The 112,901-nt window shown below is 44.6% G+C and overlaps 3 protein-coding genes across 4 annotated transcripts; 2 read left to right on the top strand and 1 right to left on the bottom strand.

Annotated features, from left to right (window-relative positions):
• Positions 1–19,465: 19,465 nt before the first annotated feature.
• Positions 19,466–23,991, top strand: LOC310906216 (somatotropin-like; the record flags this gene model as incomplete). Its single annotated transcript, XM_083855276.1, has 5 exons — positions 19,466–19,520; positions 19,719–19,882; positions 20,546–20,662; positions 21,047–21,208; positions 23,791–23,991. The coding sequence occupies 5 exons, from the start codon at positions 19,466–19,468 to the stop codon at positions 23,989–23,991; spliced, it is 699 nt and encodes a 232-aa protein (XP_083711402.1).
• A 10,947-nt stretch (positions 23,992–34,938) lies between these two features.
• MAP6 (microtubule associated protein 6) lies at positions 34,939–79,543 on the bottom strand. Its single transcript, XM_083854454.1, has 4 exons — positions 78,782–79,543; positions 50,001–50,214; positions 47,942–48,138; positions 34,939–35,071 (listed from the first exon to the last, which is right to left on the bottom strand). The coding sequence occupies exons 1-4, from the start codon at positions 79,501–79,503 to the stop codon at positions 35,002–35,004; spliced, it is 1,203 nt and encodes a 400-aa protein (XP_083710580.1). The 5' UTR covers positions 79,504–79,543; the 3' UTR covers positions 34,939–35,001.
• A 7,407-nt stretch (positions 79,544–86,950) lies between these two features.
• Positions 86,951–108,521, top strand: MOGAT2 (monoacylglycerol O-acyltransferase 2). 2 transcript variants are annotated; one of them, XM_083855524.1, is made up of 7 exons: positions 86,951–87,066; positions 93,811–93,989; positions 103,043–103,247; positions 104,695–104,869; positions 105,011–105,210; positions 106,577–106,746; positions 108,421–108,521. In XM_083855524.1, exons 1-6 carry the CDS (start codon positions 86,973–86,975, stop codon positions 106,729–106,731), a joined length of 1,008 nt encoding a protein of 335 aa, XP_083711650.1. In that variant the 5' UTR covers positions 86,951–86,972; the 3' UTR covers positions 106,732–106,746; positions 108,421–108,521. The 2 variants fall into 2 exon arrangements, with proteins under 2 accessions (XP_083711650.1, XP_083711649.1); XM_083855523.1 differs by lacking the exon at positions 108,421–108,521 and having other exon boundaries at positions 106,577–107,116.
• Positions 108,522–112,901: the final 4,380 nt, after the last annotated feature.

The following is a 112,901-nucleotide window of genomic DNA, read 5'->3' as shown; positions in this document are numbered from 1 at the left end:
AGCCACTTGTACTCAGCAACACTGATGGTGTACAAAAATGCATATCCCCGGCTTGTGTGAGGGAGTTCAGTGGCTGCACGTTCCATGGTGCACCACCAGGAGTGTTCTCAGCTGACATCAATTGCGAACAAACTTTCAGCTGGACTTTAGCAATTCCATTCCTGGGCTTCAAATGAGACATACTAAGAACTGAGAAGGAATGAGTGCAGACTGATGCTGAGGCATGTAGCTGAAAAGCTACAAGGAGAAAGGCTTATCCAGCCACTCTTGTTTTTTTCCTGGTATGAGAAATCTTCTGCCTGGACTGTGGTGCTAATTAAGGTTTTGAAATGGAAAGGGGAAGTGTCTTGTGAGTGGTATGTTGAATCTCACTCGCCTAGAGATCTTCAGGATCCACTGCCTTAAACAAAACATCCTAGAAGAAAAGAGGCAGTGCTGAATATCACTTTTCTTATGCTGCTTTGAACTGCACAACACACGTGTGTATTATGCTCCTTGATTCCAGCTGCATATGCTGTTAAGTTTTTGCTCCCTCCCTGACTCCAGATCGATGATTTTAATCTGGAAACAATAGACCGTGTTTCACAGTCACTTCAAAGGATAGCAACATTACATGAAGTGGGACTATAAGCTTTTCTTTCAAACTGAATGTAGGATCACATTCTTCTTTCAATCATGCCATCATGCAGTGCTCCTGAACCTGAACCTACTGGACTGTGTAAATATTGACCACAAAAGGGATTTGTACAGCAAACTGTTGGTGACTCCACGTATAACTAGTCTTCTGTGAAAAGCAACACAGCCCCTGGAGTTATGCACTTTCCTGCTCAGCTACATGTCCCATCACTTTCCTTCACTCTTGCAGAGCCCAGCTTCAAAGCTTACTATGTCCAGCTCCCATACATACCAAAGCACCTAAAGCGAAGAGTAAGTGCTGGCCTTCACTTTCCCCTTGCCTCTGTTAAAGTGCAGCGCACCCACACGCCTGTGCACTCAGCTCTGAGTACCCTCATGCACTTTCAGTCTCACAGAGTCCAGCTACAAAAGTAGAGACGTTCTGGAGCTGGTCCCACAGAAAAAGGTCCTAGAAGAAAAGGAGCTGCACTAGAATTCCAGAAATCCTTTTTTTTTTTTTTTTTTTTTTTTTTTTTTTCCCCAGCCTACCAGCTGCACAGCCAACAGTGAAACAGTTTGTCTTCCTTCCCAGCGCTATGCGTGATGTTCTTTCGGTCTCGAAGAGCCGGGATCCACATCGGAGATCTTACCCTAACTGCTCCCACACTAAAAAGTGTCGGGACAGAAAAGCGCTTGGCTTTCTCCCGGGTACCGCGAGAAAAACAACCACACGATGACGCTGTCGACCAGGGGGAAAAAAAGGACGCACACCTCGCCAAGCTCTAATCCATGCCGAATGCAGATCCATGTTGAAAATGTCACTGCTCTCCAATCAGCTGTGCCAGGACAAAAAAGAGTTCGCTGATCTTTCCCTTCCAAGTGCAGACTCGTATTTGCACCACACTCAAACGGCAACACAAACCTGTTTGTGCTAATAAATTTCTTTACTCTGGCAGAGTCTGGCTACAAACTTGAACACATCAGGCAAAAAACACAGCTCACAAAAGTGCCAGCTGAGAAAGCTCTTGCCACCTACAACTTTAACTGAGCTCATCCAACTGCACCCATTGAAGAGAGTAACTTGTCAAAGCTCTTCTCAAAAGAAATGGCATCCTCTCCTCCGAAACAGTCAACCTCCAGGGACTGATCCCATACAAAGGTGCCAGAACATAGCTATGCAGTGTTCCCTGCCCTCAGACCTACATCAGCTGCACACCAAGACTAAGCATGGAGAGTGCTTACCTTGTCCAAAGTAAGGGCACTGCCAGAATTTCAGAAGACTGTCTCTGAGGAGTGGAATGCACACGCCAAATTCAATCTTTCAAGAGATCTTCCCCCATCTTGACCTTTCTTGCCCTTTCTTCCCTGGCCTTGCCTTGCCTGTGCCTCCTTAGGTTTGTCTAGATTTGTTTACCCCAACCCTGCATTCCCTTACAAAACCCTCGGAGTCTTTCCTGTGCTCTTCATTGCACTCCATTGCCTTGCATTGACTTGCTCATCCATTCCCCGCCTTGGCTGGCCGACCACTTTTTCCTCACCTCCATGTGCATTGCCTCTTCATCTTAGGACACTCACTGCCATGCCTATTTAGCACTTCTCTTACATTGCACACCTACACTTTGCTTTGCCTTGTACTGCCTAACAATTCCCCCACTTGGCTTCCTCACCCGTCCCCCACCTTGACTTCCCTACCTCTTTTTGCCTGGTCCTGCCTTGCTTTGTTTCCTCATCTGTTGACCTGTGAGCCCCAATTTTGAACTGCCTTACCGACATTCAGGCATCCTTCCCTCGCCTCTCCTACCACTCCTCTGCCTTGCATTCATTGCCTTGCTCACCTATGTCCCACTGGTACTTTCTCACTCTTTTTACACTCTCCTTGCTTTGCCCTGCAGACTTCTCATTTGACTTGCTTTCCTTGCCTCCCTCAACCTTGTCTTCCCTTACGCACACTTTTCCTTGCCTTGCCTTCCATTCCTTTCCCTTTGTCAAAGTAGACTTGAATGCTAAACTTCCCCTTTTTTTCTAATAAACCTGGGGTTTTTTGGGGGTAAAAATCTGTTATTGGAAATTGCCTGCCTGGATGGGGTGGGAACACACAAGTAGCTTCCTGGGGACATAGGTGAAATCTGGCTATGCAGCTCAAAGATTGGTCCCATCTCTCACTTGGAGGAGGTCAGGAATTTCTCTGTGAGAACGAAAAAGTGGGGAAAAGAATTCTACTTCAGCTTGTCACAATACAACTCAGATGGGAAACTGAGGCACAAAGCCTCAGAATGAAAATGTTTTCTCTAGTTCTTCAAAATCTTAAAGAGCTCCAATATCCAATTATCTGAGCATCTTAATATGCCACATAAAAGCTGAAAACCTACTTGGTCCATGATATGTTTGTGCACCAGACAGGGAGCTTTGGAATCCAGCCAGCTACTAAGAACACCTCATGAAAGCCCCAGACAGACTCAAAAGTGTAACCTTATGGGTTTAACCTCTGCTTGGGTCACCGTGAGCCTCAGTCCAGTTTGTTCCCTGATCTGAAAAATCAGCTTTGAATGCTGACATTCCCATGAATGTAAAATTCTTCCCTGGGCTTATAAATTACAGCTGCTCCTGCTGGAAGTATTTATAGAGTCACTTAGTGGTTTTGGTTAAAATGGACCTAAAGACCATGTTCCACCTCCCTGCCATGGGCAGGGACACCTTCTACTAGACCAGGTTACCCAAATATTGTTCCTCTTGATGTTTTTTAATGCTTCATTTTTTTTTTTTTTTTTTTTTTTTTTTTTTTTTTTTTTTTTTACCTAAATCATGGACAATCAGTTACTTGTTCTCTACTTGCTTATAGCCTTTCTGGAGCAGCAATCCCTATTTTGTACTAGAGGGTGACCATCTATCTTCATTGGACAGTATGAAGACCATTGTCCATGCCTAGGTCTTTTAAATGTTCTGCTGATAATAAAATAATCACTACAAAAACCACCATGGACATCTCTGAAAATGGGTGGAATAGGCAGTCCCAGACCAGCCATAGGCTGAAGTCACACCTGCATTCACTTTTTTTTTTTTTTTTAATAATTTAATGATACTGTTAAATCTGATATCTTTTAAGGGCAGTTTGCACACTTAAGGTTATTCCTGGCCTGGTGGCCAGAACACCTCGGCTGCAGTCTTGCTCCATACCATTGGGTGTCATCTTAAAACCACCAGTCCTGGACTCTATAGCTTTATCCAGGCTGTATTTCAGTCTATTCTTGCTGTGTTTTTCAATAGGAATTTCTTGAAAGGGTGCTGTCCTCTTTTCCCTGCTGCCATGGGTATCCTTGAAATGCAAATGCAGGCAGAGGTCCAGCAGTCTGGGTTTGTACAGCATAGAGCATGGGAATAAGGAGGCTTGTAAGAAATTGAGACAGAGGTTTTATTTGAACTACAGTAATAGAACAAAGGGGAATGGTTTTAAACTGAAAAAGGATACATTCAGACTAGATATGAGGAAGAAATTTTTTCATTCTGAGGGTGGTGAGGCACAGGCACAGTTTGCCCAGAGAAACTGGCTGTCCCATCCCTGGAAAAATTCCAGGTCAAGTTGTCAGGGGCTCTGAGCAATGTGAACTAGTTAAAGATGTCCCCACTCATTGGAGGGCAATCGGAACTGGAGGATCTTTAAAAGTTCCTTCCAACCCAAACCATTCTATGATTTGATGAAACTCACAGTAATGGCAGCAAAAGCCTGGAAATGGCTGCTGGAGAAAAGAGTGTGTCTGGGGATTTTTTAAAAAATCTCAGATGGGGTTTGTTTTAAATGAACTTAAATCAGAGGTGGCTTTCCTGAAGTAGATCCAGTAGAATGGCCAAGACACTGGAGTCTGTTTTATTCCAGATTACTAGGTGGTGGAAAAATGGTCCACATGTGAATAGCCCTCTTCATGCGTGCCCTGTGCTGTCTGTACAGAATTCTCAGTACAGAATTAACTGTATAGGATTTTAGCACCTTGAGCAGACAAGTTTGAAGCAGACGTCTTTGCTTTGTAGCAGATGGATGCAGTGAGAGATGGATGTACTGCGGAAAAAAAGGGGGGTCAGAGCTGGTGTTTGATTGAACACGGGTCCAGATTCCTTCCCAAAACCAACTCAAGTTCACCTCTGGTTACATCTGTCTAAAGGTACATAGAGGTGAACATGAAGGGTACATGGAGGAGAGGAAGAGCTTTTGAGCCCCTAGGAGAAGAACTGAGGCTCATCATCCAACTCCACTACAAATCTCACCATAGTCAAAGCTCTCAGCCTCATTACAGTTGAGTCTTTACCTGCCAAAAAAAGACTGTCACAGTAGCATGCAGGCAACTTGCAGAGAAGAGAATCTACAGCACAACAGAGCCTCTTTCCATGAAAAAAGCCTCAAGTTTGTTTATGATAGAGGTTTCATGATAGTAAATCCCATAATGGTTGAGGTGGGACAGGTCATAGGACAGAGAGAGGCAGGGAGGTATCTCAGGACATGGCATCTGCATCTGTTTTTGTCAGCATCCCACTGACTTAGGAAGGAAGAGCCTCTAGTAACATCTCACTGTTGCTTGCCATGGAAACAGCTGAACCAGGACCATCAGCAGATGGGTGAAGCAGCACAAGGCCATGATGCTCATGCATAGCTAGGCCGGAAAATGAAAAGAAAGCCAAGCATGCTGGGCAGGTTGAGTGTGTGTTGGGCTACTGTCCCTAGTAAGGAGCAGATGGTTGGAAATACTCAAATACAAATACAATTCCTCTCTTTCTCCTTTTCTGGGAAAAAAAAATAAAAATGTTTGGAACATTTCTTTGACACTTTGGCTTTCAAGGAAAGAATGTGGATCTTCCACTGCCATCCTTTAAACAGAGAGGATGCCCTGAGCGCATCCTCCTACAAACAGTGATCAGGAAAAGGAAAAATAAAACAGGAAGATGAAACAGGAAGATCAGTGTATGTATTGCCTCAAACTCCCCATGTATTACTAGAAAAGCACTAGGCCAGCCCAAAGATGCTTGGAAGCCTTAGAGCAAGGAACCTCCTTATCTTGCTGCTTTCTCTTCCCTTCCTTCTCTTATTCTATCACATTCAATGGTCCCCATGACTGCATTAATTTTGTAATGATGATTAATAAGGATGTTTGCACTGTGAAAAGGCTGTACACCCTGTCCCTATCCCTGTTGTCTCTGATGACCATCCTCCTCCACAATAGAGCATTTTTTACCCAGTACTCTCTTACAGCTAATGACAGCACACTCTGGGCAAACAATAAACAACACAACTGGGTTTGGACAAGAGCAGATCCTTGTCCTTGAATAGAAAAATGAAATAGGGATCCTTCCCCTCTGGGGAAGAAAACCGTACCATGTTTTGTTTCCCTTGTGAGCTGGCCCAGACCACATCTGAGCAGGTATGGGCCAACTCTGGCAGATCTCTGGGTCACAGGGATCCAAAGCTGCAAATCTGGGCACTGACGGACCTCTCATCCATACAAAATCTCAAGAGCCATGCAACCCATAGGTACTTCAATGGTGATACCCAAGACTTTCCTTCAGTAACCAAGATGTCCTGACAGGATGTGTGGAATTGGCAAGGAAAGCAAGCAGATGTTCGTCTCCTGCAGCCAAAAAAGTGATTTCTGGACTGAATACAAGATCCAAATTTGCAGGAAGGTGTTATACCAGATAATGCCAAGGGGGATGTGCCGTCTCAGCCCATCCTGATTGGTGCTGTGCCAGCCTGCTTCTCCCCAAGCTCTATAGCTGCATCCCTAGAAGTGCAGACAAGGTGTCCTCAAAATTCTCCTCAAGCCATCAGGAAAGGAGGGTGTTTCTTCATCTATGTATTACTTCACTGCAGTGCAGCAAGGGCACCTGTATTAGGTCTTTCCATCAGTCATCCCTCAATTACACATCAACTGATTGATTCCTCTCTCCTATCCTTTCAAAAGCACAGCATTAACCATTGAGAGACCAATTACACCTCACCTAAATTCAGTTAGTTAGGCCAGAGAGGAAAAGGAACATTTTCCTGAGCCAGATTTACTCCCCTGAGAGACCTCTCTCCCCTATCCTCACCCCTCTTGCCATCTGCTCATGGCAAGTGCTCTCAGCTCTCCTCTCATCCACCCTCATCCATCTCCATCTCCATCAGCACAGCTGAGCACAACATGAGATCCTTTGTGCTCTATAGCCCATGTAATTCTGATTTTCTAACCATGGAAAAAACAGAGATAAAGGGCTGGAGGGTAGGGACTGGGAAGGAAACTTTCCTCAGATACCTGTTTCTATCTGTAGGGTTTGCTACAAAGCAGGCTGGGAATCAGGAGAAAACTGGAGCACTTTTTTTTTTGTTTCACTTCCGTGACTTTTGAGGCTTTGGGAGAGGATTTGTTTGAATTAGATTCTTGCACCCAAAATGACATTCCTGGTGCAAATATATGATCCAAATTAGAGTTTGTACATTGGTTGAAGTGGTGGGGTGATGTGGGGTCACAAGTGAGCTGAATCCCACTGGGGTGAGGAATAAGTGAGGACAAGGGATATGCAGGGATTTTGGATACAGGGCAGTAGTAGTTGCTGTCAGAGACTGAAATAGTTCATGCCTCAAACATTGATATAGTTTTGCTCATTAAAGCAAAAACTGTACAAAAAAGCTAAAACTACAGAAACGTCCTCGAAAAACTTCGGACTGTAAGTCAAACTGCTGACATTACATAAAGAGAAACACATTCTTTAGTCACCTCAGGCCCAGGAAGAAACAAGTAAACACGGAAAAGAATGTGAGCCAAACCAGCAGCCATCCTAAGAATCATCTCTGCCTTGCTTCGGGGTGAACGAAGCTGTAGCCCACAGACTCCTTTGCTGGGAGCAGGTTTGCACAGATTTCCCCCCCCAAAACGAGGTGGGAGGAGGAAGTTTCGGCATGTCTCAGGGGCAGTGAACCCATCCTCCCTTGCACAAACTGGCTGTGGAACCCCCAACACCACAGGCCACATCCACAGGACGTTCACATGAGAGACAGCTGGGGGGGGGGGGTGCCTTAATCCATCAAAGACCCCCCCAAAAAGCCCCCCCAGATTAATTCCTGAAGCCTTGCACCACAGAACTGCATGTGATGCAAAACCTCCCAGAGTTTTGTAAGAGACAATGGCAAACTCCCTGCTCCTCCAGCTCCCCCAAGGGAGGTGTCTGGGTTTTCCTTCCTAACCTGAGCCCATATTAACCCATCGGATTCTATGCATTCTGGGAGGACTTTCACCACCAAGAAGACCAGCTGGAGAGGATCAATGTGTGAGAAATGATGCTCACTTTAAAATTTCAAAGGCTTATTAAACCTTTACAAAATACAACAAAATGACTGAATAAGGGAAAATTATGCCAACAGCATGACACCAAACCGCCACATGCATGACCATAAAAATGGCTGCTCCACCTTTTTATACACTTGGTGTTGCATTGGGTAACCTTAACCCCGCCCAAAGTGCATCAATCAACTTTTCTTTGCCATCCATTGATGGAGATGACTTTCTTACATTTTGATTGGAGGTCAGGTGTCACCAAGCTGCACCTCCTGGTAACAAGCCAGCCCTCCCTGCAAATGCCCCGGCTACCAAGGCCGTCCAGTGATGACAATACAAGGGGGAGCGGAGAGTGGACTATGGGGAGGACATATCACAATAACATAACTATACGTCAGTAAAACTTCTCTTAACATACACATAATATTAATCTCTTAATTGTGAGAGTCAACCATCACATTACTCTTCTATAACAAATGGACCATTGTTGGGATCCACGGAGTGACGGTATTTTCCTTATTCTGTCTCTGTCACTCTCTTTCTATCCTCTCCTGCCCCCCCTCCCATTTTCTATTTCTCTCTCTTTGTTTCTCTCTCTCTCTCATATTTACTATCAAATAAAACCCATAATATTGACTTTGGCATATGTTCTTATTTACACCTTCATTTGGGCAGAGGCATTTCTAATAACTTTGATAAGATCATAGATCATAACAGTTGTGTATCCTCTCTCTTGTTTTGAAGCGATTTTTTTGGACCTGAAAAAGAAACTAACTGCAGCTCTGGTGTTAGCCTTTCTCTTGGGTCTCAGTCAATCCAAAGAGAAGGAAGCTCCCTACCAGTAATTTTTTTCTCCCTTTCTCCTCGCTTTTTTTTTTTTCAACTTTTGTTAGCTGTGAAGGGATTTAAATTTCTTAAGGAGAAGAACCTTTTAACTCTTTCTGAACATGATATATCTTTTTTTTTTCTCTTGAAGAAAATACCCACTCTCTTCTAAATAATTGTAGTGAATTGTGTGCCCACCCAGCAGACACCCTTCAGTGATGTCACAGCACCTCTCACCCTCAAGCTAAAGCCATAATTTTGTGAATCATTTATTCTGTGCTCCCCATCTGGCCAGGAATAATGATGCGGAATATTCAGCTCTAGGACTTTGTGTACCACATCAAAACCAGGCCAGCTCCTTCAATGCAAAAAACTTATTTTTTCTTCAGAAAATCTCAGAATTATTTGGGTAGGAAGAGGAACTTCAGGATCATCTCATTACAATCCTCCTCCCCTCAGTCCTCCTCTCCCCAGTCCTGCTCCTAACCTTGGCTAGCTCTCCTTTGGTTTTCCCTTTAATAAGTTTCCCCTTAGGGCATTGCCTCATTTTCTGTCCAGATGATCACTTTGTTCATGGTGCCTATGGTTTTTATACCTTCATTTATACAGTTGTTCTCTATTTCCTTCCATCTCCCTACCTTCCCCCATATAAATGAAATATAACATTTCCTGGAGTGTTAAATACAGAATGAGTAAAAAGACTATGGATGGGGGTGAGGAGGGGTGTGGTAGTTAGGATGTGCCCTACATGTGAAAGTCTGTACACCTTCTGGTTATGGCTCAGAATATCAACATGGCCTAGGGAAATTGCAATCATGTTTTGGGAATAGGCAGGGTGAGACATAGAGATTAAAAGGCTCTCTTCCCTGTGGCTATCAAACCCAAAGGAGGAGAAAGGAGAGGGAAGAGCCCAAAGGGGTGGCTGGGGTAGGTGGCTCCAAGTGCTGATGCAGCTGAGAGGACATTCCCATCCTTCATTAGCAGCTCTGCTTCACCAAGCATCTGCAGAGTTTTTCCAGTTCTGCTCCCAGACCTTTGCCATAGCATTCCCTGCAGAAATCAAGAACACTGGGCAGAAATCAAGCTGTCTCTTCTGGCTTTTCTACAGAAGAGGGAAAGATGCAGCCACACAGTTGCCAGGAGGTTCAAGGATGCATGGGAGAACATATTGCCTCCTCCTCACATGATGGGCATGACTGTAGTTTTGGGACCATCTCTACAAAGGTCTTCAGCCACCAAAGTACTACATTACACTTTTAAAAAATATATCTTGGAGCTTGCACAGGCTGTTTGAATTACACCTGGGAACAAGCACAGGTATCCCATATGCAAACATGAGTTTAGAAAGCAAATAGGGAACAAGCCATGGCCTCCTACAGTTATTTAACCCACAAGTTCATCAATGTTTAAGCCCCATCCCAGGTACAGATTGCTCTCAGTTTTACTATGATGGGGCAGATAAATGGAATTGGTCTCAAATACAGCCAGGAATCCTGAAGCATCTACAGAGGGAATCCCACTGAGGAAGAGATGTTCGTAAGCATGTTTGGTAGCAGGAGTATGCTGAGAAATGACACATGGGAAAAGAGACTGTTGATGGCATGTCTTCAAAGCCACTTGCTTTTACTTTGTTTATGACACTTTTTGTTGCTCATGTGTTTATTCTGGAGAAGTAAAGAATATGGGGATAGTTTTCTAGTGCTCTCTGACAGCAAAATGAAAGTAAAAGTGAGAGAGACTTTGGTTTCTCATGCCACTAGTTGGTCTTCATATACCTGTAAGAAGACTCTAAATAATTACTTTCTGGGGACACTGGAAGGAGTTGATGAGGATGGACCAAATTCCTGGGCAGGGACCTGCTGTGACCACCAGACCAGCATTCTCATGGGATCACAAGGTACCCCAGGCTGATGGGTCTGGACTAGGTGGTCTTTAAGGACCCTTCCAACCCAAACTATTCTATGACTCACTTGCATGTGCCTTTGCCTTCAGGCAGTGTTTCTGCAGGGATGATGTCCAGAGAAAGATTATGATTTAAATTAACTATATGGGAAATTGTAGGAAAGAAATGGGATGCAAAGAAGATGGTCATTGAAGGAAGTTGTGAGGTGAAAAAAAGAAAGCACAGCACAATTCAGAAATAGAGTAATTCTTTGTTTAAAAAAACCCTAATATAAAATGTTATTAAAAACCTTATATAAAATACCTTTAGAAAAACATATCTAATTGAGATGAAGCTTAAATTGCTAAATCCAGCCAGGTAATTTGTCTGATGAGGGATGGCAGGTTTTACTACAAGCCAGATCTTTCTATTTGCCAGACTAGACTCCCAGCTCTGATAGAGCCAAGAATGGGAATTAATTATTACTTTGTTTTGCAGCCAGTTATGGGTTGGGGGATGACAAAATGCCTGTCCATTCCCTATCTGACACTCATCTCCCCCCAGCCTCTAACTGATGCACTGAATTATAAATTCACAATGCAATCCCATGCAGAAAAGCCATGACCAATGAGGACGATTAGATAGTTATGTCAGCAGAAATGACCAAATACTTAAGTAGCCGAGACAATCTGAATAAATTTGTATTAGGGGACGGGGATGGAAAGGCCATATGGTCCACAACCAAACCAGAGGGCTTGTTACATGAATTTCCACTCTGAATAAACAGGGTTAGACATGGCTGTCTCTGTAAAAAGACAAATCTTGTAAATACAGGCTCTTTGGGGAAATGTTTAGACAGCACAATCCAGTTTTACCCTGACTTTCCAGCCACTGGGCATGTGTTGGCATTCCCTTTCCATTTGCTCACGGTCTGATGTTTACAAGATGTTGGATGCACAGGTCACCAGCAGCGCCCAACCTGGGGTCTCCCCAAGGCCAAGTTCACTTTTGGGAAAATACTGCCCTGCTTTGTCATGTAATAAATATGTTTCCTCTGGAAAAATGTAGGTATTCAATTATTGGTTTTCCCTAAGCCTCTGCTGGATCAATACTTCCCCTCTGCCTTCTCTTGTGGTGGTAGAAGCAACTCAGACTCTCCTTCAAAGGAAGGGGAAATCCTGACTATAAAAGCAATGACCATGTCAGTCATTAAAGCTGTGAGTGATCAACTTGCAAAAGCATCATAAAAGTGTCAGCTGTACTTAATAGGATTTGGATTGCTTTATGACTCTGTTCTGACACACCATCAATGAAATTACCCTAGAAATAAGCAGATGTGAGCACAAGTGTCTCATGTGGTAAAGCACAGGTTCTGCTGCACTGATCCAGTGTTAACCTGAGCTATAAAACTATGAGAAGGTGTTTCACAGAACAGAAACCACACGTGTTGTGTATTAATGCATTGCTGAAGTCTGGAGACATCATCAAGGGCTGGTCCTGACTATCATCAGTATCCCAAAGCTAATGTAGAATTGTAGCAATTATCCTTATTTAATTAATTTTTATAGTAATCACTGTATAATTTTGCTTTTCTAGAACAATAAACTTATTTCCACCAAGGGAGAATATTCTGTTTATTCTCCCCAAATTCATCCAGACTACCTCTTTGACTGCCAAACAGCAGATACAAAGTGTAGTGTATCTCCAAATTGCTTGGATGCTCTTAAGATTGAAAAGCATCTGGGAAATCTCTAATGCCCTTACAGAACATTTTGAATGAAGCACCTTCTTCCACCCAGCCTAAGTGTCATAGTCAGGACCTAAAAGAGGGATCAATAGGTAGAGAAGTCCCTGGCATAAAGTCCCCAAGCAATTTAGTTCCAGAGGAAATGAGCCGTGCATGTGGGATTCACACTGGGAGTAGGACATGTCCATGGCACATGCCCCATCTCTGGAAGTGTTCAAGACAGGGCCTGGAGCAACCTGGTCTAATGGAAGGTGTTCCTGTCCATGACAGGGATTGGAATAAGATGAACTGTCATGTCTGTTCTCACGCAAACCATTCTGTGATTCCATGGTTCCTTCTAAGATGGCATCTTGGAAGAATTTAGCAGCCAGGTTTCCCCACTGAGTGATCTGATAAAAATCTCATGGGTTTGCCCCAAGAATTTTCCAGTGTCATGCAAATTCAGATAGTTTTTCCCTGTGAAGACCAGCAATTGTAGTTGCAAGATTTTAGTACTGAAATTAGAGCTGCACACTGAAATATTGGTGTGCAAAGAAGAGAGAGGAAAGCAGCTCAGGAGATGGTGGTTGAAGTGTAAGGCAGTAAAACAGGGTGTTTTCCTTACCTCTTCCAGGGGAATGGGTTAAACATTGCGTTGAAACTCATGGAAAAAATAAAGACAATTAAAAGTCCTGGAAATCTCAGCTAAGGATTTAAATGTAATAAATAAATATTTCCTTTGGAGTGGAGTAACGGAAAGTTCTTGCTGCACAGGATCTGGCTGGGTGCATGAGAAGCCTGAGGAGTCAGGGAGGGCCAAATTTTGTGTATGTCAAGTTCTAAACAGCCCAGTGTTTTCTTTTTCATTCAAGCTTCTCCATAAGCAAAGAAGAAGAAAAAAAATCTCATAGTTGCAGAGAGTCTTGCTAATGAAAATAGTCAATAACCATAATTTGAGCTTGGCTTTCTCATAAATTCAAAGCAATTTCCCCATAATATCAGGAAAATATATAGCCTTCCTTAAGGCAGCAGAAGCACCAAATAAATAAAATTTTTAATTGACTTGAAAACATTTGCCAGCATTTCAGATTTAATTTGTGTGATGAGATGGAGTTATACTGAAAACAGTGATGCAGGGAAGTAAGAAGAAAATCAGAACAGAAAAGCAAGCAGATTTTTAGACCATGAATACACATTAGTGAATCGTAACAACAAAAAGGAAAAGAGTCACAACCCTAATGCCCTAAGAAGCAGCTTACCTGGAACACAGCTTGACCAGAATCTTCAAGGACCAAATCTTTGACTTTTGTGGCTTTTCCCCAGAAATGTACATTTTAATAAATGGGTAAAATATGACTACCTCTGAGCTTGTTGTTGTAAATGGGTTGAGAAATGCACAGAAGCAAGGTGTATGGTCACACAACATCCTTTCCATCTCGGGGCTGGCCCAAAGCACCTCTTGAGTGTCCTGGGAAAGGTTTTTTCCTAACTGTGCCAGTTGGGAGCTGAAGCAGTGGGGAATGTTTCTGAGAGAGAGTGCTCTTCAAAACCACTTTTCATACATGGGGAAACTGAGGCAGGCAGTAAGATGACTTTCCCAAAATCAAATTACAAACTAAGTCAACCCTTTCAGAGACTTATAAAATTGCAGTTGAATGATGCTAGCAGTCTCTGTATTTGCTGACAATCCCCAGAAGCACCAATGGAGTAGAAAGTGCCTTTTTTCAGAATGGAAGCCACAAAGATCAAGCCAAAACTGAGCACCCAGCAATCAGCAGATCTATGACAGCTTGTGTTGAATACCCTAAGCCAGAGAATCACAGAATGGTTTGGGTTGGAAGGGACCTTAAAAAACATCATCTTCCACTCCCTGCCATGGGCAGGGACACCTTTCACTATCATAGATTACTTCAAGCCCCATCCATTTTGGCCTGTAACACTTCCAAAGATGGGGCAGCCACAGCTCCTCTGGGAAATTTGTGCCAGGGCCTCACCACTATCACAGCCAGGAATTTCTTCCCAATATTCCATCTAACCCTGCCTTCTGTCAGTGTGAAGCCATTACCCCTTGTCTTGTCACTCCACGCCCTTGTCCAAAGTGCTTCTCCAGGTCTCTTGGAGCCCCTTTAGGCACTGGAAGGGGCTCTAAGGTGTCCCCAGAGCCTTCTCTTCTCCAGGCTGAACAATTCCAGCTCTCTCAGTCTATCTCCAGAGCAGAGAGGCTCCAGTCCTCTTCCTACTGTGTGCATTGGGATGGCTCCTCTCCACACCTTACAGCAAACCCTTCAGCATAAGCTGTTTTGGGAATCTCGATGGGACTGTGGCACTGCTAGAGCTGGGATTTGCCTCAGCACCTTCCCTCCCCACCCCACTGGCATCTCATAAGACAGTGTATTCATTTGGAGAAATACTGACCAAGCAATTCAGCCCAGGATGGTTAAGGCTGATGGATCCTGAGTGGCAGCTCATGGTGGGAGACACATGATAGTGTCAGATCCACTGGTGGAGAGACTGAAAAAATGGGAAAAATTACTCTTTCTCAGAGTCTGTTTTTACTCCCTGCTGCTTCCTGTTGCTGGACAATTTACTGTTGCTGCATTTCAATTTAAAAGACTTTTAAAAGATCACTGAAGGGGGCTAAATTGACTGCCTTTGTTTTGTTTTCAGCAGAAGATATGAAATTTATTTTTAATTTACTTGTATCTCTGCAATCATTACCTGCTCTCCAGCTCGATTGCTAATGAGTGTCAGGACCATCATTTTACTAATGGAGAAATTGAGTCATGGTCAGTGACTGTGACATTCCCCAGAACATGGGTAGGGATTATTCCTGGAATCTGAAATCTCTTTATCTGGTTCCTGTGCTGCAGCCCCAAGCCAGTCGCAAGGAAATTGCACTTCATAGATACAGTCTTAGTGACTGCTTTTGCACACTTCTCTGTATATGATTTTTCTTACGGGCAATTATCATGAAAAAACAATTGCAGAAGCAGGGAAGAGATGTAATGGTGCATGTGGCAAATGACCACAAGCAATAGACCTCCAGGCTGACTGGTAAAGCAGAAAAGCAGTATGTTTTAGATTGGTTTAGTAAGGAATCAGACTAAAAACTCCAACCAACATTTATGGATGCAGAAAACAGGAGGGTTTTCAGAAAAAATAATTGTAAAATACATTTCCACATGTTAAAAACTGGAATCAGGGCTGATTGAACAGGGGTGGCTGGTAGCTGGTTTTGCATAGACGGGGTTGTGGTCCTGGACCTCTTAAGCCTAAAAGAACCTACAAGAAAGATAGAGACTATTTGCAATGCAGTGTAGTGACAGAACAAAGGGGAATGGTTTCACACTGACAGGACAAGAGGGAATGGCTTCACAGTGACAGAGGGCTGTGTTGGATGAGACATTGGGAAGAAATTCTTGGGTGTGAGGGTGGTGAGGCCCTGGGAGAGGTTTCCCAGAGAAGCTGTGGCTGCTCCATCCCTGGAAATGTTCCAGGCCAAAATGGATGAGGCTTGGATCCACATGGTCTAGTGGAAGGGGTTGTAATAAGATGATTTTTAAGGTTCCTTCCAATTCCGGTCATTCTATGAATTTATGATTCTAAAATCTGTCCAAATGGGTTCAGTGAAATTGTGCAGTCCTACCTCCAGTAAGAAAACCCATAAATTCCAGAAGGAATTTACCTTCTGAGCAGTGAGCTAGAACAGGTATCAACTGCCATTTCAATCCTCTGTCAATCACGTCATTGCCCTCCAATGTGCAGAGCCTAGGCTGTGGGCTGACAGTGGTTCCCTTGGTCAGAACTTACCAGCTGTGCTTTCATGGGAAGGTTGGGTGTCCTAGTTTTGGGCAAATTTGGAAGGAAACATCCAAATAGGGTCCCTCTGGGAAGCAAATCCAAACACCACCTCACCCACTTGGTCTGGGAAACTTCCTCAGAGAAAAGTGGAAAACCTATTTATTTAACAAACAAAGTGCCCACAAGCATAAAAGAATTAATAACATGAAACAATAAAACCTTTCGTTGTTCTGAAATGAGATGGCAAATCCAGAAAGTCCTTGCTGTGAGTAGCTCAGCTCACTCAGTCTCCTATCAGTCCCAGTCCCTCTGGTGCTGCTGGAAAATAAACAGAACAGACAATTGGGAATACAAGCATCAAAGAGTCACCCCAGGACACTGGAGTAGGAAGGTAAGGTCAGGCTGGGAAGGTCCTTTCCACACAGCCACCCCATCCTGGGGGTTCCTAGGAATCAGGGAGCATATGCACCTGCAAGGAGAGTTGTTTCACTTCTTCAGTGAAACTTGTTAGAGTAGGTGATGCTCAGGGAAAGGTGGGTGGATGTGTGAACATGCCAAAGAGAAGTGAGGTTTTTCTTCTTCAATGAAGAAAAAGAACTTGGAAATTAAAGAGCAACACATTTCTTTTAAGAGATATTGCTTTAGATTGCAAATGCCTGTGTCTGGAATCTATAAAAAATGCTAAGTTGAGATTTAAGAGCTTATGCAACTATAGTTGCCAGTGGTGTGTTTGCCCAGCCCAACATTTCAGTCACACCACCTTCCCCACAATACTTCTTCCTCATTTAATGACCAGAAATGGTTGGGGCAACCCAAACCTCAGGAGAATCACACAGGCTGATTATCCCAGCATCTCCATGCTTGGCTACAATATAAAAAATGTTTCACTAACAAAACTAGAGAACCAGCCATTGACAGCAAGAGGCAGCAGGACATGGGTGAAAGGTGCTGCAGTGGTACATTATCATCATTCACAGGCAGCAGTGCGTGGGTTGTGCTGAGGTGCTGCTGCTCTGCTCATCTCTGAACAATATTGATATATTTAAACATAATCTGGAGTAGAAAAACACAACCAGATGTTGCTGGCTATTGGGTGACAGGATACCCGATAGCCATTCCCACTTCCCCCAGGACTGACATTTACCTTGTGACACCACCACATCTCCACCCCAGGGGCTTTTCAGAACAGACTATGCTCTCCACAGCATGATTATTAACCACCTCTCCACCTTCTGCTCCAGCTGCCCCAGGGATGATGCTGCCTCTTGGAAATTGGACCCACACTGGGAGGAATGGCAAATACAGGGTCTGAGGGAGGCATGGCAAACAAAGGGTATGGGGAAGACAAATCACCACTTGACCAAAAGAAACAGACCCTGAACTCCCAACCAAAGTTCAAACCAGAGTTGGTTTGGAGTAATCAGTGCCTTATGAGGAATAAAAGGCCTTTAAGAGCCCCCCTGTAGTTGCCCATCCAAGGTTCTGTTTCATTTTGCTCAAAAGAAAGTGTATGCTTAGGCATTTCCTCTTCAAGGCCAGGTTGCACTGGACTTGGAGCAATCTGGTCTAGTGGAAGATGTGCCATGGCAGGGGCTTGGAACAAGATGAGGTTAAGGTCCCTTCCAACTCAAACCATCTCATTATTCTATGATTCTCTTCCCCATCTTCTCTTCCCTAGCTCTTCTACCTCCTTTCCACAGCAGCCCTCTGCCTAATCTGTTTAGGAACAGGAAAATATTAATAACCAGATCTTCTTACAGACTGAGAATGAGAGAAACCTCCCAGAGCTCTGGCACTTGGATTTGCAGTGGGCAGGCTGGAACCCAAACAAGTGCCTAGGCATGGCAGCTCTTTGTCAAACCCACAGTAAACCAGCTCAGCAATACTATTTACTGAATATTTTATATTTTGGTAGAAATTTAAAGAAATGGGATTAATCTGACAACATCCATCCATCTCTATCCCCACCAACAGTAATGGGGAAAACATCATAGAATCACAGAATTGTTTAGGTTGGAAAGCCCTCTGAGATCACAGAGTCAAACTGCTCTCCCAGCACTGTCAAGCCCACCATTAACCTTAGTCTCCAAGTATCACATCAACAAAGCTTCCAAGTCCCACCAGGAATGGGGATTCCACCACTGCCCAGGGCAGCCTGTGCCAGGGCTGTACAACCCTTTTGAGGAAGTAATTTTCTCTCATATCCAACCTAAACCTCCCCTGGCACAACTTGCCATTTGCTTTTAGTCAGAAATCTCCCAAACTCCCAAAAGGTCAGTCAGGCCTGTGAACTGTGAGCCAAGGCTGCAGAGCCAGACAGGAAAAACAGGTGGACAAAGCAAATTCCACCTAAAAGTATTGATGTGACTTGGGATGGGTATTCCAATGATCAGGAAACTTCTACTTGAAATAAATTGCAGGATATGGCGAAATCATTGAGCACTGATTTTATCCCGAGGCAAACAACCTTCCCAACTTGTACATTTGTGTATAAATGACTACAATGAGGCAGCACAACTGTGACACATCTGTGCATTTATGCACGGAGAAGATGCAGAGTTGTTGTGATCATAGACACACAGATCCATTTTAAACAGACACCCTGCTATATAAAGGGTGGCTCAATAGTTCCCATTGCCAGATGAAAGGAGGAAATATTCACTGTCAAGCCACACCTGAGCAACTCACCAGGCAGAAATGGCTCCAGGTACTTTTTATTACAGTTTTAAAGGATTTGTCAGTGCTGCCATGTGTATAGGGTGAGAGGAGATGATGATGGGGTGGTATGTGGTGGGATACACACAGTCTGTGACAACCCTAACTTAAAGTATAAGTAAAGTATAAGCAATTTATAACCAATGAAAAAGAATACCTTTCCCTGCAATGTGACTAATTCATGAATTAATCTTTAGCCTAAACAGGCCAAGTCCTACAGGCTCCAGGGCATTTCTCCTCCAAGAGGTATTTGTCTGAGATTAAATTTGTGGTCTTTGCTGCAGACAGAACTAGTGTGAGTCAGATGTCACAGGCTGAAAACATTTAGGGTTGACAAAGATCACCAAATTCTGCAGTCATACCCCAGAGCACAGGTAATGTCACCATCTCTCCCCTCAGTGAGACAGACATCACATCGGCAGTATAGCATAAACCATGGCCACAGTGAGGTGCTCCCAGGCCCTCACCTGGCACTCATCGTCCCCTGCTTGCTCATGTAACCAGAGTGCACCATGCTCTTTTCACATGGGCAAGGACTCATGAGAAAAGGAAAACCATGAGTGTATCAGGGAAAATCATTGGGACACTAGTTTTCATGGAGCAACCATGACTCCACCCAGGAAGACACTGCTGGTAACACTGGGAGAAGCACAAGCTCTTGGTGGGAGCAGGTCTTGGTGAAAGGGTTTCAAAGAATTTTGGAGAAGGCTAAGTTTACTCTTGGTGCCAAAAGGCACCAAGGAAGATGAGCCTTCACCCAGCATAGACAGAAGAGATTGGGAATTAATTCCCAGGTGCACTCCCTCCTCAACCCAGTTTCCTGATGACTGCTAACACCTTCCACTGTGCTTTGCTGCAGGGTCATTGTTCTCTCCTCTGGCCATTGCTGTGATCACTCTGGGACTGCAGTGGCCACAACAAGCTGCCACCTTCCCGGCCATACCCCTTTCCAGTCTGTTTGCCAATGCTGTGCTGAGGGCCCAGCACCTTCACCTCCTGGCTGCTGAGACATACAAGGAGTTTGTAAGTGGTGTGGCTTCTGGTCACCTTCTCCATTTTAGCTTGATGGCTTTAGGACTGTGTAACAGACACCTTTCAACTATTTGTGTCTCCTTTGTCCTCTTTAGATGAGGAGAGAGGGTGTTAACAGAATAGTACAGGTTACGTCCCATCAGACTGGACCCTGTTTTCCCCTCTCAGCCCTCTGCCTCCTACTTGGATCCTGCACATCCCCCTTCTCAGGACTATGGCTGCACAGGATCAGCTGGGACATGGCACAGATATGTGACAGACTTTTCCTGTGTTGGTCACCTCTGGCCCTGGGAGAATCTGAGTACTTAAAACTATCTAGTTTCTTCTGCTGGGATGGGATGAGCTTCTGCAGGAGCTGGGATGAGCTGTCATTTTGGCAAGAGATGTCCTTTGGGGTCATTTACTCCTTGGAAGAACCTAGTTCAGATGTGGTTTGTGTTCACCTCAGCACCTTGGCTTAGGAAGACCTTTAGGCCCAGTAGCTATTGAGCCAAGACAATATTCCTGCTTCCTACCTGCCAACCTTGTCCAAAGGCACCATGTCTCACACTTATTTCTTACAAAGAGTAGCCATTCAGAACAGCTTGGGAAGTGTCTGAGGTCTTCTCCAGAATGTGGGCAATAGATCTGAATGTATTTGGGATGTTTCCATAGGAACGCACCTATATTCCAGAGGACCAAAGACACACAAACAAGAATACCCAGGTAGCATTTTGTTACTCGGAAACCATCCCTGCTCCCATGAAGAAGGATGATGCCCAGCAGAAATCAGTAAGTTTAAGGGGTTTTTTTCACCCTCAGGGCAAGCACATACCTGCCTGAAGAGCACAGCTGTGCTTCACTTCAGGAACATAGGGTTTTTATCTGTGAACACTAGGGTGCTTCATCCCTCTCCTCCCTTTTTGATTACTTGAACCCTGCATAAAGAAAGAAATACTTTTCTGACCTACACTATAAATCACATTCCCACACTAAGCATGATAAAAGCTATTGTCTGCATAGGTCACAGGTCTGGGTGGTGCTCTCCAGCCTGAAAATTTTGTGTCTGCTGAAGCTGTAGGAGTGGTGGCACATCTCCAGGTGTTCCAGAGGGAGCAGGACATGCTATCAAATACCCCTGCACAGCTTTGACCCTTTTCCTTGTCTTAATTTCAGGACATTGAGCTTCTTCAGTTTTCCCTGGTTCTCATCCAGTCCTGGCTGACCCCGGTGCAGTACCTAAGCAAGATGTTCACAAACAATCTGGTTTTTGGCACCTCAGACAGAGTGTATGAAAAACTAAAGGACCTGGAAGAAGGGATCCAAGCTCTGATGAGGGTAAGTTGCAGCATGTAGCATGACTGTAGAATTGCAGATCTCCCACACAAAGAGCACTCAGCCCTTGCAGATCTAAAGACCATGAGAAATCTCACCACCTTCCACTCTGAAGACCAGTGGTCTCCTTAAGACTTTGTTTACCTCTAAATGATAAGATCATGATACTGCACATTGCATTTCATCTCTAGGGAGGATAAGAAAACACAGAACAGATGTTAACACCCATCACAAAGCACTACTGATCAGGAATCCCAACAATTCACACCCAAATTCTTCCCAAACCCACTAACAAAAATATATTCAGTTGTACTAATAGCAAAATAATGTTTGCTAGGTCTCCATGCAAAATACTTTGAATTTTGGCAAATTTTGTGATGATTCGCATTTTATAAAAACATCTGTGTAGAGATGGAAGCATGTACTCTGGTGTTTCCCTCATACATTTATACAGCATCCAGGGACCTGAAAGCTGAGGGGTGATCCTCTTCAAGGAAGAACTAATCACAGATTCACACAATGGTCTGGGTTGGAAGGGACCTTAAAGCTATGATCTCGTTCCAACCCCACGCCATGGGCAGAGACACCTTCCACTACACCAGGTTGCTCCAAGCCTTGTCCAACCTGGTTTTGAACACTTCCAGGGATGGGGGAGCCACAGGTTCTCTGGACAACTCGTGCCAGGGCCTCACTATCCTCATAGGGAAGAATTTCTTCCTAATACCTGATCTAAATCTCTCCTCTTTTAGTAAAAACCATTCCCCCTTGTTCTATCTGTCCATGTAAAAAGTCACTCTTCACCTTTGCTCTAAGTCCCCTTTATAATTTGCTTTATTTTTGCTTTGTTGTTTTAAATGAAGTTGTGTATTATCTACCAGCATACCTTTTCAGTTATGTTTATTCTGTAATTAAGTTTATCTGGCAGTTCACCCCGTAGCTAGAGCTCTGAGACCTGCAGCTGTGAGAAATGAGTCTGGAATATTGTTTACATCTTCCAGCATTAAAATGACTCTGAAAGTCAGGCTCAGAGAGTAAACAGAGACCTTCTGTCCTGGCACTTCAGCAGAAGAAAGTAGGGATAGGTATCAGTACCACTTCCAGATTTCTGTGTGGGTGAGAAATTCTTTACTGAGGTGAGGGTGGTGTGAGGCCCTGGCACAGACTGCCCAGAGAAGCTGTGGCTGCCTATCCCTGAAAGCGTTCAAGGCCAGGTTAGACAGAGATTGGAGCAACCTGGTGTAGTGGAAGGTGTCCTGGCCCATGGCAGGGAGGCTTCAAATGAGGTGGTCTTTAAGGTCCCTTCCAGCCCAAACCAGTCTGTGACTTCGCAATTCTGTGATTTTGGTCCCTGTTTGGTCTGTGCTTGGGCATTAGGAAATGGTACAGACACCAGCCAAACAATCATATTTCACCCATTTATGGAACCTTTTCCTTAAACAAAACTTTCCTGTTTGTGGCAGCAGGTGCCCACAGCAGGGCAGGAGGAGTGCAGCTCTCAGCTTCAGAGGTGTATGGCTTGGGTCTGGGTTAGAGTTTGTTTGCTGGCAAAGTGGGAGAAAAAAGTGAATTATTTGCCAGGTTCTTTGTCTCCTTGACTGGAGGAGGTACAGAGAGACTCTGCAACTTTCCCTTTATTTTAAGACCCCAAAGACATACTCCTCCCTGCCTGCAGCCCTGTGCCCAGCTCCATTCTCACTGTAGCATCACCCCTGCATCACTGCTCTTCCTGCAAACACATACACTCAGAAATATGTTTGAAATATGCTTTAAGACTGGAGAAAGAAACCCTTGATCTCATTTAAAGTTCAGTGGTAACTGTGACACTGGGCCTGTGGAAGATCATAGAATCAGTGAGGTTGGAAAAGACCTCCAAGATCACCAAGTCCAAGACTGACCACTGCCTTATCAACCAGACCAGAGGACTAAGTGCCATGTCGAGCCATTCCCTGAACACCTCTAGGGACAGTGACTTAATCACCTCCCTGGGCAGTCCTTTACAATGTTTAACAATGCTTTCTGAGAAAAAATTCTTCCTGATGTCCAACCTGAAACACCTCTGGCACAGTTTGAGGTTGTGTCCTGTTGTCCTGTCACTTGTTTCCTGGGAACAGAGCCTCGTCCCCACCTGGCTCCACCCTCCTGTCAGGGAGTTATAGAGTGAGAAGGTCCACCCAGAGCCTTCTTTTCTCTAGTCTGAGCCCCTCCATCTACTTCAGCTGCTCCTGGTACTCCAGACCCTTCCCCAGCTCCATTCCCTTCTCTGGACATGCTCAAGCACCTCAATGTCTCTCTTGTCAGGAGGAGCCCATAACTGCCCCTGAGACTGGAGGTGCTCCAGCCCAGGACAGCAGGGCAATCACTGCCCTGGTCCTGCTGGAAACACCATGGCTAATGCAAGCCAGGTGCCCTTGGCTTGTTGCCCACCTCGGCACACATGGCCTTATGTTCAGCCACTGTCAACCCGTATCCTCAGGGCTGTTCACAGCCACTCTGCCCCAGCCTGGAGCACTACATGAGGTTATTGTCACCCATGCCCATTCCCAGGCCCCCACCACCTCCCCCAGTACCTCTCAATCCTCTTGCAGCACCTGCAGGACCAAAGCCCATGGGGTCCCCAGATCCTGAAAGCCACTTACGAGAAATTTGACATCCACCTGCGCAGTGAGGATGCGCTACTGCAGAACTACGGCTTGCTCTCCTGCTTCAAGAAGGACCTGCACAAGGTGGAGACCTACCTGAAGGTGATGAAGTGCCGGCGCTATGGAGAGGGGAACTGCACCATTTGACACCAGGGACAGCTCCGTTCCTGCTCCAGCCTCTTGCTGACCATGGCTTCCCTACTGTGAAAGAAAAATGGAGAATAAACCTGCTACTGCCAACATGTCTGCTTTTTGGGGTGGGACGGGATACTGTGTGGGGCTGGGAGGGAGGAGTGGCCAATGGGACAGTGTGGATTTGGGGCTTGGGATGTGGATTTGGGATTAAAGAAGCATATTTGGAGCTTGGGGGGACAGGCAAAGTAGATTTAGGGGTAGATTTGTACTGGGGAGTAGGTTTGGAACTGTGGGTAGATTTGGAGCTGGGGAGCAATTTGGGAGTAGATTTGGGGCTGAAGTATGGATTCGAGTCTGAAGACGGTGGATTTGGAACCAGGGAGTGAAGATTTTGGGCTGGAGTGAGGACTTGGTGCTGAGGGTAGATTTGACACTAGGGAGTGGATTTTAGGTTGCAAGGGATAAAGTTGGACCAAAACATGTGGAGCTGTTGTGGGTGAATTAACTTGAATGGGATGATTGTGGGTTGTTATTCTGTGGGGCTGTTTGGGCTGGGTTTGTGTTTGGAGTTTGGGTTGTGCGAACGTGCAGGTGTGGTGCTTTGTGATGAGTGACCACTGGGGCAGGGGGAGCTGAGAGAGGACTGCATGAGGGAGCTTTGGCCAGAGGAGTGACATCATGGAGGACTGGATTGGCACACCACGGCAGGCAATCATTCGATGGAGTTGCTAAATGATTGGACAGAAATGCACCATCGGGTTAGACCAATCAGAACCTGTAGACAGGAGCCAATTAGAAGAGAGATGATTTGGATCCACCTGGAGGGTATAAAAGGACTCCCTGGGGGTGTGTGGGGTCCTCTGGAGGTACTCATCACTGAAGGAATGCCCAGCACACATGATGTCTCTTTTTAATTCAAGTCTGCTTCATCGCTGGGGACCTTGGGCTATCCCAGGTCCCTGTTTCCAGTTGTTGTTTTCTTCAATAAAAAACCAGTTAACCTAATCATGGTGACTGGCTCCTTTGTTACAGAGCTGGGACTGATGGTTGGATTTAAGGCTTGAAGGAACAGAGTGCAATAAAGAATAAAGTCCAAGAGAAGGTAGATTGGGCTTGTATCTGCCAAAGAAGACTTTCCAGAGACATTTGCTTGGAAAAGATTCTGGGAAAAGGTCCTGCTATGGTTTTTATTTTTCAGTACAAAGGTGGTGAAGACCTGGTTAAGGTACTCAGAGAAGCTGGGATTGTCCCATCCCTGGAAGTGTTCACAGCCAGGTTGGACGGGGCTTGGAGCAACCTGGTCTGGTGTAAGGTGTTCTTTCTCATGGCAGGGGGGTGGAATTGGGCAATTCTTCTAAGCCAATCCATTGTAGGAGTCTATGCTATGGTTCTATGAGTATAACAGAATATCTTTGTGATGGACATTCCAACCCCAGAGCTCAGAATTAGGATGGCAGCCATGGACCTACCTCCCTTTTCAGAGGCTGCAAACGGACTCTGGAACATGCCACCTATGCTGGGTGCAAGCATTTTCCAATGCTAGTACATAGCTGTCAGGCAGAAGCCTTTCCAGCAAGAAGGGCTGACACAGGAGGAATAGTAAAAGCCCTGCTAGAGGAAATTGCACCTAAATACGTGATTTCACAGTCAATTGAATCAGCCAGAAGTGTCATTTGACAGCAAATATAGTTGATTAGCTATGTAAGTCTTTGAGGATAGAGAGATTCTTTAGGAGGCACCCAGCTGGATGGAGATGAACGCTAGATGCCATATTTTAACAAGCAGTGAATGATCAAGCAGTTGATTGTAACTGACTTTTGAGATTCCTATGTGATTTTATATTGATAATCATTTCCACTCCTATAAGGTTATCTTGTTAGCCTTAATTGTGTTATGTTTGGTACTCGAAATAAAGTTGTATGGAAGAACAGTGGTTAAATGTACTGAAATTTCTCTTTTTCCCTTTCAGAATATTAGCAGCAGTACTCAATTAAAACAAAGTGAGGGCTCTTGAAGAACACATTCAGTGCAGGTAGCTCGGTGTGCAGCTGCAGGTAGAGCTCTGGGGCAGGAACCTGGGGAAACAAAAGGCACAGGGTGACCAGACACTCAAGAGACAGAGCAGGAGCCCATGATCCCAGACTTTCACACTTAGATGTGAATGTAAAGAAGCTCAGAGTTTCCTTTGTTCAGGCCCTTGTCCACAGTCACTCTCCAGCTCTTTAGAAGCCCCTGTATGGACTGGAAGAGGCTCTAAGATCTCCCTGGAGCCTTCTCTTCTTCCCAGCTTCTTCATCCTGACCACAGCAGAGTTGCTCCAGCCCTCAGAGGATCTCTGTGGCCTTCTCTAGACTCATTCCTGCAGCTCCACATCCTTCTGATGCTGCACCCCAGAGCTGGAGGCAGCACTACATGTGGAGTCACCACAGATGGACAGAATCCTGCCCATGCTGTGGGATCAGCCCAGCATGAGGGGGTTCAGGGTGCCAACGCACACAGCTAGGGTATGTCCAGGTTTTATACACTACTTCTTCTCCATTTACACTTTATTTTTTGCCAGCCTTCCCTCCTCTCTGTTTCTAATCCAGATCTTTGCAGAAAAGAAATCTTTGCTTCAAAATTGCCTTTCTCCATAGAGAAAGAAGAGGGACAAAAACCCTCCAAGGGAACATTTCTTGTGATTTAGAGCATTATAATAACCATTTCATATTTCCAAATAGATACATAGTTTGTGGCATGAGTAGGGCCATTGCCTGTTTAAAATATTGCCTGAGGCAAAGGTTCATTTCCCAGTGCAATGTTTATAGAGCTCCTTGAACACACTGGAGATGGCACCAGCTGGTACCCCCTCATTCTGTGTTTGCTTGTCATGATTAAAATGTGGCAGAATAATTTCTCCAAAGAGATCAGCCTGCATTCAGTCACGTAGTGTTTCTGAAGCACCTGCACCCCATGTGCTGCCCAGATCCCCCTCCTGAAAACACCACAGAAGCCGATGAGCTCTTCCAAAAAGGAACTTCCTTCTGCACAGATGCACTCTTAGCTTGCTTCACACAAGCAGCAAAATGAAATCCAAGCCACATCTAACCAGGTGATTGAAGAACTCAGAGTTAAGGATTGCAACTCATATATTTTTAAGCCCATTAGTAATACAACAACATTCATCCTTCTGAATTCAAATAATTTGCCTTTTTCCTCTCTGGCTTAGTAATGAACTGTTTAAGATGTGTGTTTTCTGTGCACAGAGGAACTACAGAAATAAACCAAGATGGAAAATTCAGCCTAAGAAAATGTTGATGATATCTAGAAGCTTTTCAGAAAGAGCAAACGAGTTCTCGAATATTTTGGTTTGTAGCACAGAGAAGGATGCCTACTATCAAAACCTTCCCTGGTGTCCAGAATTAGAAACACTAAAATGCAAGGGCAAAAAGGAAATACTATATCTTGTATTATGTATAGTGGCAAAAGAGAAGAGAAAATGGAGGAAGAGAAGCTGGATGCTGCAAAAACCCCCCATAATGACCGGGGAGAAGGGAGCAAAGAAGTGCTGCAAGAGAAATGGAGGGATTCTAGAAAGGGGTTGTAGCTGTCACTAAGAATTAGTCAAACTCTCAGAAAGTCATGTTGGATACTGTATTTTACCTGCATTACAATGCAGGCAGATCAAACACACTCTTCTAATAAACAATAAAACAGCTACCAACCTTGCTTCACAGGTATCCCTAGATCACCAGGACTACAGCAGCTCTCCCATAACTATGAATTCATGAGGGTCATAAGCCTCATTTACATCTTGTGGTCCATTTTGGACCAGCTTCAGGAAATACGCAGCTCAGGAAAGGTAAGTAATGGAATCCTGAGTGGCTTTGGAATCCTGAGATGTGTGAATAAGATTTTATGGCAAAGATGGTTTGGATCTTTCTCTTTAAAGTGGTTCATCTCTGTGCTGCTTAGCTCTGAGACAAAAGTCATCAGTGAAAGTATTTCAGTGGTTCACATCTGTCCTGGCTTTGGCTGGGATAGGGATAATTTCGTTCTTAGGCTTTTGATGTTCTCCACTATAATGCAAAGTTAAGTTGGGTCCATTCCTTTCTCTTCTAATCTAAACCCCAAACATTAGCATCTTCTCAGCTCTTCCAGCCTTCTCCTTCCCCTGAATCCTGTGGCTTATTCTGCATCAAAATACTATCTGGGGATAATAACTTCCAGCCCATCTCTTCTCCATTTCCTCAACATGGAAAAGCCATTTCAGGATGGTGATTTCATTATGCATCTTTGATGTGGGATAAATTATTAAAGTAGATTCATACAAAATTAAAGACATTTTACACAGGAAAGAAGTCCTGACAGTAACCTAGATATGCCACAAAAATTGACTCCACCAGTAGGAAAACCTGCCCCTTGCCAGAGCAAAGTGGGGTAAATTATGAAAGATGCATAAGGATAGAAGGAGAAATGAAGTGACTGGAATGACAGAGCAGAAAATAAACACATCAAGGTAAAGGAAACAAAAGATGAAAGTCAGTGGAGGAAAGGGGAAGTGAATGGGGGTTAAAATAATTCAGATTAGGATTTATAAGAGCCTTGAGGAAACAAGGGAGCATAAGTCATCTAAGAATCACTGGTGGAGGGGAGGAAACCAAATAAATTCAACATCATATTAATGGAATTAAAAAAGAGCTGTTGGATATTTTGTGCCATGGAAATTGAATTGCCCCAAACCAGGCCAAGAGACATTTCTGGGACAAAGTCCAAGAAGTGGATATTTACTTTATTCAGCGCGCCGGGTGCACGGGGGATATCTCCTCCTACTACCCACACACCGGTACACAGCAGATTATAATGTATGGTTGTATTGCATGCAAATTCATTTCTTCCTTAGAAAAGGTGTGGCTATGCAAACTATTTCTTAGTACTCATGACTGTGATTAGCATATCCAAGGCACAGGTGCAGTGTGGGCCTGGTGGTCGCACTGAGGAGGGCTCAGCATCTTCCTTGGTGCTCCTTCGATGAAGGCTGGACATCCTTCTCACCATGCCCTTTTCACCTTTCTCCTCTAGGCATGCACAGTCACTTGTTAGCTGTTTCAGTTGATTTCCTCATTGATTTTAGCAAGCTTTGTCCTTCTTTCTTTTTCAAGTTTTGTTCACTATTTCTTGCCAAGTTTCATCTAGTTTCTGTATTGGCTACAGTGTATCTTATTCTTGCCCACGGATGCCTAGGCACAATGATTTTAACCCTTTCAAAATAAGGAATTGTTTTCCATAAGTAAAATAAAAAATAAATACATAAGTAATACCCTTTTGCAAACAATCCATTTGTCTGTCAATTCCTCTGAATCACCATCAGACTTTTACTTCGGTAAATCAGCAAGGAGTTAATCTAGTTCTGGGTATTTACACCTTATCAGGACAGTGAGGAACCAATTTAATTTTTATTTATGCCTCAACATTTTCCGGATTTTATGTTATAAAATTGACAAAGGGTGGGAGATTACTACATGGGCTGGGCCCTAACACGTGGCATGTGTAGGAGGTGGCTAACAGGTGTGAGGGAGGAGACTGCCAACATTGCAGACCCTTACACAGGCAACTCCTTTAGAATAAGCTCTGTCTGTGGGGGGACTTCGCCTGACAGACAACCAGGGGAGAGAAAACTTACACCACTGGGCTGCAAGACATTCTCCCAGCAGGCAAACCTCTGTTGCCCAGGGAAAATTTTTGTGAGTAGCCAAGGGTCGTCCTCAAAGGATGGGACTGTGGGAGGAGCCTTGGCACATAAAAGCTGATAAAGGCACCGTAATTGTCGCGGCTCTCGCGAGAGCTGCACAAACAGGGCGCGCACAGGCGCCACCTGCCGGTCAAATGTCGATGGTGCACCCCAGAATCCTTCGGATAACGTTCTGTCCCTGCCTCCTCTCTCTTCCTGTGTCTCTCTTTTCCCCTCTTTTGCTTGACTTTCTGTCCTTCTCTTGTGGGAAATAGAATTTAGAGTACTCCCTTACGGTAAAGCATTCAATAAAGTTCTTTGTTGGCTTACTGTAATGCAACCAGTTTGTTGAACATTTAATGAAGTTCCTTGTTAGTTCACTGTTATATTGTTACGTTTGCTGTTATGTAACCAGTGTTTGTAACCTATTAAGCTTTACATGTTCCCCAGTAGTTTCTGTACCCTTCCCCCAGTCCTTGCTTCCAACTTCTCCTGTGTCGAGAGAGGCACTTCCGCCGCTCCCATAGAGACTTGCGCACATCTACATATTCAAATGAAGGAGCTCCAACACCGAGCAGTCACCCCTAACAACGAGCCAAAACAAAACAAAGGCCCAAAACTGACTGCCCTAGAACGGGAACACATGAAGAACCTCCAGGCCCTCAGAACCCATTCCTCGGCCGCTCTCCATGAGTTGACAGTGGAGTAGGAAAGTTAGCACCCCGAGTGTCTCAAGGACAAAGGGGGAACCTTGGCTTTCTAGCCCGACCCCTTCCCAGAGACTCCCGCGAGGACGGAAGGCCCAGCTCTGCCTGCTCATCGGACAGAACTGAAGATCCCTCCTCCAGTGCGTGGTCTCGGGAGCAGTGATGGTGTGCACACGCCCCTAAGCCCCCATCCCTGGCTGTTTTCAATAAAGGCCATTTTCAAAAGGAGAAGGTCTCCTGGCCCTATTTATAACACTCTGGTCGGGACACATACCTGTCTTTATCAGTAAACAGTTATGACATGTGATAATTTGACTCGTTTGTGGTTGATTTCATGTGAGGAGTCTGTTGAAAGGAACACTCCATGGTTTCCCCTACGAGCGGAACGCAACAAGGATATAACCCATAAATCAGAAGGACAAGTTGAACAATCTCAACAGTTTTGGTCACTTTACATCACCAATGCTGCTGGCCTCAAATCCTAATTGAATCCTTTCTCACTTCTGCCCTGGTCTTTGATGGATCTGTCTGGGAGCTCTCCTTAGCCACTGAACCATTTCAGTCACTGCCTCATTAAAAAGAAATAGCCCATAAATAAGGAGCTTTCCAGCATTAAACCCTGCTCATGCTGCTGGTGAGTAAAGCATCTCCAGTGTGAACTTTACACATCTCCTTATCCCTGGGCAGGGCTGTTCCCTGAAAAATCAGCAAATGCCCTCAAAGCCGTGAGCCCTGGAGCCTACAAAGGGTGAAATCCAGCCTGAAACACTCTCCCAAGCACTTTCTTCTCCTGCTGCTTCTCTAGTGGATATGTACTCCCTGGACCAGTATTATTACTGAGCTCCTGGATGAACAGAAAACTTTGCTCCCTTGCTTCTATCTGCCTCCATTGCATTGAATTCTGAGTTTGAAATACTACTTTTCTTTCATTGCTCTAATTTCTGGTCTCCTGTATTGCTCTTATTTCAGCCTTGGCTTTTTTTTTTTTTTTTTTTTTTTTTTTTTTTTTTTTTTTTTTTTTGCTTGGGGGGATTTCCTCCTCTTCCTCAGCCTTACACATTTACACCACTGCTGACACAAACCACAGCCAGGGCGGGAATAATGTGCCACATACACCACAGATAAAAGCAGGCATGCAAAATTCAGCAGCATTGAACTGGGCTTGCTGTTGGGAGGATAATTCCTACTCTCACATGTATTACAGGATAAGATCAAGATGAACAGGTCACAAAATTAGGGAAACTCCCAGCTGTAAGGACTTTGCAATCTAAAAGGAAAACGAAGGCAGGGAATGATTTATAATACATGGGATGAGCAGTGCAGTTAGTAACTTGACTATTTTTGAGAGTAGGACGAACCTGAGGGAAACGTAATATGTAGGGAAAGAAAAGGTAATGGAACAAAAAGTATTGTACTCAGTCTGGTGGAAAAACATGTCACTATTTAAACAAATGTTACACAAATGTTTTCTTCTGCCTTGATTTAAGTCAGCATTTAAATCAACTCTACTGCTTCAAAACCTACCTCTGGGAAATTTCATCTTCTTACTTCGGACACATTTCCCTACAAATTCCACTGGTGAAACAAAAGCTGGTGGCTACGTGTTCCTGCTCTCACCTTCAGGGAACTGAAGAGGCAGACAAAATATCTATCTTTTGGTGCATATTTGGGTGTGATTTTCTGCCTCTTTAAGCCACTCCCAGAAATCAGATACTGATGGAAGAGCGAGCCTCTTTTTCTCAAGTTTTCCACTGTGGATATCTGGGTTACTGCCTATAATTGTGTATAGATAAGATCTTTGGCTAACTGGACACCAACAGCTCCAGGGAACTAGAGCAAAACCTCCTGCAGGCAACCAACATCTGGCACTCGACCTTTGGACTGGTCTCCTCTCTAATAATTGTGCAATCATGGTAATTATACACAAGAACAGTTAATTACTTAATCATGTGTAACAAGGATCCTTGAGCTGCTGAGTGAGGCGCACACTCGGTGCAATTATTCATAGGCATGTAATCTCCATCCCTTTGTAGTAAATATTTAATTAGCTACTCTTAGTTACTCTTGTCAGAGTAACTCCTCACAGGAGGGCTTATCTGTTCTGCCTGTCAGCTGGTGGGATAGCTCAGGGCATCTTCCCCCCACCACATGAATTTGCTGTTTGGTGAGATAACTCAAGCTGGACAACTGTCTGGTCATGAGTGATTTCTTGCACCATTGAGGTGGCATTCCCAGCTGACAATAAACATCTTGCCCTGAGAGTGAGATTGAAGGAAGACAAGCTCGAATTTCTGATTGAAAGACACTTCACTTTACATGCTGTAAAAGCTACACAAAACTTTCACAAAGCAGAATTTCTTCTGCACATTCCCCGGAAATGTGTGGGGCTTTTTCCTGAAGCCAGGACTACACTTTGTGGTTACTCTTCCAGACACTGAGTGACAGGACTCTATGTGTGACTGACTCATCAATTGGTGTAAATTACATTGATTCCTAATTTATACTATTTCTTTGCTAGCTATAATATAGGCATGTTTATATTGTGCACTGTTTTATGGAAATTTACTACTAGTTCTTTGTTTTAACCTGTGTAGTAAGTAACTCTCTTTAAAGACTTTTGTCTGTTAATCTTCTGTCTATTCAATCAACTACTCATTTCATAATAGACCTGACTGGCCATTCCTGAGAACTGGCAAGCCAGAGCTTTTTAGGTGCAGGTTGTCTTGAGTAAAGCGTCTGCCAAAAATCTGAACCTAAGGCAGAGCTGGTCTAAAGGCTCTCACTTGATCTATAACATGCTGTAGAAACCTAGTTGTGACAAATATTCCTCTGTATTTTATCCCTTTAACAAGGAGGCTCTTTCCAATCTTCCTGCTACCAAAGAGAACTCCTCACAATGTGAACATTAGGAAGAGGAGAAGAACAATGACGAGGACAAGAAGGATGAGAAGGAGGAGGTGGAAGAGGTGTATCATGGATTTGCATTTTCACTTTGAAATACATGAATGACTTCTTCAACGCCAAGGCAATATCCTTATGAACTTGTGAATATAACTTATGAACGCTGCAAGCCAAACCCTCTGGATTTGGAGGACTATGGAGATGCCATTCTCCATGGAGTTCTCCCCACCTCCAGTGAAGTACCTCCTTTGCATAACTCATTTGTGAAGGAAGAGTAATCTTTTGCCTAAAGTTACCACTTTAGGAAAGTAAACCTAATCTCAGCTCTAAATGTTAGAACACTTCAGCCTAAACCTAGAAATATTTATTGGAGTGTGCTGAGATTACTACCTGGCTGAAATTACAGTCAGAAATTACTCCATGCCATCTGCACAGGACAGGCTGTAGAACTGGATTGCATCTCCCATCATGGTGCTGCATCAATCCTGTAGGAATCATAAAGATTGGAAAAGACCTCCAAGATCACCAAGTCCAATCTTATGAACATATGGAACCTCACCCAGAAAACATGAACATACAGAACGACCATGAGTTGACTAAATTTTTCCTACGTTGCCAATTGTGAATAACCTCACAATTTTTCAGTAAAACATTTTTTTAGAAAATGAGAAGAAATACTAATTTGCCAGCAAGTTTTGATGTCTTTTCCAGCATTTGATAAGGACTCTAGAACACCTCCCCTAAGAAGACAGGCTGAGAAAGTTGGTGCTGTTCAGCCTAGAAAACAGAAGGTTGCCTGGACACCTCAGAACATCTTCCAGTATCTGAAGGGGCCTACAAAGAAGACGGAGAGGAACTCTGCATCGGGAAATGTAGTGATAGGACAAGGGTTCAGACTGAAAGAAGGAACATTTGGGTTAGATATCAGGAAGAAGTTCCTCCCTGTGAGGGTGGTGAGACCCTGGCACACGTTGCCCAGAGAAGCTGTGGCTGCCTCATTCCTGTAATTCAAGGCCAGGTTGGATGGAGCTTGGAGCAACCTGGTCTAGTTGAATATGTCCCTCCCCATGGCAGGGCAGTGGAACTGGATGATCTACAAGGTCCCTTCCAACCCAAACCACTCTGTTATTTGCCTTAAGTGATACCCAAATTGGCAAACAGTTGAATATTAGCAGCCTCAGAAGAAGGTCTGAAATATTCATGGCTATAGCACAGTGGCAAGGGGATCTGTCAGATGTTGCACAAGGTGTGCCTCACCTGCAATATCCAAACACAAGTTCCTGACAGTGGTTAAGAATTTATAGTGCAATAAATCTTCCAAGGATCTTTTAAGAGAGTTGTTGCTTCTATCAACTAGCATTCTGGCATAATCTCTGAAATCCAGTTGTGATACTTCCACAAGCTATGGATATGAATCTCTCTCTGTTGTCCATGTAAAATAGAGAAACTTAAAACCAGTGCTGCTTCCCACCTATGAATAAAGGGAGAATTGGACCCATTTTTTTTCTTCTGTAACTTTACTATACATAAGTCAAGGCACAGACATGCTAACTGCATCACACAATAACTTCAAAGTGCTTGAGAGACAACAGAAGTTGTCATTCAGCTCTCATAATCAGCTTTATTTTATGCCAGCCCGACAATACACATTTCATGCAGACTATACATTGGCTCCAGCTGCTGCTCAGACGGAAGTTCCTGACTTCATTTGAGTTCCTCCTGCACTAAGGTACTTGGTTCCTGGTCTGTAGCACCAGTGTTTTTTTCAAGGGTCCTGGAAGCAGAGAAAGATCATCATTGCAAAGCTATCAGAGCAATCAGCTGGCCCATAACAACAAAATGCCACCCACTTTGCCCCATGACCAATGACTCTGCAGAGTTGCAGAGTTGCAGAGTGTTCCCCAAGCAACCACACATTTGGTATGTCCTCAGGCTGGCTGGTGAGTGGTCCTGCTCCCTGCAAGGAACTGGTCCAAAACCCATGGATGTCCACAAAACCTGTGAGGGCTTGGGCTGGACTTTTTGACCAGCCCTTGGTTCAACTGACCAGGATCATGTCCACCATCAGCTACAAAAAACACTTGCCAATTGATTATAACCTGCACCAAACTAACACCTTGCTGTAAAATTGTCTCACAAAAGAAGCAGTTTGTTTCCCTCATGATGAGTGCTAACAGCCCTGTCACAGTGGAGCTGAGCTCTTGTGCTGCTCAGGAAGCACCTGGAACCTGTTAAAACAACAGGCAGGAAAGTAAGCCCAGCTAATGTACACTAACCCCAATCTGAGAGCACCCCTTTTCTCTTAGATACCCCCAGGAGACACCAGAAGGTGATGATGGCACCAGTGGATGGTGGTACTGGATGCCTGGGAAGGTAATCTTGTACCTGGATAGTCTTGGATGGCAGCACTAAAGAACAAAGGCACCCTGGAGTTAGGGTTGATGCTGCCAGTAGAAGCTCTGGGCACGTGTTGGAAGGAAGGCTGAGTTTTGAGAAAGCACAGGGGAAGGGATGGGAAAGGAAAGGAAAGGAAAGACCAGTAGGGAACAAGGGAATCAGTCTTCATTAGGAAGGAGGAGGATCTCTGGGGATGAGAAGAGACATGGATGGATGGGAATGGGTATGTGAGGGTGCAGAAAGGCAGAAAGCAGTTGATGAGAAACCTGCTAAGATTTAAAATGGGCAGCTTTACATGGTGGTTGCATCAAGGGACTGTGGAGATCCCCATTTATCCCCCAGTCCTGCATAATTTTTGTGCAAGGAATGGTTCCAGGTTAGAGGAGAGAAGGAGGACCTAACACCATGGAGTGTCTGGTTACAATTTTCTTGGTCTATGAAATCAGCCCAAGCCACACCCAAGAAAAACAATTTCTGTATGAGAAGCTCATGAGGCAGGACCATGTGAAGAGCCCTGGCAGGACAGCTCTCTCTCAAATACTCACCCTCACCTTGCCCTTTTTGCTTACTGCAAAGAGGCATTTGCTGCCAGAAGCTGTTGGCAGAGGTTGGTAGGAAACCTGGTGACCTCTTTCAGCCCAGTAGTTCCTATGGGAATGAGGTGAGCCCAGCACCATAAATCAAAAGATTAGGGGGAAAATGCACAGCAGCTTCTCTTTGGAAAGATGTCCCACTGTCAGTGTAGACCAGGTCCACACTGCAGATGCACAGGTATCTGCTAGGACAGGACCCATTGCCTGGTCTCTGGAGAAGGCTGGAGATGCCTGCACATCCTTGACAGTGAAAATGGTGCCCAAAGGCACATGCACTTGCAGTTTGAAGGCCATCAGCAACTACTCCAGATACCAAGCACATCTTCACATCTCATATAGTGAGGGAGGATGCAGGAACTATGGGGCATGATCCCAGGTTGTCTTGTGCCAGTGTGTGCATGATGATCCAGGTGGGTCAACACTAGAGCCATTCCACTTCTTCCTTGGTATCCAACCCTGCTCTTGCTGCTACCCTGCATTTCAGAGGAGAGCTTTGAAAGCAAAATATCATCTCTCCCTGAAGCACGTGAACTATTTTCAATCCACAATCTTGAGCCCTTGCTAGAATTAACAGGGGAATTCCTCGATCTCAGAATCACCAGGGGAATTCCTCCATCTCAACAGGGTGGTCCCTCTCTGTTGAGACAGTCAAAAAGCTGGTGTCTGCAGTGTATGTTCTTCCTTTTAATCTACTGGCTTATTTCCCATGACTGTGTGCATCCTTCAGCCATGGATTTCAAGCCTGAGGAGGAATCTCATCCCCTGGTTTCCTCTTTGTTTATGTGATTGTCCATCCAAACCTGTTTTAAACTGGAAGAAGTGTGAGGGGTAGGTAATTACATTATTTTCCCCTGAGTTGGTATTCACAGCAGAGAACAACCGTGGCTGTTCTCTGCAGGGACTGCACAGCGAGGTCTAGCTCTAGCTACCAGACCTGTGAAGAGTGAGCTGGCAGTGTGCAAATTGGAGAGTTGAAAGGAAAGCTTGATCCTAAAACATAACAAGCTCCAACACACATTTATGAAGGATCTTTGTTTAAGCCAAGAGAAAAAGGAGTTTGGAGATCTTTGCCCTCATGAGGGCTGCTGATAGCAAATTGTAGGGTTAATTTTGAGAGAAGGTGAGAATGTAGAAGACATGAATTGGAGGCGACAGATTTCTCTTCCCATTATGTCTGAGAGAGGTGCAGAAAGAGCAGGGGTTTGTTTCCCAGAGGCAGCACAAGGTGTCTGGAAATAATGAGGGGTGTTCATGGGCCACCATGAGCACACATGGCGCCATCTTCTCTTTGTTTGTCCTGGTATAGTCACATAGAGCTGAGATTTTGTTACTTGGGGTCTAAACTTGCCTCTGACAGCTCCAGCAATATTATCCTGTTCCTCAGAGATGTGGAGGACCTGCTCACATCTCATCCCTGTTCCTCTATGAATTCACATCTTGATGTTTTGGTGGCCTCGTATCAAAATGAGCTGATGATTGTATTCTCTTCTGCAAAATTACTTTAATTTAAAGCAGTTTAGCTACTTAGGAGCTGTTATGAGTCTGTAAAGGCACACAGAAAATTAAAAGTTGCCTTTAAGAGAAATAGAGGCAGCAGGAATCACCCAGAAACAGCAAGCAGCCTCAGGCACAAAACTTTGATGCTGAAGGAGCATTTTAAAGAAAAAAAAACATGCAAAGTCTGTCCTTTCTCTCACAGAGAATTCAGGCTGTCTGTGGAGGAACCACTTTTTGGTTAGTACCCTTATCCAGGACACTGGAAGGTTCATGTTCCTCAGAAGACAGAAACTCATTGATTTTTGGGCAAATGCAATTCCCAGTTAGATTATGAGTAGATTATGACAAGTTACTTCTGTCTTCTGAATGCTGTGTTGCCCTTTGTGCACTGAAGCTTGTTGTCTTTACAAAACAGCAACAAAAATACAAACATTTTTATCCTGAAAAATGGTCTTAACATGGTACTTAATTGGTCTCAGTTGCATTATTTAGAAAAGGCACATCAAGCAGTAGAGATAACTGTGGATTGTATCAGGGAAGTGCAGAATCTGAGCCTTGCTCTATACCTCAGCAACCAGAGGGATTGTTGTCCTTGCAAAGGCATGAGGTCTGGAAACATGCACCAGCTTGGGGCCAGCAAGGTCTGAAGAAGAAAATGCCTGGTTGTGAAATCTGGCTTGATGTAGGTATGGGATGAGTAACAAGGAACTCAGTCCTTTGGAGTTCAAACCAAACCAGCAGATACCAAAACAGCTCTTGTCCTAAATACTAGCCAGCCCGTAAAACTGCAGCTGAGATTTTTTCAGTGCTTTTTCAGTGCTTGGAGGAGGAGGCAGCAGCACTGTGGAACAAGACAGGTGGAAGTAAGTTCATGGTGGCACACAGGAAAGGATGCAGGATATCACCAACATCAAGGGATTGATCCTCTTTCCCAATCTTTTTTTCCAACACCTACACCAAAATCTCTGCATCCTAGAGATGTCAGACACAACCCAGCTGCAAGTCTTGCTTGTCCTAGATGGCATTTCCAGGCTCGTCACTAAGGATTTGAGCTCCCCACACATTTCTTCTCTTCTCTCTGCTCTTGCAGGCAGGACAGGACAGGAACAGGCACTGAAGGAAACCCAGGGGACTGAGCACTGCTTGATCCCTCTCCCATCCATGCCCACCAAACTACTTCAGTTTTGCTTCTTGTTAGGTCCTCAGACCTAACTCCTGCAGATGGCCCATGAAACCAGACTGGTGATCATGCTCTGAGCTCACTCAGCATGACCAGGAGTCTTCTTTGCTTTCTAGCAGGCTGGTGTCACACCACAGGCAGTGAGGGTCACTGTAAGGGTAGAGGAGCTGAGCTGCTCCTGCAACTTTCCATGTTTGTAAGGAGCACCTGGGAAGAAGCACCATCTCCATATGCACCAACAGCTCCAGCCAGCACCGACCAAACTAGCACTTGGAGGCAATCAATTAGGACAAGGAGGCAGCAAGGAGCCATCTGAGACTTGAGTCACAACTGGATGCTTGATGTACTCACATGTAGAAGGGGCAGGGACAACCCTAGTCATCGCCTGGGATGAAGGAACCAGATGTCCAGGGCACCTTCTGAGCCACAGGAAGCCTCCTGGGCATCCATCTCTGAAACATGCTAAGCCAGCTTTTGCTGATTCCCCTGAGAGATATATCTGCTTGGATTTCCACTGACACATCTCTGACCTCTCCTTCCTGTTACAGGAGAATGTTGTTCCTTTACCATCAGCTGCTTCTGCTCTGGGCTACAAGATTTCTCCTTCATTCTCCTTGGCTGCTGTCCTTGTTGTGCCACCTGGCAGCACAGGACATCTCTGCAGGAAGCTGGAGAAAGGCCAACCTCTTTATCAGATGCACCAGAATGGCAAGGGACAGAAAATCCTGCAGCTCTGAATGTGCCAGGCTCCTACACTGGACAACAAAGCTTGTCCCTCTGGCTGTAAAAAAAAAGAAACAAAGGTACAGGAGAACAAAAGCATGAGCAGTGTCATCCTAAAAGACAGATCTGTGGAAGGACGACCAACTGCTCGATTGGCCATCAGGACAGACACACAAGGCACTTGCAGACACATCTAGTGAAGTCACACGAAGAAAGGAGAGAGAGAGAAGGGGCACTTGGTAGGTGAGGTATCATTTATTCAAGCAATGAGTGATATCACACAGTACAGGCAAAGAAAAAGACTTACAGTCCAAGAGAGACAGGACATGAGACAGTAACTGAGGGAGGATGGGAAGGAGAAGGTCCTTGGTGGAGCTGGTTATTTGGGGTGATATGGAGGGGAAAGGCTCAAAGGGGAGAGGAGGGAGAAAGCAAAGGATTGGAGAAGCAGCTGTGGGACAGACACAGAAAAGCTGGCAGAGAGGATGGAGGAAAATTATTCAGAAGGCAAGAAGGAATGGTGGTGTGGCAGGCAAATGGGGTCAGATGGAGATGGGAGGGCATTGCAAACTGCAAGGGAAGAGGCCAGTGGGGAGAGATCTCTGATCAGCAATGAACACTGGGGAGAGGGGAGAGAGCAGGGGCAAGGGGGGCAAAGACATTCACTGGGCTACGGCTCCAAAGCACTGCTTCATTAAATTCAGGGTACATTGAGGGATTGTATCCCTGCTGATAAATCACAGGATCACAGAATTATTTTAGGGGGAAGGATCTCCAAGATCCTCTTGTTCCAACCCCCCTGTCATGGACAGGGACACCTTTCACGAGACCAGCTCCAGTACAACCTTGCCTTGAACACTTCCAGGGATGGGGCAGCCACAGCTTCTCTGGGCAAATCTCTTGGGTCCAAGTAAGGTGGCCACAGCTGCACTTGTCTTCAGTTGGGTACTAAATCTTGAACCAGGCCAAGGATCAGTCCAATGGCCAGGGGCTGCTCTCAGAATTTCCCTACCTTGACCATTTGGTACTGGAGCTATCAAGTGCTTATGGGTGTTAACTGATGAGAACAGACTCATCTGCCACCCATCATGTGGTGAGATTCTCTCCACCATGTGCCATGCAGGGTGCTCCTCACTCTGCTGTTACCCAGTTCTCCAGACCTCTTTCAGAGCTAGAGAGGACACACTGGTCTCTCTAAGAAGATACAGGAACATCCATCTTTCTTTGGGGGCTCGGGGTTGTTGCATGCCACAGGCTAGGTTGGGGTGGGCAGAGGACAACCAGGAGGGTTCAGATATGCTTTCCCCTTCCCATCTCTCACACCACAGAACACACTGAGAGCAGTCAGGGCTCACTAGAATCTGCCACTACCATCCATCATTTTTCTGGTGGCTGGTCCTTATTGTTGGCTTCCATGGAGTAGACTGCCTGAAGGGCAAACTGACATTTTAGAAAGCATGCCTTCAATGCCTTTAGAAAGATGCCTTCAATCCACTAGTAGGATTTTCTTTTATTCTTGCCTCACATGTCCTCCGTGTGACAGTCAGGATTCGGGAGTTGTTCCCAAAGCACCCTGCAACAGAAATGAAGAGTGTTTACAAGCAATTCAGAGTTCATGACAGACCACAAGTCCTGAAGTACTCAGAGCTATGTTACCCCATATCACACACCCCTGATCTTGGAAGTAGACCCAATGGCATTAGTGGAATTGCTCCTGACCCAGAAAGCTCAGGTGAATTACGGGCAAATGGAAGTGAGGTGCCAATTCCCCAACTGAATCAAACTTACCATGACACTGCTGGAACAGGGCAGTGCAGAAGCCCATGTCTCAACATCACAATATTTTCCAAATGTGGAAAAGATACTGTTCTTAGAGCTGAGCACATTGGTATCATCCTGTTTTTACTAGAGAATTTCTCCTTCCTGTATGGCTCCACTTCTTGATCTGATGTCACTGTCGGGGATGGTTGTTATTCCTTGGATGTTGGGAGATACAAGCTATGTCAGAAGCATCTTCTTTAAAAGTCTCTCTCTCTCCTGCATTGGCACATCTCTAAATAAACCATAAATCAAAAGACTATCATGACACAAGAAGCTGCATTTATATAAGGGCTGATAGGTCAGCTGATGAAACATCCTTTTACCAGTGAGGGATGTAAAAATTATAACTGAGGTTTTCAAAGGGAGCTCAGTGCTGTGCCCAAGTTGGAGTGGAAGGATGGAGAGTGTCAAGGAGAAACTTTCATCCATCCATGCACAAGCATCCTAAATGAGTGGCCACAATGTATTTAAAAGCAGCTCAGTAAAACTGGAAGCAGGGAGGCAACTCCTCATGAGACTGCTCATGGCAGTTAAAGTGACACCTCTGCAAGGCCACTCTTAGATCACAGAATTTTTTAGGTTGGAGAAGACCCCTAAGACGCTCTGTTATTAAGTATTTGAGAGAGAGACTCAACTTTCAAAATTTAATTTATTGTCTCCCCTCCTTGATCACCCAGACACCAATACGGACAAATAAGACTATTTCTCCTCCAGCCAGTGCCTCCACACCTCCACACTTAATGCTCTTGTAAGACAAAATGCTTCATTTTCAGTGAAGCTCTCTATCACAGCCCTTGGAAAGAGGTGAAGTGTGATTCAGTCACTAGTGATTTGGTGAGGATTAAGGAGTCAGTAAACATCAGTGGGTTCAGATAGTGATGGTTAAAGACCAGGGAGTCCAGGCCTTCCATGAGCCCAATAGGTCCTACTGTTCCCTTGAAATGCATCCTGCCCCTTTCTGTGCTTGGGCTTTGCAAGGCTGAGTGAGTTCAGAGATCAATAGGGCAGTGAAGGCATGTTTTCCAGCATTCACTTTGGGTAGCTGCATTTTCCAGCATTCACTTTGGAAGCAGATGGATTACATATCCAAACTGCAGCATGGAAAAGACCCTGTACCCTTGTGCCATGGGAAAAGCACTTTGTTGACTGTCATGGATTGTCACAGATAAGCTCCAATAATAACCAGTCTTTTAGAAATTAGCATTTTCTCCACTACCAGCTATAGAGAGTAAAATGATAAATCCTGCAACCTACAGCCCAGCTGAAGTGCTCCAAAGATCATACAGATAGTTGTGATTGATGAATGGATGAAACTGGTGGGGAAGGGAGAGGGAAGGCAGGGTGATACAGAGGACATCAGGAAGCAGCACTGTCACTAGCATGTGGTCACAAATAGAATAAATTCAGAAAGTGATTTGCAAACCAGGCAGAGATGAGAAATAGCACCCTTAGCAACAGGAAGGCAGAAAAGGTTTGGTGGCCCATGGATGTCAACAGAGAGGAGGAGGTGGAGGAGAAGTTTCAAAATCATAGAATCATGGAATGGTTTGGATTGGAAGGGACCTTAAAGGCTGTCTAGTTCCAAATCCCCTACCATGGAAAGAGACACCTCCCACTAGACAAAGTTGCCCAAAACTACAGTAATTTTCTTCAGGTTGATGGGGATATCCATTAAATGAGAAATCATGATTAAAAATTGGAATTGCAGATTAATTAAAAGAAAAAACAGATTAAGCTAAGATTAGGGTTCAATATTTAAAATAAAATACTGCCCTCAGTCCGGCTGTCTTCTCAAGTATCACTTTTCCCAGATAGCCGATGCTTTCATTAATATAAAATCACTGCTTTACACTTCTACAGACTCTGCCAAGCACTTGCTCAACAGTGGTTGGGTTTGCAGTGCACTGAAAGTGTTCAACCCAAGAATTTGCCTCTTCCTTTCAGAGAGGATTTATAGCCCCTTCAATCCTCTCATTGGCTTTTCAGGTGTTTTTCGCAGAACAATATAAAGGTTTGAGCAGCAGGGGACATTAAAGCTCAATTAGTTTCAATCTATGGGCAGGGACACTTTCCAGTAGACCAGGTTTTTCAGGTTTGGCTTATGGAGAAAAGCTGTAGGCAGTTGAAAAAAGTGTAATTAACATTGTTAAATGCATATCATCTACCCTTCCTCCAACTCTCGATGGGATTTGGTCTCTGCTCCCTGAGCCAGGAGAATGTGGACATGAGCAAGGCACTGCATGGACCCTCTACTCAAAGATATTTTATATAAAAAATAAAAGAAAATTTGCACCATCCACATGACTTCACTGTCCATCTTTGCAATTGCAAACACTTAGAGCTCATGCCAGACTGGTCTGAGGTTAGCAGCCACCTAAAGGGAGTTAAGACTGTGCCAGCCCAGCTGTCCCTACAGCAGGCATGAAAATGGGAACTCCAAGCAACACAAGCCTCATTTTGGTTGGACGGGTGTTTCTTTCATTTAACTGTGCTTCTAATTGAGAAAACAAGATCAAGGAGGTGGTATTCGTCTTCAGCATTTATTTATCATTGGAAAAAGAACCCTTTGAGCAAGCAGAGATCACAAGCACATCACAATCAATTGGCAGTACATTAATATATGTGTGTGTGTATGTGTGTGTGTGTGTGAGACTTTCATCAGAATATCAACAATGAAAAAGCACCACAAGGAGGTGTGCTTAACATGTTCACAAGAGACAATTTGTGATATGCAACCAAACCCAGGCCACAAAACATTAATTAGACACTTCCTATCTGCCTCCAAGAGGCAAGAATTTGTGGAATGCATGGGTGCCAGGTTTTGGCACCGGCTGTGCTGCAAATGAAGAAGCAGGTGATTGGTGTGCAAAGCAGTCAGGAAACAGGAGCTCAGTCAGCAATTAGCACCATTTTGCAGAAAGGAGTAACAGTACAGTGAAAATGCAAAAGCAATCAATAGCACAGGAACTCTCACAGGGTAAAAAGCAAAACATTTCTTTTTTTTCTTTTTACAAGAAAAGTAAAACATATTACAGATCAGCAGTGGAACATAATCAGCATTGTGGTAGCTGGAAACATAGAACAGCAGAGCACTGTTTCCCAGTGGGATTGACAAGTTCAGAGCCCAAAATGAATTTGAAATGGCAGAGATTTGGTCTCCTTTCTCATAAACCTGAGTGGGTTGGATGGACATAGAGTCTGTGGAAAGTAGAGCAATGCAGGATTTCACCCTGAAGCTTGCCTCTGCTATAGTTCCTGGTATTCAGTGCAGGGCCAGCCTGTGTGCTTGGCTGTGTGTGTATGTTTGAATGCATGCTGCAGATGTAGTGCACATGGAGCACAAGCCAGGATTTCTATCTCTACTTAGCTGATGTGAGAGGAAGGTATCCAGGCCTTACCAGTCTCCCAGGCTCTTTCGGCAAAGAAAACCTTTCAAGGACCATTCACCCTACTCAAATACATGTGTCAAAAATAGACAGCTCAATGGCCTTTGGAAAGTTCTTTCAATAGAGAGGGAATTAAAACCACTGGCTGACACTTCACACCTAGCTTTGGAGTGAGCTCATGGAATGGCCAGAGTTGGAAGGGACCTTAAAGATCTTCTAGTTCCAAGCCCCTTGCCACCAAAAAACTTCATGTATTATGGAAATGTAAAGCTATATTCTGACCACTCGCTGTGTATATTTTAAACATTTTGATGGTTGCTCTTCATTAAGAAGAAACCATCCCAAGCTGGATGATCAGTGGTTCATCTAGAGCCATGGAAATGCTTGGATTAGGTGGTTTGAGCATCTTAACTAACGCTCTTAGTGATGTTCCTTGGGCAAAATTTATTTCACCTTGAAGTCAGGGGCTAAATTCTCATTGTATTCCAGGTGAAACAGTGGGAACTGTGGTGTGTCTTCAAATATGAAACTTAGGGCTGAAAAATAATAAGAAGAATTGTTTTGCATGGCCTGTCCTTATGTAAGATTGGTGTGTTAAGCTATTTGAAGTGCCTTCCGGATGTGTTCTGCCTGCTGTGACATATCATCTTCAAAGCTTATGCTACATCCTGTAGGAAAGGACATTACTGAGGAGTGTGAAGATGTATGAAGCATCTTAAAAGCCAAGGAATCACACCAAGTCTTGGGAGCTCATCTTCTCTGGCCAGTTGTCCCTCATGTGACAGGTAGGAAGAGCAGTGAGCAGCACACCTCTCTGCCAGCTCAACACAAGCCTTTTGCTGAGCTGCCCTGGAGACAGAGCTGAGCAGTGCTGCAGGGGCTTCTGAGCACTCAGAAAAGCAATGATCAATATGGACAGGTCAGCATCTCTATGAGGCATGCACATAAAAAAAACCCAAACCAAAACAAAACCAAAACAACTAAAAAACATCCCATTAAAAAAAAACCCAAAACACTACATTCACAAAGATTTCCACAGTTTTACTTCCTGGAGGATTTTCCCTGGTTTCCTCCTAAACAGCGGAGGTTTAAATATATATATATTTCTATATATGAATATATATTTTCCACATACACAACCTGACTAGCACACAGTTCTAACACAGCTAAGCTTGGAATTACACCACTGAATTCAGAACACTACATTTACTGATACTCAAAGGTTTAGGCTGTTAGCGCAAGGCAAACAGGACACATCACATGATACACCAAACTTGGCATTTATTCATTACTAAGGCCAACAAATGTCACTATCTGTATATCACAGAGCTTTACTCCTCATTGGAAACTTTCACTCAACCCTGTAGCCTACAACTCATTTTTGTTTCCAAAAGATCTGATTCTAATGGGATGAAATCCCAAAAACAGGACTCCTCACCCTCCCACAACCTATCCATTTTTCTGCTAAAGAGTTTCACATCTCTAAAATACCCCTAGCAGTAAGACTTTTCTTATTCCACCACCTCTACGGCAACACTCCACCTCCCTATTCTACTTCCCATCTCTGTCTTCATACTTCCCAATTGTCCACTGGAAGTTTCAAGCTGGACTTCATATTAGGAGAGAAAATTTGGAACTGCAAAAATAAGTAACAAGAACCTTGCATCTTAACCTGAAGCCACTCTGCTATTGGGAGAGTTTAACAGCTCACTTTGGTGGGATAAAGATTAATCCTTATGTATTTAGGACCCAAGCCAGAAGTTAGGCACATAAATTTGGATTGGGACCACAACTCTCCCACTGATCCAGTGACCCAGATTCTGTGGCATTTAATGTCAGTCTGTTGGGCCAGTTCATACTTGCTGACAAATGGTCCTGCTGTGTTTAGGGCTTCCAAACTGGTCATGGGGATTTCCTAGAGTAAGAGCACAGTAAATACAACTGAAACCCTGAGATCTTGTCTGGATGGAGTCTAGGGATCCCAGCAACTTTTTTATGGCCCTCTTGAGATGCTCGTGAGCCAACATGAACATAAACAGCTGGAAGAATAAACACAATGGGGGCTGACAGCTCTAGCCAACCTTGGGGACACATTTCTTTCTACTCCTTTGAAGGTCACGCCTGCAAACTGAACCACTTTTTGAAACCTAGCTCTGCCTATTGGCATCCCAGAAGTGAAGAAAGCAGACCAAGATTCAAAACAAAACAGGAATAATTAACAAGATCCATAACTTAGGGGAAACAATAGGGAAGGACAACCTGCTGCTAACCTAGTCTAACCTGCCATGTGCTTGGAATGTGCCTACTGCACCTTCCCTCACCTTTTTTTTTTTTTTTAATCAAGGACTTCAAGTGGTGTTGATGAGTGAAGTGGCCTTGATGAAGCTAGATGTACTCCCAGCTACCCTTGGGGAGGATGTGGCCCTTTACTTCCATGGGATCTCCTCTCCTGTTGCTTCTTAGAGCAGAATTTCCATCAGTGTCACCAGGGGAAATCGTTCTTGGCCACACCATTGATTCTGGTGGATTTACAGCATATTCATGGCACCATGAATGAACCTAATCCTCTTTGCCTCCAAACCCCTTTACCTGTTGACACCAGTGGGAGATGACACAAACAATGGCCAACCCAAAAGGGCCTCATGGGATGAGAGCACAGCCCCTCCATGGCTCAATGGGCATTTCCATGCTGTCAAAGCACTGAAGAACCAAGCCCAAGGAAAGGGACAAGCTGTTGGATGTAATCACTGTTGATCCATCACCTTCATCTCTTAGGACCCTGCTTATGCATTCTCACATCCCTCACTCTGTGCAGAGCCGTGTTGTGCAAAGCAGAACAACCTGACCTCAGAAACAAGGATTTCCTAATCCTCCTTGGAATTAAAACAGAAAAGCTTCTAATACAATCAGAACAAAAAGCAGATTAGAAGCCTCTAATTAATTTTGTGGCCTTTATTTAATCAAAGGGAAAAGAAAAAAAAGGAAGGAAGGAATTAAGAAAGAAAAGAAAAAAAATGAGAAAGAAAGGAAAGTGCAGTGACATTTACTCTTTTGCCTCAGCCAGTTTATTGTTCATCTCTTTACTTTTCTCCTTATCCTCTGGCTTTGCAGTGTTGGAGGTCTCAGCGCTCTTTTTCTTGGCAGCCCGGCCAGATGCAATCTGCTTGTCTTTGGCCTTTTTCAGGGGTTTATGGCTTGTTGTGGTCTTTTTTGGTTTGGAAGGCTTTATGCTAGGCTTTTCCACCTGCATGGAGGGCGACAGGCAAAACAACAACACAGAGACGGAGAAAGAGAGAAAGAGAGAGAGAGACAGAGAGACAGAGAGAGAAGGAGAGACACAAGGACAAGTAGAAAACAGGATTTAGCTCTGAAACAGCACAAATGTTACTTATCTGCTCATTTCTGCCCTGCCACAAAGGCAAGGGAGCAGCTGAGCTTATGCTGAGTTGCAAACAGCCAGCTCCTTTCAGGTAGCCCTGAAGTCAGTGGCCCTGGAGCCAGCAGAGCCCATTGCATCCAGACCAGGATAGAGCAGTGTGAATAGGAGAGGGAATGTCATCAGTCATTTTATCAATTTCTACATATTTCTCCAATTTTCTCTGACTTCGGGAGGGGTATTGCAAACCCACAGAGGATTGTCTCTCTGGACTGGAAGCAAAGAAACGATGCTCACAACAGAGGCTGCTATAAGTCTCCATCTTTTTTGCAGGAAGGGACTCCTCTTTGTCTTTAGCAGATTCCCAAAATGGAGGAAAATTACTTTGGGATACCTGAGGTAAGGAACACTAATTGGCACATGAGAAAATTCTACAACTATGTCTTGTTTCTACACCCCCAAAATAGGAAGGTTACGAAAATTAAGGGAGAATAGAAGTTTTCATCTCCCACATGCTCACTCTGCAATCCCTCTCAGTCCTCACAGATCTAAGTACTCATCAACTTAGGGAACAACTTATGGTCCTGCATTTAAAACTTCACAGACTGACTCCTTTTATATGCAGATCCTCTGCTGGTCCTAGAAAACAAGACATTTCAGCTCAGGTCCTCCTCAACCCAAGTTCTTGTTCTGATCAAAGCCAGAAGTGCATACTATCAAAATCTGTGGAATGCTCTGAATTAACAGCAGATATCTGGCTCATGGCATAAGATGTAATGTAAAGCTCCTAAAGTTTTGGAGGGAGGAAAAAAAAGCTGCCTGGATAATCACACAGGAAATGACAACAGAAAAACCTCTTCATCTCAGCCCTACCCTCACTTCTTTACAATATGACATAGGGCACTATTGTCTCTGAAGTGCTTCAAGCTGTCCTAGAGCTCATAGAATTGTAGAACAGTTTGAGTTGGAAGAGTCCTTAAAGAACATCTCATTCCCTACTGCCTGCATGGTCTGGGACCTCTTCTACTAGACCTGGTTGCTCTAAGCTCCCTCAAACCTGGCACTGGACATTCTGGGCATGGGGCAGCCACAGGGCCTCACCACTCCCACAGCCAAGAATTCCTTCCCAATATCCCTTCTAACTTTTCCCTCTGGCAGTGTGAAGCTGTTCTCCATTGTCCTGTCCCTCCAGGCCCTCTCCAGCTCTCCTGCAGCCCTGTTAGGCACAGACAGGGGCTCTGAAGTCTCACCAGAGCCTTCTCTTCTCCAGGCTAAATATCCTCAGCTCTCCCAGCCTGTCTCCATAGCAGAGGTGCTCCATCTCTTGGAGCATCTCCATGGCCTCTTCTGGACTCAGTTCAACAGATCCATGTCCTTTCCATGCTGAGGACCCCAGAGCTGGAGGCAGCACTGCAGATGAGGGTCTTACAGAGCAGAGGGGCAGAATGGAACAGCAGGGCAGAATCCCCTCCCTGACCTCCCTGTCCACACTGTGGGATCAATCCAGGACCTTGTTGGCTTTCTGTGCTGGCAGCACACATGGCCAGGACATGTTTTGTTTTTTATTCACCCCCATCTCCAAGGTGGATCCCGAGATGCACCTGTTGGTTGGAATGAGGCTACCACACAGGGGGAGTGACAGCTAGCAGTGTCCATTCCAGCCTTACTGTGTTGGACATGTCCCACCAGGAACAGTGATGGCCCTAGGTCCCTTCTGCTGTGTTTCTCACCTTTGGAGGTTCTTTGTAGGGTTCGCTGTAGAGGGTGCGTATCCTTCTGCGCTCCAGGTATTTGTTATCAGCTGGAGAAGGCTTGCTGGTTTCCCCCTTGAACTGAGCGCTGTAACTGGTTTCGTGGGTCATTTTCTCCTCTGGTGGCTTGTACTGGGGCTTTGCTTTTATCGCTTTCACAGGTTTGACATCTATCCAGGGTCTGAACTCATTTCTGAAGATGGAAAAGGAAAAGGGTTCAGGGATTAAACCAACAGGAGAGCAATGATAACATGTGAATGGAGTCCTGCATTGCACAACCAAGTCTGTGTGAAAAGGATTTTGCCTCCATCCAATCAGGTTTACATAGAAATTATTTCCCAACAATTTATTTTTTACCTCAGCCAGAACCTATTGACACATTATAAGAAATTCAAATGAAATGTGGTCTATTAAAATCAGCCAGTCCTAGACATATCTTAGCCATGCCTGTAAGTAGAGATTGGTATGATTCCACCTATAGTGCACCTATTAGAACAGTTTTATTAATTCTATACTAACAGATAAATAATTAGGACTAACAGATAACTAATTAACACAATACCAACTAAGATGTAAACTCAAGCAGAGAAAGGAATGCATTTTATACGGTATATTGTGAGCTATGACTTCCCTTTATTAACTGATAGTGGATTCCTGAATTACAAGAAAAAAAATAACACCATCTTTCATTTCTTTTGGACAGAGCTGCAACTTCTGGTAGAAAAGGCCCCAAACACAGTTGAAAGTGTGGATCAGTGTCTTCTGGACACATTCTGCTTCCCATCCACAGCCTCCTTCTCTTGCTTTTTGTAGTTCTTCCCCATAAAACACCAACAGTCTTCCATGTTTGAAGCAAACCATTTCCATTTCTCTCTAAAACTCACCCTTCACCTGAGAATAGGGAAGAAGAAACCCTAAAGGGGTTGCTAACTTGGGGGGTTGTGCTCAGACATAGACCACGACAGTGTTTAGATCCTTAAAACTCCAATGCAAGCCAGGATCTATCCTACCAGTGCTGATACCAGTCCTGTGCAAAGGGGTTAACTTTCCTTGGAAATCACAGAATTGCAGAATGGTTTGAGTTGCCCAGGACCTTAAAGCTCATCTCATTCCAACTCCTTTCCATAGGCAGAGATACCTTCCACTAGACCAGGTTGCTCCAAGTTCTTGTCTTAATTTCAGGACTTCCAAGGCATTAACCATCTTAAGTTACAGACCCTGCCTCTCCTGCCTGTTCCACTTAATCACTTTTGCATTGTATTAGTCATTTCCAGCCTATTAGGTGTCCTGGTTTCAAAGACAAGTGTCTGCCAAGGAACGTGGGAACCTTCCTGGAATGGAAAATATGATCCCCTTCTTACTGTAATAACTCTGAAATTATAGGGCTTTCAAGCAAAAATAAGGGAAAAGAAATAACAATAAGAAAGAAATAAAAAAAATAAAAAGAAATAAAGAAAAGAAATAAAATATATATGTATATTTATATACACACATATATATAAATCTAAAACAAGGCAGACACACATCAATGACACATCCCTTCTCCCCCTTCCCCACAACCATTCCAATGATATGCCAAGGGTCTAGTTATATCTTTTGTCTTTTAAATCAAGGTCTATTCACCATCTCTATGACAACAAATGGAGGAAAATTCCCTAAAGAAAAAAAAAGACCTAACCACCAACAGGAGGGAAATGAACTGTGTAAAGGGGCTAACAGTCAATCCCTTCCCATAATACTTTTGAACATCTCAATCAGCTTCAACCAAATTTGTCAAACGCAAATGGAGATATTCGGTTTTACTTCTATGAAGATAAGCAGCTGTCCAGAGGATCAGGAAAGCTTAAGTATGGATATGTGCATGTCATCAGAGGATGCTCAGGCAGGGATGATAGACTGCAAAAGGTCATCTGTTGTCCTGGCTAAGGACAGAATACCACGACTTGTCCCAGCCCAGTCACCTTGCCTTGCCTGCCCTGTCGTCTCTTGCTGCAAGGAAGGCGAAGTCCTTCCACGAGTTCTAGTCCCTAGACCCAGAGAATATCAGTTGGAGCTCTAGTTGTCAGGGAGGCAGAGCAGAGGGGTGGGGAGAAGATTGACCACCACCTTTCCCCTTGTCCTTCTAACCACACGCTCAACTGCAGAGCCACCTTGGCTGATGCATGTGCACGTGTGTGTGGCCAGCATTTTTGGGTGTCTTTTTGTTCTGGGGACAGTCCCTGAGATTTATCGATTTTGTATCTATTTGTTATTTTTGCCTGTTGCTGCTTGTTAGTAAACTGTTAGGTTTTCAGTTACCTACTCATCTATGTTCCTTATTGGCGGTAAGGGATTGTTAGAACCTATAAAGGGAGACAGCTCATTCCAGAGTGTTCTCCTTTAAATTGTCTCAAACCAAGACAGAATGACAAACTCAAAGTTCATCCTAAATTCCTCAGAAGAGGTTTTTTCCTAGGATCCACTTTTTTCCAAAGAACTGCTCTCTTTGCATGAAATGGAAGGTTGAACTGAAATAGCAGCAAATCACATGTCTCCTAACTTTCCGCCTAGCTCTGGTCCCAGCCTTACAAGGAATGATTAGAATCAACAGGGAACCCAGTGCTGACCTGAAGTGGAACTTGAAATAAAACTCAGTGAAAAAGAGTATAACAGGCATCAGGTGACCTTTTGCAAGCCATGTTCAACAGGAAAAATTTCCCAGCGAGGTTAAAGAGAGTTTATTTATCTACAGACCTGATGAGAACATAAGGCTGCCCATTTGTAAGGGCAGATGCCTTACAACTGCATAGGCAGCAGATCTTATCAGATGACAGTAACCTGGATAGGTGGTGGCCTGATCCATACAAATTAAAGCCAAACTTGGACTCCACATGTATCAGTGAACACCACACTGCTCTTGTGTGAAGCTTTGTCCACGCTGGTTGTTTTAATTACATTTTCCCTTTAACTGAGGATTGCTGAAGGTGGTGGCAAGGTGAAGGTGACCTGAACACCCTCTTTCAGCCCAGCCAGGGCACACTGGGGTTGAAATGAGCTCCCAGTTGTCTCTGGAGATACTTGTCAAGTCCTGTGTAGGCACAGATTGCCTTTATCTACTGATGCCAAAGGAAAGCCAAAAGAGGGAAGGAAGGACAGAACAGGGCAAGGTTTAACCACTTCAAGCTTCCACCTTCTTTGACAGGTTTTAAAGAGAGGCTACATTTGCTCAGTAACAGCACAAGGTGTTCAGTGTATTCTGCTAACAGCAGCTCTGCTGGCATTGAGCCAGGCCAATTCTCTCTTCCTGATGTACATATACAAAATAATGAATAATGCAGAAAAAGCAGATGGGGGACTTCATGGTGGAGTACTGCACAGGACGGATATAAAGAAAACTTTACAAAATGTTAGGCCTGAAACATTTAATTAATTCTAAAATGAATCTTCAATTTTCTTTTTCAGTGTCTTTAATTCTTTCCCATCCCATTTTTTTCTCCTTATTCTACTCAGGACAACACCAAAGACTATTGTGATATATGTTATAAAATAATTCATGCTGGAGAATTAAATATTTCAGCCTTTGTGAAAACAAAGCCAGTAACAGGGGAAGAAAGCTATTTGCACCTGCAAAGGAGGGAACCATCAAGCATGGATGGACTGTCTCCAAAAATGTGTATTCCAAGAGATTTTGTCTGACAACACCTCTGTAATGTGTCTCTAATATGCAGCTAAGATCAGAGCGCCAAAGATGTGCATTCCCGAACCAGGTTCCAGTAAAAAGAATTAAATATGCATCCCTTCCTGGAAAATCTTTCTTAAGTATTCATCCCTTCCAGGAAAACTTCATCAGACCAGCAGCGAGACATGAATATGCTAAAGAAACAAGAGTGACAAAAGAACAAGAAAAAACTCTGTTCAGTCAAAAAACTGCATAAAACGGGACCCTGCAAAGGCAGAACTTGTGAACCACAGGGGAATCGGGGCTATACTGTCTGATTCTCTGTTTCACCCAGTGTCGACCCCGGGCTCAGCTCTGTTTCGCTTGTGGCTTTTTCAAAACTTATATTTTTATTAAATTAATAAATTCTATTTAATTGTTAATTTGGCTACATTGTTTGTAACAACTATGAATCCTCTTATGAAGCAAAACATCAAAGTGCTTCACAAGGAGTATTTCAGAACTTCAGATTTCTCTTTAATGTTCTCTTTAACGTTTCTCTAAACAAAACAGCAATGAAAAAAGATATACATTTGAGCCAGAGTAAGCAGAAAATATGTCTGGGATTTTCAAATTATTTTGCCTTTTGGGAATACAGTGTCACTTACTCTTAAGTATTCTTCTGCTCTTCAAACAGGAAAAGAGATGTTTGGTGAAATGAAGTAGTGGGAAACCCAAAATCCATAATAATGGCTGCTTGAACTCAATGCCAAAGGAGGACACTGAACTTCAGCATATAATGAGATTTAACTAAGTCATGGCTGTATGGATGGATATCAAGAGTATTCAGAGTTGTCTTCAGCCTTTAACTGCTCCCAAAAAACCATGAGCCAAAGCAGGAGTTATTCCATGATGGAGGAATCTCCTCCAACCCCCCTCTGGTTTTCTGGTTCTGGCTGTGACTGGCTAAAGATACTGGACTACATGGCTTCCAGGCAAATTCTGCTCAGAAAGGATTGCTCAGATCAGGAGCAGGCTTGTGTTTTGATCCTAAAGCTGTTCTCTTTTCTAATGTGAACAGAAAGAAATACATTTGGACTCAGCATAAACAGCAACTGATTTTAAAGACAGGCCTGATCAATGGCTACTGCTCTACAAGAGCCAAAACCTACCTCCTAACCCATCTCCAATAGCAAAGGAATGCTGCCCCATGCTGAGGTCCCTCATGCAATAGTAAACAGTGCAATGTGCTCTTGCCTTGCAGAGAAATAAACCTAAAATTCTGGGCCAGAGTGATTTCTTGCTTTGCCTGACATTTTACTGCAACACATGTCCCCTGCACTCCAAGATACTGGAGCTGTTGGAATGAGTTTGGAGGAGGCGACAGAGATGCTGCGACGGCTGGAATCCCTCTCCTCTGGAGACAGGCTGGAAAGCTGAGGGTTTTCACCCGGAGAAGGCTCCAAGAGACCTTAGAGCCCCTGCCAGTATCTAAAGAGGCTCCAAGTGAGCTGGAGAGTGACTTTAGACAAGGGACTGTAGTAACGGGACACAGGGAATGGTTTCCCACTGATAAAGGGCAGGGTTAGATGGGATATTGGGAAGAAATTCCTCCCTGTGAGGGTGACAAGGCCCTGGCACAGGTTGCCCAGATAAACTGTGACTGCCCCATCCCTGAGAGCATTCAAGGCCAGGCTGGATGGGGCTCAGAGCAACCTGGCCTAGGAAGGTGTCCCTGCTCATGGCAGGGGGCTGTAACAAGATAATCTTTAATGTCCCTTTCAACCCAAGCCAGTCTGTGATTCTGTGATTCAGCCATTTAATTCCATTTTCCATCCCAGTCTCCTTTAATTAAAAGGTCAATTCCAACCAACTCCTGTTTTCAATGGTCTTGTCAACATACAAATTTGCCACTGCAAGTGTAAGAACACCCTTGTCACTGCCTGCTGTATCCAGTGCCCTATCTCTAACTCCTACATGGAGGCTTAATGACAGATTTATCCTCTAATGCCTGTGCTATTATCTTGTACACAATAATTTACTGTAACTCTTCAGCGAGACTGTGAATGGTACAAAGAGGCTCCTGGTGGCCAAGATTATTTTTTCCCCAAGCATTAATAATCAACCTCTAAGACACACACACACACACATATACATATGTACAGAGAGCAAGTCTGTTTGGATAAGCCAATTGTGTACAAAGACTTAACAATGTGAAATACATTAATGAATTAATTTGAAACTTGGACAATGGAGTGAATGTGAGCAGGATGGGGAGGGACCAGTATCTCTAAACATCCCTGGTTAGGGCCCAACAAGCACAGCACTGGCACAAAAGAGGAGTAAAAGTAATGAGCCTTCAAGAAGGTGACCTTACCACTGGCTGAAGGAGGTTATGAGCAAGACAATCAATGGACTGGAAAGGATGAAACAAAGTCATCTGGCAGAGCAGAACCGTGTTGTCATCCATTTATAAAACCTGTTTGAGTCAGCAGCCCTCAAATCATGGTTATTGCATTGCCTGAGGACCATGGAATGATCTTAATGGTCTTAATTTTCACCATCTTTCAAGGAGGAAGAATTATTGTGCAGGCTATTATGATTAAAACATCACAAAACCAGGACTGAAGGTGATGGTGAACACTGCAGAGGGCCAAAGAGCTGAGTCAGATACATAGTTGTGGGTGAAAAACTCTAAGAGTAACATCCCAGCCAGAGTGGAGAGATGCATGTATGATGCAAAAGGGTGAGATAAATCCTCATGATCAGACTAAGTGGCACATCTAGGCAACTTTGTCACACAAAATCAACTTTGCAGACCTCAAGGTAAACACCAGCACCCCTAGGATTGTTTCCTTCTTTCCACTGCTGTTGCCACCTTAGATCTGCTCTCCAGCCACCAGCCCACACTCAGTTCCCTGTGATCCCCAACCACAGGGAGAACGTAGTCTGAGCCTGATAAATCCATCAGCATCTGCAACAGCCCAGGAGCCCAATGCCATCCCTGTCTCCTGGCAACTGAACACCTGCCAAGGGAACAGCATAGACTCTGGGGAGCCTAACACTGGGAGATCCCACAGCAGAAATCTCAGAAACCAGGGAAAAGTGTATCTGGGGATATGGAGAGAGGTTAAATCAAACAATACTGACACCTCCTGGTGTTAATCACAGCCCTGTGGAAATCTGCCAGTTTATACCACTCTGAATTTCCCTCTGTATTATAAACTTATGGGTCCTGCTAAGGAAGGGACACATGCTGGCCATTTCATATAGTAATTTTCATGTTGTCTCCATATAGGCTCAAGCCTGTACAGATGATGAACTCGATGTTGGTGTCACCAAGGAAGCCAGCCCATGCAGCCTGCTGGAAAAACTCCCAGGGTGATCACAGTCTGAGCTTGCTTGCAGCAATAATCCATCTGTAAATGTCATGTTAACTCCTGGAAAATGGGTCAGGATCAGGTCAAAGTTCTGCCAACATCCCATTTAATTGCCTGTACATCTGTTCTCCAGTGCATTGGTCTAGGAGCAGCAACTCAGCACCCTTGTCCTCCAAAAGAACAGACGACTGTAAAATTTGTCATACAGTTAAACAAAGCAGTCCACAGCATGGATGCTTTGACAAAACAGCATCTTTACTGACAGAATGCTGTAGGACTGGGAAAAGTGTTGCCACGGGCAGATCTGGATAGGCTGCAGGAACCAGAACAGCGTGAGAAGAGCCTGTAGCAGAACTTCTGCCCCTGCCACCAGAAAGCTTATCTGTTGTTTGTTAGCTGGTGCAATAACTCGGGGCACCTTGCTCTGAGTTAAGCACCACATAAGCCTTAGTGAAAGACAGTTTTGCCTTATAGTGAGTTATTTTAGTTGGTGCCACAGGATTGATACTTTCCGCTGACAGTAAACATCTTGCTGTGGAAGGAGATGTGGGAAGATAAGCTGGAATTTCTAACTGAGAGACATTTCATTTTCCAAACTATAAAAGCTACACCATATTTTAACCAGGCAGCAATCTTCTGCACATTCCTCAGAATGTGTGGAGTCTTCTCCCCAAAGTTGGGATGCCGACTTTCATGGTTACTCCCCTGGGGGCTGAGTGATAAGACTTTGTGTACCCCATCATCAATTGGTGGTAAATTACATTGACTCCTAATCATTGACTCCTGTTTCTTTGCTAGCTATAATACTGGTACATTTTTATTGTGCACTGTTTTATGTAATCTAGTAGTAGTCCTTTGTTTTAACCTGTGTAGTAAGTAACTCTGTTTAAGGCCTTTTTTTCTGTTATCTCCTGTCTATTCAATAAATAACTAATTTTATAATAGACCTGATTGGTCATTCTTAAGACCTTGCAAGCCAGACTGATTTAGCTGTGGATCACCTGAATAAAGCTGCTGCCAAAAATCTGAACCTAAGAGCCTTGGCTAAGGCTCTCACTTATCTGTAACAGAGCCAAAGTGCTCTTTTGAGAGTTTGCTGGACCAAAGAGCATCCCATATCTGACTCTCTGTTCAAGACACACACAGCTGCACAGAAATACGGATGTGAATCAAGTAGGCCCATCTATTAGCATCCCAGGGATAAAAACCCTTGAGAAAAAACCTTCACGTTAGGAAAAAATGGAAGAAATTGCAAAGACAACATAGCACTGAAAAATCTTCGCTTCTCTACGTGCAAAGTTTTTTTAGTGCAATTCATGGTGACTGCAATGAAGTAATTCAAGTATCCAATAGGATGCAGAGAAACTGGCAGCTGCCTGCCTCTGCTCATCCCCATACAAAAAGGGCACAATGAATCACTCAATCTTTGAGAATAGAAAAGCTCTCTAAGATCATCACATCCAACCAGTCCCTCAGCACTGTCAAGCCCACCACTAACCTGTGTTGCCAAGTGCTATATCTATCTGTCCCTGTTAAATCTGTCTGTGAAATCCCTCCAGGATGGTGACTCTACCACTGCCCTGGGCAGCCTGTGACAACTCTCATCTGATGGCCTTGTGAGCTTTTGGTTCTAGTGAGATTCTTGGCAGAGAGATATTTTCAGCACCTCATTTAATGTGTCTGAAGACACAAACTGCAGATGAACTAAAAAATGCATTATTTCAGTTCATCATAAAATTTCAGCACATGCATAGTGGCCCTTAGCTGTTCCATATATATAAATATGGACAATAAACAACTTCCTGAATCAGAGCTTCATACTGCAAAAGCTACGTGTGAATCCATGGTGTGACTTGTAAGAGAAGAATCTGGTGCAGCAAAATGTGCTAATGAACATGTAGGAAAATGAAGCTTTTTAAGGTCAAATGAAGCCATTGCATTTCACAAACTCAGTGTCATCAGTCCTTGGTGGAGATCCAACAGCAGGATGGGGAGAGAAGCCAAAGGCATCAACTTTCATCAAAGATAGGACAGATGGTTGGTTAAAGAACTGAAGAGCCCAAGGAGATGAAGGACACTGACTGGCACTGCTGACAACACCTCTGGTCCAAATTCATAGAATACCAGAACAGTTGAAGTTCTGTCAATGTCAATGTCACTCCAATTGCCCTGCCATGGGCAGAGACACTTTCCACTATACCAGGTTACCCCAAGTCCCACACAGCCTGGCCTTGAACACTTTAAGAGATGGGATAGCCACAGCTTCCCTGGGAAACCTGTGCCAGTGTCCATTCACAGTGCTGCTCATTAAGTCAAATTACTCTCATAGTGCTGGGCAAAGACTGCTGAGGAAACCCTCCTTCCCTGACTTTACGGGAGGCTCTGCTGTGAAGATGCTTGAGCCCATCACCAGCCCATTTCCTAAATCCTGCCCCTTCTCCAGTAGGTGATATGGCAGTCCACTGCATGGGAACTGTGAGGTTTTTTTTCACTTTCATCCATTAATATTAATTTCCTATTTGTGGAAAGGGATTGTTGGAAACCTTTTAGAGGAGATGACACATTAGAAGAGTGTCCTCTCCTAAATTTGTCTCAAAACCGAGACATCACAATCTCAGTTTCAGTTAATATATGAAAGCAGTTCCAGTGTGGGCTTTCATAGAAGAACTAATCACGTGGTTTCAAACAGTTTACAAGTCCAAGGTAGGAACAAGGCAAATGCTAGGAAAAGGAAGGTTATGAATAGGGATCGCCATCAACATTCATGGAGGAGACACTGAGGAACAAGAACCTTGACCACTAAGTAAAGAAGCAGTAAACCAAGTACCATGGCAAAGTTAATACCCAGAATATCACAGAATTGCAGAATGGTTTGGGTTGGAAGGGACATTAAAGATCATCTTGTTCCAGCTCCCTGCCATGGGCAGAGATACCTTCAACTATACCAGGTTGCTCCAAGCCCCATTCAACCTGGCCTTGAACACTTCCAGGGATGGGCCAGCCCTGGAAGCTTCTCTGGGCAACCTGTGCCAGGGTCTCACCATCCTGACAAGGAGGAACTTCTTCCCAATATCCCACCTAACCATGCTTTCTGTCAGTGTAAAGCAATTCCCCCTTGTCCTGTCACTCTTTGTCCAAAGTCCCCCTCTGTCTCTCTTGGAGCCCTTTTAAGGACTAGAAGAGGTTCTAAGGTGTCCCCAGAGCCTTGATCCTGTGGTAATTAAGTTTTTTCTTGCACTGGGCTGGAGCAGTGACACACAGCTGAAAGTCCAATGCAAAGAGTTTTGAATATCGTCTACTTCTTCTGTCCATACTGCCCATGACAGGTAAATTTATCATCTAACTCTGCAGTTGCCTGGCATTATCCCTGCATCCACCTTCAGTGACCCTGCAGAGCTGAGGGAGATAATAATGTGAGGTCACAGCTCTTAAGTGCTCTCACAGCAATGGATGTCTACAGGATAGACAAGCCCGCAGCTCAGCTCAGAGGCCAAGTAGCCAGGATAACCTTGTTTTCTGTTCAGTCACTGAACTTGGGGTTGTTGTAACACCAAGTACCATGTAAGTGATCTTATGTTTTAACATTCTAGAACCTCCAAGTCAAATGTACCTCCTGTAAAAGCAAATCACATACACATGCTTAGGGTCCAAAGACACCCAATTTTATCTCATTTTAGTGTATAAAGTCAAATACAGACATATAATCCAAACTTCTTGTATTTAGATATGGTTTGGGTGCATAATATACTATTAGTGGAAGTGGAAGGAGAATTCAAATCCATGATGCTTTATCCATCCTCAAGGCATATCTTCTAGTGGCACTCCCACTGTGTAGAGGTTTAAAACCATAGAATCATGGAATAGTTTAGGTTGGAAGGGAAAGATCATATAGTCCACCTTCCCTGAAATGAGCAGGGATATTTTCAACTAGATAAGCTTGAGCAGATCAGGTAATGGTTTATATATATTATACAAATAAAACAATAATTTAAAAAAGTAATACTAATAAAACACATATATTTTATATATACTATATAAATATTTACATAAACTATATTAAATGCATAGTAATAAAAATATTGTTTAAGATATTTTTTGCAAGAACTACTATGGCAGAAAATCCTTGAATACATCCACTGTGGTACCAGGTCAAATACAATGTCTATTCCACAGCAGCTTGTCTATAGCAATGTCTATTTCTGCAGCTTGATGAGCTGCATTTCCCCATTTCCAACCCTATCCCAAGTGTGTAACACAAGTCAAGGATAGTGAGACATGCTACACACAACAAAGGTAGTGTGACAACAACACAGCCTTGAATAATGCAATACAGATATGGATGAATGCAGATTAACCTACATTTGGTCCAATCACCTGCCTCTCTGCCATGCTTATGTGCGTGTATTTAAAGTTGTCCTATTTCTTTACAAAATTTTATATATATAATGAATCTAAACTATTTTTTAACATTCAAAAGTGACAAGCCAGTCACTGACTTTGATAGAATTCTGCTTGTCAATTGATGCTTTCCTGCGCAACGCTGCCACTGAATGTTTCTGTAGTTGAAATTAAGAGGCTGTAATTCTTTTTAACTGGAAAAACCATAACAGATCTGGGTGTGAACTAAGTAGATGAAAGAAGAGAGCTGAGGCTTGAGCAAAGATCTTAAGATAAAGGATTACTGAGCTAAGAGAAAGGCTGAGTTGGATTTCCCCTCCCATCTTTACCCTTAAATACTGTGTTATTGCAAAAGCAGCAAAATCCAGTTATAAAATTGGTTTGTGCTGTCGACATTAAGGTGCAAAGTTTGCATAACATAGATGGAATTACTGGAGAGGAAATGTGGATTATTCCATTGAAATTGCCCTGGGTGCTGTGAGGAAGGTTGTTCTAAAAAGCACCATGAAAACCCAGGACAAGGCAGAAGGGGTTTAAACTGAAAGAAGGGTGATTTAGATTAGATATTAGGAAGAAATTCCTCACTGTGAGGGTGGTAATGCCCTAGCACAGGTTGCCAAGAGCAGCTGTTGGCTGCCCCATCCCATCATTGTCACAATCCACTTCATCAAGGCCAAGTTGGATGGGGCTTGGAGTAATCTGGTCTAGTGGAAGGTGTCCCTGTCCATGGCAAGGGGTGGAACTGGGTGGTCTTTTAAGGTCCCTTCCAACCCAAATCCTTCTGTGACTCTGTGACTAAAGTGGGATGAACAGGCTGTTTCAGGGGACAGTGTGGGAAAACTGCGAGTTGGGAAAGCTTCTTCATCTGGGAAGAGTCAAAGCTTAGGATGCCCATGCATTTTTTAGGAAACCATACAACACACCAGCACAAGACACTGGGTAATGTAATGGTTGGTGTAATGAAGAGCAGAATAAGCAGAATAAGGGCAGAAAGTTTATCACTTTTAACAGTGTAATACTCAATTCATTCCACTCCCAGTTAACTTGTTTTTCTTTAGAAGCTATCCCTACCAGAGGGAGACACAAAAGTTAGATGAATTGCAGGAAATTAAAAAATGCTCTGCATTTTTCTGCCCCAAGCTTGGGAAACTGCCAGGACCACTTAAACATCACTAATCTAATGGGGAGGACTCACTGACTCCAGCTCTGTAACAATTTGATCAGTCCCATGGTACCAAATCTGTAAATACTGGGACCACCAAGGCTGCCTTGGGGGAGTATGGGGAAGAGACAGCAGAAGGCACTGGAACAGATGGCTCTGCTGTGAAATCTCCTCCTAATTACTTAAAAACAAGGACTGATATGAGTGACCAGAGCAACTAGTTGTCTTTGCAAGTACCACACTGTCCACAGCAAAGCCATCACAGTTTAATAAAAAGGAATAAGGATCACTGTAGGAAAGCTTTATATGGAAAATGGTAAGAAAGCATCTTGTGGAAGAGGGTTGTTTTATAATTAATTGGTTGCTTTTGAGGGCTCCTTCAGTGTTTTCACTGAGTGTAAAACTCTGAAAGCAAAGCTTAAGACCAAATAGACTGTGTCTAATATCAAAGGTGCTCATGTCCAGGGAGCTCCACTGTGCTCCATCAAAAGCATCATGCTGAGCACACCAAAAACACCATTCACACAAACATGAGAAAGAAAATCCCAGGTTATGTGCACAGCTGCCTGTTCCAGCAAAGGTGCTCTAGAAATATTGTGTGCAGCATTCAAAGCCTGGAGAGATGCACAGACTGGGAGAAAACCACAGAAGCACTCAAAAGACTTAGAGCCTATTCCCATTTTGGGGAGCATCTTGCATTGTCATGATTTGCGAAGCTGATGGGATGTTGCCACCCAGGGATCTGATGTCCTGGGGTCATTTGGCACCTCCAGACCCAGCCTGAAACATCTGGAGGAAGTTGCAGATGTGCCACTTGCTTAGAGAGAGTGCTGCACTGATGCTCATCTGGCCAGAGACACCTGGTCTAGAGGATGGTGTCATCATAATGTGGATGTAAATAGCCTTAAAAAAATATCTGGAACATGAAACCCACTTCCCCAAGAAAGGGACCATTAACATAGAACTGAATAAAAATATTCCTCCATTACAGTCTCTTCATGCATCACCAATGCCACACCTACCTACCAAACCCAGCTGCCAGCACACAAAAGTGCACACAGCAATCTCTTTCTTAAAGAGAAAAAAGCTCCCAGGCAGTAAATTTAGGAACTAAAAAAATAGAAGTACCACTTTTATAAGTCTTCTGTGAAGAACTAAAAGGAGAATTTGATGTTGCAATGCACTTTTGTGCACACAGATGTTTACAGCCTCTCCAGGCCATTAGTATCCTGCTGGGTGAACAATTTATCTCATTTGAAAATGAGGCGATCTACAAATACCTTTTCCTTTGGAGTTGTTCAAAACTTAATCAAAAAATAAAACATGCTAGGGACAAATGTATTAGCAGGTATTTAATTGAGAGAAATGATGATGGAAAAAGACAAAGTTCTTGTCTCCCAGGCAAAGCATGCAAGCTTTAAACACGCTCTTAGATTGATACTAATTGCAATTGACAGAGCAGAAAGGCTCAGAAAAAGCACTCCTTCCGTTCCCATAAATAATTCACCTCCTGTAGCAGTTCATAAAATGTTCATATTAAGTAATAATTCAATTTTACATTGCAAAAAAAACCAAACCAAACATGCTAGCCAAGAGAAAAATCAACTCAAATGAGGATGAGGAAACGATTGTTTGGAAGTTGTCATTGCAATTCAGTGGGGTGATTCTTGGCTGTACTCTGCACTGTTCAGTCAAATCCTGATCCTGCCCTGAATAAGGTGTGTTCCATTCATCTCTGCAACAGCTACATGAAGCCTGCTCTTGAGTCACAGTATATTGGAAAATACTTCTATGATCATCAAATTCAACCATTAACCCAGCACCGCCAAGCCCACTATTAACCCATGACTCCAAGTGCCACATCCACACACTTTGTGAACACCATGAAGTGTTTTCCAGCCGGGCAGGGCAGGTTCAGTGGTCCCACATTAAGCTCTGCTGTCAAGCAATGATGCTTTTGATTTCAAGTCAACATAAATGTGAGAAGACGATAAGCCCACTAACAGGTTATTTGGTGTTGGCTGCAAAGATACCCCAACATGGGATAAGACTCCCACAGTTGGACCCCAACATGGGATGGAGGACTGAGAGCATGGCAGGGAGGAGAGAGGGTAGTGGGACAATGATTGATGACCAGCAGAAGCCATTAAAATAATAGAAATCAAATATCACCAAACATACACCCAGGCAGCTTTTATTAAAACTAATTACTTCATCCAACCTGTGCCCTGGGGAGCATAAAGAAAAGCTAGCAGCTCCAAGGTCACTGCAGACAAAAAAAAAAAAAAAAAAAAAAAAAAAAAATCAATGCAGAGAAAGAGTGATAATGACTTTTTTCTTCCTAGATTCACAGACAGGGACTGTGGAGATATCCTTCTGGCATCTCCAGAGATGCACAATATCCCTTGGACTTTTCCCAGCAATGCACTTAATACATTTTAAACTTTTGACATCCAAGTTTTGCTCCTTTTGGCTGTAACAACAGCAGGTTTGTGCATTCTAACCCACTGTTACATTTCATAGATTCAAAGATAATAATCAATTTCTGTCTTCCAAAACCATTCCATACTGTCCAGCTTCCTACAATGACTATGTGTGCTGCACTCCTGCCCTCTCTAATGGATGTCCTCAGAACCTTTTCTGCTCCATGACTGCTGAAGTACAAAACCAAAACCTGAAGAAAAAAAGTCTACCTGAGTCTTGACTATTGTGGAAAGATGTCACATCCTCTCCATGTATCTCAGTACGTTACTTGCCCCAAAGTATTTACTTTGGTGTGCTTTTGTTGTTAATTTATTTTTTTAAATGAAGTAACAATTACTGACATGATTTGTGATTCCCTGAAGAATTGTTGCTCCACCATCTGTTCCCATCTGCACCAGCACTGCTGCTGATCCCTACCTCTTTGTCATTCCCTGCCCTCACCTCTCCTACACTGCCGCTGTTTTGTTTCAAGCTATTTCTTCAATATATCAAGATCTCTTTGAATTCCAATTCATGCAAAATTATTTAGTGCTGTGGTTTGAAAGCAAAACCAATAAGACACTCCAAGTCAGAAACACAATTTAATAGGAAGAGAAAAAAGAGTAAAACAAAATAAATGCAATAATACAAAAGATTGCTGACAGTCAGAATACAATGACACCCTGTTGTAGGAAACAGTCCAAAAGTCAGCCCTCCTGGAGTGGCAGATTGGTCTTGTTGGAAGTAGAGATGGTCCCATAGATAAAAGGGTCCAGAGATGGGTCGAGCCTTTCTTTGAGAGTCCCATGGGAACACTGGATGTCTGGTGACACCTGTGGCTCCTTTTTATCTAGGTGGAAATGGTTTGGCTCCTTCTCCAGGTGGAGCATCTCACAATGGGATGATGTAATGTATCATGTCATTGATGGGCCCATTAACAGAAGACATCCCCATGGAGATAGTGGAAGACTGAACAGAGATAAGAAACAATGCCCCACCCAGTTTTAACAGCTGGCTTGTTATCAGAAAGGCAGCTGCCCCCTCCCGTCTGGAATTACAACAGATAAAGAAAACAAACACCACCCCCAACTGTGTTTCAAAGGATGGACTAGAATAAACTTTTTTTTAGTTACAAAACCCAAGACATTTAGCCAAACATAAGTGAAGGGCTCAGCACAAGATTACATGGATAAAATGTGTCTCTGGACAGGTCTCAGTTGGGAGGGTCCTAATGCCACATTCTGCCCTTATAATCTCCTACCTGTAATACAGTATCAATTAGAATTACAAGAGAAACATAATGCTGCAAATGTAAACTGCCTGTGGGATATTTAAGGTATCCTACACCTAAAGAAGCTCCAAGAGAGCTGGAGAGCAACTTTGGACAACTGTCTGGAGGAACAGGACAAGGGGGAATGGCTTCTGACTGCAAGACGACAGGGTTAGATGGAATACTGGGAGGAAGAAGTTCCTCCTTGTATGGTCCTGGCCACAGGTTGCCCAGAGCAGCTGCAGCTGCCCCATCCCTGGACATATTCAGTGTCAGAGGGTCCTACTGATGAGCTATTCAAGGATGAAACTGAGAAAAATAACCCCTAAGTGATATGGAAGACCGGCGCAAAACTGAGTTCGTAGTCATCAGCTGAGAAAAACCCAAGGAATGACATAAGAACTTAAAAGCTGATGTCCCTCAGGCTGTCCACCAGTGATCCTTGTCAGATCACCTGAACATGGACATCTCTCTACCTGCAAGGTGGGTATAAATGAATGAAATCAACAGAAAAGAGGAGAAATCTAGGGTTTAATATATTTTGTAAATAACTATCTTCTCCTTCCACAATATCTTACACTGAACATTATACAGTAATTTCCTACAGTATTTCATAATTAGAAGATCCTTGATCATTTCTTCCTGTGGAAGCTTGAACACATTTCCAGCACCTGTGCAACTTCCCTAGGGATGTCTCCACACAGCATAGAGGTACAGAGTGTGCACCGCAATTGAGGTCATGATGATTCCCCTCATTTCTCCTTCTGTATAGCACATGCATGCAGTTTCTATGTCAAGGGCATAGCCCTGAACCTGGACACTGCCAGACTCTAGCACCCAGTAATACTCCTATGGGCTGGAATGTAGTGTCTGCTGAAATCCAGACTAGGGACCAGGTTAAATCAAAACCATTTGCAAGTGTTTTGAGACTTAAAACAAAATACAGCCTCTATTTCAGTGCTTACAGCTCCCCTCATTAGAGCAACATGGGTATAAAAGTGGGGTACAGCAGTGCACCACCTTCACATCTTCACTCATCCCAGGCCATAATTATAAGACAAACCTCTGTTTCCTCCTATTTTGCATCATGTCCTAAGTCTGACATGAAAAGATCAATTTTACACAATCATCCAGTTTGACTTCCCACCCAATTTCACACAATCATCCAGTTTGACTTCCCATCCAATTTCCATATCAAACATCAGTGTGATATAGCTCAAAACCTGGTTACTAGATCCCAGCACTAACTCTTTGGAGCACCCTTAATGCCCAAGAGGGTGTGAGAAAGATGATTACATGTATGTCACCACTGATGGACTGCTAGACATCAACACCCACTGGAAGACCAAAGATTGAGATAGGAAGGGCTGGACAGACACACCTGGCTGCAACTCACAACCACAGTGTGTTGAGTTTAAAGAAACTCACTGCCAGCTTTGGACATCGCATCACCCTGCAAGATCTTTGTTCTAGAGGAAGCTGAGGGCTTCCCCAAACCGTAAAACTCCAAGAGCTGGGCTTTGCAAACACCAAAAATACTGCCAAGATTTCAGTGACTAGAGGTACCAGCAGAAACCCAACTAGAAAATCATTCTCTAAGGCAACAGATGTGCTTGTGTTTTCTGAGGGTTTCCAAATTTCAGAGCAACCAGGGAGACAAATTGCAACTGGTCATAAAAGAGAAATCTCTCTTGGGAGGATGGAAATCCTCCATGTACAGGGATCAGCATGCCATGCTAGTATACAGTCCTAGAACAAGCGTGACAGAGAATCTTGAGGAATGGGGCTGGGGAGAATCTCAAGAACACGTTCAATTCATCCTATGCTTTGGGATTAGGATCAAGCAACGGACCTTTGTATCTCCTCTGAAGGTTGGCTGGCTTTCGGGAGATGCTACAGTCAGCGGCAGAAACAACCTGTCCTATGTCATCCCAGAATTCACACCAGCCAAACGCTACAGACCTTCTCAGCCTTGTGGGTTACACACAGCCATGGGAGAATTTCTGAGACACCAGGAAATCACCTCTCCCCTTAAAGCAAGTAGTGGCTGCCCCATTTCTGGAAGTGTTCAAGGCCAGGTCGAATGGGGCTTGGAGCAACCTGGTCTAGTGGAAGAGCCCATGGCATGAGGTGGAACTGGATGACCTTTAAGGTCCTTTTCCACCCAAACCATTCTGTGATTCTGTGATCCTGCTCTGAGCTTTGTTCCAGTGCTGCTGTGTTGTCAGAAGCTTTTGCCCACCAAGGGAGGCTCAGTCACTGCAACTTTCGATGCCACCCCTTACCTGCTCTCTGATGATGATGCTGCCAAAGCCCATTCCAGTTCACCAAAGGGAACACATGGTTTTTCTTGTGTCCTCCCTCCTCTGGGCAGCTTGCCAACACATCTCTGTCTGAGAATCCTCTGTGTGAGTTGCCATAGCTGCTGACTGACACTGTGACAGAAAAACTGTGCTGCTTGGCTGAGACCCATGCCTTTGTTCCCTGGATGCACAGAATACCTGGCTGGGGGCTATCACCCAGCCATGGGAAACCCACCCAGGGCTTTCACACCTTCATAGGATCTTTCTTGGGCAACTTTCAATCCCACCTTTTTTCCCTCATCTCACATCTTCTACACATCCACTTATGTCCAAATAACAAGAGCACAAAGCATGTTCAAAGTCCTGATCTGCAACCCAGCCTGCTGGTGCCCACAAATCCAGCACACTGGAATTATCAGACCTTGTTGGCTAATTCCCTCCCTAGTTTTAGGAACTTCACTGATAGCCTGCTCTGATGCACTGGTGGAAAAGTATGGCTCAGGCTGCAAAAGAGTTTGCAAGATACCCAGGGTCCTTTCAACTTCATGCAGAGGCTCACAGTGATGGAACTACACAGTCAAAACGGATGTGAGAAGGGAGATGTGCTTCCTGTACAGTGAAATGGCATCCTGAAGGCATCTGCAGATTTTCTTTAAAGTCTCATACAAGAAACTAACCAATAGCCCCACTGCTGGCTCAGCCTGGGAATGGGACCAGTGAGGGTTAACATCCCTGCCTGTGTTTCCAGCCCATCAGCATGTGATGCTGATTCCTTTCAGACAAAGCTCCCTGCACAAGACCAGATACACAGCCTCCTTCAAGGTGAAAGGCAAAGTGAAATTTGGGAGGAACCTCAGCAATCAAGTCTGAAGAATTTCCTTCTCCTGCTGGATATCCAGGTCTGGATAACCTCTCCTTTTCCCATTCATCCAGCACAAAGACACTATTAGCTCTCACAGGGTGTTTATCTGCCCAACCTTGCAGAAATAGAAAACGGAGAGAGATTTCTCACTGGAATACTTTGCAAGGTTGCTGGTGCCTGACTACTGATGCTTGGCTGCTGCTCTTTTATTCTTGTCTTTTAAAAGGGTTAAAGATGTGTGATGCTGTGCAGATGCTTTGCTGCTCAGGAAGGGGAAAAAACCAGAAGATGGTGGTCTTAAAAAAACTAGTGGCCTTCTGTACTGAACCTATATACTAATTAATCAAATAAATTAATCCTAGAATGTCTTGGAATGAGAAGGACCTTAAAAATCATCTTGTTTGGACCCCCTGCCACAGGCAGGGACACCTTCCATGAGATCAGGTTGCTCCAAGCCCTGTCCAACCTGACCCTGAACACTTCCAAGAACAGAGCAGCCACAGCCTCTCTGGGCAGTCTGTGCCAGGGCCTCACCACCCTCACAAGGAAGAATTTCTCCCCAATATCTTATCTAAATTTCCTCTACTTCAGTTTGAACTCATTCCACCTTGTCTGGTCACTACTGTTCCTGGTGAATAGTGCCCCTCTGGCTTCTTGTAGGCCCCTTCAGATACTGCAAGGTGCTGTGAGGTCTCCACACAACCTTCTTTCCCCAGGCTGAACCACAGCTCCACCAAAAAACAAAACAAAACCCACCCACAAAAAAACCCAAAGAAAAACAAACAAAAAACACTTCAAACATTTAAAAAAAGTTTTAAAAAATTAAATTTGAAAATTAATTCTTAAAAATGTCAAGTTTTATTTTTTAATTAGCATTAAAAAACATTCATAATTTTTTTTAAAGAATAACAGTCTCCCCACCTTCTCACCACCAAAATCTCCTGTTTTGTAGTGTTAACAACATGGTTTGCAGCCAGCTCACCAAAGCAGCAGCAGTCTCTCCATATGCACACTGTGTGTGCAAAGTGCTGCAGGGTCCCCTCAGCTGAAGGCACTTTTTGATCAAAAAGAAATTACTAATTGAAAGAACAGCTTGCGATATAATGAGCTATTAATCAAAATAAGGCAAAATAGAAAGCAAAATGTGTTTGCAATAGAACACCTGCAATGCTGGATTTGGGGAGGAGAAATTACTTGGAGGCTAAAGGAGTAACTTGGTGGACAACCCAGTTTGTGTACACAGTATTTTAATAATATATATTAATATATACACATAGATATAAACATAATACATAAAACATTAGTATATAAAATCTATTAAAATAATATATAATTACAAATAGTTATATATCCATCCAATGTCCTTTTTATATATCTAAAGGACATTGGAAGGATATCTAGAATACTGAATCATACATCAAGAGAAACAAAACTTCCATGCAATACAACTTCCCTGAAATGGCCCTTTCCCTCCTGGCTGGTGCTCACCACGGTGGCAGAAGAGCATCCATGTTCTTGTCCCAATGGGGCAAGGCTTAGCCAAGGACACCATATGAATATATATATATAAATACACTCAGAGCAAAGAACAGTGGATTGATGCAAGATTGAGTGCAGAAGTGCTTAGAAAGCTTGTTTAGCTGGTAGGAGACAGGAAAAGGAAAGGTCATGCTCTAAATGTGAGAAGAGACAGATTGATAACAGCTCTTAGTGATTTACTTGAAAAAGAAAGGATGGGTAATTTAAATTAATTGATCTCTCTCCTCTTTATTTACACTTTGTGAAGCCACCAAGTAAAAGTGGGATGTGCCCTACAGCATCAGCTCCTGCATCCCAAAGAAGCTGGTGGTCTCACAGACACAGAACTGTGTGGAAGTGGAGGAGGAGAGATGTTTGACATGTCCTTTGACACGATAAGTCACTTAACAGACAAAAGAAATGTGAAAAATCTGTTTGATTTCAGCAAAGCATTTTATCCAGGGCCATGTGGGAAAAGATTAATTAAGCCAGTGAATATGAATATCAGCAGAATGGAAAACCAGGCAGGGGAAATGACAATGATGAGTGTTGGAAGGCTGAGCTGCAGCCTGGAAGGAGGTTAGCAGTGTTTAACATTTTTAAGGTTGACTTTGGCACTGAAAAAGTAGGGCAACATTGATGACACCTCCTAATGACACATTGTAAATGGGAGCACCAATGTATAGGAGGATCATGAAATCAGAGGAAGGAGGGGATTGACCTTGACGGCCACGTTCAAAATGGAATGAAAATTTGTAGTTAATTCTAGGCTTGGTACTGATCACCAGATTTTTTTGCTATGGGATGTAACTGCCTAAGAAGGAGAAGAAGGATGGATAACAGTATGGACATCTCTGTTATCAAAGAGTAAATGAGGGATTCATAATGAATCCATGATGCCCACAAACATGACTCATGAGTCTTCAGAAAAAATGGGGACCCCATCTCCAAAGGGCAATAATCTCCATCTCTGTTTAAGAAACAGAGATTTCATCTAGGAAAAGGTAGAGAGACAAGGTTGATAGCAGGAAGTAAAAATTTTTACTTCCTAACTACTTGGAGACACTGAGCAGTGATATTTGGACAGGAGAAAGTCACTAAGTATGTCAATAAAACAGAAAAAATATAAGAAATAAACCAAATAAAACAACAACCTGTCCATTGACTCAACGAGTTGCAAATCATCAGAGACTGAGGTCTTGGCACAGCCTTCCTTCTGGCATAATGCAACTAAAAATTCTGCATTTCTGAGACAGAGCCTTAGGTGTTACTCATAAAGACTAAATAACAAACCAGATAATTGGACTTCAAGGTTCATAGGGTCCCATCCAGCTCCATGTACCTAAAGGTCCCTCTGAAATGATCCAGCTAAGCCAGAGCAGAGGAATAGTTGCTCAAGCCTGTTGACTCCATCACCTGAGTGCCACCTCCACCTCTTCCTCCTGCTCTGCCATATCCTAAGGCATGCACAGACCAGCTCCAGTTTGCACACAGTCAAAACAGCAAAATTCAGCCTTACCTACACTGCTGAGCAGCTCCCCATTGGCTTTTGGGGCTGGATGTTGTCCACCTTAAACTGATTGCAGAGAATACGCTGCCACATACTCCACCTTGGAGCTACCTTCTTGCAAGTGTCCTCAACTTGGAGACACCACCAGTCTTTCTCAGCTGATGGACTATATCCAGAGGAGATCAAGAATGTGGTAGAATAGCTCTCTGCCTGCATGTTGTGGTTTGACACTGGCCAAATGCCAAGCACCCACAAGAGATGCTCACTCACCCCCACCCCACTACAACGGAAGAGGAGAGAAAAAAATTAAACAAAGGGTTCATGACTTGAGATAAGGACTGGGAGAAAACACTCCAAGGGGAAAACAGGCTCAACTTAGAAGTACAAAGTGTATTTATTACAACAAAGTCAGAGGAGGATAATGAGAAGTAAAATAAGCCCTTAAAAATACCGTTTTTTCCCCCAGGCCCTCCCTCCTTCCTGCTGCCAGTGCAGGGGAGACAGAGCATGGGGATTTTGGTCAGTTCATCAGCCGAGAACTTCCACTGCTCAGGGAGAGAAATCCTTCCCTTGCTACGCCATGGGGTCCCTTCCCACAGGACACAGTTTTCTGTGAACTTCTCTAGTGTGGTTCCAATCTCATGAGCAGCATTCCTCCCAAAATGACTACAATGTGAGTCCCTCCCATAGGCAAAAATTCCTCCCAAAACTACTGCAGCATAGGTCACTCTTCCACAGGGTGCAGCCCGTCAAGGACAGGCTGCTCCAGCCTGGAAGAAAGAGCGCCCTCTCTCCCAAGTCTCCCACTGGATCACAGCCTCCTCCAGGCATTCACCCACTCTGGGATGGGCACCTGCTCCACATGCTGCAAGTGGATCTCTGCATCCCCAGTGGATCCCCATGGGCTGCAGGGGCACAGCTGCTTCACCATGGTGATCACCATGGCCTGCAGAGCAATCTTGGTTCTGACACCTGGAGCACCTCCTCCCCCTCCCTCCCCACTGACCTTGGTGTCTCCATGTCATTTCCCTTGTGTTCTCACTTCCTCCCCTTCTCTGGCTACAAAAAACTGTGCCCCACTTTGTTTTGATTTTCTTCTTAAATATGTTATCACAGAGGCATTACCATCATCTCTAATTAGCCCAGGCTTGGCCAGTGGGATGTCCATCTTCATAGCCACCAGCCATTGGCTCTGCCAGACATGGTGACTGGCAGCTTCTCACAGAAGCCACCTCTGTGGGTTCCCTCACTACTAAAAACCAGGCCATGCCAAACCAACACAGCCATCATCATCCATCTCCATGCCCTGTGTCTTAGTGAACACCAGGGCCATTAGTTATTAGTTACTCATACAGCCTGTCCCTGTGGTACCAGCAGACATTGTGTCTCCTCCTGTTACTAAAGGTATGTATCAAGTGACCCCCTGAGACAGAGCTCAGCCTTTGCCAAAGCTGCCAAACACCTCTCTCAATAGCCTTTTCTGGATGGAAGAAAATATTCTGCTCCTTGTTTCCCACCTGAGAAAACTGGATCCATCTGCCTACATGGTTACATTAATAAACACTCTCATAGCTAAAACAACAAGGACTTGGAGAATGGTACCCACCCAGGAATGTTCTCTGACAGTGGGGTCTGAGATAGCTCTCACTCACACAATTAAACCTGTATAAACTCTAAAACCAAGGTGGTTGCATCCAAACTGATTGTAGGGATAATTTCTTGGCTTGGGAGTGGGTGCTACTAAACTCAATGCGAGAAGAGGGCTGGGGACAGTTCCAAGAACTGAAGTGTACATGATTTTTCCATACCCAGGAACATGTCCTGGGACTCTTTAATTTATGAGTACAGACATAGATGTGATCACATATTTCAGAAGGCAAATTTCAGAAGGAAAATTTCCCATCTTACAGCATAAGCAGTGTTATTAACATTCTCACTAAGGTAGGAGATGTCCTCCACTGGAGATTTTCAAGAATAGGTTAGATAAAATCACAGAAACACAGGGTTTGGAAGGGACCTTAAAGCTCATCTTGCTCCACTTGCCTGCCATTGGCAGGGACATTTTCCAGTAGACCAGGTTGCTCCAAACCCCATCCAACCCGGCCTTGAACCCTTCCAGGGATGAGGCAACCACAGCTTCTCTGGGTAACCTGTGCCAGGGCCTCGCCACTCTCACAGCCAAGAATTCCTCCCTGATATCCCTTCTTAACCCTGCCCTCCCACAATGGGAAGCCATTCCCCCTTGTTCTGCCCCTCCAGACCCTTCCTCAAAGTCCCTCTCTGGCTCTTGGAGCCCCTTTAGGCACTGGTCTCCCTAGAACCTTCTCTTGTCCAGTCTGAACACTCCCAGCTCTCCCAGCCTGTATCCCGAACAAGGAAGAGCATGAATTTCCTGCCCTTTTGTGTCCAGCCTTCCTGTGTGAACATCCTTCTCTAAATTATCTCTGCTGTATCTCTGAAAACCAGGCAGCAAGTCTCCAGTGCTGACTCATTCATCTCTATAGCTACTACAAATTCTCATTTGCTCCACATCTTTAGTACCTCCAGGATTTGAGATGAATGACAGAACATTAGCAACAGGCAATTCATTAATACTAGCAGTGGTCCAAAATGTTCCACTGAAGCCTTTATTGTCCTTGTTTCCTCTGCTAGGAAAGGAAGTTGGTGGGAGGGAAAAATAATTGGTTTGGTAAAAAAAAATTAAAATCTGGTTTTGCAATATTACTTCTCAGGGGAAACTAATTTTCTTAGTACTCATTCTGGTACCTTACAAAGGGGGTAAATGGTTCCTTTCCCTTTTGTATCATTTTTTCTTTAGGGAATTAAGGTAACAAAAGAAGCAGAATGCAAGACAAAGAAGAAGGGAAAAAAAACCCCCAAGAAACACGTAATTCTGTCATTTTCCCATAATTTCCAAATAAAAATGGAAAGCATTCATTCATTCCTCCTTTTATTTTTACCAAATGTGCTTTTAATTGTTTCACATCCACCAGCAAATGCCACTGTGTGCACATTTTGTCACTTGTTCTCTCTGGTCACAAACCTCCAGGGTCAAGTCCAGCCCACTCCATCCTTTGGTGCAGCAAGGAGAAATGCTCTGCCCACCCCATCCAGAAGTTCAGAGGGAAAAATCTCCTCACTCAATACAGATAAAGCCCTCACAGAATTGAACAAGGAACAACTTCATCCACCACCAGCAGCTTTCCAAGGGGCTGGTCACTGATCTGACTGAAGGATTCCCTGCTCCTTCATTCCTCAGGGTCCACAGGCCACCCTGAGAAGCAGGACCAAAGAGAAGAGGGATGAGGTGAAGGACATGTAACCTGCCTTGGTTACCTGTAAATTTGGGCAGCTGATAGGCTGGGGAAGGAAACTGAGGCAAGAATGCTGGAACCTTGCTTGACCACAGCACACCCAGTGAGAGCAGTGGGAATAAGTACATAAATAAATCCCATGTATAACTGAATAGTTAATAATTTATTGTTAATAGATATATAAATATAAAATATAAATAATGTGATTATTAATTAATAAGGTAAAGCAATACTAGAAATATTAGAAATAAATCCTATTTATTCTGTAGGATCCCTGAGCACAGGCAGTCTCCAGCAGACATCCACAGTCCTGCCACTCTGGCCTCATTAACAGCTTCTGGCTCAAATGCTGATACAAACAAATCACCCGATTCCCTCTGGCTGGGAGGAACCTCCATCTTCCACAGACATCACTACCAGGCACCATATCTGCTCTGTACCTCTGGGTGGACCTGGGAGGAGGTCACAGCCACATGGTCTCTGTGATATTCATCTGTCTGGGTACACAGAGGTTAAAAAAGAGAATTCTTCCCTCTAGCGTGGACTTTCCCCATGACCTTGGGCTCCTCGCTTACTCCATCCCATGCTCCCAGCTGTTCCTCACATGACAATAATACCCAGTGGTATTATTACCCAGTGGGACAGAGCAAGCTTAAAAACTACTACTGGTCTGCTCTTTGGTTTCATCAAGAAATTGTTTCCCAGCCCTGGAAACACTGATTTGCAGCAGTGACAGAGGACTGTAAGGAAATCCCCCTACTCTCTGCTGATGGGGAGCCTTCATCCATGCACAAAGAAGAAAAGCCCCATGTGAGCCATCTTTGCTTCTCTCTAGCCACAAGGTCATTAGGAGGTAATTTTTGGCTGCTGGGTGGTCCATAAGGTTGCCCCAATAGTCTGTGAGACTCCATCCTTGGAGATGTTCAATACTCACCCAGTATGTCAGCAGCCAGGTTCTTGGCAGTAATTAGGATTTGGAGAATTTGGTTTTTAAAAAGAATCCAAACAATAAACAACACTTAGAAGATGCCTAATTTGAACAGAAAATGAGAACAATTAGCCAAAACATCACTTATGCATTAATGAAGAGGCGCTTGTGTTCTGTAGCTGAGAGTCAGAGCAAACACTTCTGCAATATGCAGCACGGAAGAAAAACATGAAAGTGGGAGAATACTTTCCCAAGTGGAAAGAGAAGCCCAAAGAGTATTGTGAAAGCCAACAAGCAACACAAAGAAAGCTGAATCTTTCTAGTTCTTCTTAGATTTAACATCTCTGCTGATCCAACCTCTCTCCTTGGGGAGGAATCCTAGCCCAGTGCCTTAGGAATTTGCTAGAGCAGACTGGAGGAATAGGAAAATGAGCAATCTGTATTTAAATACACAAATAAGTCTAATTATCCTTTGTAGCAGTGGAAGAGAAGCAACTCATTGGCTCTCCAGTTCCAGGAGAGCTTTCTGCTTTAGCCCTGCTATCTCCAGCACAAGCACAGACCTTGCAAGGTGAGAAGACAAAAAGCTGAGTCTCAGTTCATAGCAGGTTTAAGGGCTTTGTCACTCCTAGAGACTCCTTTCCCAACCCCTGCAAAACAGAGCCCCCAAAAATCCTTGGCCATTTTCTTGTGTCTCAGCCAAGCACCACCATCACATCTGGGTGCACCAGAGCCTCCAGCATTACCCAGTGAGAGTTAGAGCTGATGCTAAATGACAACAAAAATCAATATCTCACTGCTTGAACTGTTTCCTGCTTAGGGAGGGGGAAGCAGATTTGTGGTGCCACCAGAGGGACAGAGGAGTCAAGTCTCAGCTTCATCTTAAATCTGCAAAAATGTACTACCTGTACAGAGGCCAGGTGTCACCTCTAATCTCCCCAAGAAGGAAAATAAATCATCCAAAGGCATAAACCCTTCAACACTCACACAGCTATAGGGAAAAGCAAAAAGGCTGCAATCACACTTTTGTCACAACAACCCTAGCTTTGCTCTATGCCACTTCCACCCTGGTCTCGGCAGTGGTGGGCTCTGCCAAAGAAAGCACTGGAAAACAACTGCAGTAACCCCTCCTTGCAAACGTGCATGCAGGACAACCACCCCATCACTTTTGTTTCTGCATTCCAAACACATTGAATGCCTCGACCCGGAGACAAAAAAAAAAACAACAGCAGCTTGCTGCAAGGAGTTTCACACTCTGAATCCCAAACAAGGTCTACTGCTGAGGTGAAATAAGGGCATCCATTTCTAGTTGGCTGGGGCGGTAGTGGGGGGGACAGAAAGATGTGTCATGCCCTGCTGTGCTGCATTAAAACATGGCAGCATCTGAAGGCTGCCCCACCCAAGCGGCCTAGGATGCATGTCCCTCATCCTGGCTCATGCCCAGGATGCTTTGTCTTGAGCGTGGGCCGGCCTGGGATGATTCCTGGGACACTCCTGCATGGGGGGCACCCCATTTGTGTGTGGGCCCCCTGGGAGGTGGGCAGGTTGCTGGTCCTTTGGGTGGGCTGCAGCACGACAGCCAGGGATGCGCTTGGAAAGGACCAGAGGTGACTTGCACATCCCACGGAGGTGACCCCAAACATTACCCCTATGGAAATCCAAAGTGGTGGGTGTCTCTGAATTTTGGAATACAATGGGGGGGGGGGGGGGGGGGGGGGGGACGACGACGACACAAAGACAGTCAAACCTGCTGCCAAGCTCGCCGACAAAAAGCGTCCATGTATTCACTACCTGCACAATACCTACTGCCCCATCATCCATTCTCAGAGACATGGGGAATTTAAGGACACCCCCGGGCAGGAAATCTGCCAGCCCCCCCGGAACGTTTCACCGCCTCATTCCCAGGGTGGGATGCTCCTCCAGGGAAGCGCACAGGGGGACTGGATAAGAGCTGGCGAGGGGCCGGCAGGTTGGGGATCTGGATGGATGGGGGGGACGGAGACGTGTCTTCTCACCTGTAGGACGAGCTGACCCCCGCGGCCACCTCCTCTTTGATCTGCCTGTTGACAGCATCGGCGGCCGCCCGGCCCCGGCTCGGCTCGGCCGGCTGCCCGCCCGCCTCCTCCGCCTTCCTGCGACCCTTCTCTCTGCCATCCCCGGGCCGCGCTGCCTTGAGATGCTCATCCTCCGCCTCGGCGTGCTCCTCCTTCTTCTCGGGAGCGATGTGCACCTTCCGCCGCTTCTCCTGAGCCGGTTTCTCCGGCGGAGCGCGGTCCAGGGCCAGGACGGGGGAAGGTCCCGGTTTGGGGATCCAGGGATGGTCTCCCCGCTTGGGGATGGGCCAGGCACGGAAATCTTTCTGGTACTGCGTCTCCTTCTCGAAGGGAGTGTCCGAGGGCTGGTACTCGCTCTTGGGCTTGCAGCTGGGCTCCGGCCGCTGCACCTTCCAAGGCTTGTAGTCGTGTCTCATCACCGAGTCGGCCGGGGGAGAGGCGTGCGGGGCCGGGCCGGGCCGGGCGGGACCGGGAGCCGGCTCAGCCCCCGCCGCCGCCGCCGCCGCCGCCTCCCCGCCGGGCTGGGTCTCGATGGGGCCCGCGGGGCGCGGCGGGGGCGCGGCGGGATGCTCGGTGGCCTCCGAGTATTTGGTGAACACGAGGGGGACGGCGATGTCCGCCTTGTCCAGCTGGTTCCAGAAGCGGGCGATGCAGCAGGCGCGGGTGATGCAGGGCCACGCCATGGCGGCCCCGCGCCGGGAGCGACCGCTCCGCGCCTGGAACCCCGCACCGCTCCCCGCCCCGACAGCCGCTCCGCCCGCAGCGGGGGCGGGCCCTGCGCGCACACGGGCCGGGCGCGCACACGCCAGACACACCTGCGCGTCCCCGCACGGCCACGCGCGTGTGATACGTGTGCCGCACCTGCACGGCCACACAGCCGGAACACACGTGTGAGACATGGCTGTGTGTGTGTGTGCACAGTCCTGCACACACATGTGAGACATGGCTCTGGGTGTGTGTGCACAGTCCTGCACAACTACACACACTTGCAAACACGTGTGAAGCACACCCGTGCATGTGTGCATGCACATGCTTGGTCATAGGCCTGCACATACGTATACAAGGCACTCGTGTGTGCACTTGCATGCAGGGTCACGAAAACCTGCATATACACACGTAAGACATGTGTTTGTGTTTGTGCACACACCTGCACTGCCACAGACCTGCACAGCTGCACACCTGCACACACATGAAGAAACACACCCACGTGGCCCATGTGTGCACAGACCTGCATACTTCATACACACCTGGACAGACACACCTGCACAATCATGCACCTGCACACACACATGCCAGATAGGCAAATCCAACAAACACTCCTCTGTGTGTGCACACATGCATGGTCACACACCTGCACACATATGGGCAAGTCACACGCATGCATGTGTAAGCACACCTGCATGATTGATCACAAACCTCCACACATATGTGCAAGGTGCCCGTGTGTGCAAACACATGCATGTGTGGTCACACACACCCCCACACATGAGAGATGCACATGTTTGTGTGCACACATACATCTGCACAGGCACACACAGTTGCACACACATGTGGACACATGCCCATGTATGTGTGCATGTATCTGCATGGACATACACGAGAGCATAAACACGCAAGAAATGCCCATGCATGTGTGCACACACACAAATGCTTGGTCACATACCTGCACACATATGTGCAAGGTGCCCATGTGTCCATACACATGCATGCACGGTCACACCTGCACACATGCATGCACAGGAATTCAAACACATATGCAAGACACACTTGTGTGCAGACACCTGCACAGGCATATGTGCACATAAACACGTGTCAACCCCCACACAACACACACATTTGCACACAGACATAGGGACATGCAAAAACACACAAACCACATTCACACATGCAGGTTCTCGTGTAAGTGTTTATGCAGCGCATACAGACATTTTTACACACAGATGTGCACAGGTGTGTACACACACATGCAAGCACATCCAAACACATGTATATAACAAAGGTATGAGTATACATGTATACTCATACCTTTACACATACACTCACCCCTGTACACTCATGCATAAACATGCACATGAAGAGGTGTGAAGATGCACCCCTGTGCTCATACATGCACAACAGAATACATAGCTGCATTCACATGTGCAAACACATACATGCACACAGACATAAATATGGACATGCACACACATATGAACATACACACACTAGACATCTGTTCCACTCACATGTGTATGTGCTGCATATGCACATTTGTATGCACAAGCACATGCCTATATGTAGGTGCATGCATACATGTGCACCTACACACGGACACACGCACGCATGTCCAATCTCACAGATGTGCGCGTGCTGTACACATGCATGTGAACATATGAAAAGATGCACCCATGCACAGACATAGACACAATATGTTTATGCTCCCATGTGCATGCACTCATGCACAGATACTTGCCCACATGTATGGAGCTGCCCATCTGTATGCACACATATGTACGGATGCACACACCCCCACACTCACACCCATTTTATTCTCTCCTTTTGCCTCTTTTGAAGTTGCAAACCCAAACCAAAACACCCTCCAGCCATCTTCTGCTGACTGCTGCCTCTGAAATCTGATTCCCAGGGTAGATTCACAGCCCCAAATCCCACCCTCCTTTCTAGCCTTGCCTCCACCTTCACCCTATCCATCAAGCCAGCCCTCCAACCCTTCCTCCATCCCTCTGTTTCTCCATCCTGCCATCAATCCCTCCATCCCCCTCTCTCTCTCCTTTTCTCCCTCTGTTTCTCTATCCCTTCATTCCTCCATCCCATTCTTCCACTGTCCCTCCATCACTCCCTTAACCCCATTCTTCTCTGCATCTTTCTCTTTATTCCCTGGTGCCAATAAAGTCCATTTGTACCCAAATCACATCCACACTTGAAGTCCTCCAGTCTTTGTCAGCCTTGTGGCAGTACCAGCATTTCCACAGGGAGCAGAACCCCAATAAAACAGTGAAATCCACACGCTCAAATGCTGAATTACAAAGAGAAAAAGCAATTCCCACTCATCAGTGACTGCAGCTGCTGGGAGTGCAGTGAAAGGCAGGATTATCCCTGTGGGGATTGTTTCTCTACTACAATGCTTTGTATCCCCTTATTGATTCTTAGGCCCTGAGGATTTTGGGCTTGGATTTGGTTTTTTTCTTCACTTGTCTTTGCCTGGAATGGCTTAATTTCATTCTTACCTGTAGGCAAGTTGTGGAAACTCGTTTTATGGATAGTATTGGAGCACTCAGTGCTGGGAATGGATGGTTCAAAGAGCCACCTTGGGAAAGAGAATAAATAAATATCATCTAGAGGTGTCTTTACACAGACATAGCTTTATCTTCCAGATTTATATCATTCTGCTATTACATCCAGTGCAATAAAAAGTGAGGATTGCACTTAAAGGTTTAGGAAGCTCCTCAGTATTTCCCAGCTTGGGACGCAAGCCACAGTGTTCTAGGGCATCAATGCACTGTGTATCACCTTTGTAAGTGTGGTGTACTCCTGTGCATCCACAATAGATGTCCTCATCTCTGCTTAGGCTGGGTTTTGAAATAGAGTCACAGAATCATTGAGGTTGGAAAAGTCTCCTAAGATCACTGAGTCCAACCATTCAATTAGCACTGCCAAGGCCACCACTAAACATGTCCCAAATGCCACATCTACTTGGCTTTTAAATCCCTCCAGGGATAGGGACTTCACCACTGCCTTGTGCACATCTTTGCCATGGCTTGACAACCCTGTCCATGAAGAGTATCCAATCTGAACCTTCCCTGGTGCAACTAGGAAGGCTATTTACTCTTGTTCTATTGCTTGTTACCTGGGAGCAGAGCCCAACCTCAGCCTGGCTCCAATCTTCACTCAGTTTTCAGGAAAGTATCCATGGAATTTGTGTCCAAACTCTAGGGAGAAGTCCTACACATTGCCAGGGTGTGTGTAGGAGGCTTCTGCCTCTGTGAAAGTTTGTGTAGCTTTATAGTTTGTAAAGTGAAGTGTCTCTCAGTCAGGAATTCGAGCTTATCTCCCCACATCTTGTTTTCAAGGCTAGTTGTTTGTTGGGAATTCCACCCCTGTGGACAGAGAGAAATAACTGACTAGCTAGGCAAGCTGGCTTGGGTTATCTCATCAATTAATGTTGGGAGAATGTCTGGAGCTATCCAACTATCACAACACCTGATGGACAGAGCAGATAAGCTCCACTGTGGTAGGGAGGAAGTCCTGCCACAGAAGTTGAAGACATGAGAAGATTCCCCCTTTTCTCCAGGTTGAACCACCCATATCCCTCAACTGCTCCTCATGTTCCAGATCCTCCCCCAGCTCCATTCCCTTCTCTGGACATGGTCCAACTCCTCAATGTCCTTGTCAGAGTGAGGGGCCCAGAACTGCCCCCAAGGGCTGGATGTGCCTCAGCAGGGCCCAGCACAGAGCAATGGTCACTGCCCTGGTCCTTTTGGACACACCATTGCTGACACAGGTGAAGTGCCCTTGGCCTCTTGCCTGTCTGGATGCACCATGTTTAGTCACTCCCAGCCAGCACCCCTTGGTCATTTTCAAGCAGCCAAGATGACAGAGTCATCCCAAAACTGCTGTTGTCAGACCCCAACTCTGTGCTTCCATGCACACTACAGGCAAACAGCTTTTGCATTGAATAAACTGTGGTATTACAAAAAAAAAAAAAAAAAGAAAAAAAAAAAAAAAAGTATGGAAACAGGAACAAGGGAAATTGGAAAATAATTGACCTTATGATAGTGACCCAACGTCTGCAAGGAAGATGTGCAATCAAAGTTTTGCAATGGGATAAAGCTTTCTGGCTGGTGAAGTTCAAGATTGTGTTTCTTTTTAAATACTCTCAATAATTTCATTTATTTTAAAGCTATCATGGTGATTTTTGAGAGTATAAACCCCATCTTGATCTGAGAAGTGCTGCCCACAGAGGCCCTGCACATGTTTGTGGACCTTCCTGCAGAAAACCTTTCAAAGTGCATCTGTGTTGTTGTTTCAGGACTTGTTGCACTGAGAGCTGTTAGTGAAATGAGTTCTCTTAATATAACAGGGAAGTTTTGTGGGAAGAAGGATGTGGACCTGTTGAAATGAGTTCAGAAGAGGCCACTAAGATGATCATAGGGCTGAAGCCCATCTGTTCTGGATACAGGCTGGGAGAGCTGGGGGTGTTCAGACTGGACAAGAGAAGACTCTGGGGAGACCTTAAAGGCACTGCCAGTCCCTAGAGAGGCTCCAAGAGCTGGAGAGGGACTTTGAAAAAGGGCCTGGAATGACAGGACAAGAAGGAATATCTTCCCACTGTCAGAAGGCAGGGTTAGAAGGGGTATCAGGGACAAATTCTTGGCTGTGAGGGTGGTGAGGCCCTGGCACAGGTTGCCCAGAGAACCTGTGAATGCCCCATCCCTGGAAGTGTTCAAGGCCACGTTGGATGAGGCTTGGAACAACCTGGTCTAGTAGAAAATGTCCCCGCCTATGGCAGGCAAGTGGAGTAAGGTGACCTTTGATGGTACTTTCAACCCAGACCATTCTGTGTTTCTGTGATTGTGAGATATAAGTGTGTTCTGGACACTGTATGAATCCATTGCAACAGCTCCTACTCTGGAGTGAATCCATGTCCTAAGTCTCTGTTCAGCAGTGCCATCACACAGGGATTTGCACAGCACCTTGCACCTGTTTGGGGACTGGGGATTGGCATGTGCACTAAGGGCTTTTGAGCTTCTTTTTGAGAGTTCCTTATCTGCAGCAGGCCTGGGCTCATGCCACATGGAAACACTCAATCATGCATTAGTCATCTTCATTTGTAACAAAAGTCATGGACAAAGCTGCCTTGTGAGGTTTTGCAGCATCAGGAGACTTTGCTGCTCTGCAGATACCATGCAGACCTAGCTGGTGTTAGAATCTGCAGAACTAAAAAAATTGCTTACTGTCTCAGTGAAATATATGGTTATGTATCTATATCTGTATCTTGAATCATGGCTACTCATTCTTCTTCAGGAATCAATTATAGAAAAGCGTCATCAAGTAAAATCCATTAGCTCTTATCAGCAGAATTGATGTGCTGGCTGCAAACATCTCTGAGAGAGGATGGGAGTAAAATAAAAAAATCTGTTTTTAATTTACAGCTGCCATGGCAGGAAGGAACAATTCCTTCTCCAACCTCCTCTGGGAAAAGGGCATGGCCAAGTGTGAGACATGGGGGATGGCCAAGGACATGGATATCATACAGCATCAAACTGTATCAGTTTGGGGCATAATGCTGCCAAAGCATTTATTATAAAGAAGAAATTCCTCCCTCTGAGGGTGGTGAGGTGCTGGCACAGATTCCCCAGAGAAGCTGTGGCTCTCCATCCCTAGGAGTATCAGACAGGGCTTGGAGCAACCTTGTCTAGTGGAAGGTGTCCCTGCAAGAGCAAGAATGCTGGATGAAAAACACCTTGAAACATCATCACTGAACCAGAGATATCTGTGCAAGAACTTTTCATAGAGTTATAGAATTGTTGGAAAAATTGTTTAAGGTTGGAAAAGTCCTCCAAGACCATTGAGTCCAGCCATTTCCTCAGCACTGCCAAGCCCACAACTAACCCAAGTGCCACATCTACATGTGTGTTAAATCCCTTCAGAAATGGGGATTCCACCACTGCTCTGGGCAGCATGTTCCCGGTCTTGAAAACTGTTTTGGGGAAGGAATTTTCCCTAATAACCAATATAACCCCTCCTTGGTCGTACCATCCACCTCTCTGACAATGCTCGTGTTGCACAATCCAGGAGGACCAGGGTCCCTGTGCCCACAGGTTTCCCCACAGAATTTTGGAAATCACTGATGGTTTCTCACCAGGAAACATCCTGTCACCAGGTAACAGTAGTGAAAGAATTAAAAACCTTTGCTTTCTTGAAGCAGGCAGGGTCCTGACATTTGCAGTAGAAGACAAAGGACGGGGAGAGATTTGAGATCTAAACCAGTTTTAGTTCAATTAAAGCAACCAATGCCTTTAGGAAAAGATCCCTTGGGGTTTCACCAGAACCCTGTTATCCTAGTGATTTGGGAAAATTTAGTCTAACAGATCCCTCATAGCCCAGCATCTTCCTAGGCCTGACAAAGGGAAAGGATTATTTTTCAGCTAACATCTCTGATTTGCTTCTGCCAAGGTTGTTTTTAGTTTTGTTCTGTAATTCTTGGCTGCAGTGACCTTGGGATTTGAAATGCCCTTAGATATGTGAGTGAAGCCTTTGTACGTGGCCAGTCCTTTCACAGTGCTCATAGTTCAGTGCAGTTTATTATTCTGTATCCTTGTGACAATGAGACCTTTGGTTTTCCCAGCCCTCCCATGAGATGATTTCTTTGCTTACCTGAGTGGCTTATCAGTTCCTTGAGGATTTTTTCCCTTCAAATTTCTAATTTTTTTCCACACATAGTAAATTGCATCTCTTTGCACACGACAAGGCAGAGGCTCAGACTATGCACCTGCTTGGAGATAAAAATGAAAAGCAGGAGTAGTATTTCCTTTCTCTATACCTACATAAATGTGTGCAAGGATGAACATGGAAACTCATCTGCCCAGTCCATCCATGTCTTGGCAGAAGCATGAGGTTGCTCATGTACCCTGTGCTCAGCAGTGAAACACCATTATATTGTCTCCCCACCTCCCTGGCTGAGACTGAAACCCATCCACATCATATCACTTTGGAGGAAAAGTGACCTGCCTGTGCTCATTCCTTCTGTTGTCCCTTCCTGCTGTGCACAGGGTGATTTGTAGGGGAAGGGGGAAAATAAAACTGGCTTACAGGAACGAATACCTCATTGTCTCTGCTGACATCCAAATACTGCAAAATTTGAAAGAGACAGGATCTTGAAGGCAGGATTGCATCCTGAATGGAGTTCACGTGCCAGATTTGGGTGGTAGAAGCATGAAATTGTCACCATCTAACAATGCTGTGAGTCATGATGGTGTAAAGTCCATGACACCTCCCTCTCCTCCCTGTATGGATGGTGCTGTGCCCAGTGACCACTGCGACTGTATGTTGCACAATTCCTTCTACTGTAACACTGGGTAGATGCTGACAGAGGACTTTGCACCTTGCATTCTCACTGGCTTCCTTCTTGTGAGACGTGCATGCAGAGCCCAAGATGAAGATTGAGTTTGCTCCGCGGTCTCTGCCACTGCAGAGAAGGCTTCAGACAGCATCAGTGGCTCAATGGATATTCAGCTTCCTGGGTCTAGGTAAGAGATACCTGTTTTTCCTTATTCTGAGAAGTCAGAGAAGCTTTCCATAGAATTGTTTGGCTTGGAAAGGACCTTAAAGATCATCCAGTTCCAATCCCCTGCCACGGGCAGGGACACCTTCTACTTGACTTGGTTGCTCCAAGCCAGTCCAATGTCCAACATGGCCTTGAACAGGACCCCAGGGATGGGGCTGTCACAGCTTCTTTGAGCAGTCTGTGCCAATGTTTTTGGCTTCTCACCACCTGATCAGAGCACAGTGGCACCAAGAGGTGTTTGGCTGACTGCCTGTGCATGAGGATATTTACAGCTCTTACGCAGCATTTAAACCAGGGTGGCGTTTTCAGCTTCTCTTTCACTTTAGGTTTAGAGTTTTCCTGGTTTAAGCTGTTGCTCTGCTTGGTGTTAGGAATAGGAAACGGAATTACCATGCTTGAGGAATGGTAACACAGGAAGAGTGTTGGGAGACTCTGCTTTTGCAGCCCCGGGAACAGACACTTCACTTTTTACAGATGCCCCTGCACATTCTGAAAGGTCATTTTTTCCAAGAAAACCCAAGCATCAACATCAGCAAACTGAGATGCAGACAAAGTCACTGCTTGGTGGAGAGCATCAGGTGCTGATGGAAATGACACACATACAGTTTTGGATAGGATGCACAGGGAAATGATGATGGGAGACACAGGGGCACATCATCAGAGAGTACAAACTGCCTGGAGACATTTACTGCCCCATCAGGGTGGAAGGTGATGTCTCAGTGTTTCCTAGTTTTAGGGAAATAAAGAGATGGGAGTATCAGAGGTAGGTTACTAGTGTAAAATGTCTGGGGCCATTTACAGCCCGTCAGGAGCCAAGCTAAAAGGTAACATCATAGAGTTCTCCATTGTAATGCCAGTTGTGAATCTCAGATGGGATGTGTGTAAAGCTCCTCATTTGCTGTGCCAAGACAGTTGTTGAATAGCCCAAAACACAGCAGATCTTTGTGTGTATTTGTGTACTGGTACTTGTGTTATAAATCCTGGGTGTCTCTCTGAGCAGAAGAGATCCCACCTGTGATCAACATTCTAGTGAAAAAGAGATCCCACCTGTGATCAACCTTCTGCCACCAGAAAACACCTGGCAGGAGGAGACACAAATGTATCCTGGCGAGAGAGATGGAGATTTGTCAAGAGCCATGGACACAGTTGGCCAGAATTGGACATTTTGGAGCACTCCATGATTCCCGTTCTATCCCTCCATCTGCATTTCCTTCCACAGTCCATGATTCAGTTGGGATGCAGTAGAGATGTGATCACAGTGTAAATAGGGGATCCAACAGCAGATCCCCATTCCCAGCATGGGTGCAGTTGAGGGTCATGGAGCTTCAACAGTGTTTTCAAATAAAACAATTTGTACTTGAGGTTTTTCCCTTCTTGGTATTGGAAGCAAGCTGGCACTTGACTTTCCAGAGATGGAAATGACTTCTAGAGGCAGCAGAATGACCACAAATGGCCAAGAGGAAGGAATCTTCTGCAGGTATAAGAGTTACTTGCAAGCACAGGCTCTGCCTCCTGCAGAGGAATGCAGCTTGCTCTGAATGAGGATGAGAGCCAAACCCACTCCTCCTCCCAGTGGCTGACCTTCAAGAGCTTATCACCTTTCCCTGGAAGAATTTGATTTGTTGTTTGGGGGGTTTTGTGTGCTTTTGCATTTTTGGTTTGGTTTTTGTTTGGTTTGTGGTTTTTTTACATTTTTTGTTTTGTTAGTTTTGTTTGGTTTGCTTTGCTTTTGGTTTTGGGTTTGGTTTGGGTTTCTTTTGGAGATACAATCTGAAACAAAAAGCAGTTAAGAAATGCTCATAAGAAGGGCATTAGAAAGGTGATAACAAAATCTTATGAAGCAATTCTAGATGCTTTGGTTCATTTTACAAAGTTTCTTTAAGCCTGGAGGTTTCCACCCAAATCTCCCAGTTTAACAAGTGCATAAGCTAGATGCTCAGAGATACTCTTATTTTCATCCCATGAGCTGCCAAACATCCCTAGTTGCACTGTTACAATCCTCAGACACAGAGCTCAGACGTTCAGTGGGCAGGATTTAGCTGCTGGCTGTTCCTTTGTTTGGGAGACAGGCTTGTGTTTCTGCTGCCAGAAAAGGGCTTCTGAAATACCCTTTTTACCGCTGCACAGCCCTTTGGCCAGACATCCCTGCAGCACTGATTGCAGGCAGCTGTTGCTATGGTTGTGCAAATGCATCCCCTAAGAAACCAAGCACTGGGGGAGTGACTCATTCATTTCTGGAGGGATGCTGGGTGAGGGCAGCAGCTCGGCCCCAGTGCTGGCAAGGAGCTCTGCTCCAGCATCCCTTGCAACAGGCAGGCATTGTCCATACTGCCAGTTTTCTGGAGGATGCTCCTGACAAGAGCATGGAGACAAAAGGTTGCATTTATTTCAGAGGCTGACAGCTGCTGGGGGAGGAGTGCAAGGTGTAAGAATGGGTTGCAGGGCATGGACTGGAGACCCCATTGCCTTCCCAGTACATGATCTGAGTACTGACCAGTGCCCCCTCATAATGGAGTGGAACCAGGCTATTGCAGAGAACTGAAATCAGCAGGCCCAAGCCTACTGCTTCCTTCTGCCTCTCTCATTCCCACTCTCCACTGGGCATGGACACCCATCCAGACACACTATGCAGAGCTATGAGTGCAGGGCTGAACCGTGGTAAACAAACCCAGTGCAGGGGCAGTAGACCTGGGCATGCTGCCTCTGGAGACTGAGTGTATCACATCCAGCCTTTGAACCTTCAAGTCATCAGGGTTGGCTCAAAGGGCATGATCAGGCCTCTTTGGCAGCTGAGTGTAGTCCACAGCCTGCCCAGATCAGCTGTGCCCAGGGGTGCAGTATCTGTGTTGGTGGCCACAATCAGGGACTCCAGGCTGGCACTGAGGGTCTCAGCAACCTGTGTCTTAGAAGCATTCCAGGCCAGTTTGAATGGGACTCTGAACAACCTGGTTTAGTGGAAGGTATCCCTGCCCATGGCAGAGCAGCTGGAACTTGATGATCTTTAAGATCCCTCTAACCCAATGCATTCTGTGATTCTGTGATAATCTTGCAAACCCTCCTGACAAGTGCAGTATGAATCTGACTCATTTTGGGGTTGTTGCAATAACAAAAACCTCTTTCTATGGGCTGCAGTTTTCCCTTTTTCAGGCTGAATTAACACATTTTTGGTTAGGAGCACTGATAGAACATGGTCCCTGCTTAGACTTGGCCAGAAAAGTCCTCCATGTGCTTCAAAACCCGTGGCTCACAGCAAAACTACTCAGCATAAGAAACTCAACACTTCATTTTTACTATGAGCTTCTTTGAAGGAATCCAGCCCAGGAAACCACTTGACCAGTGAAAAAATCCAAGAAAGCCATCAAATACACATTGATGTGTCTTTCTTTGCTGAGTCCCACACAGCCATGGAGATGCAAGATGTTGGGTCCTGGACCATGAAAAGTTGCTACATTCTTGCTCAACAGGTTCTCTGCAGAGTCCAGGACCATCCTATGAATGCTTCATCCAGAGCCAAGCCTCACCATGGACAACCATAGAGAAACCTTCCTGAATCTGGACTCATAACAAAGTGCAAGATTTAGGGTCTGCATATGACATTCCTTCTTGTCAGGGACCCTTTGGTTTTAGTTTTGATTTGAAGCAGTCTTCACTGTCCATGACAGTGTAGACAGTGAAGCATTTAATCTCAGCTCCGCCCAAAATTATCTCTTGTTTTCAAATAACAGAACTGATGCATCTGCAGTGACTTGCATGATGCCCTTAATCTCTTAATCTTTGTCTGCCTTGAAAGAGCTCTGTGTAAGGGCTGAAGCCATTTTATAGCAATTAAGTATGTGCCATTGGGCTATAGCACAGGAGTCTAGAGTTGCAGAAGGAGGTGAGGATCACGTCTGTTTGCAACCTCACACCCAAACCTGCCAATTTCTTCTGAGCAGTGGGACTGGTGGTGGTGGATTCAGTCTGGGGACATGACATGACTTTTGGGGAGCAGTAATAGAGCTCTGTGGCAAATATCCTGCCATTGGTGGCCCAGAAATTTTTGGTGTCCAAACAGTGGTACGAAGTTCTCCTTCTCATCAAATTACAGACCATAAATAATCAGGTTCCTGTCTAAGGCTGGAATTGGTTTGGATGCAGATTTAACTGTACATTTTCTGAAAACTTCCTGTCTTTTTGGTCCCATCCACAGTAACTTTCAGACTGACAGTCTATTCTGGGACAGGAATGGACTCATTTCCCACAGAGCACCAAAAGGTTTCAAAAGGACAAAGCACCCCAAACCTTAAAACTGTGTGAAAGTCACTGAGTGAAAATTCTGCTCTGAGAAAAAAAGAAGTTGAATTGCAAATGAATCAAGAAAGAAATTAATAATTGTATAATTGTGAGATAAAGCATGGATTTGGACCAGAACTGCTCCTTCACTTTGCAGAATGTACTTTGCACTTTGCACAGTATGATAAAAAGAGAATTAGGCACTGCACAGTTTTGCAGCAGACCGGATGACCTGGCTCCCAGGTGCAGTAAAATTGTGTTTATTTATCATGTGGACCCAGCAGTTCATGTTCTATGCAGTTCTTGAGAGTTATAGTCTATGTCTGTGGCACTTGAAAAAGCAGTGTGAGCAGCAGGTTGAGGGAGGGGATTCTCTTGTTCTATTCCACTTTTATGAGATTTCAACTGGAGCAGGTCTAGAGGAGGCCACGGAAATGCTTCAAGGACTGGAGCCCCTCTCTTCTGCAGGCAGGCTGGGAGAGCTGGGGGTGTTCAGCCTAGAGAAGGGAAGGCTCTGGGAAGACCTTAGAGCTTTTTCCTGTGCTATAGGGGCTCCACGGAAGCTGGAGAGGGATTTTGGACAAAGGCCTGGAGGACAGGACAAGAGGAAATGCCTTCCCACTACCAGAGGGCAGGGTTAGATGGGATATTAGGAAGAAAATCTTGGCTGTGATGGTGGTAAGGCCCTGGCAGAGGTTGCCCAGAGAAACTGTGATTGCCACATCCTTGGAAGTGTCCAAGGCCAGATTTGAGGGGACTTGTATGATTCCATTAAAAGTGTGGCATCAGGTGTGAGCAGTGTTTTTTCCTGATGCATTACAGGTTAGACCTGTTGCTTTGCTGAGAGCTGCAGATTTTTTCCACTGCAAAATTCTTAGTGCCTACCCAGGTGCCCAATGCAGTGCCTCTGCTTTTAGGAAGACATGCAATCCCATTTCAGCTTTAAGGGGGTTTAGGATACTGTTAGATTATTGCACTTTTTTCCTCCCATAGGAATTATCGGTACCATCATGACAGTGTTTTAAAAAAGGGCAAGGATTTGTTTTTCCATGCAAAGCTTTGTAATCAGGGTAACTTATCACCAAAAAAGTGCCATAAACATGATCTACTTATTTATCCTTAAGTGAAAGCAAACAGGACATACATGAAGGTCTTAGATGAGAGCATGCTATTCCACTTCTCTGGCAAGCCTTAGCTGAGAGGAGGCGGAGAAAGAAGGTATCAGGTGACTCCAAAGGATGGAAAAGATGTCTCAGAGTATGAGGGTGTGGAAGCATCTATATTACAGCTGAAGCTGAAGCTGAGCAGGGCATCTCCATCCTCATATATTCCAGCCCTGGGTAGTGGATCTGAAATGAAGACCCAAAGTAGAACAAAATATACAAAACATTGTGTAATCCATGAACTGGGGAAGGCAAGAGACTTGGATGAATTTTCAGGAATTAAATTCTTCAGCTCAGTCTTCCCCTTCACAAGCAATACCAAAGGTTCCAGAGGGACAGATGGAGAGGACACAGCTCTTCCCAGGCACACATCTGCTTTACCAGGTGGAAGCTTGGTAGCCATCATCACTTTCCAGGTTTCTGCAGAGAGACAGTGTTGGGCTTGGGTGGGATTTTATATACCAAGTGATGCTTGTTTGCACAAAGACTTTTGTTTGCTTGTTCTCATACCAAAACATGGGGTATAAGGGAGGTGGGAGGGAGAGGTCAAAGCTGGGCACTAACTGGAGAAAGTCCCAAGTCATGGAAGTCTTAGAGAATGAAACAGAGCATTCTTATAAGATTCATGATGACACCGAGTTGAAATAACTGAAAATCCTCTAGAGTCCAAGATCAGAGTTGAGATTGAACCTGAGAAGTGGAAGAAAGGGTCCAAAGTCAATAATAAAAAAACTCAGTAAAGAGTAAAATCTTAATATTTGGGTATAAGTCATGGACACAATTAAAATAGGGAATCATTAGCTCAAGATAAAGTTATTGGGGACTGTACAGACTGGACATAGGACCCTTTTTGCTGCCATTGTAAAGTATCAAGTGTCATCAGGTGCTATTAACAGGAGTTTTAGGGTAAAACAAGGCCATTATCATTGCAGAGATCAGTCTGACTCCAGAGAAAAGCAAGACAGCAAAGGGATAGAGAGCTGATCCATAAGAACACTGTGAATGGAGTGAGATTCATCAGTCTTTTGGGAGGAGGGAGACATGGTGGCCTTTGGAGAAATTGGTGGTTGCTACAAAGGAGATGCTTGGTGTCTTTTCAGGTTCCTGGAGCAGATAGAAAAGAAACCACCTCTGCATCAGAGGTGCCTTCACACTGATAAATTCAGCAACAAGCCCAGTGGAGGCTCCATCCCAGGACCAAAATGCCTCTACAAACAAACCATTCCTCACCCAAAGTCCACCTAATCCAACTATGCTGGCTTTTCTTTCAGCACAATGCTGTACAGCTACCTTCATCATACTCCTCTTCACTCGTTTTTGGCTGGTCAGTGCCCTCTATGCTGCATGGTGGTTCATAGACAGGGAGAAACCCAGCAAGGGCGGGCGGCGGATCCACTTCCTCCGGAACTGCGTTGTGTGGAGGTACATGAGGGACTATTTCCCCATCTCGGTAAGTGCCACTGGACCATTGGCTTTTCACTCTTCCAGGGACCAGCTTTGTCCTTGGAGTCTGGATACAGTCTGGGGCCAGCAGTACTGGGGTGCTGGAGTTTGGTGTTGAAGGATAATCTTCCCAGATTACTCAAAAACACAGTAAAAAATGGGGATTGCCATTTTTACAAATCACATCCTTCAATCATCTGGCTTTTCCACACCTGTTTAATTTTGCTGCATTCCAGCTGTTAGGGAAATCTCACCTTTGTTTTCCATGTCTATATTGCAACATTCTTGTCCTTCAGTTTGCTCAGAATTTACCCAGTGGGCATAGGGCCAAGTTTTAACCCAAATCCAAGAGATCCTGGGTGCCCTGCAATGTCAGTATCCCATTCTGCTGAGGAGGGGGATGGATGGGTAAAGCTGGGGGTGCACTTGGCAGTGTCACAGAGCTGCTCTTTTCTTGAGAGGGACTTCTGTGACATTCCCTGATTTACCTAATGTATGTTGCTGGCCTTTGCCCTTACTCTTTTATCTGGTATCCCCTTGGTATGGTGTGGATGCATGGAGCAGCAGCAAATCCTGCCTCAGAGCCATCACAAGTTGATACAAATCTGAGTAATGCAGCAGAGGAGCTCATGGGTTGTGCAAGGAAGAGAGCTTCAAGGATAGACCAGAAATGGGAATTTCTAAGATAATTCCTTTGGGAATACATTGCCTGTTGAGAGAACTCAGATGGGATGCACCCAGCTGGTCAGAGATAACCTGGGGTCCAAAGCTGGTGCTGTAGTCTAGGATAATGAACTCGGGAGCCCAAAAAGCCAAAGAACCCACCAGCCCAAAGGAAAAAATAAGAACCCAGCCTGAGAGTCCATCCTGCATGGAGTAGGGCCTGGAAAAAGGATTAGGGGGAGTCGGAGCAAAGTGAGAATCAGAGATGACATGCCCATCAGCTTTGCTGCTCAAACAGAAATAACCCCCTTCTCTGCTCTCATAAGATCCCACCTGAAATACTGTGCACAGTTCTGGTGCCCCCAGCATAAGAAGGTTAAATGGCACTTCTGAGGCAAGTCCAGAGGAGGCCACAAAATCAATAAGGGGACTGGAGCACCTGCCATATGGAGACAGCTGAGAAAGTTTGGGCTGTTCATCCTGGAGAAGGTTATGTGGACACCACAGAGGACCTTCCAGTATATGAAGAGGCCTTACAGGGAAGATGGAGAGAGTCTGTTCATCAAGAACTACAGTCATGGAACAAGGGGGAAAAGGTTCAAACTGTTAAGAGAGTAGATTTAGATGGGATGTTGGGAAAAAATGCTTGGCTGTGGGGGTGGTGAGGTCATGGTACAGGTTGCCCAGAGAAGCTGTGGCTGTCCCGTCCCTGGTTGGATGGGGTATGGAGCAACCTGGTCTAGTGGAATGTGTCCATTCCCATGGCAGAGAGTGGAATTTTATGGTCCCTTTAATACTGAAATCAGCCAGAAAATAAACTTTCAAACCCAATTTGAAGTGTTAGAAAGCAGGCATTCTTTATCTGTGCAGGACACATTGTAAGAATGTCTCCTTTAACCTAATGTGTGTGGTGAGGCTTTACAACACTACAGTCATATATATTCATTGAAGTGTGTCTCCTTGCTAATACATAAACATCACTTTTCCTAGAACTAATTTGCATGCATCTGCCTCCTACTGGAAATCATTTTATGATCCTGGAGAGTCCTCTAAACGGATCTCTGCTAGTCCTGTTCAGTCAATATTTCAATTTTAAGGGTGAACTTTCCTTGAACTTTTTCTTGGGCATGTGCTGTTGCTTCTTGTTACCTAACTTGCAAAAAAACCCACTGTAGCCTTCTTTATCTATTCCTCCTCTGGGAAGCTACATCTATCATCCAGTGTGCATGCCTTTACATTCTTCTATCTTTTTTTGCTAGTTAGTCTTTAAGCTCTATTCAGCAACTTCAGGGGAACTGAAAATTTCTGTTCTCTATATTATTTAAAAAAAACATACAGTAATCAATGATTTGTGTGACTGCAATAATTATATGCAGTACATATTCTGTAAATTATTTGTGGCCATAAGCCACCACTTGTGAAGTCGATTGGACCAACCTCTCTGCTGAAATTTAGCTGCCAGCTCAGCCCAGCAATGACCCTTTTTTTGTTCCTTTCTAAAGAACATGGAACCCCCACTCCTGAATGTCTCCCTGCATCCCGTTGTCTGTCCTTTCTCGTAGGAGGACCATAACACCAGCAGAGGGAGCATGGTGTGGGGTTTGGCTGCAGCTCCCTGGGCTGAGGGCCCAGAGGGCTCCATGGAGCCTTTCTCCCCACTTCTCTGGGAGAAAACAGGAAGTTCCACAAAAGGATAGCAGAAAAATTTAAAGGAGATATAATACAGAGAGCATTATAACCAAGCAATCACATAACACTATTTCTCCAAAATATTTTCTCAGTCATAGAATTATGGAATCATAAAATGTTTTGGGTTGGAAGAGACCTCAATGATCATGTAGTTCTAACCCCCCTACCATGGGCAGGGACACCTTCAACTAGACCAGATTGCTCCAAACCCTGACCAACTTGGTCTTGGAAACTTCCAGGGATGGGACAGACACAGCTTCTCTGGGCAACCTGTGCCAGGGCTTCAGCATCCTCACAGTCAAGCATTTCTGCCCACTATCCCATCTAACCCTGCTCTCTGGCAGTAGGAAGCCATTCCCCCTTGTCCTGTCCCTTCAGGCCCTTCTCCAACATCCCTCTCCAGCTCTTTTTGAGCCCCTTTAGCAAGGAGCTAAAGCCACTGGCAGGGGCTCTAAGGTCTCACCTTTTCTTCCTCAGGCTGAAAAACTCCACTTGCTCAAAGTCCTAGCACAAGGGACACAAGGGAGTGAGATCTGGGGACACAGATTAGGTTGGTGTCCAGGGCTCTGGGCTGTATTTGTGTGTAGATGGAGTTTGTTAAGCCCTGGAGAATTAGGCATTCTGGGAAGATTAAGTATGGCTCCTAATCCTACCAGATCCCAGCAGCAAACTTAGCATGGTCAAGTGTTTGGAGGCAGCAAGTGCTGCCTGCTGTCTTATTTTAGGAAACAGCTTTAAGCACTGCTTTTAATGGATCCCTGTGCATGTTTGCTGTCTTGGAAGCAAAAAGAAGTTGGGATGAGCATCTGTTTTCTGGGCACTGTGAATTTGCAGTGTGCTGTCATACATGGGGCATGCCAGTGCTGAGCCAGGCCACCACAGTGTGTGCAAGGTGCACCTTCTGCTGATATCACCCTTGCTCAAGTACCACTTTGCTGTTCGATTTATCCCCCTTGGAACTGACTGCATTTCAATTAATGATTTGATAATTAGAGTCAGGCAGGACCCACATGAGCTTGAGTGTTTTTAAAAAGGGATGAGAAAAACTGCAGTGAGAAACCAAGTCAGGATCCAATGCATTGCCCAGGGAAGTTATTTCTGCTTAATTCCCTGCATTTTAAACCTATTCTAATCTTCTGTTGTTGTTGTTGTTGTTGTTGTTGTTGTTGTTGTTTTTAAATATGCCCTCATTATAGTCCTTCAACTGGCCTGGAATTGTTTCAAAATCATGTAGATGTGGCATGTGGGAACATGGACTAGTGGTGGCCTTGGCAGTGCTGGAATAATGAACTTTATAGTCTCAGAGAGCTTTTATGACCTAAATGAATATATGAGTCTTCAATTCCAATACATGGCTGAGCTCAGCTGCATTATAATGTTGCGGAAAATATGCCAAAAGGGTTTAAAATTAATCTGTTTGAGCTAGAGTATGTCTGAACAGATAACCTGTGGTATCTGCTGTGTTGATGTTGCCTACAGAGTGATTTTGGATGCTGTGGACCGCTCTATATATGCTATGTTCAAAAAGCAGTTAGTAATGTGAAAAACAAGGTTCGCTTTTTTGGTAAATTTTAAGAATAGGTTAGAAATAGAAAATAAGACAATTAGGAGATAGAAAAAAAGCAAAGTACAGCCAGCCAGGTGACTTGACATTCAGCCAAGTCCACACCCTGCTATATCAGAGACATTCTTTAAATATCCTTTCTATTGTATCTGTTTGTTGAATATTCATATTTTTCCATAAACTAGTTTCCATATTCCAGGAATTGTTTTGCATAGTCCCTCCTTGGGTCTGGCTTTTTAGTCCATGTGTGTTTTGTGGCTGTGTCTTCATTATCACCTCCAGCTCAGGCCTTGGTCTGTACTTTCTTCAGATGGTAGATGCTAATGGTTGGTATATCAATAGCAGGATCTTCTTTACATGTTCACTGGATGTTATCCTGACCAAACAGACTATTTAAGCATACTATATCAACTACTACCACTATACTAATTTTCTTTACTAATAGCAGAAATAAAAACTTATATCTTTACCACAACATTATTAATCGTATAGCACACATCTTGCAAAAAGCCAACTTTATAATATACATTTATAACAGTAATCTGTCTGCTGCTGCCCAAACCCTATCTCCATTTTCATAATCCCTTCCTCATCATTTATCAGTGCATCTGTACGATGCACTCAGCCTAACAGTAAAAACAAATTCTGTCCCCATGCCAAGTGAATGGACATCACTGCTTTTTCTCTCCAGCCCCATCCCATCCTGTCACCATCCTCCCTCATGCAGCCATGGTGCTTTGGTAACCTGAGATGAGGAAGGTGAAACGGGGTGGTAACCTGAGATGAGGAAGGTGAAACGGGGAAAGTGTAAGCATAAGCTTGAGAATATCTATCTTTGTCACAGTCCTCAAACAGAAGTCACCATCTTTCTTGCTGACTGAAAACTGGGGTTTGGATGCTTGGCTTAGGCAAGACATCCCACCTTTGGATCACACAACTTGGGCCATGAGTCCATTCTAGCAAATTAAGGTCTCAGATAATTTTGGGGACTGTTGTGGTTTTTTAGGTTTCTCAGAGAATTTCTTCCCGTTGTTATCAGGGAGACACTGGAACGGGGAGGCTTTTTGGGTAAATAGTCAGCGATCAAGACATAAAGGGAAGTCTTCTGGCATTCCAGTGGAGTTGTTGTGGGGTTGAGGAGTTTTTGGCTGGGAAAGTGGGCTTTTTTGTTCAGGGTTTTTCGGGAGTTGTGGCATGATGCCACCACGAGTTGTGAACTCGGAGCCGAGACTTGGTGGAGGTGGGTCTGACCTTCCTCTCCTCCCTCCTGTGAGGGGATTGAGGAGAGTGGTCGCGGTGCTGCAGGAGTTTGTGTGCTCGGCTCCAGGACTTTGCTACCCTGCAATTCGGCACTATTCCTTCCTTCCTTCCTTCCTTCCTTCCTTCCTTCCTTCCTTCCTTCCTTCCTTCCTTCCTTCCTTCCTTCCTTCCTTCCTTCCTTCCTTCCTTCCTTCCTTCCTTCCTTCCTTCCTTCCTTCCTTCCTTCCTTCCTTCCTTCCTTCCTTCCTTCCTTCCTTCCTTCCTTCCTTCCTTCCTTCCTTCCTTCCTTCCTCCCTCCCTCCCTCCCTCCCTCCCTCCCTCCCTGAAAGTTTAAGTTTTACTTCTTCCCTGTAAGGTTTTTCCAGCCTTGGCACAGGCTGTCCAAGGCAGTGGTGTAGTCCCCATTCCTGGAAACCTTTAAAAGCCATGTGGATACAGCAGCTGGGGACATGGATTAGTGGTGGCCTTGGGAGTGCTGGGGGAGCATTTGGACTCCATGGTCTTGGAGGGCTTTTGCAATTTGATTTGTTAGGAAGGCCAAGGTCACACTGCATCTGGGATCCAGAAGGCTTCATAACACTTTTGAGAATGGATCATTACTGCTGTCAGCAGCCAAAGCATCAGCCAGCATCATGACCATGCCAAGGGGAATCTCAAGGAAGTCAACAAACCCATGGCTCAGCTTGGAGAGCACAGCCCTGAGCTGGTAACAGCTGCTTTCAGACCACAGGTCATACACATTAACTTGGCATTCCTCAGACACCTCTGAGATGAGAAACTGCTCTAATTTTACCAGAAAAACCTTGAGTTTTCTCATGCTCATGCACACACCAGCTTGGTTGGACCCTTAAGTACTTTGACAATCATTAAATGTTCAGTTCACTCATAAAGTCTGGAATTGCAAACACCATCCAGTGGGTGTGGAAAAGACAACTCTTTTGAGGCAGGATGGAGGATAATCCCACTCCTTGGCTCCTCAAACCCAGTTCGATTAGGCAGTTTGTCTGGACAGCAGGAGAGGGAGGCTGTGCAGAGTGACATTATTAACTTTCCTGGAAGTTTGGGAATGGAGACCTACCTCTGCCAGGTGGGGAGGGAAGGAGTGAGACAGTGGGAACAATCCATAAGGGAAGATGGAGTTTCTATGTTAAGAGTTTCCAGAGGGACAAGGGTAGTGTAGAGTCTAGACCTGTGGTGTAAGAGACTTTGCCAAAGTCTCTCCTCTGCTACAGTTTTCCTTCTTAGTCTTGTACAAGCTCTCTGGTTTCTCTATGAGAGTTTTGGCCAAATAATCCAGATGTGAGCAGAGTCTGTGACAACATCAGGGCCCTCTTTCCCCAGGCCTACTGCAGGGGACAGCTCTCACAGAAACATTACCCAGTTCCACCAAATCTTGAGAGAATCAACTGCTACCCTCCAGCTGCCCATGGCTTAGAGCAGGCAGTCAAAACCCACAGATTCAAAGACTGGATGACATTGGAAGAGAACTCTAGAGGTCAACATGCCCAACCCACTGCTCAAGCAGGGCCAGCCAGGGCCAGTCTTACCACAGAATCACAAAATGTTTTGGGTTGAAAGGGGCCTTAAAACTCATCCTTATTGGAACAAGGACACCTTCCACTAGACCAGGTTGCTCTAAGCCCCATCTAACCTGTCCATGAACACTTCTAGGAATGGGGAAGCCACAGCTTCTCTGGACAGCCTGTGCCAGGGCCTCACTCATCATGATGAGTCTCATAATAAAAAAAATTCTTCCTCATAGCTAGTCTTAATCATCCATCTCTTAGTTTGAAACCATTTTCCCTTGTCTTATCACTCCAAGCACTATCCTTTGTTCTTTCCTTTCCTGTCCTCCCTCCTGTTCATTGGGATGAGCACCAAGACAGCAGTTGGATGTTTCTTAGGGAGTGTTTTTATGGACATGTGGTGTTTTACTACAGGCAAACTCTCCCATCAACACAATTTGACTGCTCAGTGTGATCCTCTTGTGCCACCCTTCCTCCTTCTTGTCTCACTGCACACACAGAGCCAGAAATGTAACAGTTTCCAACACGCCTGAGCATCTTGCTTCCCTGCTTATAAATCACTTGGAGATGAAAGGTTGTTTGGAAGCTGAAGATGTATGCAGGAAGCATTGATGCAAGCTGAGATTACTCAAAAAAGAGCAAATGGTGGCAGGGGCCCTGGGCACTTAGTGATTCAGCCATCTGCCTCTCTTCCTGCCTAGAGACCTCTGCACCTGGGCAGCAGTGGGGTTTTTGTTTGCCCAGTCCCCTCATTAGGAGCAGGTGCTTGAATGGGCACATGTACAGTCAACAGTGCCTTTGGACAGGTGGAAAATGAGCCATGATGGAGGAAAGCAAAATACACTCTCGTGATTAACCTGCAGTTCTAGCTGCTTCTAGGAAAACACACGCACAATTAACTACACCCTGAGTGCAGATGGAATCAGGGTACTTGGAGAGGTGACATTGAAAGGCATAGGGCTTTGCTTGTTGTTGAGCACAAATGCCTTTGAGTTGTCTGGAAAGGCATGGTGGTCCTGTGATAAGAGAATTACAGAATTGTTCAGGTTGGAAAAGCCCTCTAAGACTATTGAATCCAACAGTTCTCCAGCATTATCACAAATACCACCTAATCATGTGCCCCCAAGTGCCACATCTACATGTTTTTGAACAATTTCAGCGATCGTGGTCCCATCACTTCATCTTGTTTCAATGTCTGACCACCCTTTCAGTGAGGAAATGATGTGATGACTAACCTTCTAAAGGTTCATCCTTCCCTGCTGCTGTGAACATCCTCAGCTTCTACAGAAATGGTGCAGAGATGTCAGCATTCAGTTTTGCCTGCTTCTGCCTGGGCTGTGCACATACTTGGTGATGCTGGCATGGCAAGGTCCTCTTGGTGCCAGAGCTGGAGAAGGGGTTTGTCACACCAGCTCCTCTGCCCTGGACAGTCAAGTGTAGCAGAGTTCAAATCCCAGCTGTCCCTCATCCTCCTTTAACCATCCCCTCTTGTTCTGTGGTACCCATTCTCCCAGGTAGCATATCTCAAGTTTCAATAGCACTTTCAGATCAGCTGAGTATTTTAACAAGCTGCTTATTCAGCCCTCAAGGGCTGGCCATGAGCTGCACTGTATCTGCAGTCCATGCTGCTCATCCCTAAAATGCTGGACATGGGCATTCTCCATTCCCTCCTGCTGAAGTTGCAGCAGCCTTGGGCAGACATCAACTGCTCTTTGATGGACCTGGGCACCCAACACAGGTACAAACATCTGGCATCCTGCAGGCTTTCCCCAGTGGGAAGAAAACCATTACCTTCTCTTTTAGATGTCTAGGAATTAGATTTCAATTTGCCATGTGTGAAAACATCCTGGAATCAACTGGCACATGCTTCAGGACAAGATAAACCTTTGATCCACACCAAGTTGTTGAGTGGGACACGTGCTTGGGCTGTGTAGTAGGTCTACCAGAGTGATTATGTACTTCTTCTCCTGTTCTGGTTGTGGGATCAAGAGGTACTGTGTGGAAGAAATCACCCTTTTCTTGTTTTTTCCCCCCATACTAGAAAATGTATTGGAGAACATTTTAAACAAAGTTGTTCCCAACAGCACCTGGACTAGTTCAAGGCAACATAAGGAACTGTGCCATTACAAAAGTCATTTTAGGCCAGTGGGTAGGAGAAGGTGGAAATATGGGCAATGAAATACATCTCAGTGAAAAGTGAGGGAGTTGTTCCAGTTGACCTTTTCCAATAGAAAGGCATGGTGGGTGCAAGACACTCCTCTCCAGGAATGCCTTATATGCTCTCCATAGCCAGTGTTCCACCCCGCTGAGGTTACAGCACTAACTCTGGCCCCTTTTTGGCTTCATCCCTGTGTCTAGTTGGAGAAGACAGCAGAGCTGGACCCTCGGCAGAACTACCTGGTGGGATTTCATCCCCATGGAGTCCTGGCAGCCGGAGCCTTTCTCAATTTCTGCACAGAGGCAACTGGCTTTTCCACACTCTTCCCAGGCATCACCCCCCACCTGATGATGCTTTCCCTGTGGTTTCGCATCCCATTCTTCAGGGACTATGCGATGAGTGGAGGTAAGGAGCATGGGCCTCTGGCAAGCAGTGGAATGTATGGGGGCTTTTTTGAGGAACATGGAGTGAAGATGCATGGGGAAGAGGAATCAGGGGTCTGTTTTCCCTCATCTGGGGCCAATTGGATCCCATTCATGGACACAGCTATCTGAGATAGCAACCCAAAACCTCTGAAGTTAAAAATTGCCCTCCTTGCTGTTATCTCTGTTGTTCAACTCTGTAAATGGTCTCTGTGCTCAGGGCATCACTGTGCCAGGTGCTGTCTAACAGCAAAATGCAGAGCAAATTGTGAACAGGAATGCTGAGAGCTGCAGGCCAGAATGTTCCTGTATTTCTTTCCATAAAAAACATATTCAGGCTTGAAATTGTGAGAAAAAAACCCTCTTTTTCTGAAGCCTCTGCAGCTTCCAGGGAAGCAACATCCAGAGACAGAGGATGAAAATAGCAGCTCATGCTGCTGCAATGGAATGGGGTGGGGCAGGGTGGGGGAAGATGAAGTGAAAAGGAATAGGAAAAAGAACAGGTAAAAATTAAATGGAGAGAGGCAAAAGGGACTGTTGAGAGATTTTTGGACACTAGCAGGATGACCTCCATCTCAGCAGTGGAATTGGCAATGTTCACTTCTCCAGCTGAATGTGGGCAGAATTCAATAGGCTTAACATAGGCATCCAGTTCCATCTGATGAACCCCAGGGCATCCATTACTCTGTTTTCCACATAAACTCTCCTGCTCCTGCTGCCAGAGTATTTACATGGAGAGTGAGAAATCCAAATAGTGAGATATATGAGAGACTTATAACCCAGGTGAAGGAAGGTTTAATCACTGTAATATTGGAGTTGGGTGCATAACTAATTTTCAGGTCAATTGAACCCATTTCACAATGAAGTTTTAATGTGCAAATTATTTTAGTCCCTGAAACAAGGATTTACTTTTTTTAAAATAGTCAAACCAATGTTGCTTTGTCATTTCTGAATTAAAGATTTCTCTCCTATTCAAGTGAACAACACCGAAGGACCAAATCCTTCATCAAATTCCACTTCAATTAGCACCATCCACTGAAATTTATGTGTGTTTTGGCTTAAAGCAAATGTTTCTCTGACTTTAGAATTATTCAGAATTGAACATGGTCTCACTCGACAACAAGTTGAAACAGATTTTTCCCAGGGGTCAAGTGCAGCTAGTTCCCCATTAGTTTTTTTTCTCATTTTCCCCCCCTCACTTCTCACTTCTGAGCCAGACATCAAATGGATAATTTTGACGTGTACTCACCCAGCAGAGCTGTGTGCAAATCTAGCACCTCTTAAGGGACTTGGGCTGAGGTTTTCAACTCTGAAAATAAAGTGTTTAGCACCTCCCCAGAAATGGATTATGGGGAAAAAAGTCCAGAGCAAACCACAGACAGGTGAGTATTACAGGTGGGTTTTACTTTTAATCCCTCTCTGCTCTCCAGGCCTCATCGCTTCTGACAAGGAGAGTGCATCCTACGTGCTGCGGAAGCCAGAGGGTGGGAACTTGCTGGCCATCATTGTTGGTGGGGCACAGGAGGCACTGGATGCCCGCCCAGGATCCTTCACCTTGCTGCTGAAGAACAGGAAGGGATTTGTGCGCCTGGCCATCCAGCATGGGTGATGAAGGGGGTCCAGGGGTGCTGAGGGAGGGATGCTCGGCTTTGAGGCTGGTTAATGTTTCTGTTTTGGAGGGGAATGAAGGGATTTTGGAATGGGCTTTGCTAATCATGACACCCTATCGGTTTTGACTTCCTGCAGCACTCCCCTGGTCCCTGCCTTTTCCTTTGGGGAGAATGACCTCTTTGATCAGGTGAACAATCCCAAGGGCTCCTGGCTGCGGAGGATTCAGCATTTTCTTCAGCAGATCATGGGCATCTCCCTTCCCCTCTTCCACGCACGAGGCATCTTCCAGTACAGCTTTGGTGTGATACCCTACCGACGGCCTATCTGCACCGTGGGTGAGTCAATCCACACAACTCTGACATGATGCCAGACACACTCAGGCTGCTAAAACTGGGGAAACAGGGACAGTCCCTGGGTTGTGCCATCCTCCTGCTGGGCTGAAGCATCATGCCAGAGAGCACAAGCAGTGCTGAGCTAGGAATGGGTTGCAAAGCAGCGTTCCAAACTGTTCAAGTGTCTCACTGATTTGGCAATCTGATCTCATGACAGATCCCAGGCCAAACTATTCTGTGATTCTCTGAACACTCAAGCAGTTTGAAGCTTTGTCCACTGTGCAGACACATCTGCAAATCCAAATCTATTTGCATGTGAGGAAGATGAACCATTTTGACCAGAGACCATGTCTGTGGGAGACCAAATTTCAAGAAAATCTTTGGGTTTTAGTAAGTTTTTCAACATCTCCATGCCTGGCCTACCAGTGCGGCTGATGCTCTGTGAATTAAATTAATTAAAAATGCTGTTTGGAATGGTTAGAACTTACACCAATGATTAAGTTTGACAAACAGCAATTACTTCTAATTGTATTACAACCTGTTTGGATTGTCTCAATGGTTTTATGAGCTGTGTAGTGTCACATGGGCACTTCATTAATTGGATGAGGAATAGCCTTATAAGATGTTGAAACCCTCTGTCCCTTGACAAAAACAATTTGAGTAAGAGACCAGAGCAAGAGAGGTACCTCATGGATCTTCTGTCCCCTGCCAGGTACCTGGTCCCACTCCTTGTAGCTCTGGGAGATGGAAAGGCTCTTCTAGAGATAGGAATAAAAATAACTAGCTTTTCTGTTGAATAAAATAAGATTTTTAAAAGATAAGTAAGTACTTGGTTCCTAATAAAAAACAGATATTTCACAGAATCTTTAATCTGAGCAAAGTGGAAACACCATCATTGCAAGTCTATTTAAATAGTGTGGGACTCCCCTGTTCCTCTCTTTCCCCATTTGCAATGCAGATTCCCAGGGCCATGTGGAAACAACTTGGAAAGCCCAACCCAAATATTATCCTGTCTTTATAGTGTGTTTACCTGCAGCACATCTGAGATGTGAGAAGCAGCTCTTGAGATTGCATTGGGATACAGCAGTTTTTATTTCAAAAGGCTACACAGAGGCACAGAGGGTCTTTGACATTAACCAACTTTGCAGATGGGTAAACTGAGGCAAGGACCAATGTGATCCTGGAGACCAAAAGCTTGGCTAGGATCTGAGCCATCATCCCTCCTTGGTTGTGCTATCTCCCAGGCTCCAGGAAATAACTGGTCATACTAACCTCTCCATCCTGGAGAGGCTGACCTCAGCTCTGTGCTAGGGTGAGCAAAGTGTTCAGAGGTACCTGACTCCTCCTAACACCTGTGCTTCTTTTCCAGTTGGGAAGCCAATTCCAGTGCAGAAGAAGGAAAAACCCTCTGAGGAAGAAGTTGATCAAGTCCATCAAAAATACCTAAATGAGTTGTCCCAGCTCTTTGAGAAGCACAAAGCTAAATATAATGTCCCAGAAAACAGCCACCTGGAATTTATATAGAGTGCCTCAAGCAAGGTGAAACCATGGAGATCAAGCTCCAAGTTTCCCCCTTCTCTGGAACTACTTTACAACCTCAACATAGTCACAGATAACATCTAGTCTATATAGCATAGGGAAATGAGCTTCATTTTCCCAGTATTTACATGGGCATAGAGCCAGGTTTTTATTTTTTTCTCCATGTAGGACACATAAAAGATATAAAAGAGAAGGAAAAAAACATCCCATCTGTGGTCAGCACAATTGAAATTCCCCAGCACAAAACTAACACTTCCAGTCTGGCATGGATGTCAGTTTTTACAGATATTTCCAGGCAGATCTGAATTATTATTGAAATTATTTCCTTTGCATTATTTTCATTTTGAAATGAGACAATGAGCCATAATTTGTGATGAAGGCATATGTTTTTTAAAATAAAATTCATCTAGATTAACAAATGAACATTGTTTGTTTGGTACTCTTCATATTTTTAATAGCTCTGGGCTCTTTTCTCACCACCTGAAGCACAGTTTATCAGAAAGATCATATGCCCAGCATGATGCCAAGCACCCTCAGCAGCACGGTGCCATAGCCCACTTGTGCAAAAGAAATTAAATAAATTCCATTAGAAATATGTATTGGAACTATAAAATATATCTAATTATTATAAAGAAACCAGGACCCACTCCAGCAGTCACACTCACACCACCTGAGCTGGGACCAAGGCCCCTTGGCCGCTCCACATTCCACACTGAGAAATGCACTGCCCCTCACCTTCCTGGCTTGTGATACCATTCTGACACACAGAAAAAGCAGAAAATGGGTGGTCAGGAAAAAAAATCTCAGGTAGGCATGGGAAAGAGGATCCTGGAGCTGTCTGAAAGTTGCTGGGATGGTCAGAGAGATCCAAAGCTGGAGAGGAGGAGTCAGAGTGTTGGCTGTACATAATTGGCTTCCTTCAAGGTCAGTTTTATCTCACAGACTGGAAAATACCCCTGATCCCTCAGGGACCTATATAACCCAGGACAGAGAGGTCAGTGCCTGAGCATGTGTTAATTATAACAGTAAGAATAATAATTCATAGGCATCCTTGCAGCCAGGGACCTGTTCAGGGAGCTCAGCACAATGAGAGGTCCCATCTCAAGAGGCCAGAGCTGTCTCTGAGTGAAACACTGTAAGTCAAGAAGTTTTTGTGCTATTTCAGCCTCACACAGAGCAGTCTGGAGAATTAAAACTCCTCTGAGGCTACAAAAGGCAGGAGAAGCCTAAAAAGAAAAGTGCTCAGACCAACCAAACCAAACAATGTTTTGATTTGACTCTTCAACTTGAAACTGGCTCAACTGAAGGCACTTTAAAGGCATCCTCAACTGAGGTACCTCCAAGCTTTCACCTCAAAATAAGGACCACTTAAAGCTAAAACAACACTGTATGTTTCCTTCCAGCATGTCCCCACTCCCTACTCAGTTGGTTTTGATCTGAGAAACAAGCCCAAGGAGAGGAGATATATCCAATTTCCTTTCTTGCAGAAATTTGAAATTTCACCTTTTTTTGGAACTTCTATGAAAATTCTAAATAGGAAAATACAGTAAGAAATAAAAGTGTGGTGACTCGGTATTCCCCTCTTGCCTGTCTCTTCCTCCCACCTCTTCCCTCCTGATCTCTCCAGTATTTCTGTTGCAAGAGGCTCTAATCTGGATTTGCCTTACTTAGCAGGTTCAGATCATGAGGCTCAGAAGAAAACCTCTGATGACTGATGGATAAAAAATACGGACTAGTTCTCCAAGAGGAAGAAAGCCAAGCAAAAAATGCTTTTTTGCCCTTCTGCAGCTCTAGTGCTGCAAAGTTGTTTTACTGCCTTGAGAACGTGATTTAGAGATTGCCTGCTGTTGCAAACAAAATTAAAATGTTTTCTGCTGTTGCAGAAGAATGTGTGGTTTCCTGCTCAGGGAAAGATTTGCTGCCTTTAGTTCAAAAAGTCCCAAAATGTGGTATGCTAAACATCCCTCCCTTATGGCACACCTTTCAAGAAAGGGAATAAAATTGTAAGTGCATCTGAAACCCATCACTTTGCATTTAAAGAAACAAAGAAAGAAAGAAACACAAAACCAAATCCAAAACACAAAATTACTTTTTTGTTTCCTTTTCAATTTAAACATTTGGAACAATAACATTTAAAACATTTAGAAAGCACTGGTCTTCTCAAGAGTATTGACACATTTTTTGAGATAATATGTTAGTTCTGACTTGTACCCAATGAACCCTTTTCTGCATCTCTCATCATGTGAGCTCACCTCTTGACCCAACATTTCTTGGGGGAAACGTCTGATACAGGATTTTGGCAAACCACCTTGTTCAGGTTATAAAAACCCATCGGTGAAGAAATCTACAATGACCAACAAGGCAGGAGGGTATATATTGGATTTAAGGAATTATTTGATGCAATTCATCCATTTTTCAAGCTTGTGCTTGGTTTTACTCCTACCCATGTCCTGACCCTAGCCCCCTGGGAGATGCTAAGCCATTAACTCTGGGCTGGCAACCTACTGAGCCACCATGTCCCTGGGGCGCAGGGAGTTTGTGTGTTTCAGGCAAAATGTGACCTTCAGAACAGAGAACACACTAATCAGGAGGGAAAGCCCCTGTAAAATCAGGTAGTTGTTAGCCAGCATCTTGGGTGTCAGGATACAAAATAATTCCTGTGAGCTACAGGGATTCATATTTTATTAGATTATAAGAAGCCAACAAAATACAGCCCAAACATGAGTTTAATGAGCAATTCAAGACACACAGAAAATTACATACAGAAAGCACTACAGGAAGGATTTGAAATCACTTGGGTTTATGAAATGCTTGAAGAAAACTATGAACGCACAGAATATCGTGCATTCACAGAAAATTGTCCTGCACAGAAGAAATGTAATGCAAAGAAAAAAAAAATCATGCTTAATTCTTGGTAAAGAAAGTGTTCTGATCCCCTAGAATTGAAAGGAACAAGTGCCAGCAAGCAGTGCTTTAATCTTCACCACTGCCAGCAAGAACAGAACTTGGTTGCTCATCACATACAAGAGTTTCATGGACAAGGATGCATGAGGATGCTGAGAAACTCACCTCCACCTCACAGAGTACATTGAACTGTGAGAGCAGTGTTGCATTGTCAAGAACAAGTAAACAGGGCCGTGAGGTCAGGGTTTTCAGAATTATTTGCAAAGTGTTTATCTTCCTCCTTCTGAGAGGGAGATCCTCTAAGCTGCTGTGTGGCAGGATATCCTAGGAAAGCTAAGCACCTCATTTTCTCATCAGCAACCCCAAAATCTAGAGATGCTCACTAGAATCAGTGTGTTCCTCAGAGGAGGGAACGAGCTTGGTGCCAGATTTTTCCATGCTGTGTTTTTGACATTACCTACAAATCCCAGTGTTCCCTGCTTCCAGGAACTGCCAAGCACTTTACAAGTAAATAGGAGCCATAATCCCTGGAGAGGTAGAGCAGGACTTCCTTTAACCCCTCTGTTGATGCTGGGACACTGTCAACCCAAGATCATGAACATCACAAGGCCAGAGAGCAAGAATAAACATGACTTGTGGCCCAGATTCCCAGATCATCTAGATCCATGTGATTTGTGGCTGGTCAGAGGAAGACTGTAGCAAAGTTGAGACCCAAATCCTCCTGAATCATAGAATAACTCACCACCCTCATTGTAAAAAAATACTTCTTTATATCTAATCTGAACCAACTCTCTTTTCTATGAATACTTATAGTTAAACAAAGAGGGAGAGAAAAAAGAAGATCAGTCTAGGAAGAAATAGGCCAAATGAGTGAAAATTACAATTATTTTAAAGCAAGCAAGCAGAATGGCTAAATTCTTATTTAAGAATTAGAAATAAAGAAGTGATGAGCAGATTTGACAGGTATTTAGGTACAAAAATCATTCCCTTCCTTGGAAAGTGAAAATGATACAGAAAAAGTCCCCTCCACATTACCCCCATGGCTCAGGAGTCCCTACAGCCCCACCTCCTCTTTCAGTAGCCATCTCTGTTAGTCTCTATTTCCCCTCTCCTTCCTTCTTAGCCTGCTACTCTATTTGGCTTCAGTTCCCTTGTAGAAACTCTTGCAATTGTGTTGTATCAGACCTCCTTGTGTCTGGGATGTGCACATCCTTTGGTCAAAGACTGAGATGGAATGGATTCCACATCTCACTGAGAGCACGTGTGCAGCAGCACAGAGGTCAGGGCAGCCCTGGCACACCACACTGATGATGATGGGATGTGTCACTGGTTCTCCCTTCCCAGACTTCAAGGCCAGGCATGGCTGGAGCAGCAGGAAAGGTTCATCTCTGTTGAAAGCTTTATTTGGGTAATGAGGCCTTCTACCACTTCACTTTCATTTGTATTGACCAGTGCAGAGCATTGGGAGAATTAGAAGCAGTGAAACAGTAACAAGCAAAGCCATTGGACACTGATGTCTGAAAGAAGGAAGAAATATTCATCACTTCCTAGCGGATCACTCTAAAACTGGCCTCATGAAAGAGCTTCTGAAGCCTATTAGCTAAGGCACATCCTGTGGGAAATCCTCTTAGAGCAGTGGAGGTGACAATGTAGCTGATATTACTGTTCCGTGGACTGCAGGCATAGGGAAACAGGGCTAGGAAGGGGTATTAAGAGGTCAGTGGGGCCACGCCCTGTATCTCAAGGAAGGATCCAGTCAATCCATGTCATATGTCACCAGGCAGACATGATGTTAATATGCTCTTGAAGGCTTTCTATGATAAAGATGCCATAACCTTCTCAGAGAATTAATACCTAAGCCAAATTTTAACTCAAATTCTCAAGGATGTACATTGCCTCATGGCTTTTTTCCCCCATTCAGTATAGGAATGAAGATAAGAATATTCCCTTCTCTGTCTGCCTTCATGTCATCACGTATCATGTCTTCTCACTCCACAGTTTTTCAGACTAAATCATGTTTATCTGATGAGTTGGATCCAGTAAAATCTCAATAATAATCTCTATCAGAATGGGTGCTTGAGTGTACACAGACATGTATATTTTGATGATCATCTCAACTTCTAGAGTTGGACAACACAGGGTTATGAGGACTTCCATGAGTCTGAAAGCACTCCAGCACAAAAGAGCTGATATAAAATGACCTGTGAAAGGAGGATCTCCCTTCTACCTATTTATACACCAAAGCTGTTGATCTGTTTTTGGGTGTCCTTAAAACACTGGTCCATATTTGGCCAAGAAACTTCTCATGTGGCAGATTGCTGAAAAGACCTGCAACATGGTTTTGTTGAAAATGTCCCTGCCCATGGAAGAAGGGGGAGTTGGAATAGATGATATTTCAAGGTCCCTTACAACCCAAACCATTCTCTGATTCTCTAATAAACTTTTCTTAGAACACTCCAGAAATGTGGGATGAGATGAAGAATTGTTGAAAGGCTCTGAAGATAGTAAAGACAATTTCAGGTGACCAGATTAGCATTTTCTGGCCTGTTCCTGCAGCTGTAGAGTGCACAGGGAGAATCTGTAGAAACAGTCTTGTTGCAGTCAGCATGACTCCCTGGTGAATAAATGTTGCAAGATTGAGTCTATCTGGTGCCTACAGCCCACATGCCTGTGTGGAACAACTCTACTGGGACCTGCAGAAGTTGTGAAAGAAAGTTGGCACCCTCTTCCTGCAGACTTTGTCAATTCTTAGTTTTTTATAGTTTTATATTTGATTGTGATGCAGCCCCCTTAATTTCCCAGCATGGCAGACTCAGGCAGCTCTAGTCCATCACAGGTAATCACATCACATCTCTACATCAATTCCTGCAGTAGCAGAGCTGTAAAAAAAATACAGAAACTATATGTTTTTAATATTTACAGCTATTCTAACACAATGGGGAAGCTCAGGTTATTGCTCAGGTTGGCTGACTCAGGAGAAATTAAGATTCAGCCTCCCACAGTATGTCCACAAATCCTTTCTGCCCTGCAACATGCAAAGTGCAGTGGGTGTTAGCTGCCCTTCTGAGGGAAGGAGAGGAATTTCTATTGCAAGATCCTTCTTCATCCACAATGGAGAGGCATTGTCAACCATGCATGTCTTCTAGAGATGTACTTTGAAATTCAAGAGCCAGTATAGAATATCCAACCACACATGAGTCAAAGATCAAGAGAAAAGGGTGTTTTGGCACCAGAGCCCTGCCAAGCAGCAT

Source organism: Zosterops lateralis, assembly GCF_965231275.1.
Source record: "Zosterops lateralis genome assembly, chromosome: 2".
NCBI lineage: Eukaryota > Metazoa > Chordata > Aves > Passeriformes > Zosteropidae > Zosterops > Zosterops lateralis.
Note: the sequence above shows the minus strand (reverse complement) of the source record. Positions and strands in the feature narration are given on the sequence as shown.

What these genes read in the sequence shown, in the direction of transcription:
- MAP6 (XM_083854454.1), bottom strand. Translation starts at nt 79,503, where the DNA reads ATGGCGTGGCCCTGCATCACCCGCGCCTGCTGCATCGCCCGCTTCTGG. An exon ending in CCTACAAAGAACCTCCAAAG is followed by an intron (nt 48,139 to 50,000) that starts GTGAGAAACACA and finishes CCCTCCATGCAG; the next exon opens with GTGGAAAAGCCTAGCATAAA. An exon ending in AAACTGGCTGAGGCAAAAGA is followed by an intron (nt 35,072 to 47,941) that starts GTAAATGTCACT and finishes CTCTGCTTCCAG; the next exon opens with GACCCTTGAAAAAAACACTG.
- MOGAT2 (XM_083855524.1), top strand. Translation starts at nt 86,973, where the DNA reads ATGAAGATTGAGTTTGCTCCGCGGTCTCTGCCACTGCAGAGAAGGCTT. An exon ending in GGACTATGCGATGAGTGGAG is followed by an intron (nt 103,248 to 104,694) that starts GTAAGGAGCATG and finishes TCTGCTCTCCAG; the next exon opens with GCCTCATCGCTTCTGACAAG. An exon ending in ACGGCCTATCTGCACCGTGG is followed by an intron (nt 105,211 to 106,576) that starts GTGAGTCAATCC and finishes CTTCTTTTCCAG; the next exon opens with TTGGGAAGCCAATTCCAGTG.